Below are 128,372 nucleotides of genomic sequence, written 5' to 3'. Positions count from 1 at the left end.
ATTCTGATATACAAATGTGCATATCGGTATAGGACATTCTGTCATATTGTGTTCTTGTTCGTTAAGAAATTGTTACCCATTTCAACTTGAAATATCTGCTACTGGACGTTAAGCAAACATCAATCAATCAACACCAATTTGTATTGAACTTGCATGAAACATCTGCAACTGGAGGTTAAGATTACACCAATCAATCAATCAATCAACACCAATTCGTATTGAACATGCATGAAACATCTGCCACTGAACATTAAGCAAACAACAATCGATCAATCAACACAATCTTAGTTCAGGATAACGAAGAGATGACGAAACAGTTCAAGAAATCAAATATTAATCAAACAAAAGAAAGAAAGGATCAGAATAGGTACATGTATGTATAAAAACGACAAATGTATAACTTAAACCTGTCACCACTCAGTTAGCAAACTGGTGACAAACAATTATTACCCCCTTCAAGTAAAACTCTTCAATGTCTGACAAGGCTATTAAGTATAAGTTTACAATTGAAATTTTGTAAATCGTAATAAAGAAAAAGTACCATAATAACAGAGTTATCATATTTAATGTTATATTTTCTTAAAGATTTGTATATGACAGCAGCAGGTTGTTGGAATTTAGTGTACAACAGTTTACAATGTTGTCATGCGAACACATTCCTTACGTACTAACCCCAGTTTATGTTTTTATTGGTTCTATATTTACATGACTGAACTGAAACTCCATAAACATGTATTGTACTAAGAACAGGGAAGTTAAAGAAATAAATTACTAACAAATTCGAATGATCTTTAGAAAAGATTATCACTTAAAATGTAGTCACTTATAGGAAAATTCAAAGGGATGTATACATTTAATACGAATAATTAGAGAATACCACACATACATGTGTCATAAAATATAATTCTAAAAATCGATACCCCTAACGGATAATCATTTTTTTTTTTTTTTTGTAAAAAAACAAATATCTTATGGGAGCGGTTCATCTTTTTGAGAAAGTGGTAATTAATCGTAGTTTTATCTTTTTTATCAAGTTGTACTTTTGTAGTTATTGTTGTTTGTTTATACATTTTCTAGTAATCTTTGACGACGGAAATGGATGACAGAATACAACCACCAATCTTGTCCCTTATCTTGGTTGATAATTTCTAGCAATTAGCACAAAGCATGTAAACAGCACAACTGTCTATGACCAACGCATATTTTCCAACAATATTGATAAAGTGTCAATATTTAATTTTGTTTGTTGTATGTATAGAATAATCTTAATTAAACTCTCAGTCAAAGTATGATTTTCATCGAAAACACGGCTTTATTTAGGAAAGTTTTTGAAACAACACATGAAATGTCTGTAAGAATAGCGTGAAACAGACGTATTTACTTGATGGTTTTAATGATAAACAAGTAGTACTTATCGAAGTGATTTTTATACAATCTACAGTCCTTCCTAGGTTATCAGAAAACAACAATCTGTTCGATTTTTCAAGTTCAAAATGATCTCCCCGAGCTACACTAAAATTGTATCATCCATGGATGGGCATGTTACACACGAAAGCATGATTATAATCTTATAGATAAGAAAAGACGAAAGCATTAATTAATTAAAACATTTGGGTTTTTTATTGTTACTGTCTCAACAGTATATGCATATATAACTTCTCTTTTTTATTCATTTTACGTGTTAATGACAGTATCAGTGATTCTCGTTGATTGCTGTCTGTTTTGTCTGGCAGGCCTTTCTTCGTTTGAACTCTTTCACATTTGTGCTTAATTTTTTTATGGCTGTAATGTGGCCTATAATTGCTTGAATCTACTTTATTTGGACTCTTTTGGATAGCTGTCTCTTTCGCAACCATACCACATCTCCTTTTTTTTATTTTAATATCAAGTTTAACTTCCGAGTTCAGTTCTCATATATTTAGGGGCCTACAATAACATTACTTGGTGTAATAACGCATCAAGGAGGGTATAAAAGATCCAACTAAAAAGTATTTAGGTCAATCAGTTTCCGAGACGGAGTCATACTTTACTTGAATACTTAACAATTCAGTTATGTAATATACAGAGCACGGTGTTGTTACTCTTTCAAAGCACCCAATATCATATCATGTTTTTCGTCCTTTGTTGGTTAATTGAATTGGATGTTTGTCCATTATCATAATCAATTGTTTTAATTTTTTTTTTATTGTATGGATTTCAGTTTCTAATTTTCCATTTTATTAGAGCAGATACGCTGATTTCTATAACAGGTGGTTTACCTTAGACCGATGGTTTTCCCGTTTTAATGGTTTTACACTAGTCATGTTTGAGGCCCTTTATAGCTTGCTGTTCGGTGTAAGCCAAGGCTCCGTGTTGAAGGCCGTACTTTGACCTATTATGGTTTACTTTTACAAATTTTGACTTGGATGGAGAGTTGTCTCATTGGTACTCATACCAAATCTTCTTATATCTATGATATATTATGGCTGACAGTCAGATATTTGGGTTATAATTATATACACCAGTAATAAACTTCAACCGCATCAAGGACGTATTTACGTCCTTGACCACATGAATAAATTACTTCAAAATTACGCATTTCAAACATAAATGACCACAGAAAGGAATCAATCAGGTAGAACAATAGAACAAATTCTTCATGATTTCATTTCGCAATACAGCCAATTTAAAAAAATCTTTTAGTCTTTACTTAGATTCAAAGTACTACAGCTGCATGTGTTTACGCTCGGTTTATTACGATATCATGACGTATTTCTGAACATTGCTCTAATTATAGATGCTTAAAGGTGACATTAAACTGCAACTTTAATCCGTTTTGACAAGTTTTGAGTATAAATCCAAAAATGACCAAGAAGGCATTTGTAACCAAAACCAACATTATTCTACTGAAAGTAAATCATTGTTTTTTTTCAAGATATACATTAATTCAATTTGGTTACCGCCGGGTAATTATTCCCTTATGCAAAATGTTAAATTTGGTATCTTGTATCAAAGTAGCCGTCAAAAGCAGTGCGTACACACTGAAAAACATTTTAATTTTATAGATATACTAGTATTATAAATTGTTAACAAATCATATAAAGTATCGTCCTCTTTTTCTCGATTGTGTTTTACTTTGGGAGATTGTTAGTGTTTTGGTGATATTGTGTTGTTTAGGGTGCAATCAACAGTTTTTTTCTATGACGTCGTATTTTAAGGGACCATGTCTAAGTGACCCTTAGTGGTGGAATGGTTAATAAAGATACTTGTATGAAACTAGATATCACTGGAATCAGAATTTTCTCTAGTTTATATTGAAATAAAAATATAGTGTACTTTTAATATAGTAAAAAAGTTCTATCCAGAGAAAATGGGGAAAAAGTTGCCTAATCTGAACATAAAAAACCTGAAATCAGGTCATGTACATACCCATGTAAACATGATACAGGCACATTTCCCATAATCAAAACTGTATGAAATTCATAGGTTTTTACCTGGCCTTTAATAAAAATCTTGTTTCAGGGTACGGTTTCCTGCTTCGAAAAGAGCTACAGTGGCTGCAAATAAGTTTTCAATTTTCACTGCCAAAAAAAACAGGATGTTTACAGTGTTGTCTCCCCTCAAAACATGTATATTTAATCTAATTTTTAAAATTATTTTAATCATTCAACCTGTTTAAATTGAAAGCTAATTAACTAATTTTTACAATCAAATACAAAAAACATGATACTTTTTCACCAATTATATGAATAAAAATGGATTTCCCTCCATGGTTATTTTTAGTCGGGGAATAACCCCATGTTTTTTATACGAAACTGTTTATAGCACCCTTAACTGTGAGAGATTGTTAGTGTTTAGGTGATATTGTGTTGTTTCACTGTGGGAGATTGTTAGTGATTTGGGGATATTGTGTTGTTTTACTGTGGGAGATTGTTAGTATTTTTTCGTTATATTGTGTTGTTTTACTGTGGGAGATTGTTAGTTTTTTGGTGATATTGTGGTGTTTTACTGCGGGAGATTGTTAGTTTTTTGGTGATATTGTGTTGTTTTACTATGAAATATTGTAAGTGTTTTGGTGATATTGTGTTGTTTTACTGTGGGAGATTGTTAGTGTTTTTTGTGATATTGTGTTGTTTTACTTTGGGAGATTCTTAGTGTTTTTGTGATATTGTGGTGTTTTACTGTGGGAGATTGTTAGTGTTTTGGTGATATTGCACACAAGTTTGTTATTGATATTTACTGTAACATAGTCAGATGATTTTCCTCTTTGGACTTGAAGTTTGTTGTTGTTTAATGAAATTTGTTTTGGTGAAGCTGACACCAACCTTTTAATCACCTTGTATGGATAGATGAGAAGGAGGGCATGACGTTGTTCTTGTGGTGCCTCTAGTTATAATTCCTTTCTCATCCTTTCTCTCTTTTAGAGTTTTTTGATGAATCTGATAGCTCTGTTTTGAATTTATTCCAATTTGTTGTTGTTCACTTTTAGACATAAATTCTAGTTAGTGACCCCATATTTTACAACAGATTTGAATAGTTATATATGTGATTTTCTTGCTAACACAACATTGTGTGGTTTTCTTGCAAACACAATGGTGACGGTTGTGTGGCTTGCTGAATGGAACCAGATGTGAGATTTCATTTCAATGTAGACTGGAAGAAAAATCAAAATGAAAAAAACAGCAATTGCAAGAAATATTTGATATTTCCAATGAAAAATTTTCTACATTTGTCTCAAGTATTTTTTTTATAGTAAGATAACTATTAAAAACCTTGGTCTCATATATACTCGCCCTTATTAAGTTTTTTCTCCACATTGATTTATTCTAAAAATGCAGCACAACTTAAATTTGAGTAGCTCAATGGTAGTAGGTTGAGTGTTATTTCAGAATAATATTTTTTTTCAAAACGAATCAGTAATCTGTAATGATCTGTAAACGATATTCTGCCAATCAAAGAACACCTAGATCGTTTGGTGAACAATTTTAATCTACATTAAGTTTATATAAAACCAACACCAATAAACACAGATCCATGATGGTTTCAGGCACAGTTCATAAAATGGTAACATAATTCAGGAAGAAAAACAACTTATAGTTAAATAACTTGATTCATAGACTATGTGTGAACAAACTATTATACCGTCAGTAGTTAGTATCAGAGATATATATCTCAGCCTTGGGAGGCAACGATAGACGTTTGACGGACCTACCTAGGCATCCCCGGTGGTAATATGTCTCTGTTAGTATTATAGTCCAAGACACAAACAACTTGAACTGTCAACATTTACTAGCATTTAAAAATGAGATCTTCTGCTGCTTATACTATCAAGGATTTATACAGTCTTACTATATAAATATTAATAAGAAGATGTGGTGCCAATGAGACAACTATCCATCCAAGTCACAATGTGTAAAAAGTAAACAATTATAGGTCAAAATACAGCCTTCAACACGGAGCCTTGGCTCACTCCGAACAGCAAGCTATAAAGGGCCCCAAAAAGACTAGTGTAAAACAATTCAAACAGGAAAACCAACGATTTAATCCATATAAAAAGTGAGAACCGAGAAACACTTATGAACCACATAAATAAAGTAACGGACGCAGATAAATTTAGATATAAACCCTTGGTATTATCAAGACTATAGATATAATAAAGAGCACATCGTGTATTATGTAGTTGTAGCCTTAACTGTCTACATAGAGGTTCTAGTGAGTTACAAGTTACTTTCATAGACATTTCTTAAAATATCTATGCCTAGGCCATACCCAACTATATCAGTCCTATTCAGGACCGATAACTCTGTCGATAAATATTGTCGGGTATACAATGTTGTTGAAATCAGAGCAATATGTATTATATGTCTCTGTTGAAATGTATACAATAACAAATTTTTTTACACAAGTTTAACTTTATATCGATTTATTGAATGCCTGGATTTTGCTTAAAATATTGAATTAAAAAAATAAATAATAAAATCATATTCAATGAAATCTCGTTTAATTTTTTACGAAATAATACAAAATCCATTTAAATTAAAATTTGAATCAAAATATTTCTTTAAAATAATTATAGAAACATAAATATTAGTTTGATTATCTTTTAAAGCAAAATTTTTTTTTTTAAAAGATTTTTTTTTATAATATTCATATTTTCTTAAAGTTTATTATGATACATACTTCTTCTGGTTTGACACGGGGAAGAGAAGATATTTATTTGTACAGTTATGAAAACTTTTGTATATCACAAAATGTAAACTCTGGTAATACATGTATACACAGGATGTTTAATGTCACATGGTTGCTTTTGGTTTGCACGTCTACCTGACAATATATTGTTATGTAACATTACATCCAAAGTCAGAGTTCACCTGTTCGTCAAGTGATGGGATTTTGAAGGTATGGAATATTTATCTATAATAATTGTTGGGATTTTTTTCTCTCTTGGGACGTAAATATTTTTTTGTTCTAAAAGGAATGTATAAATATATTTCTAAAGAAAGATAAATTATACAGAAAACAGCAAAAAAACCTTTTAAAAAAAGAAGAGAAAAAATTTTATTATAAATTTTATTGTTAACTATTTTCTGGTAACAGTATATCCTGGATATCTGTCAAAATAAAATGTTCCCGTGTCACACTTAAAATAATATTTTTTTAATCAATAAATTTTGAAATCAATCATATCGAAATATCACCAAAGAAAATAACAGAAACATCAGAGATTCAACATGAAAATTAAATTAAATCAAGGAAAGTCTTACTATACAAATCCTCGATTTGATGCAACGTTTCCATATACATCATCCGCCATTTTGAAAAATCCCGAAATATTCACTATTTTAAATCGATTTTTGACCGAAATTGCCCAGAAATTAAACTGTTTTAAATAGTATTTTTCGCCAGATATATGTTTGAATATACTTAATCGATTTGCAAAGTTTTATTTTTATTAACGGAATTTCTTTATTTGTTATACAAGTAGACATGGGTATCGGTACATTTATCATTGAGTCAACGGAGAAATAACGAGAAAAAGTACATGTTTTTACGATTCTCCAGTGACAGAATTTAATCAAAAATTAAACTGTTAGGACCAACATTGTTTGATAGAAATATGTTTGAATATCAAGGATTGATTTGCAAAAGTTAGAAAACGGGTCAGGTTCATGAGAAAACTAAACTTTATTGAAGCACCTATGCATTTTATATGGGGCAATATAATACAAAATGGCGGCTAGTATACGTCACAAAAGTCACGTGATGTCTGACTTAGTTGGATATGTGGGATTAGCGTACTATGTCCCAGGCCGGTGTAATAGAAAGGGTTGAAACTTAACTATAAAATATTAGCTGTTTACAAGGATTTGTATAGTGAGACGCATAGATGATAGAATTTCTAGTGAAAATCGACGGCGTGTCAATCAAGTACGTGTAGATGTCACCAAAGATCAGGTCTTGGGTTAGTGTTCCATTTATCGCTTAAACTATGGGTCTGGACGTTTTTATTGTGTCGGAAGCATAGTTTAACTTTGTCTGGTATTTTTCCTTAGCTTCAAGCGACCGTGAATCGTAATGCGGTGAGAAAACAACAGTTTTTGAAACTTATCGACAATGCGATCAGCCATTTTACGATAAGTGGTTATAAACAATCACTTTTTGGACCTTCCGCTGTGCGCGGAAATTCCTATACAAATCCGAACCTGAATAATTTTCGATCTCTACTACTTGCGATGGTCTGAATTCCTAATAAACGAGGGTCGTATTGGGGGTACCTTCATGACGAATAACGGTAAAAAAAACATGCCAAATGACTTTAGCGGTAATTTTTTGTGCATGACGATAACATGTACATTTTCTTTATAACGATAAAAAAATCAAATAATTTTGACGAATCACATTAATTTTTTTCCAGAAATAACGGTAACGGATAATTATTTGAGACCTCTGACGAATGACGATAAGGATATTTTGATGAATCACGATAAAGTTTTAACCAATTTGACGTTAACGGTAGCCGAAAATGACCGTTTGACACCTGACGGTAAAGGGCATTCCTACCCTCATAAACTGTGCCCCGGCTGTTGTTTCGCTCTTATCTACACAGAGCGTCAATCAGCGGATGACCAGTTTAAATTCCTAACACACTAAAAACTCTTCACGAATCCTGGATTTTGATTGGTGCCCTGTACAAGAGGTGACCAATCAGCAGTAAGCTCAATTTTATCGAGATGGGTAAGTCCAGAGCTAATTCCGAATGATTGATTGGCGATTTTTCATTGTCTATGCATTCAGACGTTAACGTAGTAATCGTTGATCAGCGGAATATAACGACTGAATTATTCGGGTTATACAAAACCTTGCTGTTTAAAATCATTTATTATCTGCTAAAATTTGACTACCCACACCTATAATTCTTGCTAGAAGCGGTTGTCTGAATTCTTATTTTTCACGTTAGAATGAAATGATCAATTGGCTCATCTGATTTGTTACACATTATACAACTTGAGCTGACAGTTTTCTTGGAAAATTAGCTTTATGATCAGTGATCTCCCTTGTTAACAGATATTTCATATTATTAATCTGACATCTCATTAATGATATAACAATTACAACAATAACAAAACATACTTGAAAATAAAATTCAAAGACACTGTCATATGGAAATATATTTATAAAGTTTTTTAAACCCGCCATTTGCGATGTTATGTCTAAAATAAGACTTTTATCATGCATAATCAGTCTTTCAATATATATTAAGATTATTTCCGTAAAATTTGGTATAGAATTGGTGCATTGTTATGGACGTGTGGTTCCTAACTGTTTGGTATCACATCCGAAATATCAATGCACCAAATTATTTGGAGTTAATGCCCTGATTACGGGTCAAGTGCTAAAATAAACTGGAAGATCTATATAAGAAAAGAACACATTTATGCCTACGGTAAATATATTTCAATTTCACAATGACGGGGAATCCTTCAATGAATTTTACTCCTCAAATCTAATCTGTAGAATTTAAATTGTTTGTTATTGTTAAGCTTATGTAAATGCATATTCAGGACGAAAGCAAATCATTGATACATCCATTAGTGAAAACTGCCAGTTAGATGGCTTCAAGGGCAGCCTGTCTGTTCAATTGTCCGATCCAACTTCTTTATTCTTTGTTTGAATCACTTCAAACTTTGTAGAATATTTTGATCATAATATGCAAAAATCACCATGTGAAGGATCGTTTTTTATTCTGTTGAGTCTGGGATATAATATATTGACGTTTGCATACTTTTCCAAGGTTGAGTGTATCCAAAACTATCGTGTTCCCTTTAAACATTATAAATTTTGACCCGTTTTCAACCTTGTCATCGTATCTCTTACATAGTTTTATCGTATCATCACCAAACTAAGTACATTGTTAGATCGTCCCTGTACATTGATTTTTTAGAGTTATTCCTCTTTCAACCTAAAATTTTGGGCCCTGTTCAGCACCGACCCTGTCATCGCAACTCCTCCTACACGTTTTAATTTATCTACACGAAAAAGTTACTCTTTTACGACTTTAGCTAAACTTTGTAGGTCTCTCTTGGTCACATAGGCTAGCTTCTCACGTTTCAAGATATTTATATATCCTTGGCTTTCAGATTTTAGTTTGTTTTGAGCGTTCCTGATGAAGGTTAATAAAAAAAAGCGCTCCAGACACATCAAATTTATAACGATTTATTTTAATCGTCTGCACATAAAATTTATACATTGATTTGTCAGATTCTGATATACAAATGTGCATATCGGTATAGGACATTCTGTCATATTGTGTTCTTGTTCGTTAAGAAATTGTTACCCATTTCAACTTGAAATATCTGCTACTGGACGTTAAGCAAACATCAATCAATCAACACCAATTTGTATTGAACTTGCATGAAACATCTGCAACTGGAGGTTAATATTACACCAATCAATCAATCAATCAACACCAATTCGTATTGAACATGCATGAAACATCTGCCACTGAACATTAAGCAAACAACAATCGATCAATCAACACAATCTTAGTTCAGGATAACGAAGAGATGACGAAACAGTTCAAGAAATCAAATATTAATCAAACAAAAGAAAGAAAGGATCAGAATAGGTACATGTATGTATAAAAACGACAAATGTATAACTTAAACCTGTCACCACTCAGTTAGCAAACTGGTGACAAACAATTATTACCCCCTTCAAGTAAAACTCTTCAATGTCTGACAAGGCTATTAAGTATAAGTTTACAATTGAAATTTTGTAAATCGTAATAAAGAAAAAGTACCATAATAACAGAGTTATCATATTTAATGTTATATTTTCTTAAAGATTTGTATATGACAGCAGCAGGTTGTTGGAATTTAGTGTACAACAGTTTACAATGTTGTCATGCGAACACATTCCTTACGTACTAACCCCAGTTTATGTTTTTATTGGTTCTATATTTACATGACTGAACTGAAACTCCATAAACATGTATTGTACTAAGAACAGGGAAGTTAAAGAAATAAATTACTAACAAATTCGAATGATCTTTAGAAAAGATTATCACTTAAAATGTAGTCACTTATAGGAAAATTCAAAGGGATGTATTCATTTAATACGAATAATTAGAGAATACACACATACATGTGTCATAAAATATAATTCTAAAAATCGATAACCCCTAACGGATAATCATTTTTTTTTTTTTTTTTTTGTAAAAAAACAAATATCTTATGGGAGCGGTTCATCTTTTTGAGAAAGTGGTAATTAATCGTAGTTTTATCTTCTTTATCAAGTTGTACTTTTGTAGTTATTGTTGTTTGTTTATACATTTTCTAGTAATCTTTGACGACGGAAATAGATGACAGAATACAACCATCAATCTTGTCCCTTATCTTGGTTGATAATTTCTAGCAATTAGCACAAAGCATGTAAACAGCACAACTGTCTATGACCAACGCATATTTGCCAACAATATTGATAAAGTGTCAATATTTAATTTTGTTTGTTGTATGTATAGAATAATCTTAATTGAACTCTCAGTCAAAATATGATTTTCATCGAAAACACGGCTTTATTTAGGAAAGTTTTTGAAACAACACATGAAATGTCTGTAAGAATAGCGTGAAACAGACGTATTTACTTGATGGTTTTAATGATAAACAAGTAGTACTTATCGAAGTGATTTTTATACAATCTACAGTCCTTCCTAGGTTATCAGAAAACAACAATCTGTTCGATTTTTCAAGTACAAAATGATCTCCCCGAGCTACACTAAAATTGTATCATCCATGGATGGGCATGTTACACACGAAAGCATGATTATAATCTTATAGATAAGAAAAGACGAAAGCATTAATTAATTAAAACATTTGGGTTTTTTATTGTTACTGTCTCAAGAGTATATGCATATATAACTTCTCTTTTTTATTCATTTTACGTGTTAATGACAGTATCAGTGATTCTCGTTGATTGCTGTCTGTTTTGTCTGGCAGGCCTTTCTTCGTTTGAACTCTTTCACATTTGTGCTAAATTTGTTTATGGCTGTAATGTGGCCTATAATTGCTTGAATCTACTTCATTTGGACTCTGTTGGATAGCTGTCTCTTTCGCAACCATACCACATCTCCTTTTTATTATTTAAATATCAAGTTTAACTTCTGAGTTCAGTTCTCGGATATTTGGGGCCTACAATAACCTTACTTGGTGTAATAACGTATCAAGGAGGGAATAAAAGATCCCACTAAAAGTATTTAGGTCAATCAGTTTCCGAAACGGAGTCATACTTTACTTAAATACATAACAATTCAATATATATAATACGCAGAGCACGGTGTTCAAACTCTATCAAAGCACAGAATATCATTTCATGTTTTTCGTCCTTTGTTGTTTAATTGAACTTGGATGTTTGTCCATTATTTTTTTTTTAATTGTATGGATTTCAAATTCTAATTTTCCATTTTATTAGAGCAGATATACAGGTTATTTACCGTATTAATTGTATACCTCATGTTGGTATGATACATACTGACTGGCTGACAGTCAGATATTTGGGTTATAATTTTATACACCAGTAATAAACTTCAACCACATCAAGGGGGGGTGTAGGAGGGGTCCTGATCCCGAAATCCCGGGCTTAAAAACATGGAATCCCGAGGTCCCGAATTTAAAAAAAATTAAATCCCGACATCCCGAAATTCGAAAAAAAGAACTCCCGGATCCCGAAAGGATCAATCCAGAAATCCCGAGCTTAAAAACACCCGATCCCGGAGTCCCGATAAAGGTCATACCCCCCCTCATCAAGGACGTATATAAAGTTATACGTCCTTGACCACATGAATAAATTACTTCAAAATTACGCATTTCAAACATAAATGACCACAGAAAGGAAACAAACAGGTAGAACAAATTCTTCATGATTTCATTTCGCAATACAGCCAATTTAAAAAAAATCTTTCATTCTTTACTTAGATTCAAGCTGCATGTGTTTACGTTAGGTTTATTGCGACATCATGACGTATTTCTAAACATTGATCTAATTATAGATGCTTAAAAGTAACATTAAACTGGAACTTTAATCCGTTTTGACAAGTTTTGAGTATAAATCCAAAAATGACCAAGAAGGCATTTGTAACCAAAACAAATAGTATTCTTCTGAAAGTAAATCATTGTTTTTTTCTTCAAGATACACATTTAATTCGATTTGGTTACCGGGTAATTATTCCCTTCTATAAGTACACGTATTCAAAATGTTAAATTTACTATTTTATATCAAAATAGGCGTCAAAAGCAGTGAGTACACACTGAAAAACACTTTCATTTTATAGATATATTATAAATTGTTAACAAATCATATAAAGCTTCGTTCTCTTTTCCTCGATTGTGACATCACCGAACGAGACTTATTATCGAATTTGTACTTACATGAGTAACACGACGGGTGCCACTGGTGGGGCATGGTCTGCTTACACTTCACAAGCACCTGAGATCACCCCCAGTTTTTGGTGGTTCGTGTTGCTCAGTCTTTATACTCCTTTGTAGTATTTTGTGGACTTGTTTGTCTTTTTATCTTTTGCCATAGCGTGTTCGGTTTTTGTTCGAACCATTATTTTTAAATGACTGTTCCCTTGATATCTACCGTCTCTTTTTTAAGTATAACAAATTATTGAGAGTCCTTAAAGAAATTTCATCAGGTTTCAAACACTTTCTGATTTTAACGACCCTGTCATTGAAATAAATAGAGGCAATGTTTGCATCTTTATTCTTGATATAGCATACATGTACAATATTACAAGTGTGGGAGTAAATTTTACATACAAAAGTTCATTTTAAAGCATCGAGGTATGTAAAAAAGAGGAGAAATTTAATGATTCTATAACTTTGTAAACTTCTAAACCATAACCTTTCGAAATAAGGATACACAACATTCACAACAAAATTCGAATTCCGAAATGTAGAACATTATTATAGGATTAAACGCCTTTTTAAAGGAATTTATTGGTGTATAAACTCGACCAATTCACCCACAAACAAATAAAACTTCGGACTTTTATGATATGTTTGTGAGTGACTTGGTCCAGTTTATACACCAATAAATTCCTTTAAAAAGGCGTTTAATCCTTTAGTTACAATTCTTTAAAATTTGAGAAAAAGAATTGATTTTTCCACATTCGTAACCTCTATCACACGTATATTGTATATTTGTGTTATTGAAATGGCCTGGTGCATGAATATATGTGTTGGTTAACGCAAAAATATGTACTCCGTGAAATTTGCTGTCTGATAAAAAATAAACTACAAAAATAACTTGTTATCATTCAAATGAATGTTTTTGTATCTATTATCTAATTTAACGATTAGCGCGAAGTCAACATAAATATAGATTATAACATGGCATTTATCATATCAGACCCCTTATCAGCACTAGGTCATGATATCAGCCCGAGAGCCGACAGGCTCGAGGGATGATTTTGACCATGGGCTGATAAGGGGTCTGATATGAAAAATGACATGTTAATATGTTCTTTTTATCATATACTTCAGCAGAAGACATACAGACAAAAGCTATTGTTAAAACTTTGAAAAAATGCATTAGATTTGTTTTGCATTTTTTAATAATATATTTTCCTGATTAATATTTTTTTTTATCCAACTTTGTTATGTTTAACAAAAAAAAAACCGAATCATTGAGGTATTTTTTCCGGAATTTGCCGAATGTCGTCGAAATGTCATGATAACGTTACAGAAAAGCATGCGATAATAACCGAAAGCAGTTGATATAAAACGGAAGCAGTTGATATAAACCGGAAGCAGTTGATAACAAAAGTCATATCACACGGCTAAAGCAATTTTTCAAATTTAATGAATAGATATATGTACAAATTAGTTTTATCATGGGGTACAATTATACTATTATTTTCCTTAAGTATATGATAAATACTTTTAACGTCGAGCCGGATTGTGTAATTATCGCCGCCATCTTGTTTACATTGGTTACAAAAAGTAGTCGTCGTCTATCTAAAAATAAACAACCGTCTAGATCCACTACCGGAAGCCCTCTCGACCAATCATATTAACGTATTACCTAATATGCAAACCATATAAGAATCATCAATATGTAAAATTAAAACGTTATATTTGAACATATTTTTTTTAAATGTTTAAAATTGTAATAACAAATAATATCCCTAAAACCATCATTGTTCTATCAACAAACGTAGTTTGGGAGTATCATCTGTCGTTCTATAGATATGTCGGTTGTCTGTGTCGGCTTGTGCACTATTTGCCACTGGACTTCAACGGTCGATAAATCAATCAAGCAAGCCGTTGTTCGTGTTAAACGTTACATAAATCAAAATTTTAAAAAAAAATCACCAGGGCCCGTATGCATAAAGTTACTTAAGTTAAGATTTTCCTTAGTAAACACTTAAGTTAAGGAAACTCCGCCCTTTTTACCTAAGTGGTATGTATAAAAAATCTTAAACTTAGTATTTCCTTAGTAAAATCTTAGTTGTTTTAAGTCACGCCCACAAAACTTAAGTGTGGGAAAAATTTGGTTGATTATATAGGGAATCACTGAAGCATGACTGGAGCGGCCCTCCCCCCCCCCCCCCCCCTTTAGTTCAGTCAGCGGGCCACCCCCTTATGAAAAGTTCTGGATACGCAACTGAGAGATGAGGATCTTCAGGCATGCACAATAATGTTTTGTGTGGGGGGGGGGGGAGGGGGGGGGGAGGGGGGGGGGGGGGGGGGGTATCGGCTGAATTTTTAATTATTTAGTATTATTCTAAAGATGTAGGGCAAATTTCCCCTGAATTTGTTTCACTTACTGGGACAAAATCGGAAAGTTTTAAGACCTACCCCATTGAATTCGAAGTTTTTATAACGTATTTATGATACATAAACCGTATTAAATTATTTTTCATATTTCCTTATATATTCCATGATATATATAATTGCTGTTAACGAAAATATTGCATATTTCAAATTTTACATAGAGAGAAGACTTTAACCTTAATAAATTATTGTATCTGAAAGAAAATTTAGTAATCACTTCCAATAGAATTGTCCTTCTCGCCTTTTTTGGATAATTGCTCAAATTTGTCTAAAACCTAGCAAGAATGTATGCAGTTTTGAGTCATCTTTAGGCATTGATAACTTTCCAGTAAAATATTCGGAAGTACACTAAGATGTTGATAATACCTTACTGTAAACATATGAATCTGATAATGTGTGTTTTAGTAAAGATTGTATGACTATTTGAAAAATGTCCTTGTTTTTATAGGAATTCATAGAAAATTGATCTTACCCCTTTTTGACTGTTGTAAAAATGAAGTAATAAAAAAGTTTATTTCAAATCGAAATAGATTTTTCAAACCCCAAATAGAAATTGTAAGTAGGGGTCTGGAAGGGGGGCGGCAGCCCACCAGAAGCTGAACGATAATAGTAAAATTCTTATTGAAAAAAAAAAGTTTATTAAAATTATTTGTAAGCACATGCTTATAGTGATACACTGGTGCTACGCCATTGAAACCGTTATCATGTATTGTTAGAGTTAAAACTGTATTGTTGTCTCCAGAAAATTAACAGGCCCCTCCATCCAGCAACAGCCATGAAAGATGAATTAAAGATTAAGTAGGGGGAAGTTTTGGATTACAAATATTTTTTCTTCCCGTGCTCATGTATCAAAACGTCAACCTAACCCTAACCCTATATCAATTAAACCCAGCTCTTAATAAAAGTATGTATTGTTCAATTAATGTAAATAATCAAAACAAACTTTTACACGGATGAGTACATTTGTGTACATGCGATGAGCTAATATATATCATACGATAATTAGAGAAAGGTTCCGATTTAAGTATTCCTTAGTTAAGTGAAGACTTAAGTAATTTTATGCATACGACTTAAGATTTTTACTTAACTAAGGGAATTCTTAGTGAAATCTAAGTTTAAGGAACACTTAAGTTAAGATGTTTTATGCATACGGGCCCAGATGTTAGAGACCAGAGTAATAAGATAATGTTCAGCTATGTATTATGTTAAAATCCCCTTATTTAAGTTTTTTTTTAATTTTAAAATCTACTCACATAGTGACAAACATGTCACAGAATGAAAACAACTAACTTATTTATGCTCATGTATTTGATGTGCAGGACACATAGTTCTGAAATAGCCTTTACTGTCTTCACATTAAAATAGTTAGGAAGAACCATGAAAATTGCATATCCTGACCTACATTTAACACCACAGTTGGATGTAGTCTTATACCATCCAAAGTGCAGTCAGTTTTATTTCTAATTGTCTCTTGTTCTGACAGGACCAACTTCTTGTGTTTTTTTTTTTATTAAGAATTCAAAAAACCTTTCACATTGGTATTTAATTAAGATCGATCCTGTCAGCGTGAACTACATTTATACCATACCTAAGAAAGAATTTACGAATCAAGAAAGATAACTCCTATTTACTATTAAAGCAATAAAATAATCTGCAAATGTGCAATTTATTGTAGAAGATGGTCACTTCAGAATTATCGCCGGTTACATTTAAGTGTACCTCTCACATTTGATCAACTAAATGCGTGCATGTCTTAAATCATCTGGTATAGATAGTTTGCACTGTATAAAAGATCTTGTAAAGAAATTTTTTTTGTTTTATTATTGTCACCGCAACCTTCTCACATGTAACAGAAAAGAAAGACAACTGGGTAACAAAGAATCTGTTTCAATCATGACAAAACAATAACTGTCATTTCACACCAAACCATAAGGCGTCATTTTGTGAGGGTTTTACTGCCGGTTGGAGAAATTTGTGAGCACTAGTTTTTTTTTAGGCACGCAATGCCTATTATAATATTCACAGTATTCTTAATATTATTTACCAAGGGTAATAATTTTTTTTTTCAAGACAGTTGAAAGTTTGAAAACCTTTGTAATGAAATATTTGCAAATCCCATTGATTTTAGTTCTGTGACTTTTTTATTGAAAAAAAACTACGTGTTTGGTATATGAGATTCTACAGAATAGAGAATAATGGGCCAATACGACAGAAACATGGGTAGAAATAAAAAGAATAGAGAAAGAAAGGCAAAAAAAAAAAGAATTGAGATTAATGGGGTGCTCAACTATAAAGTATAGAGAAAAATGGCTTAAAAACTAAAGAACACAGAATCGAAGGATAACCCATATAGACCCTCGTATATCAAATAACTTAAAAAACAATTGTGGTAAGGTTAAACACCAAACAACGGTTCTGTCTTCTAGTGATAATGGATTGCAGCTGTTCTCTTTTAAAAAAAAACTTTTTAAGGAAGGTTTAGAGATTTATACAACGATTTAAGCATATTCGTACAGATGACAAACGATAGGCGCTTTAGCGACGTGATAATAAAACTAAATTTAATTCAATTCATGTATGTTCATCTGTAATATAGATTGATTTGATAAATAAAAATACGGGGAAAAAAAGAAATTGGTCTTTAAACTTGCGAAAGTTTGATGGTTATAGATTGACGGAGATAGATTTGTTCTACTTATCAACGGATAGATTTGTAAATTTATCAAAATAAGTTGTATATTGCATTCTTTGCATTACATTTAGTATCGTCGGTGTCTTTGATATGTTTTGATGCAAATTTCACCGTTAGTTTTCGCTCCTCTGATTTTTATTGCAGTTTGAAACAGAAGGCCTTTTCTCATTTTGAAGGAATCTTCTTTCAGTTTTATAAAAAAAATGTCCTATACATGATGCATATTGGAGTAAATTGATATTCCAATAATCTACAATGCAGCATTTCATAGATTAGGTTTGAACCAGGTACAAAACTTAAGGTGTCACATAAGGGAATCATTTAAGATATTGGACACAATACAGACAATTTCATAACAGTAAAATGCAGAATAAAGTCTAAAATATTCTTATTTATGTGCTTAAAGCTCTGTGAAACGTTAAAATAGAAGTGGATCCCTGAAATAAATATATACTTAAAATGGCGCAATTTCAAAACTAGTTTAAACTATCATATATGGCTATCGTTTCTATTTTTGACGTAATTACTTATATATAGTCTAGATCTGTTTAAAGGCTAGGAAGTATTTCTTCATTTTCACTGTCAAACATATTTTATCGTATTTAGATCTCAAGTGGATGTGAATATACACATTAATGAAACGTAATCTAAATGGTGATTCTGATGATATGCAATCGGACTATGGACCGCATGGGCTGAATGAAGTATAGAAATATAGTATGATATGATATATCTGAATCTCTCTCACCCTGCCTGTAAAACCTATGTCAAAGAGGGATGTCCGCCGTTTTTCTGTGCGGGATTTACAAATACGCAGCCACGTCCGGTGAAACGTTTAATCCAATGCCTCGTGTAGAGATACAGCAACGCTCTCTGCGCGTGAAAAAAACCTTGCAAAAACAATTTGTTGGGTCTGTAGTTGATTTAGTTTACATGATTTTTTTTTACAAAAAAGACCAACAACAGTATACAAAACACAACATGGAAAACTAAAGACTGAGCAACACGAACCCCACCAAAAAACTGGGGTGATCGCAGGTGCTCCGGAAGGGTAAGCAGATCCTGCTCCACATGTGGCACCCCTCGTGCTCATGTATAAAGTGCAAACCTGGACATTGTAGATACTTTGAGATGGGAATAGTTTTGGTTTATATGTACTACTATTTTTTTGGGTGGGGACTCATTCCTCAGTGATTTATTTAAGATCACAACATTGAGTATCTTATCCGTATCCTATTTTTTCAATGCCTATGCACGTTTCATTTTGAATCTTTGTCATATTGTGGTAGTGCTTTTGTAATTTTTCTTGCACTATATGGTCTCCCGGGGTTATGGTCGAGCTACTTTGTGTAATAGTTCCGGTCATGTGACAAATTTTCGGCTATCAAAAAAAAAATCCTTACTTACCTACCTGCCAATGATCAGCATATATCAAATAAAGACAATTGACAATCCTATGGACTGAAGATGTACAGTTTTCAAGAGACCACTACAGACTTGGTGAATGATTATATTATTGACAAAAAACTGAATTTAGAATGTAAGTATATGTAATTTATTGTGCTCGATATATTAAAGTTTGTAACAAACACTTGAAAACTGCATAGATATACATTGTACCATTTTGTTTACTCAAATTGGAATAATAGGCTTTTTTTGTCACAGCTTACAAAACTTCAGTTTACGTTTAAAATTCCAATTTTAACTACCTTTTGTGTATTAGTATTTGGATGTTTGTAGTAGTTAAATACATTATATTACGGTAGCACGCAAGAAACTTCTATAGATATATATTTGGTTCTAGTCTAATTTGATTTTTTAAAGATAACTTTATGGAAATCGATCATTGATGATTTTATACTCGATAGGAGTTTAACATGGATCTTTAAGGTCAGATAGGTTTAATATAAATATTGTAGGCTGTTGTCAAGAATCGGTATAATATTTTCATCGCTTTCAAATAAAATATAATCTCTCAATGTATCTGTAAAATGATCACATAACCCCGCGAGAAGGAAACGCATTTAATTTCACTTACAGATAAATAGATGTTGTTGTCTAACTCAGCGATCCTATAATTTCAGCGTGTCCTTACATCTCATATATATATTCTTATAGTCAAGGCATTAAGAAAAAACTACCGAGACAAAACAATCTGTATCATATCATTTTGTGTACTTATTTTGACACAGAAAGGCGACTTATATAACTAGAATCTATGTCATGATTTAAGTTTTCCTATTTTCAACTTCTTTTTCACGAGTTGTTATACACATTCAACGCCAGTTCACAGTCGTGGCACTTGATCTTGAATATAATTTTGTAACGACAGTAAGTAGTGGTGATGCATGTCATTGATGGCACATGCTAACCAGGTTGATTAACTATGTTTATTTTGTTTGGAATTTACGCGGTTCCGACTGTTTAAAGTCCCCTTCACTGGCGGGCCATTTGTCCGGGGAATGCATGACTATCAATGAATCTTGTTCTTACATTCAACTGTTTCGTACAAAATGTATATAAAGCCTTTTCTACATTCCATTTCTTCGAAGTTTTGACTTTTGCCCTTTAGACTCATTTATTTAGTATCCAAATACATGATTGAAGTAAGGACCCGTCGATTAATCAGCTTCACTGTCCGTTCGTGCGTCAGTATTAAATGTTTTCCGTTATTTTAAGGGGTCAAACAATGATGTCTATATTACCCCTGCTAACTGAATAACTCTGAAAGATTAAGAAATGTTTTTTTTTGTTGTGTTTTTTGGGGGAGGGTTTGGGAGCCAAATCTAGGGTTACTGGTGTATAGAAATATCTTTACCTAAACTACTCCAATATGACAATAAGACCTATGCTTAATTGGCGTCTGTTTGGCTGAGTGGGATGTATAAATACTCAGTCAAATTCATTCGGAATTTCAATATAAAATCCGAATCCTCCTGTTCTGAGAGTACCACACACTCTGCACCTTAAAGAACCCTACAAAATCTTTTTGAGAGCCCTTAAGTTGACTGTTGCATTTCAACATTTTAACCCGTATCCAGTTGCAGTCTAATTTTTGCGCCTTTTATGTCAGTCTATCCACATTGCAGAATCAACCTATTTTTTTTATTATGAATTTGTTTCTTCGAAGTTTTGACTTTTGCCCTTAAGACTCATTTACTTGGTATCCAAAAACATGATTGAAATAAGGACCTGTTGGCTAACTTAATCAGCTTCTTCCTCCGTTCTTGCCGGTCAGTATATAAATAACACACAGCTGAGAGGATGATAGAGCAGATTGTTACCCCGAGAAAACATTGTCAACTTAGGCGAAGCCAAGGTTGAAAATGTCTTTTCGAGGGGTAACAATCTGCTCTATCACCCTCCCAGATATGTATTATTTAATTTATTATACTGAATGTTCTGTTATAACTGTCTATTAAATTTCAAATTCAAAGTAATAAACTATGTCGTCTTGTAGATAACACTCATCTGTATTTATTGAAGCGCACACTTGACCAAGCGTCTCCGTGAAGGGTAATAGAGTATTTTCCATGGGATAGAGTACATTGTCTCTCTCGTATTAACCGATCAAAATCTGGCATTTTGACGTGAAGTATAATAATATCAAATGTTATCCGTTTATGCGTCAGTTTCAAAAGTTGTTCGTTCCCTTACTTTAAAACCTTGGATTTGGGTAATGAAACATGACATCCCATTCACCACTACTATGTGTGTCACTTTCAACAACAAAAAAACAACTTTAAAGTGAAATTCAAAGTAAAAAACTTAATTCAACACACAATTTGAAGTCACTCATGTTTCATATGTACAAACACCGTTTCGACTCTCAGATTAACTTTAGAATCCTAAGGAGTTCGGGGAAGAAACCTGGCATTATTTTCACTACTACTAGAACGCGTAAATGAAAGAAATTTGTGCATTCATGATCATGGTAAAAAATAGTAAGTTGAACTTGAAAGGCACCCCCTTCATGACTTTTTGTGATGGCCTCTAGTTGAATTTTGCGCCATTTTTCCAATACAGAATGCTTATCTTGAATTTTGTAATGAGGCTTTGTATGAAGTGGTTTGTGTCCAAAATGCTCCAATTCATATGCAGTTATTAATGTTATTTTTTAAGTTTGAATTAAATGTTTACTTAGCGTCCAGTAGCAAATATTCAAATTGAAGAACAATTAAGGTGTATCAATTTGATTTAATGTTTGTTTGTTTGCCTTTTAGTGGAAATAGATCAAATTTTAGACTAGAACATATATCCTTCAACTCTGGTTGATTTGCAAATTGTTCTACTGAGATCACAGACAAGAAATCTAGCCGCTTAAAAATTAGGGTGTTTTGGTTAAGGGGGATTTTCCCTTGACATTTGTTACCTTGAAATTACCCGATTGTTTTTGCAATGATTCAACTTCGTATCGGTAGCGTAGAATGCGCTGAAAACATAGATATAATTCAAGATGACTTGGTTGTGTGTTTATACATCCCGCACATCTAAACAGTCGCGGACTAAGAACAGGGTTTACTGTCGGAGGAGATATAGTCAGTTGAACATATTCATATACTCTAATCAACCCTATGGTGGCAAACTGGAAGATGTTCTTGTCTGTCTAACCTTAAGAAACCAACTTATATATGCACAATACTAATTCTCTGAACATAAGACATTTCCGAATATGAAATATACGAATCCAGTTTGTGTATAACCACAAAACGCAAAAGCCTCATGAACTACAACAAAAACATGGAATTTACTAATCTTCTCCGAATTGATAAGCAGTTCAAACTCCACTAGTGACACCCGTTGTTTTCGTCATGACATAAAATCCGATGATTAGTCATAAGATAAAACGGAGACGGGAGTTTTACTACAACAAATGGAACAATTGAGATCACCCTGGTTTTTGGTTGGGTTCGTGTTGGTCAGTCATTAATTTTCTATATTGTGTTCTGTATACTCTTGCTTGTCTTTTGGTCGTTTTTTCGTATTTTGCCATGGCGTTGTTTTCGACTTATGAGTTTGAATATCCCTTTACTATCTTTTGCCTCTGATTAGCATAACAGTCAAAAATCCAGAAAGGGAAAATTAAAGTTATCTCTTGTGTTGTACCGTTTTGTTCATAAATGGCCCCCACTATCCATTTCTTGGTGTATGTTAGGGCAAAACAGAAATAGCTGCATCTGTAGTATACTTTACTTACCAAATGCAATGGGATATATGTGATCATTATAGTCACTTAACTTTGGATTAGTATTCAGTGAAAGGACATAATTTATTAAGCAGAACGTGAACTTCAAAGTTAGTGTTTACGTCTTTTCAATATAGCAACTGTAATATCTTTGGTGGGGTTCATGTAACCATGGTAACTCAGTCTTTAGTTTTCTATGATGTGTTTTGTAGACTGCTGTTTTTTTTTTTTTTTTTCTTTTTCTTTTTTTTCCATGACATTGTCAGTTTATTTTTGACCTATGTGTTTGAATGTCCCTTTTGTATCTTTCGCCTCTCTCTTGGACGTTAGTGACATTATAATTCATGAACTAACGTGGCACGATACTTTAATAACATACTTTTGAGAGTATTTGAAAATTGAAATCGTTTTTGTGCGTTTGTGTGCAATTTGAAGGGGTCGAACAATGATGTGTATATTGCACCCTGCTAATTGAATGACTCTGAAAGATTAAGAAATGGTTTATTTTGTTTTGTTTTGTTTTTTTTTTTTTGGATGAGGGTTGTAATCAAATCTAGTGTTACTGGTTTATAGAAATATCTTTACCTTTTAAACTACTCCAATATGGCACTAAGACCTATGCTTAGTTGGTGTCTGTTTGGTTGAGTGGGATGTATAAATACGCAATCATGTACATTTGGAATTTAAACATGAAATCCAAATCCTCCTGTTCTGAGAGTGCACTCCGCACCTTAAAGAACCCTATAACAATTTTCTGAGGGCCCTTAAGTGGACTGTTGCATTTCATTTTTAATTTAGCGCCTTTCATGTCAGTCTTCCCACATTGCTGAATCAACCTATTTGTTTTAATATTATGAATTTGTTTTCGTCAAGCATGCGATTCTGCCAGTGCACTAGACGTTTAAGCAAACAACAATCAATCAATCATCTAAACTGTAAATCGTTTTTGTTATACATTAATTATCATTTTTTTCTGATTTGACTTCTCTGAGAATAGTCATTATCTTTTTATCAATAATTTTAAAACTGTTGAAAAACAAAAACACTTCTATGAAAAAAACATTAATTATCATAATTATTCAGATCAAAGTGTTATTATAAATTTTTTTCAGGTAACATCAATGTTCAACAAAAATACATTATGTTAATAACACCCCCGCATGTTTTTTTGGGGGGGGCTTTGTTTAAATATTCCTAAACGTAAGATTTTTTCGATATCCATTCAGATTTTTCATCACTCTGTTAATTATAGTTGCATTTTCCTTTTCCATTTTTCGATTTTTTTTTCAAATTTCTTGCTTTCTTTTCTAACACTATGTTAGATTCATTTCTGTCATTCTTGACTTCTTTCTTCTTTTTTTCAGGATTATATGATTTCCTTTTTGTAATTAGAGATTATTTTCCAATGCTCAATTTTTTTTCATCGTTATTTGTTTATTAATCTTTATTATTTCTATTACGTATTTTTCTCTTTGTATATGCGTTTTGTTTATATTCATATTTCCCACTAAGTCCTAAGTTTTTCGGATTTGATTTCAACCTTTTTAATATCTTTACTGTACGTGTGACCTATCTATCCATGTTGCGTTAAAGATTTCCTTTCTTTTGTTTTATGTTCTTTCGGTTTTTTTGTCTGTATAGATATTCTGTGATTTTGTATCATGTAGATGCGATTTTGTTTCGAAAATATTACTCCTCAATGCACAATTTTACTTACATTGATAGACCTTTGAATATTTCTAATTTACGAGACTTCAGTCTACTTAATTTATTATGTAGATTTAATGCCTTCAGTAAATAATTCGATTGGAATCGATCATGTAAGATCATGTAAGCTTTCAAACATTATGAAAGGCATACTTGTTAAATATTAAACGGTGATTTAAACCTAAAATCGAGATGCAAAATCTGGTCTGTCAATTCGATCAAATTGTATTTTACCTGCGGTACAAGTTAATCAATAAACCTACCACCAGGTGACGTTACTGTTGTCGTTGATAAACATCCTTCCTCGTACTAATAGATATTGATACGTTTTGGTGTACATTTCTTCAAGTGGTGTCAATTTCTAAAGGTGTTAATCAGTGAAATTGACATATTTCACTATTGTTTTCATTTACTGTTCGGCAACATAATAACATTTTATTACAAACAGTCATAATTTTTAAAAAGGTAAGTGTTTTTAAATACATTGAATTTCTTAGTTGGTTCTTTTTGTCGAGTAGTTTACCTTAGCAACGAAATAAGATTGTTAGAAGAAATGTTGAAATATTTTAAAACATCGATTGACATAGTTGCATAAAAATCGATTCCTGATTTGTTGTCATGAATATATAACCTGATCATGTACGAACTTGATAATGATGTACTAATTATGTCCGGGTATTTACTCTATTGCCGTTACTATTTTGATTGGATTAAGGTATAGCGTGTGTTTTTCTGATACGGCACAGATTTGTAACTCTATAATCCAAGGGGTATTTCAAAAGAATTTTAAATATAGCTTTTGAGACGTATACCTGTGTGTAGTAGGATAAATTTATAAAAGAATCGGATTATGATACGTCTAAAAGAAGTCTAATTATAATACCCCTTAAAATCAACAGCACATTCTTTTTTCCCAAAACTTATAACAGGACTTAGAATAAAGGTAACTGAACGAATGAAATAACCACTGGTTTTATTATAGGAGGGTGATAGAGTAGGGCAGAAAAAAAGGTAGGATTTCAATTTGAGCATGATACATGCATATTTTGATATAATATAGAGAGTTGACGGGCATGATTGCGAATGAGACAACTATCCACCAGAGTCGAAATGAGTAAGCAAAATCCATATTGACTTTAAGCAAAAACTCGTGAAGTCAACCTCTTCTTGTCCCTTTGGTAAAATACTTATACGTGTAACATTTCATAAACATTAAGGGTTAAACAAATCGTTCAATATATAGTATTCTGTGTTTACCAATTATTAGTTAAGTTCAAGTTTAACGTGTAAACATTCAATTTGTCACAAACATTTTTCTTCAATATAAATCAAATAAAAATATACTGGAAATGAAAAGTGGTAATTTAATTTGCATAATATAGATTTGCCGTTTAAATTAATGGGAGATTTTAATAAAGCGCTAACGGTTCATTTATCTATGTTCTTTAGTCGGTGTATACTAGTAATTCATTTACGTTCCGCTGTATGCTTCACTAAAACCTAAAAATAAAGGCATCTGCATGTTTTCCTGTTGCTGAGTGGCAGTATCGTTGACGTACTGACATTGTATACCTCGCATATCCTTTTATTCAATTATTTCTATTTAAAGAGTTAAAACGTACATTGTATAACTTTTGCATATCCTTTTATTCAAATATTTATATTGAAAGAGGGAAGGTCAATTTCTGCTGTATTTACATGTTCTTTTCAAAAACGTTTTGATTTACACACATCGTCAGTATTAATACGGCTTCATACGTTTAATTTGATTTTCTGACAACATGAATGTCATGTATATGTCTGAACTTATAAATCATTAAATGCTCATTGCTTGCTCAAAACGGCAACTATCGATGATTTTGACAAAATTTAAGGATTTATCTAAAAAGGAATGAGTATAAAGGGCATTCCATACCAAATCCAAACAAATTTCTATATATTGCACAAGGTATCTATGTACATGGTGTATTGTCTTGGCTCTGGAAAAAAGTCTGGATGTCCATTAATGCCAAATTTGAGCAAAAACATACAAAATTAGGCACATAGAAATGTCTTTTATAGAAGCATATACGGCTTGATAAAATTTAAAAATGTAGAAAAATATTTAAAGTTTTAAATATATGAGGGTTATAAAGCCCATTAGCAGATACTTCGGTACTTGAATGATGTTAGAAATAAATTTACTGTTCATAAATTCTGTTATTGTACTTAAACTTAAGTTACAGCTCCAACATGATTGATTGATGAATTGTTGCTTACTTAACGTCCAGTGGTACTCCCACAGGAAAAACTGATCATAGTCGATTTTGGCTGTTCCGTTTAGGTCCTTTAAGTTTTATGTCCTTCGTCCGATTTAAAATTTAGACTTTATCATGTTCTGACCTCTAGCGTACTACAGTGAAGGTCATTCAGAAACACGTGACATGCACACGAAAATCGGTATCAAACGAATTTTCCTTCTTTTTAAACAGATTTCCACAATTTTCAAAAACGAATTCTGTAAGTAAAATTCAGAGGAAATTTGTCAAAAATCTCTTTTGTTTTCTATATTATAGAACATTGTATTTCGACTTTCAATGTACTTTTTTTCCGAATCATCATTTATTTCCATATAGGGCAAATAACTGGCAGTCATCAAGTTATACGTTCCTGCTCTGTTTTGTATAAATTAAAAGATTGCGGTTCAGCCGTCTGCTTTTACTTTAATCGTAATTTTTTGGTGATCGAAACTTTCGCATATGATACAAAATAATGATAAAATAGTTCTGTTTTATTTTAGGGGCAATGCCTGGTGATAAAAAGGGAAGCTGTGGGTCGCAGGTAAGTGGATGCTACTAGTATATCAATATGACAGGAATGGCGAATTTATCGTTTCCCCGTAAAATGAATAATTTTGTACAATCAAATTTTTCCTGCAATTTGTACCACTCTGTAATGCCAAATGGTAATTTAGCATACCAGCTTATTATCAAGAGAGAATTATCTTTGTCAGAAGATTGTCTCTGCTGCATAATTTTTTATAGGGAACTGAATGTTTAGTGGCAAAATTACATGTATGAGAACACACATTTTTTTGTCGTAACAAGTCATGTGCAGATCCCTTAAATAGTTTTTGTAGCAATGACAATGTTTAGTGGAAATGCTTCAAACGCCACTGTTTTTGTCGTTATTATCTCTTGGACCTTTTTAGCCCGACAGTAATATCCTTGCTGAGGAGAAGTCCGTTTGGCTATATCGGATTCACAAATTCAACATGCCTTCTCGTCTAGTTTGACTGGGAACGTCAAAATCCAAGGCAGATGTTGACAGAGTGCTACGCTTTTAGAACATTAAAACAAGAAGATGTCAAAATAAAAGCAAATTAGCTTTTAGTACATTTATTAGAGCCATTGTTAAAGCAGTAAAGGGCCATAACTCCTGAACGCCAATATGCAAAGACCTCATTTTGTCATCAGAAAAAAAAGCAGATTAAAACTTGAAAATTGTTGAACAGTTAGCAAGTTATTGCAAGGAAACAACGAAGGGCCGCCTGGTTGAACAAAACAGGCCACACGCCCGTCCGGCCGATCACCCAACGTACGACTCCAAATCAGTAATCTGACCAACAGCTCAATTTGGGAACAGGAATATGACCTGTTGTAGCAGTAATTTTCTGACCTCATCCGTTACATTCTTGTTTTCAAGTGGCAGACAAGCTCACTGAGTTTCTCTTGATCTACACACATTTAGTACAATATTAATTGATATTTTATTAACTTGTTTTCATCCCAAATAGGCATGAAATAGTTACCCTTTAAATTTAAGGAAATATTTTTTAACCAGTCAGTTTACAATCTTCAAAGTCTCTCAACGTATAATTAAGCATAATTAAGCACCAGGTAATATATCATTATGGTAATCGATAAAACGGTTGGATTGGGTATGGTTCAAGTATATTGACTACACCTAATTGGGGGTGGGTTTAGTTAACCGATTTTATCGATAAACACACTCCATTCAACGATAAATGGTACGTCTACACTCCAAAGGTTTGTTTGAACAAAAAAAAACATTCAGCATCTTACGTATTTGAAACAAAAGGTGTTTCGAACTCCCCTCTGTTAATTTTCATATCGAAAGACTGAAAATTTAGTAAAGGTTTACCAATATAACATATTTAAACGTATTCTTGCATCAGTGAAAAGTCAAGTACCTATCAAAATATTGTTATTATGAGAACACTGATTATACAATACACTAAAGTATTGTCATGTCAATAACAATTCTTTCTACAAATAGTTAAAAAATTCTACCATATAATTAAGTTGGGTTCTCATTGATCATGTAATTGAACCCTTCTTGACACATATTGACACCCTTACAATGTTAAAATTTGCTTAACACACATATGTATTCAATAATAGTATACAAATTACATATCATTTACAGTTAACAAAGGATATTCCTTTAAATAAAATTCAAAGACAATTTGAAATGTCAAGGTTGTTTGTTAAAATCGTGTAATCATTATGCTTCAGGAATTCTTTTCTAACAAATATATACATGGACATGTGTATTAAACTGTTTCTGATCACTTTTGAATTGCACTTCCAATAACCTTTCTGGCATATCATTGGAATCGTTGCTTAGGTATAACACAGTTCAAAATTACACTTACGCAGTATAATTAAGTTCCATGGTAGCTGACACAAAACTCTATCTATATTTATAAAAACAAAACATACTGCAGCTATAACGAATTTATAATAAGGACCAACGGTATGAATTATTCATGCTGAAATTCTTATCGTAATAAAAGCTCGTTGAAACCACGCGATAGTCAATAATTTATACACGATACTTTCTATGCACATCATGAAAGCTATATGAGATAATTCATATGATCACACCTTTTAGCAGCATAAAAAGGATAACAAAGACTGAAAGCTTGCCACTTGATATGTTTTCCTTTCCTCACTTTTCAGCCAAATTGTTTCACTTTTTATACGTGCTTTTTAACGTTTAAAAGTTAAACTTTAAAAAAATTATTTCTATTAAATTCATAAACTTTTATAAATCAATTCTTATCCACCAGCTTAGCTACTCCCTCTTAGTCAAAATTAATTTCCATTGCCAATTGTTAAATGCATTTTACTCTGAAAGTGTCTGTACGAATTCCAGAATGTGACAATCGAGACTGTTTTTTTTTTATCCTGGTAGATTTGTTTTTTCTCGTCCACTGTTCATCGACCTATTAGTTCTGCTTTTAAGTAATATATATTTCCCGCCCTTTTTGTTTTGCTTTCAAATGGTACAGTTCCCTGACCTATTAGTTTTGCTTTTGCAGTACATTTGTATAAAAGGAGATGTGGTGTATACGTCAATAAGACAGCACCCCAACAACAGGAGACATATATAGGTCAACATACCGTCTTCACTTTATATATATATTCATTCATACTGTCAATAATCTCAAGCTAGTTGACACATCATTTTGATAAATTTATTTTTTGAAAAGTGTGTCATAAGAACAGTACCAATATTCGAAAAAAATATTTTGCTTGATGCCTCTTTTGGTATTTGGTCTTTTTGTTTTGTTTTGTTTTTATCATTATCAGTTTTTGCAAACTTTTGTTTTTCTGTCTGTTTATTTGTTTATTGAAACCTAGGTTGTACTATATCTTACACTTCTTGTGGTAGATTAAAAACAAAAATCACCAAAGCTTTCATTTTTGTTTTAATAACAATAGCAATTTCACGTATTTTTAAGTCCAGTAATTTATTATTATCATTTTACTAGTATGAAAAAGCAAAAGATGAAGTTTACGTGCTGATGAGATTTAGGAACGAGGTTTGTGAACTGGTGAGAACTGCCTGTTATAGAGAAAAGAAAGTCATCGAAAATTATAATGGAAGAGTTCTGGGACTTGCTTCGGGGGTGAGTATAATACAGTATGTTAATTTTCAAGAGTTTTTGTTTATGTAAAACAAGTGAAACACGAAGCATTTAGTAAGCGACGACAATGATAAAGATAGGGGATTGAAGGACCTTTAAATTTACTTGAAATGTATTTTTCAAATTAAATACATGTACAAGAAAGAAAACATTCTCATGTTGTTATGATTAAGGATATATTGTTTGATCTCTTAAAACAATCATACAAGCCGGTGAAGACGTTTAAAATACTCGTAACATGTTATCGTTTTAAGAAATAGAATCTATGCATATTTTTTTTTTATGAAATACAAGCAAAATTGACGGTCTTTAAAAGATCCTAAGAAAAGAAAATAAAGTTTCTGTTGATACTTTAGTGTATGGACAAATCATGTAGTTCAATACCTGTTAATGATATACATTTGCTTTAGGTAATTCAACTTTCCTGTTTTTTCTGCCTCTACATTTGGAAGATCTTTGAATGTAAAAAATGACTAGTGTTAGTTGAGTAATTATATACCTCTATCCATTGCAGGTGACAATATACGAAGGAAATTGGCCATGTAATCAAGGAGTATTATTGATGCAATTTGTTAACAAAGAATGTGCTGAACGGTGGCTTAACAGTGACAGGAAATTTCGGGATAAAGAGTGGCCTTTACCATCATCAAGTTTAGAGATTATAATTGCACCATTGAAATATAAGCCTCCAAAAAGTAAGCACTGCCATATATATTGATATTCATTTTCATTTTTTTTAGTTCTATCACATAAATAAGTTGAACTGGTCGTTGAAAGGTTGGTTGATTAATTGATGGATGTCACCCCTCCAATATTAAATACATGTCAATTTTTGGGTATGGGAAAATCCACTAAAGGATACATGGCAAATACATAGTTTTAGCAACATTTAAACCAGTAAACATGTAAATTTAAAACATTTTTTACTAGTAAGCAAACTGCTTTGTTGCTTGTTAAAATCATGTATACTTTTTCACTTTGACTATCCTCTTTTGAGAATTCTAGGTGTGTCATACCAGTACCCAGCAGAAATCGGAATTACCTGATACATCGATCAATTTTCAGCAATATTTATTGCTTACAAGTCTAAATTTACGAGACTGATTCTATTGTATGCAATAACTGATTGTAATGAGAAAAAGCCTTCGTTTCGAGTATCAAGGAAGGCCAAATGTTAAATGAACCATGTCGTTTTAAAAATGATATTTGAATTCGACTTCAGTTCATATAATCTATATTATACATTATTTTTTATTCGACAAGATTGTTAATTTATATACTTGTAAATCTCCTTTGTCGGTGTTAATATTGTCGTTCACATGGCGGGGGACTTCTTTTATTGGTTCATTTACAACAGGCATGGGGCGAATTACATTGCAATGTAATGCATTATATTACAATTGCTTTGACCAAACCATGCATTATATTACAATTACTTTGACCAAACCATGCATTATATTACAATTACAATTACATGCATTTATCAAAGTAATGCATTATATTACAATTACTTTTGCCAAGTAATGCCTTGAATTACACATTACATTTGAAAATTTTATTAAGTGAATAGAAAAATTAAACATTTTGAAAAACAACTAGAAATCACAAAAGATTCTAGCATATGCAGTAATTGTTCCATGAATTGAATATAAGTATACATGTAAAAGTCTATTTAACTCGACTTTTACAATTTTAATTATTTTAACTTAATGTTGACTCGACTTTTATAAATATACTTTTTGTTGTTTTCTTTTAATTTTATACGAAATATTTAATTACTGTGAATTACTTCCTTAATTATAAAATAAACATAGACCTTAATTAATGAACGATTGTCTAAATGGTGAAAATATTGATTGTAAAACAAACTAATTAGTGTTTTATAACAAAGTTTAATTATCTTTTATTTAAGCAAGACAAGATATTCTTTGATCTTATGACAACAATACAGTTATGCTTTTCAAATATCAATCTTTTTATGCAGGAAAATGTATGAAATAAGATGAAATACAGAATATATTCTAATGATTAACATATTCTTAGTTAATCAAGAAATCTTAAATTTGGTTTAGTTAAAACTCCAACAATATGTTAAAGATGTAGTATGTGAAAAAAGTAATGACATGTAATGACATGTAATGCATGAAATTATACAACTTTTTGCTAAAGTAATGCATTATATTACAATTACATGTAATTCACAAATTGCTGCATTACACATTACATGCAATTACTTGGAAAAATGTAATGCATTACCATGCATTACAATTACAAATTTGCATTACCCCATGCCTGATTTACAATGTATAGAATATAATGTAAATATGTTGATGATCGTTGTACATGTTGAATTCTTACACACCATACCATTTTCAGGGGCCATGTAGAACTTATTTTATTTGATTGCATGTTCCATTCGACGGGAATTTAATGAATTTTAATGACAATAGATATATTTTTGATTGCATTTGTCTTGTTGCAAGATGTCTCTCGGACATTTTGCACTAATTCAAGGCTGGCAATTATCCATAAAAAACAAAATTTATGACCCCTTCGATCAACATACGAGTGTGTACAAAATTGAAACTTATTATCCCTAGAGGTATAAAGCTGTCGAGTGCAATATGGTTAACATATTGCGAGGATCAGCATGTCTCGATATATCTACAGTGCAAGAAATATGATTACCAATGAGACAACTATCCACAAAAATTCAAGTGAAGTGGATGTAAGCAATTATAGGCAATCGTACGGCCTTCAACAATGAGAAAAAACCCATACCGTATAGTCGGTTATAAAAGGCCCAGACATGAAAAATATAAAGCAATTCAATTGAGTAATCTTGAGAACCAAAAAATGTCAATTATGAGAACAAAAAATTTAAATATTATGGAAATTTTAAAACATTGATTTTTGTCGAGCCTTCGACTTTTGTCGAAAAAGCGAGACATAGCGATCCTACATTCCGTCGGCGTCGGCGTTGGCGTCGTCGTCGTCGTCGGCGGCGGCGGCGTCCACAAAAATTCACTCTGTGGTTAAAGTTTTTGAAATTTTAATAACTTTTTTAAACTATCCTGGATTTCTACCAAACTTGGACAGAAGCTTGTTTATGATCATAAGATAGTATCCAGAAGTAAATTATAGAAAAAAATCCTGTTTTTCCGTATTTTACTTATAAATGGACTTAATTTTTCTGCCAGGAAACATTACATTCACTCTGTGGTTAAAGTTTTTAAAATTTTAATAACTTTCTCAAACTATCCTGGATTTCTACCAAACTTGGACAGAAGCTTGTTTATGATCATAAGATAGTATCCAGAAGTAAATTTAAAAAAACAAATCCTGTTTTTCCGTATTTTACTTATAAATGGACTTAATTTTTCTGCCAGGAAACATTACATTCACTCTGTGGTTAAAGTTTTTAAAATTTTAATAACTTTCTTAAACTCTCCTGGATTTGTACCAAACATGGACAGAAGTTTGTTTATGATCAAAAGCTAGTATCTAGAAGGAAATTTTTATTAAAATTTTGTTCTTGTTTATCCATATTTTACTTATAAATGGACTTAGTTTTTCTTCGAGTTAACATTACATACAGTCTGCAGTTAAATTTTTCAAAACATTTATTAGATTCATAAACTATCCTGGATTTTTACCAAACTTGGACAGAAGCTTTTTACAATAAACAAATTGTATTGAGAGGAATATTTTTATTAAATTTTTTCCTCATCTCATTTTTGTTGAGCCTGCGATTAACAGCAAAAGTAGGCGAGACACTGGGTTCCGCGGAACCCTTACGAATTTTTCCCCATGTAATTTGATTTTTAAAATATTTCAGAATGGCTGGCTACTTCATATAAGATACAATACCCCATTGCAGTGTAATTTCACGTTTGGTGACGGACTCATTGCTCAACTGTTTAAATTCTTTTTGACACAAAAGCGGTTGTATCTCTTGTTCCATATTGTTGTTCTGTTGATTTTTTTGTTTAAATATGCTATATCGTTTTATCGCTTGTTCCGAAACCTACCTAGAGCTTGAAATACGTAAAAAAAAGTTAATTTACAAAATATTTTCCTGAAGTACAATATGATTTTATATCGATTCGGAAAGGCCCTCCATCTTAGATTGACAAATATAATTACTAATTTACATAGAAATAAACGGGAAATAGTTGGTACTATATTATAAATGTTAGTCTCGGCCCATTTCTCACCTATTTGCACATACTAAGATTCGTACACGTATATTTATTATTTTCCAGGTCACTTAACTTTCCAACTTATAGAGTTGTCTGATTTTATGGATGCACAGTTCCAGGACCGATATGTAGACAAAGTTACCCCAATACTGGACAGTTTTCATGTAAAACATGGCGTCGTGGCTTCTTATGAAATCGATGGTTTTAGAAATGGTTGGTTTAAAAGGGGAAGTTACTGTGTATTGAATGCTTTTGATTCTCCAGCAAATGTGGACGCATTATATTACTCAGGTATTTATCATCAATTTTTATTAGACGTGCTGCTTTTAATTTGTAAACAAATACATGTTCTAATTCCAATAAAACTTGGGATGGTCTTGCATGAATAGAGGGGATGGACTTGCATGAATAGAGGGTACGGACCAACACTGATTATTGGTAGAGTTGAAATCATTTATTTCAAATTAATGGTGATTAACTTTATTAGACGGGAAACTGGGGTGCTCAACATGGTAAACCAGATGATAATTTGGGCAAGTAGCTGGAAAAACTGTACTATACTAGGTAACCGATTGCACCCTAACAGTTTTGCAATTCCACAAAAAGATGAAGACCTGCACTACTGCATAGACCACTAAACCCCATATATATGAAAATAATGCACACTATTTTGAAGTTATTTAAGAATAAAAAAACATCAGTAAGAAAACACAAATAATGTATAACATATCAAATAAAATACAATGTTAACAAACCAAATTTAGAAAGTATTTCCTAAAGTAATCAAACAAAATTAATGTTTGAAAATATTTGCTAAAGTTCACTGTGTATAAAACATTCCGTTTGTGATAAATATTAATTCTTTCAACATATTCACTATATATTCTTACAATGTGTATACAAAATGAGAAAAGTACCAAGTGACATTACCCCGGCCAGTGTTGAATAAGATTGAATATCAAAACATTTATTTTTTACTTCACAGATCAGTACGGTTCTTTGAAAGAATACAGACAATCAGCCTGTAGGACAGAAAACATAGTGTTTACATTGGACCCTGATCTGAAGCCACCAAAGGAGTAGTGTAATAACAGTCTTATTTTTCTTGCATTTCTGTATAGTAACTTACCTCATTAACCAAACTTTCTACCGGAAGAGAAACATAGACCATAGCGTTTAAACGTTTTCTAGAACTTTCCGTCCCTCAAACGCTTGAATTGTTCGTATTTTCACTGATATCAACAAGAAACACAACTCCTATGATAAAGCTATATTAGCATAGATTTAATTTTAACCACATCATTGGAGTTGTATAACTATAATAAGTCGTTGTTTAAATATTTTTTTTGCAATACTTCTTTCGTTAGATAAGTCCATTTTCAAACTTCAGAAAAAACAACAACACAAAACTGATATTATCACTGTCCCCATAGTGAGTAAGACATTTCCAAATTAAATAAATGTTTAAATTTTGCAATGCCAAATAGGCCATTTGCATCTTTCAAAATTTATTTTGAAATTTATCATTGATTCATTGTTTGCAGTAACTTGATATGGTGTTTGGGTTTTACTTATGTGAATTTTTTGTATCTGAAACAGAAGCACAAACCAATAACATACACAAATGCATGTGTCCTCAATGTATAAACAGTATGGTCGCAATATAAGATTAGTAAACATGATTTTTCCAATATGTTTGCTTTTGAAAAGTTTAAAAAAAAAAATACTTGCTCTATGATTTTTCTTTATATATGACAGAAAAAAAACTGTGATATTTGTTAGCGTATTGCAATATACATATATATTTTGGAAGTTGCTTACATTTATTTTTTGTCCAGAACAGTTTCTTATTATTGTTATTTTTTATGTACGAGACAATTATTATGTAGATGTAGAGAATAAATCTTTGTAATACTATTATTTTTGTTAGATTTCTGTTCATTGTCTAGTTCAGTTTAACCCATTGCCGCTTTGATGTCCTTATGACTTTTGTATTGAAACGATACATATATAAAACAAACATTGATTTTCCCAGTGCAAATTGTTGCCTCTTGAAACAACTTTCTAGCACACCCGTCTTAATATTTTCAATTAAAACACGTAATTATAGCCCCAGTTATAATTGTTATGAACGGTTCATGTAGACTAGACTCTCTATTCTTTTCCTCAGAAAACGCAATAGATTCAATGGAAAGATTGTCTGTTGTAATTTAATGCGATATGGAAAACAACCGTCACCCCTAGCCCGAAAAAGCACAACATAGACAAGCAGGCAAAATCAAAGAAAACCTCCAAATGATCTAAAGACCTGCATTTTTTTTACCAAATTACCATATTATATCCATTGTTTTTGTTTTACACAAACAAACTGACTTGACAATTCAACTGATACATTATAATATCATGATAATCTTTTAAGTCTGGTATCTACGATGAGTTTATTTAGTTCCTCCCACCAATGTCGTACTAGTTGTACATGTATATGCATTATACTTATAACGCGATCTGATCTGATTAAAGCTTATCAATTAAGGTTGATAACAGAAACATGAAGTTTAGTTTGCTTGTGTTTTAATTTGACAAACAAACAAAAAACTTTTGTTCCCTAAGTATTGATACTGTAAGAATGATCATTTTATCAACCAATCAAATCATGGAACGGGTATTAAAATGTTGACGGGATAACCCATTTGACTATTTTTTTTTCGTCCAATGAGGAATTTCACTTATATCAAGTCGTTTCAACGGATATATATATATATATAATGCATAGTCGTTCAACCTTATATAGAAATAATCACAAAGAAGTTTCCATTAAATTGTTGTTAATTTAACGCATGGGGATATGGGGATATAATTTGATAATTGATACGTATGCTCACTGATGGCTCTCTAAACTTCAAAATTTTAAACTTATATTTGCAAATATAAGTTTAAACAATAAATTCGGTGTATGTTCCTACAAGAAGTATTTAAGTATATACAAAGCTGTTAAAAGCATTTAAGCACACACACAAACAATATTTAAACATTGTGGGAGAGTAACCGGACAATAGTTCTATTAGAAAAAAATCAAAAATGTCGATTGCACTAAGATAGATGAGCCGTGTTTGTAGGAAATATCAAAGGGAAATATAGATATTTTTTTAAACCTGAACACACATTAAATGAAATCATCATATTAACACAGAGAAAAAATATGTTTATATTGAAAGTTTCCATTACAAGAAGTAATAGAGCAGTGTGCTAGAAAAAAAGCTACTGGAAATTGATCGATATTCGAAAAAATGTATTATTCTTAAGACTGTCAAGAACACTGAAAATTGATGCAAGATTCTCTATTTAAATTATTCCTTTTTTTCGAATTCAAGATAACATTTTTTTAATGGAAATGCGGAAATATATCTATATGGTTTTCAACAATAGACAGGTGTCTATATAATATGTTTTTTTTTATGTAAAACCAAGGAAAATGGCTTAAGGAGTTTAAGGAGAAAACAGTCGCATAAACCACTGAAAATTAAGTGCATATGACTTGGCTTTCCGCAGTTAACTTATCATGCATGGCATCTTTGAAATATCATTTGAAATTATTTCGTCGATTTTTTTTACGAATGTCATCTCGACTTGGTTTACTGTTACAGAACATAAAAACAAGCATGTGTGTTCCTCAATTCCGTCCTCCACTTTCTTCATTAAAGAGTGTTAAACAAATACTACTCATCACCGAACGATGTATGACACTAGTGGAACGGGAAAAGCATACCTTTCAAGAAGACTTAAATTAACTTCTTGGTTTAGAAGGGGCCGTGTTGCTTATTTTTTAGTTTTCTGATTGATGTTTTGTGACGTGTTTTCGCTATGACGTTGGATGTCAGTATTCCATTTAAGATTTAAAACCCTCCCCATTTGTAAATTCCTGTTTTTGTTTTGTAAAAATACAACCATAAAGAATATTAACATGACAAATCACTTTCAATTGAAGAATATGTAAACTATATTATTAATAAATATGTGTAGAATAACCTAATAAAGAAAATGATCGACTGGACCTTCCTACCCAAAGTGTTATACAGTACATACAGTTCTTATCGACAAAACAATCTTTACTATTTATTTAGTTCTTGTGTAGGTTTTTTTTATTGCAAGTCTTAAGGAAGAGCCACAAGTCAAACTTGATGTTATAAAATTTATAAAATTATATTAATTAAAGAATGTATTTCTCTTGTGCATACCTCTGATTCTTTGCCCTGGTTTGGCTATTCTTTTTGCATGTCCATATTCCATTTAAGGTTTATTACCTCTCCAACGTTTTTATTAGGTTTTGGATTTTCTAATATTTGGCCTCAACCTCCATGAAGAGAAATTATTGTCGAAATGCGCATCTTATGCTTTATAATTCGTTACGTTAATGCTACTTTCAACTATTTACTCGATTAGAATATCTGACACAATTGCATTATACATTTCTTACATTAAAAAAAACAAATAAATGAAAATATCTTCTTTATTATATAAATAAAACATAAACTGACAACTTTTTCTGAACAATTATAACCCAGGTATATAAAACAATGATACTTATACATACTATGATGTAACAAAGAAAATGACGAAGTGTTTTGTAGTGCAACAAGTAAACTAATCAGCGGTGAATAATAAGATTAAGAGTAGTGGTCTAAGAAAGATAACTCACTTGTGACTTTGTAACTATATCAGAAATCGTGACCAAATTATATAATGTAGTTAAAAAATAAACTAATATTGTAAGTCCAAACATTTTAGTCAGCTAAGTGTTTGATCATATCTGATAAATAAGACTTAAATAGTAATATCCAATATTGCATAACACATATGCTTGAGTGATTGAACAAGTGATAAGATAATTCGCCGTTTCAGAATCTAAAGGACTATGAATAATTCATTCTTCGTACCACAAAATTAAACCAACACCACGTCATCGTTGAATTTTCATTATTGATGACGTGTCTAACCAAACACGACGTTTTGGTGTACGCCTATGAAAATACTACCCAAAATGCTTGTTTTTCTGAAACGGCAAATAAGACATTAGATATGTAATACTTCAAGAAAAAAATCTATCAACTTTTAGATAGTGCCTTAATATTAAAAATTGTGTGCAACGTAGGTGAACTATTAGCAGTGAAGAATAACAATATCATCCAAGTACTCAAATATTTTGATTCTTCTAATTGAAGGATATCATATCTACACTAAATCTGCCCCATACTTTTATAAATCTGTAACTTTTGTAAATCAATTTCAATGGTGCAGCTGTACTTATAAACATATTTTAACTAAATGTTAACATGCTACTTGTTAAGCGGTTGAAACTTGATGTATTTGGATAAAAAAGTAATAAATAAGATGACATATTAACAGAATGTCAGTTTAATCACAGAATCTCTAGTTCATCACAGCCAATACTTTGATTGAATTTGAATGAGTTCTGATATTCCATCTGAGTTTAGACAAAGTCAACGAGTTGGAACATTACAGTTGTGTGTCTTCCACCTTTTGTAATGTCTTTCAGCTCCCTTCTCATTCTTTCTATTCGAGCTGAAAATGGAAATAAAATATTTCTTTCGTACATTAATCCTTAATGATAAATTTATATACATTGTATATAGAATGTAGCTATGAGTTAATGATTTGTGTTGTTCTTGTTGCATTGGTCATTAGTTTGCTTTCAATTAAAACCTAAGGTTTGCTTCAGCGACACAAACAATCAAGTGTCAGAGAAAACTTTTTAGAATATAAGTGTTTAAATAAAAAGTATGATTTGCCCCTCCTTAAAATAAGACATTTCTCGTTATTTTTATGTTTGTGTAAATGAAACAAACTCGGATTATTGCTTACCCTGTAAGTTTAGAACAAGGAAAACTTGTGTGAAGGGTAAATTAGTTAAATGCTTTCATACTATTGAACCAGCAAAGATAATTTGATTGTTTATACTCTGATTGATAGAACTTTAGAATTGTTTACTATCTTCATCTGAATACTAGTAACTCGCAACTTTAGAAAAAGTTTCAGTAACTTTTTTACTGATGATAGAATGTATGTAATTAGTTTGGAAAGATGTTCAATTGAGCAATTTTTAGGCTCAGCAATATTACTTTGTCTGTAAGGCCACTTTTGATGAGTATTCAGTAGAGTGATGCAAGATACAGTTCTTGGTTTTTGTTGAAATTTAAAATGAACATAAAACAAAAATACGATTGTCCAAAATTTCTTCTTTTAATAATTGTCGTTTGCGTATATGTTGGGGTTTCATGTAAACCACTGGTACCTTATTCTCTTACCAAGTAGTTTATATAATATGATATACACATTAAAAAAAATGTTTTTGGATTTATAAGCACACTGTTTTATTTCTCGCTCCTTTTGGAGTTCATGCGATTGCCTTTGTTTTTGTTTGTTACCATGCTTTGTCTTCTTCATCAGTTTATCAGATTTGAACCTCGGTTACCTACTGTTGCCTTGTTTACAAATATTTGCTTTCTCAATATTATCGCTAATCTGTATTTTACAAAGACTTACGATCGTTGTAGAATTCCCTGGCTTGATTCAATGAAGTGAATCTATGAACAGCGACCATTGTTCGTGACGTTGTCCACATTCCTCTCTCATTAACTATCCTGTCAGTCCAAACAACAAACGGTTCACCTCTCTGGTATTTACTATCCTTGGTAAGAAGGTCTTCCATTGGTTCTTTTACATATTTATTCAAAGCTTGTTTATTCATGACGTCTGGATATTCTGTCACTACATAGGTACTGCATTCAATATCTACAAAAGTGTGACCATTGTAATAATTAGAAGTTAAACTTCCTTATTTTAAACCAATAAATCTAGTTAAACTAATATACCAACTCTGACATCTTTATTCTAAAAAAGTACAACATTCCTACATGCTCAATATATGCCATTTCATGTTGTTATTTCAAATTTTTGGAGATGTTGTTCAAGTGGTTGTTTTCTCAATTTTGTTATATATCATCAGATTGGAAGGTCAATGGTCAATAAATTAACCCTTACCTTTAAATATGACTTGTTTCTAAGTTAAATTACGTTTAACCTTTGGTTTAAACATAAACATCTACCACTAGTAAGAAAAAGAAATGTCATCTTAAAAACAAGAATGGAGAATTTTTTACTACTTTTTCACGAATTCATGCAAAAAATTGTTCGCGAATTTAATGTTTGTAGTGTTTCTCTTACGGATTTTTCATCGATACCATACTAATTTAGTTCTGCTCTTATGTTGTACTTTTATGTTTGGGTCAACATGCAATTAAAAAAGGCATTGAAATGGAGTGGTAACATTTTACAATTAACGTATGTTGTTAGACATGATATAAGACACCATCCTGATGTTATTGTTCATAAACTGAGTAAGAGATGGCGGAATTTTTTCAAGAAGCAGTACATAACATAGTGAAAATCAAATCATGTTCGTGTCTGTATATTTTTTGGAATTTAACTAAAGTACAAGCAAAACAATAATAATCTCATAAAATAATATCTATAGTTTTACTTCGAGAAACAAAAATATGATTCGGACCATAGACAAAAATAAGAGGTACACAATGGCTTTCTATTGTGTAGATTCTGGTGCATTCATTACATTCTGAGTAGGGATTAGGGGGAGAAGCTGATTGAAGTGTATACTGTATTGTGGGAATATGACAAAATCCATGTTAACCCCAAAATGCATTCAGGCAACGAAACGAAATAGGATGTGTAAATGTTCATCATATGATATGAGTAAAATTCTGTTAAAGGTTCACAAAATCCTCTCATGCTGTTTAACAAAAAACTATCAAATTATTGTTCTCTGCTTTAACATGCAACCAAACTTAGCTCAATACATCTTAAATTATTTGTAACCGTTCTTTAAAAGTGACAATTTAAACATCATATTGAACTGTATATTATAGACAACACATACCAAAATAGGAAACCATGGCCAACTTTGAGGGTTTGTAATCCCTCGTTCTGTAATCAGAAATGTTTTTTTTTGAATCAATGCAATTATTTTTTTGAGAGACAGTTCTACACTTTGTTTTCAAACACTTCATACCATATTGCACTGCTATATTTTGATAAGCCTATAATTGGCACACTGGCATAAAGATATATATCAAACATATGTATTGCACACTAGTTTCATGTGACACTTTTTTCAACCGATAGTAAAATAGATTTGTCTACCAGGAACCTACTACACACACATACACATGCCTTACCGTTCATAGGAATATAATTTATAGGTAAAATAAGAAGTTCCACTCCGTATGGTTCTGGGAAGGAGGAAATCTTGAAATCAACATCATAATGAACCCATGTTTTAGCCTGATCCACAGAAGGAAACCATAGACACAATATGACATAGTCCGTTGCATATTCCTCGTTTCTACTCCCAGTTTGCTCATACCAGTAGTCCCCTTTCCTTATCATCGGAGACTTTATATGCCAGTTTGTGAAATCTCCCATTACACTAATCTGCAAAGTATTTCATAATAATTTTTATTTTAACTATATTAAAATAAATTTCATAATATTTATTACGTTTTTATTATTTTCATGTTGTGATAAACTTTCTAAAATGTATAGCTATCTTATTAATTCTTCGACGTAGTTAATCTACATATACATTAATAAGTACTTCAGCGACCAGAATTTTCATTGATAATTTATCTTATCCAATGTGGCTGCGCAACTGAAGTGTTACGGTATTACGAAGAAATGTTATCTCGTTAGGATGTGTCGCTTGGATGACAGAATGATTTAAATGAAGCCTTAAATGCCATGCATATTAATTCCTATTCATAGTTTAAGCCTTTAATAACCTAACATTCCGTAATGGTTTGCTATTCTATGTTAAATAGTGTTGTTTATTTCCACTAACCACATTTCTACACGACACTAAATTTTATCTATATTTGGTTTGGGTCATGCTTTTTCGAATGACCAAATACTCTTTGAAATGTTTTTACTCGCCATATCATTTAATATTTAAAATATTTACATTATCTAACATGAGTATGCTCTTCGGAGTTTCAGAAAATTTTGAGATGATCGATCTTATAAAGATTGGTTACCATACATCTAGTAGATGTTTATGATTAAAATTACCTTATCTGGAGTTGCTATGCCTTTTAAGTGACCAGACATCTTTAAAATACTCTTGTGTCTTTGGAAGGATCTCTTAATATCAAACATAGCATCCTTCTGAGTTCTGATGAATAGGTAAGCTCCACTTTCAGAACGAGCAGGCTGAACAAAAGAACAGACATACATACATTCGAAGAAATGCTCATTCAAGTCCACATATGTGAAAACAAATGATTGAGTTATATGAAACCTACATATAAAAAAGGAGAAACTCAAATACCGGAATAGTTATCAGTTCCTGTTCCGTACAATAAAAAATCGTTTGTGATGTTCATGCCACTGGTAGTCCAATATTTAAAAAAAAAATCTTTTTTGTCTTTTTTTATATGATGCCAAAATGACAAGACTAATGGCAAGGGACGAGTTAGATGTTTAAATTATCATTTGGATTTCTCCGTCAATGGCTTTGATCTTGAGTGTTTTTTTGCACAAATTCAGAAAGCGACATGTCCTAGATTGAATCTATTATGAATCTTGTGAGCACCTTTTTTAAGTTTTCATTTATTTCGCTAATTTGAAAATATTGTAATCTACATTAATACAAAGTAATATTAAATTTTATAATCATATATACCAGAAAGTTATCTGTAAACGTTAAATATTTTGTTATGCATACAAAACGTTTTCTATTCAAAATATTATAAGGGAAAGTTTTACTTACACGCTGGATATTCGACTTGTAGTCAGTCTATGAAATAATCAGAAAAAATACTTTTAAAACATTATAATCCTTCATCATACAAAACAACAAATGAAAGGTGCAAATGTTGGTAGATGAAAGATCTGTTCAATTGACCTGAATGATTCTAAGCAAGTTTTATAACCATGTTACAGTCCAAGATCATTTAACATCAAGCAACAGCTTTGTATCATAGAATGAACATCTGAAATTATCCATTTTTAACAAAATGAAGGATTTTTCAACTTTTTTTGTCTCTACATCCATCCTCGTGAAGGATAACCGCAAGCAAATTTTTATTAAAGAAATAAAAACAATTTTCGTCTCAGATACAAACAGGAAATCATTGCTTGTATCGTTAACACTTTTCTATGAGCCGCATGATTGATAGAAAGGATTCAATGGAAGACAGTGCCAATGTTAAAAGTTTGAGTTGTAAATTCATTACTGATGATACCAATAAACAGTGTGGTGCTACCAAGTTTTCTTAACTGAATGAAAATCTATATATATTAACTTTTTATTTAATTCACGGTATTGTTTGTCATGTAAAGCAGGTGCAACCACTAACCAATACAATAAAATATTGATAACATACCTGTGGAGCAATGTTAAGTGGCAGGCGTTGTTGAGTGTCATATTCAAATTCCATATTCCTGTGTCGGACCTGTAACAAATAAAAAGATAATAAATATGTTGGTTCACTAGAAAGCATCATATTTCAAGATAAACAAAACATATGTTTTTGTTTATTTGTTGTTAATTCTTATTATTTAAAAAAAAAGTTTTTCATGATCTTTTATACGCTAAATACTTATTAAATTGACAGAATAAAATAATTTCGATAGTACCAAAGAAGAGAAAATTGTTATATCAACACCAAAGTTGTAATTCTAAATTGATATAGATATGAAATATACCGTGTGAAATCATTCTATTAAGCAAACGTTTTTTTTTGTTGACGCTTAAATTTTACTGAAAATTATCTATGACTAGTGATATCTGTTCAGAATTAGTCTATATAAGCGTTATTTTGTTTTGCACGTGCCATTAAACTATAACAGGGAACTTATTTGTTGTTAAAATGTTAATACATCATTTTCTTGTTTACTATTTCACATTTAAAACTCAAGCGATAGAAAATGAGTTTGGAGTTAAACTGAGCGTTAGATGTAGACTCATATGGATATGTCTAAAGTACAAAGGCGGATGAAAAAAAATCATGATCCTGAGTTCCAAAGCAAACTGTCAACTTTCTATCACTTATGATGCATTTATTTAAAACTATTCTGGTGCCTTGCCTGCGGGTGCGTATATTTAATATATTCAGTATATTAAAGCTTCTGTGCACATTGCAGTAAAGCTGAACCTATCTATATTGACCACAGAAAAATATTCAATAAGTTAAAATACAATTTATCAAATTTGCTGCATTGGAGGCCCTTTTTTGTTAACCTTCATCTGGAATGGTCAGAAAAGCCGCTAGAGTCAAAATTTATATATAAAGGGGAACTTTTATAATCACAAAGGGTCTTAACAAGTAAAAGTCTTAAATTTTGGCAAAAGTAAAAAAAAAAGCAAAAGAAAAAGAAAGATCGGCTGATGTGTAAATACCATTTCATATTATACATCAAAAAGGCATTCTTTAATCTCTAGATTTATTAATCATATCAATCTTTTATCTACATGCAAGATGTATACACAAAGTATAAGTGAAGACAACATTCAAAACACAAACACAACAAACATGTGTTATTGTAATCGTTTCGAAAGCAGAAAATAGATACACATATTCAATCATGCCATAGATGGCCAATAAAACCGCCAAATGGCTTTTAAATCCTTTTTTTATCATTTTATATGAGTGGACAACCTGTTTTATCTAGGCATGGAATCTTTTATAGTATACATTTATTCGTTAAGAGTCGGTTTATTATAAGACGTCTCCGTGCTTTGATTTGTATCTTCTTAATGCACTTATGTGATTTGAACATCCGCAAACTACTGTTGCTGTTGCTCGAATTTGAGATAAAAGAAGGAAACGCCTATCGATTAAGTTTATGGAATTTACTCAAAAAAGACAAAATACCAGGAATATATATTTGAATAAATGCAATAAATGCAATACCGAAATGTTTAACAATACTGTACAGAAGATATATAACATGATTAATGAATAGTTTTCATTTCTTCGTCATGTAAACCTTTATGTAACAAAAATTGATAAAATAATTATATCGCATTACATCTGCATTAGAAAGTATTTGATTAAAAGATAATGTAATACGTTTGTCTGTACCAAATTCATCTAAACAATACACCGTCTCAAACTGAAGCTCTTCGTTAGTTGTTGCAAAAACAAATTCAAACATTTATAGTTTAATTAATATAAAAGGTGTTATATACATTATTGTTGCAGTAAATATTGTAGTGCACACATTTCTTAATGCCCGCAGCCAACTCAAGCACTGTGCATACGCTATGAATGGTGCCTTTGAGGTGGTGAAATTAAGTTCATACATTATATGCCATTGAAAGCAAGGACACACTATTGCTTAAAATAATTCAAACGTCAAAAAAGATTTTTTTTACATTTTACTTTTATCTAACCAAACTCTAGCTACAACTAAACACAGCAACTTGCAGTTACAAGCTCACATGCTAGCTATATGACCTCTGACCTGTTTCTCCTCAGGACGGAGATATATGTCATCAATATAATGTCCATTTCTATCACGTGGTACATCCGGTGTATCCGGCTGTTGAATATCACGAGGCGTCTAAAAGCAGTATTACTTTTCCTTGTATTAAGGAATTTCTAGCTCAAACACTTTTTTATCAAATAGCACTGGCTACGAGATTGCAAAATCAAAAAGTGACACTAGACAAAAGGAGAGTTGAAAGTTGGGTTTAAGTGAATTGATTATAAATATTATATATTAAAGAGCAAAAATCAATCAAGATATATGGAAAAAAATACTGAAAAGGGAAATGCTGAAGTATATAAGATGGTACAATATTGCTTGTGGGCATACAAGAACGAGCAACTTCTTACTACATTTATATTAAATATAAAGGCGATGTCAGTATATACAGGTATCATTAACTACTGTGTCGCCCACTTACATCAGAAATTGATCGTTATGTTATGTAAGCAAATTGTAATTACTCTGCGGTTAAGCAAATATATGCGTTTCAGAGATACACAAGCCCTCAAAAATTTGAATCAATACATTGGGTTTGTGCGGTCACGTCATTTACATTTGTGATGAACCCGTTTGTTTCCATAATATACACTTGTTGAGGATAGGAATATCTAATTGAATGTCATTGAAATTTTTTTGTTGCCATGAAATGCATAAATATTTATAATTTGACTTACATAATATGCATCTATGATACATTGTAGTTTTTGCATTGTTTGTTGTCAGTGGCAAACTGTTCATAAAAATCATCTTTCCAGTGGATTGTGGGGCTCACAGAAGTTATGAGGTGATACTTGATATTTATGTATTAAATAAATTGGCAATCATTTCAATAAAACAATTTTTGTAATAACATAACTCTAAAACGCATAAGTTCTGTGTAAAAACCAGTATACGTGTTCAAGGTATAAAACTGGGTTACATGTTAAAATTACATTCAAGCTTATGTAGATACATTTAGCGTTACTTTACACATCAAAGTTAAACACCACTGCAATTCATTCTCTGCTGTTACAGCATACATGCAGGTAACGTCTTTCATTTAATACACTTGTCTAGCTTTTAAAAAGGTCAATATCACACAAATTTCAATTCAATAAATTATCATAGATAAAAAAGCATGGATGTATATCAATACAACTAGTGAAATACTCATCTAAATATTTTTAGTCAAATTAAATGCAAACTTAATTGTTAAAGCAAGTCATTGCAAATAAAACTTTTGTTTGTACACACAAATTCACATTTAATACAAGAAGTTCAAAGGAACAAAAAAAACATAAGAAAGAAGAATGAAACAGGACCAACGTTTAAAGACAGCCACAAGAAAGTCTTGTTTTACCATATTCCATTACGGAACATAGAAGGGAAATGAAAGGATCGTTGAATACTATCATGTGCACAATGAGTTATATACAAACACTTTATCAGCCTCAAATCTATAACCCAAGACAAAATTTGAATCTAATAAGGTGACAGCTGATCAAAACTCCTAAAATACAAGATTAAAGTAAAAAGAATATCACGAAGAACAAGTATTTTTAAATGGTTACCGTTCCATATTAAAATAAGGAGGTGTGGTATGATTTCCAATAAGTAAACTATCCACAAAAGACCAAAATGGCGAGGATGTAAGCAACGATAAGCCACCTACACATTTAACAATGCGCAAAATAAGTACCATATAGTAAGCTTTAGAGGTCCAGAATAACAACCAATTCAAACGAGAATACCAACAGCCTGGTTAATGATAAAACAATAAATGTAAAACAAATATTGCCCCAGCAACCAACGACAACATAGAATTACAGGCTCCTGACTTGGGACAGGCACAACAAGAATACTGCAGGGTAAACATGTGTTTGGCTATCTTACCATAACCTGGAAAAGTGGTAATACAGCACAACATAGGAAACCAACAGTAGAAATCAGTTGACCAGGTTTAATCCACCATTTTCTACACAAGAAAATGTCTATACCAAGTCAGGATTATGACAGTCGTTTGATGTGTTTGAGCTTTTGATTTTGTCATTTGCTTAGGGACTTTCCGTTTAAAATTTTCCTCGGAGTTCGGTATTTTTGTTATTTTACTTTTGTTAAGGCTTAACTCATCGGATCGGCACGAAGTACAAACAAAAAACAAATAACAAAAACAAGACACAAAGAACAAAACAAAAAGTACTTACAGTTACAAACAGTTAGTTCAAAGCCAAATACAATACATAAATAAATAATGTTTTCCAAGGCTAAAATATAGTCAGTACACATCTAACATATTTAGTGTAAAGAAGTCATCAACTGTCTGAGAAAAGCAGGAGCCAATACAATGACAGAATATAAGTTCGACAGGACGAAGGACCAGTATTCATAACTGTATAGCTATAGATATTTGGTTATGTTTTAATATGTTAAAAAGAAAAATCAATGTTAGTACGGAAAAAGACAATAATCAAGATCTTACTAAAGTGTAAAATTGATAACATTTAAGTTTCTTCAAAGGATTCATGAGTTTACAAGGATCTTTTCTTAATTTCGGTCTCTATAAACAACATCACAGTAAAAAAAAAAGAATGTAATATCCGCAATGTTATGGTTTCTAATAATACAGCCAAAATTCCAAATTATTAAGTTTTAAAAAAAAATGAGTCTTCCGAGAAAGACGTTTGTCGTCCACTGTCTCCAAATACAATAATCAGAAAAAGGAAATTGAATGTTTTAGTATGAAAAAAATGCCAAAAAACAACTCAGATCAAAAGCTATAATAGCAGGTGCACTACTTCATGTTTGTTATAAGAATTTGTGCAAGTTTGGTCGGATTCTGTCAATCTATTTTCAAGTAACAAACTGGTGTAAGCACAGCTATATCTGTCAAAAAAAGGATATGTCTCTTTCAAAGTTTTTGTATTTGAAAACCCCAAACAGTAATTCTGTGTAAATTTGGTGGAATTCTGTCACGAAGGCGTTGGGAACTAACATAAAGTGTCACGCGGACAATGGGGACAGAAATGATCCGTATGTGACGCTAGCAACAGATCGACGGACGAAGTCGAACACAATAAAGATACTCCAACATCGCTTACATGTTTTGTCATCCAGGCTGTCTCACCGAAGGATTAAATTATTTCAATGAAAGCAAGTGAATCAGGTTCTAAACCTTGTTTACGCTTCAAAATAACATGTACGTGATAGTAAAAACTGAAAAATCTACACAAAAAGCTCTGTTTTAGTAAATTATCTAGTAAATTGTTAAACTAAAAGACTAAACAGTTGGAAGAAAAAGCACGTTAATCTAAAAATTATCTAACACAGTAAGCAATGAGATGTTAAGAATTCAAACAATATCTCAGCTTACCGGATTGCGATTCGTCAGATGTGTGTAGTAAGCATGTGAAGCGTATGGTTTGAAATTGCCTTCATGCATTTCGATTCTGTTATAATCTTTTTTATGTTGAGCAGCGCCTGGTGGGCTTATTTTATCATAGTTGTCATTTAAAAGCATTCTATTGTGGTATGGAATTTGTTTAAAACGGTAGTATCCCTTTAACCTAGAAGATTCTGGAATATCTACATCGTTGAAGTCATATTCATAATCGAAATCATCTAATGGTCTTTGTTCTAATCTGCTAGCATCATTAGTATGCTGTATCTGTGAATTGACAACATCATTTTTCGTATTATATTGTTCATACATAGGTCTGTGTGGTGATCTTAAATCACGCTGAAATTCACTTTCCATTCTACTTTTTATTCCATCTGATTTTAAAGCAACAACTTCACCGTATAACACATCATTTTCAGCCTTAACTTCCTGTAACTCTCTCTCCATCATTTTAAGTTTAGCAGAATGTGTATCATTTCTAGACTTGTATTTGTCCAGTTTGCCATCATGGTTAACAAGATTATTCTCTAAGAAGCGAAGGCGAGAATCGTATGTTCTGTACCTTTCCGCCATTTTGTATTGAATCTAATTTGGTGCAGTTTTATAAGATCCACTTATAATATTGTATTTCTGATGAAGACAGAAATCATTGATAGAGTATTTCAACGTTTGTTGTCAAGGGATATGTACATCTCGCTCAGGTAAATTTAATTAACGTCAACAGTCAACAATTTATCTATATGTGTTTGAATGTATTTGAATACATTTATTGTGAGATATTTTTACCTTTTGAGGCTTTCAAAGTATAAATGAATTACATTCATATACAACTTGTTTGAACTTTAAGAATATTCGTCGCTCCATAATACTTCTATATCATTGTATAAAAGGAAAAGTAATCGCTTCCCTTCATATGTAAAACATTTTGTAATGCTAGGTGTTATGAAATGATTGTAAACAGGACTTTAAACGAACGTCATTTCACTTTCTTTAATTTCTGCATCTTGCGTCTTACATTGTTCAACAACAGTGCAAAACTTAATAAACTTTCAGACATCAAAATAAAATTGATAATCTTGTACCATGGTACAGAAGGTTGCTATTTATGTCATACGTATAACTGAAAGAATCTTTTCATATTCATTACTGGCGCATGAAATGTGAAATTAACTCTACAGAGGCATAAAAACGGGGCAATAATACCAAATTTGTCGTAACATCTGAAAACATCTGATTTGAATGTTTGATAAAATTGACATGTATCTAGCATTCAAATGAGAATGTAAATTGGAGCGTTTACAATAAAAAAAATCCGTTAGAAATTTAAATATTGGTCACGGGAAATATATCAATTGGTCCGTCAATGACTTCTAACATCAATTAAAGTCAAAAAGGAAAATATACCGAGAGGGTAATTGAGTCCTGAACATCAATGTTACATCTCTCGTGAAAAAGTCAAGCGACTCAAACGGGCAATTTCTTCGTACCTAGCCAGTTTAGAAATCAATCATCCATTCTAAATCCAAGTACAAAATGTATATTGACTACAATTCATCAACATCAACATTTATAGCACAATACGCAACAAGTAATGATGCATTAAACAAGTTCAAATAGCCCAGAAGAAATAAAAGTATAATCTTTATCCACTTTTATTATTTTGGAATTAGACTTGTATTATCATAAACATTATTCTAGCAGAGGTAAAATATTAAATAAGCTGACATGAAAAGCTATAGATATAATGATAAAATCCATACAGAAGTAAAAAAACAGACATTAGGACACCGAACAATTCATAAGGTAGCGTATGCAAGACTTGCAACATTCAGGCAAACATATATCATCTGGGCGAATATTGAAGAAAAAAATACAAAATTCTTTGTCGGTGAAAAACATATTTTGTGAAACTTTATTTTATGTTAGAAAAAAGTTCTTACAATACTATCTAACTAAGACTTCACAGGAATATAACTATTATTTTATTTCTTTATAAAGGGATACAACTGAATTAAAAAAAATGTCCAGTTGTCACTTTAAATGATATATTCGTATCAAAGTTATGTTTAATCGCTTCCCTTCTTTACCGAGCTTCTGATCTGAACAGAGAATAACTGGATGAAATAATCAAGAATAATGGAAGAAATACTTACCGTTATGAAATAATTAGGTCCACTTAAAATTCAAATTTTCTTAACTTTCATAATTTCTGTTAATGTTTACGTTTTGGTAAGGAATAACCTTTTTGCAAACAAAATTGGTATACAGTATATACTGCACCAAAAAAAACCCCATAATATAAACAATGAAACATTTATTCTTTAGATATAATTATTAATTTTAAAACATTGAATAAACAACATAAAAACAATGTTAAGATATAACTTGCTATTTTCTTTTAAAAGCATTGTCAAGGTTAAGGATTTTGCAACCAGAAAAATTTACAAAAAATATTGTGTGTGACATGAATTATGAAATAAGTTACATGCATGTACGCTCAACAACTGAAATTGACGATTACACTAGACCAGCAGAAGGAAAACGTTTAGCAAGAAGGACTTGATTTGCAAAAGGCAACTTGTTAAAGAATACCATGAAAGATTCACTACAAATTTCAATAAATACTTAGGTCTACAAAATAATGTTAGAAAATGAATATGAAAGGTAATCTTACCTTATTATGAAAAGATTCCATCTGAAAATCGGGATTGTGAATCAATATTGGTTATATTAGATATCATTTTTGGATCACTGTTACGTGTTTTCATAACCCTAAATCACACTAGAGCTAAACAATATAACAAGGGTTAAATTTTAAACAAATCACATGTGAAACTGTATATCAAGTGAGAAAAAACTCCGAAAGTTTAAACTACAGCGTCAATGAAGCAATAGCACAAGGAAGTTGTTCGTAGATGTTCAGTAAGTAATGACATCTTCCAGTAAGTTAAATTAGTTTTTTCAGTTCTGTGCATCATCATGCAATTTGCAAACCTTAATTGGTAATACGGTTCTCTAAGACGATACGTCTATGGAATACATGCATGATGCCATTATCAAAAGGATTTTTTGACAGTGAACATTAATAAATAGACAAAGATAGAAAGAAAAATCCTGCTCATAAATAAATTATTATAGTTTACCTCTTTATCAATTTCTCCTCTATAAGGCTTTGGCTGCAAAAACAAAATATCACAAAACAATTACTCTCTCTTTATTCTCATAAAGCCAATGCATTACATCAGTACAGAGATAACAACAATAACTATTAACAATATATACAAAACAAGGAGAGAGGTTACAGAAGTCACTAGCCAGGAGGACAAACAAAAGTATTAACATTTTTTATAAATAAACAAAGTTTCTTCAGGACTGGTTTCCGTGTACTCGACATAAGTTCCGAGAATTTAAATGTATTATATCGCTGTACAAAATAGGAGGATAAATACTCTGTACGTTTTTGATCGAAAACAGTACATTCAAATATATAGTGATATTCGTCACCAATTTGTTGATACATGTCTTTCGGTTGCCATAAAAAACTTCAAATATATGACTGGGTTTTGTTATGGTTTTTCTTTAGCTGTTGCTATGTATGTCACAATTCAGTATTTACTTTAAAGTTTATGAAAATGATAAAATGAACAAAACTACTAAAAACGAAAAATAATGAGGTTAATAACGATTACAGATTTGCGAAAAGGTATTGGATAAGTAGAGTGTAACTAGAATAAAAAGAATAATAATATTGTCAATTGAATATCATAAGTCAATGTAAAAGGTAATTGTAATTGTTTTTAAGGTAATATCACAAATTATACCGGCAAAGAATCATTCTTATTTTTTCTTACAAGAAAACCCGGACTAATATGTTATGCGTGTCCGACCCCCCTTCCCCTCTCCGAATTCGATAACTTATAATGGATTTTATTGGGGATGAATAGAAAAGAAAGTATACGGGGTATCAATAAATGACACAAAAAGTATATTTTCCTTTATAATCTTTTAAAGGACGCTATACACACGTATTATTGCAGGAAATGTAAATAAAACTGATTCCATATATTTTTCATGGATCGAAATTAAATCATACAATACTCACCTTATCCATTTGTCCTCTGGTTCGCTGTGAAAACTGTGGAGGAAACAGTTATTTGCATTAGTATTATAGAATGCTTTCATTGGTTTGTCTATGACGTCAGAACGACTGATGTTTTCTGATCTATTTCAGAGTTATCTTTCTTTTTGTACATTTAGTAGAACATCAAAATGTATTTGAACTTTCAAGATTTATGATAAAAAAAACATTGCTAGAAGGCTTGGTTGATTTTAAAACATGAAATTGCGAATATTTTAAAGAATTACACGTAATGGTTCCATTTTGTTCCAATAAAAATACAGCTATATGTATTCACTTTTTGTTATTGTATAGTTTTTGTGGTATCGTTCAATATTTTCTTATCCCTTTGGAAAAGACAATAATATGTATTTGTATTTCGTCTAAGCTTTATCAAAAACTTACATCTCCGTAATCTTTCTGTGTTGTTCTATTGCCATACTGAAAATAATAATAATAGAAAATAACGTAAGCTAAGCCATTTAAATAGATTTGTTTATTAAATACATTATAATGTAGAAATAAAAATTAGAAATAGTTTCTGCATTATCTCTTTAAAGTGGCTATTGGAAATCGTTTCAGACTATTGAACAAGCGCACATCTGCTGATACCCTTCAAATACGTTTGAAAAAGTTTATACCATCACACTAATGAACTGTGAAACACTTTCTTGGTTTTGATCGGCTATTGGAATCGCAATTATCAATTTTAGTTTTGGCGAATCTCGCTTTTAATTCCCTGCCATTCATAACTTTGGAGCACGAAATCTAAATCCTTCGTGAAATATTAAGCCGAAATAGAAAAACTAATATTTGCACTAACTCAAGCAAAAGGTTTTAATAAAAGTATTCTCAATATTCTATACCAAATATTTGGCTATTGATATCAAACCCATTTATATCGCACTGTTTTTAATAACATTTTGATTTGTCTACACACGTTATTTGTTTGTATGGTAGTACTATTGTGTTTTGCTCTTTCATGATATGCAGTATAAGGAATCAACTTACCTTATCCTGTAATTGTACTTCATTATATGAAGAAGGAGGATCATTGAATCTCTGAAAAAGATTATCAAAATAAGTAACATCTATTCAGTAATATAAATTTTAAGGAGATATATTTTTTGTTGAGGAATGGATAAGAGTTTTGTTTGTCTTATCAACGGTACTAAAAATTTAATATAATAAAATAATGATCGCACACATGGTTTTCTTCCCTTCATATGCTCTAAAAATTAGTTTGGAATCACTTTTGTTTGCTGATTGGTGTTTTTGGACTGTTGTTTGTCTGTTCGTCCATTTTTCTTTGTTTATAGTGTTGTCTGTCTTTCTTGAACTTATGTTTTTTTATTGCCACCTTTTTTTAAACGAACATAATTATAGTCATATGAACTTGATTGTTTATGGTAAAAGGATGGTACAGTAATGTGATGAAAATCCTGACTCAAATTGTCGGATCGCAATACGTATGGTTTGTTATTTGAAAGGTTATATAAATGACAGCATATGAAAAGCGTCCCGGTGCATCTATCTTAATTTCTAATAAGAAAGGAAATATTTAAAGATTTCTACAAGTTTGCGTGGTCAACTTCAGTCTCTCAGGAGATATCCGCTGAAAGACAAATTCGAAAATGGTTACTCCAACGAAAATAAAGCTGTAAATTGATCAAATTTGTTTATTTTTAAAATCTGCAAAATTTCGCATAATGGGATACAGAAACATTCTGGATAGTTTGAAAGTTTAAGGTTGAAGACTTTACAGGACTTTGTTTTAAAAATTACTTTCTATTTAAAATTTGCTAATGACATTTACACGTACAGAAATGTGTGCCCAGTGTCTTCTTTCGAAAGAACTTAATTGTTTTCGTTCACAAGAAAGGTTAACTGTAAATTACAAGCAATTACAATATAGAGGTACACAACGACTTGTCAGTGTAATGAGTAATCATTATTTTCAAATCAAACATACAGAACTTGGAAATTCGAAGCGACATTTTCCGTCACCACGAAAACTCAAAGCCAAAAATGTACTATTAATGGCGAACTAATGTATAACAATTTGTAGTAAGGTTTCAAAAATCGCTTGTTGACCAATAGATCTTCTGTGGGAATTACACAATTATCAGGTGAAAATTTCGCAGTCTTGCATTTTACTGGTTGTAATATTGTTCCTTTTACCAATAGTGCTATTTTCGACTCTACAAACTGTAACAGCTGTAAAGATTTGGGCAAACATACTTACACGTCTGTCTGGTGAAACATCTCTTTCTGGTGGTCTTTCAAATCTCTAGAAATTGAAAAGTTAGATTAGTTTGAAATCATAATTTGGAAACGAATTTAAAATTCTGGTTCAAAGCTTACATAGGCAATAGTTACCTATTACAATGTCCAAAATCAATTACTTTTGTGAAATTGAGACTAAAACGAATGTGCATTAATAGATTCGCTTAAATTTAAAACAACCGAAAACCAGTTATTTTGCACCGCTACTTAACCACTGGACTTAACATACAGTAAAACAAGCACAAAATTTCAACATGTCTAGAAGTTTCAACTGCTAGTTATTATAAATATTTAAAAAAAAGGGGGATCAGGTACCGAATAAGACAAAGACAAATGACATAGTTATACTCGCTTCTTTATAAAGTTTGCACTAAAAACAATAGATAAATCAAACCACAAACGTTTCAGATATACGACTCCCCTCATAATGTATATTTGATATTATCATGAAAGCCTCTGATGTTTTTTTATATATTTTCAAGTCAATAAAATTAATGTACATCATCCAACTCAACGTCCAATTTGGCTTTATCCTTAAAAAAGTAAGTTGTACTCACTCTGTCTGGGCCATTCATATCTCGTCTTTCGTATCCTCCCTATAAATTATAATTTCAACTTCTTATCGTGTTTTTCCTTTATATTCGCGGTTAGTTAATAATACATACATTCTATTAGATCATCGTTCATATCAAGGGTAAAGATTGGAATTCTAAAATAGTGAACGTTTAATGATTGCATGAAAATGTGCAAATAAAATGTTGCCTTTATTTCTAATATCATTGAAAATATATGCATTTTTTAAGCTATTTTAATTAGTTTAAACATATTTTATTTGCTTAAATATGCAAAAGGGATGAGACACAAGTTAATCAAACTTATGAAGTCTTCTCCCATGAACAATTTATAACAATAGAATTTTTTACAAAGCATGCATGCAAATAATACATTGTATATATTGGATATGTAAAAGATGATGTGTGATGATGTGAATGGTTGTACACAATATACATGTATATGCACTTTAGTGTGCTGTATTACACAATTAGAAACCTCTTTGACTCTTTAATAAACTCATATACATTCTTTAAAATTCTTTCATTTTCATCATTAGTTAATGACGAATCACCGGAGGTTAAGATGTTCAAATTTAATAGAGAGTTCTCTGGTAACCAGTTCAGATTATTAGATAGTTTGATTCTTATATTCGTATAATTAGGACATTCAAAAAAGAAGTGAAATGAATCTTCACGCTTAGCACCACAGCTACAAGACGGATCTGAAATTATATTAACTCTGTTAAGATCATAATTCAAAAACGAGGCTGAGCATCTAAGTTGAGTCAAAATGATGTTGAGTTTACGATTGCCAAATTTATAATGTTTGGGTACTTGGGCTTTTGAATTCAGTTTAAGATTTTTTAATTCAGTTTTGAATTTACCTAAAGAGTCAATGTTGCGGGTCAGCACATTAAGGTTATTCCACAGTCGTATAGTTGAAGGTATGAAGGATTCTTGGGTCAATGAAAGTCTACAAAAAGGGTATATTATATCATTCCCATTACGTAAGGGGTAAACAGCTGTACTTTGGATTGTTGGTGGAATTAAATTGCAAAGATAGGCTGGTGCATTATTATGTTGAATATTATAAAATAATTGTAACTTCCTCCTTTCTCTTCGTTCAGCTAGAGTTTCCCAATCAATCTCATCATAAATAATTCTACTACTAGTAAAAACTGGAAGACCTGTTACAATTCTGGCTGCCTCAAGCTGCAGCTGCTCTAATTTAATACTATAACCCACACCCATATTATCCCAAACTTCACAGGCGTATTCGAATAACGGTCTTATAAAAGTCAAGTATAGCTTTTCTAAGTTATTTCTACTTAATCTGTACTTTAGTTTTCTAAGTACATTCAAATGTTTCGATACAGTTTTTATGATACTTTCCACATGAGTGTTCCATTTAGCATCTCTACTAAATGTAACACCCAAGTGTTTATGAAAATCTGTAACTTTAATATTCTTACCATTGAATATGAAATTCATTTCCGGAGTTTCAATGTATGAAAACAACATAATTTCTGTTTTTTCTGGGTTAAAGGACATCAGCCATTTCTTAGACCAATCGCTCAGCTCACTCAGGTCGTGACTGATCACTGATTTTATTTGTGACGTGTCACGACTAGAGTAGCTGAGAGATGTGTCATCTGCAAATAATCTACATAAAGATATCAAATTTTCAGCAATATCATTAATATAAATAATGAATAAGAGCGGTCCCAAAACAGAACCCTGTGGGACACCAGCTGAAATACTGCAAAGCTCTGACGACGATTGTTTAATAACAACTCGCTGTTGTCTGTTGTTCAGGTAACTTTTAAACCAATTCAATAATTTCCCGTCCACACCGTATGACTTCATTTTATATAGCAATCCTTCATGCCAAACTTTATCAAAAGCTTTAGAATAGTCACAGAAAACGAAACAGCTAATTTCTTTATTTTCTAGTGAATTTAAAATACAGTTGTAAATTTCTAAAAGCTGGTGAACTGTTGAACATTTTGGAAGAAAACCAGACTGGTATTCATATATTAACTTATTTCTATGTAGGTGATTGAAGACATGTTTATAAACAACTCGCTCCATTATTTTCCCTACACAACTTATAAGCGATATAGGCCTATAGTTAGATGGTAGCGAACTATCTCCCTTTTTAAACAAAGCAATTACATTTGCAGTCTTCCAGCTGGTGGGATATTTACATTGTTGTAGGGATTTATTAAATATTATTTTTAAAGGAATTGCTATTTTTTCAGGACACATTTTCAGCATTTTATGACTTATGACATCTGGACCAGATGCCTTATTAGGATCTAAAATTTTAATTATATCAACTATTTCATATTTTTCAATTACTAAATCATTTAAAATAATATTGGTTCTTGGTTCAACTTCAGGGATGGGAACACCTTCCTCCTCTAGGGAAGAAATTAGACTAAAATATTTATTCAACAGATTACATTTCTCGTCGTCTCCGTACACTACATCTTCCATACTTTCATCGTGAATAATATTATTAAGTGGTGGTAAATCACCAGAACCCTTATTGGATTTAATAAGCATTTTCATTATCTTCCAATAAGTTTTGGGGTTAGCCACGTTATTTAAGATGATATTATCCAAGCTTCTTTCAAATTTTTCTTTTGCAGCTTTTTTCAAATTATTTACTTTATTCCTCTGCTTTTTGTATTTATTAATGTCAGAATCTTTTTTAGTTTTTAAGGCTTTTTTACGAAATCGATCTCTTCTGCGGATTTCTTTCCTTAACTCGTTGTCAAACCATGGTCTGTCATTGTTTCGTATATAAACATGTCGAGTTGGGATGCTCTGCCTTGCGATGTCAAGGATTTTTTGAGTAAATGTATTGCACATCTCGTCGAAATCCTCAACATCAGAAAAAAGTGCATCCCAACTGACAGAATCAAGTCCGGAAGAAATTTTTTTTAAATCTGCTTTATCGTACAACCAAATTTCTCTTTTGAATGATTTGGATGCAAATCTCGGACATTCTAAAAATATTAAAGAAGCATCGTGATCACTTATTTCCGACGGTAATTTAAGTACGTCGGCAACAGAATATTTAATTGTGTCGCTGATTATTATCGGGTCTAGTAATGTGCTACTGTGTCCAGTCACCCTTGTCGGTTTGTTTATTACATTTTCTAAATTAAAAAGATTCATTGTATCATATAATTTATTATTATGGATTGAAAATAAATCAGAGTTCAAATCTCCTGTTATCACAATATTCTCGCTTAGTTGGTAACTCAATCCCAGCGAATAATTAAGTCTTGTCCAATAGTCATTGTCCGTCCACTCAGGCCTATAAGTACAACAAAGAAGAAATGACTGACCTTTACCTTTAATCTCTACCCATATTGTCTCATCAATGTGGTTTTCGAGTTCACCTTTACGTACGACGGATATATCATCCTTTACATAGATGACAATGCCTCCGCCGGCAATGTTACGATCCTTTCGGATTATATTCTTTGAAAATGAGGAAAGCTGCAAATCGTCAATGTTAACACTTGGATCCAAATGAGTTTCAGTTATAGTTAATATATCAAATTCGTCAGTAAAGTTTTGGAGAAAATTAAGCTTATTTCGTAGACTACGTATGTTTATGTTACATATGGATAGTGAGGTTTCATTTATACTGGTAGAGTCAGTTATAATATCTGTATTCGGACCTGGATTAGTCTCAATATTTCCTATAATTAGGATGACATTTAAAACAAATAGCAGAAAAACAATATCTATATTCGGATTTAAGCTCTGGAGAAGTGAGAGAGAGACGACGAGTAACGAGCATCTGAAATTGGTAAGTAATATTTCTTTTAAAGAGCTATCACTAGTTCGTGAGTTAAAGCTGCCGAGTCTAAAAGTGCATCTACATAAGTTAAATAACCCGATAGCTGCCCTATATTGTTCTATACAATTACCCATTGGGTTTTATCATAGAAATCATAATACATATAATAAGGCAGCAAAACGAAATATATAAATCACAACAACCACACACATCATCACATATAACTGAGGAAAAAATCAAAAAAGACAAATAAAAGAAAAATATACAAAACAAAGCTATTTTAATACCCTTAATAGAAAAAATAATGAACGTTTTCTAGAATCGTACAATTTTAATTCATATTGGACATATTGATTTCATGAAATATCACGAAAGGAGAATTTATATAATTATCTCCCTCATTCGAGTGACCGACCTTGTTTGGGTGCATTATTCGATGTCGAACTTACCCTGTCTGTGTACGCACCCCGATCCCGATCATCTGGCCGTCTATCGTACCCCTGTAACGTAAAATATATAGGATGTTAATACGAGAATAATTGCGTTTTTATGTAGGGAACAAAGACTTTCCTTCATGTAAAACTCATAAAATATACCAGGTTTATAATTTGGTACGCAGTTGAAAGTCCGCATCAAATGCGAAGTCGAATAGCATTTAAAACCTAAAATTCCGAAAGTTTGTGCCAAATACGGCTAAGGTAATGTTTTTCGAATAACTCAACATTTTATAATCAGTAAAATCGTTTACATCCAACTGTTTCTTTTCTTGTAAAGAAAAAGGTTTAAATTGTGCCCTGTCGTCATGATATTATGTATCGAATACATAATCAATGCAAAAAAGAGTTTATTCTAGATAACGAGCAAATAAACGAACATTCTGTTTATCAATTGTAAACAAAATTTTAGACACCTTTTGATATAATATAAAAGGATTTTGGTCTGCAGTGTCATTTTTGAAAGCTAGTTTCTTTTTTCAAATGTTATTTCTTATATTTTGTTTAACGATTTAAATGACGCATTTTACTTTATGTAAATTTTCAGTTTGTAATTCCTATGCGTAATGTTGCAACTCCTTTATGTAACCTAAGCTGACCTTAGACAATTATGACTGTGTTTTTCATGTTTCTTTTTTATATTTTGCTGCTTATGTAGCTTTAAAATCTGTTTGAGCGACCGTATCTAGTAAAAATTATTCTAGAGAACATGTATCGGATGCACATGTCATACATTTTCAAAGATGGGAGTTAAGCGACCTTGTCTAGTAAAAGTTATTCTAGAAAACATATATCGGACGCACATGTCATACATTTTCATAGATTGGAGTTGAGTGACCGTATCTAGTAAAAGTTATTCTAGAAAACTATTCTGGGTAAGTGAATGATTCACACTTACCCTATCTGATGGTCCATTCATGTCTTCACGCCTATCATATCGCTGAAAAGTAAACCCCCAAAAAAATTAAACAAACTTTAGATTAATATAGTTGATGTTTTTATATTGGTAAAAACATATGCCACCTGAATACTTTCATATTGTATGAAATATGAGATACCATAGATCCTTGGTAAAAACTCATCAAAGGTACCAGTATTGTAATTTGGTATGGTAGACGACGCAAGTCTTATCAGTGGCACTCGAATAAAAACAGACAGAAGGCAAAATCTATAATAAAATTTGAAGATGATTTGAAACCAAAAATTAAAAAAGTAGTTCCAAATCTGGCAAAGGCCAAGACTATTTTGTTTAGATGTCATGATAATTTGAATTCAAAGTAAATGTAATAATTGAATGTAGTTCTTGTCTTAGCTTGCCTGAAACTTCTTCATTTTCAATTTTAATATATATTTGTGCCGTACATTTATGCTAATGAAATTTGATAATAAGAGTCATAAACTTATTTGTGTTATAATACTGTTTTTCAGTCATTTTACGAAAAAGCGTGATCCACAACAAGCGTTTTTTTTTACTATAAAACTAAATACCACAACGAAAACGAGGAATCAAACTAAAAACAATCAAATTATTCAATGAGCAGGTATATAAACACAAAATAATCAATCATGTTTAGAGCTAATTTCCTAATGCTTGTAGAGTAAAACTTTGGTTGGCTTGCTTGCTTTGTATGTATAAACGTTTACCCAAGCTTTGTAATTAAGATTGACATATTCAAACAATATAGGCATAGTTAAACCTATATATATTATATTTAAATTTGATTGGAAGTTATCCCAATTACAATTGTACAATATACAAACAAAGCAAGCAAGCTAACCAAAGTCTCGCTCTACGTGCATTAGGAAATTAGTTCTAAAAAAATATAAATAATCAAACAGTAAGCGCACTAAACCTTCAAAAAGCACATAAACTAAATACAAATTTTTAATTATGAAGCCCAAGATATATATAAGCAAACTGAAAATAGACGAACTGTACCGGTCGATCTGTGTATGAACCGTCATTATAATGGTGATCATCTTGATATCGACGGTCATAGTAGCCACCCTGAAATTAACATTCTGTTTTAAGTGTGTAATCGCTTGACTTCTGCAGCCATTAACAGTGTGTATACTATCATTTAATTTTGCAGATTTGAAATCCTTATGCAATTACGTTTAAAACCTTACGTGTGCATAAACAGAGGTTCAAAGTCGCGAATTAAAGATAAATTCGTTTAAATAATTACTATATATGTTTTACATTACTTAAACATATGTTTAAAGTCAATTACATATGATGAACATTTGAAATTTATAAAGAATTAACTGTATTTTGCATTACATTTTCCAGTTTTATTCGTGTTTTGGATAAGAGCATTTTCAGCAGCAATATGCTTCATGAACATTATATGAACAATAATGCATTCTTTCATTGAATGAAATATCATTTTATAAACCACAAAAAAAACCCCCATTTTTAAGTTATTATAGTATACGGATAGTGAAAAGACATCTATATTTGTATATCTTTATTTTCCATAAAATCCAGATGCGAATATTTTTGTCCTTAAAATAACAAATACAGTTAAATGGAACATATAATTTTTTTGTGCGTGCAAAAATTCATAATTTGTTCACATATCAATTTAGCAGTAAAACGAAACACCTGTAAGAAATTAATTTGTCCATTTTATTCAGGACAATTAATATATTTTCAGAATGTTGTGTTTTTATCGCATGTACACTGTAGCGACTATTACTTGTATACTAGTATTTGTAAAACTAGTGATGGAGAACCAACTTGTGTTATAATATTCTAACTGTTCCACAAGTCTCCCGGGAATGTTACTTACGGAGCTCCGAGAAATAAATATTTTGTACGAAGAGCTTTAAAATCAAAAAGTTGTTATTAAAATCTTTAAAGGGGGGTTCACAAGATTTAAGTTGCTTGCACAATTTATAAAATTGCGTGTACAATTTGTGCGCAAAAATTACAAAAAAACATGCGCACAGACAATATGCTCTTTTTTACCTCCAAAGTTATCTTGACTGCTTGATTAATATTATCCTTTGTGATGTTTTTGCTAAAACGTTACAATAGTATATTTGGTTACGATCACCGACCTAAATTATCAAATAATCAGAATCGATAATAAAAAACCGAATCAAATAACGTACCCTGTCGGTATACGGTCCTTCTTGTCTGTCGTTGTAACCCTGAAAATAAAAGTATCCTTAATTAACTTATCGCATTCGCATATATGTTTTCCTCCATGTAATAATACATCAAAAAGCTTAAGGTTACAATCAACCATTACATTTTATGGGCGCAACATGGTATTCAGAATTAAGAGTATAGCTAATCCTGATTGGTTGATATGTGCGCCCGTTGTATTTTGTTATTAGAGACTTCGTGCATTCTGCATAATACCAAAGGCCAAATAAATTATTTTCCTAAGCCCTAACGGAACTGAGATGTCTTTTAAACGCTAGGATGAGACACGTATTTTTAAGTGCAAAATTGCCATGATAGGCATGGGAGATAAGTACAAATTACGCTAAGAAAAGCAACGCGAACCTATATTTTTTGGACCAAAAATACTAATAACTTTTCTTTAATTCTAGCAAGGTTTCGTTAAAAAAATCAATTTTCTAAAGTCTGTTTCTCGAAAAAGGCTATCATTGTCGCCTATGGGGAAATTAATTGTTTATTTCAATCTTAGATTACAGAAATTATCAAAATATAGGACAGTACAACAGAACACACTAAACACCAACTCTCGACTTGAAACAAAGATAAACATTTATGTATTCTTTTTTAGATCATTTTCTCTATTTTTTTATTTTTTTGTCAATAATTTTTTTTTTTTTATATTTTAGTCCTCCCCTTATTCTATATAATTCTGTATTTTGTGCCGATTTTGCTCTTTTTATTTATGTTTTTGACTATTATTCTCTATTCTGTAAATCCAAGCCAGACCCTTATAAGAGAACTGTAAGAAATTCACACGGCGAAAGGAAAATGTGAGGTATACATCAGATTGATTTACGATGGTGTGACTCCGCATTTTATCCTACCCAGGCGCAAAATTTTGCGAATACAATCTGATAAAACTTTCCGAAGCATCTATATATAAATAAACTATAATTTTTATAACGAAATATCTACGTATATGTGAAGTTTCACACTCGTAAAACTCAACCTTATATGAATTAAAATTTTAGACCTGAAAAGATATCCATGTTTATTACTCTGATCAAGTAGAAAGGGTAGGGAAAAAGCCCAATATTTTTTGTTTACTAACTGTCGTAAAGTATAATTAATCCATCTGGTCTTTTTGATACCATGAATATAAACATACTATGCAAACACTTTTCAAGTATTAACATTTTTCATCGGTGTAAAATGAAACTTAAAATTGAGATATTACTTTCTATGTAATATATGTATTGTAAATATGAAAGGAGCACGATAACAAACTCGACGGGAATCTGAAAAAAACCTGCAGAACAAAGAAGCAATCAATCATACTTCACTACTTACGTTCTAAAATAAATAATACTGCATTCTTTCCACTTAAACTTATCTTGAAACGCATATTATTGTTCGAAAGGAATTATCGTAACATGACAAAAGTATAATATAATTATTGTTCTTCTTGTTTAAATAAAAGTATATATATTTTTCTGGCAAAATAAGTTAAAACGATGACTCTTTTAGATATGGCCACAAAAGTGCCTTTTTGTTTAACCATCTATACTCTTCGTATAAGTCTGTTCTTGTTTACTTTGTCCGTACGTCTGTTTCATTGCTGTTAATATTTGTGACGTTTATGTATAATAATTTTCTTCGGTCCAATTTTTATTTCCTTCATTTTCGTGATAGTTCGTCGAGTATTTTCATCATGTTGTTTTTTCAGAATCCTTTAGCAATGTTTGATTTTATTTCATTCAATATGATTGCAACAATTTGATATTTGATTGATTGATGTGTGATTGATGTTTGCTTAAAGTCTAGTGGCAAATATTTGATGCATGTTCAGGACGATTCTGTATTGGAAAACTACAAAATTTAAATGAAGAGTGAGATGATTATACTAAAGTTCATTCGGAGTCATAATGACTCTGTTTGATGCAGTCAAAATGTAGCCTCGTAATTGAAATGTGTGATACGTAATAGAATAAACATATGCATTGGACGGCTGTTTTACGTCCATTAAATGCATGTTTTGTCGCCATATTTTTCATCTGTAAAGCCTCCGTTTTTAAATTATGTTTTCCATGCAATGCAATACAAAATACGGGTTTTGATCTTTTGAAGAAACATATGCAAAATGTACTTTCTATTTTTTGCGGTGTATATTTACCTCCTAGTTTAAATTTAACGTAACTGTGTCATAAACATAATACTTACTCTGCCTTGATCTATAGGTATTCTCATATCATCCCTTGCCTATTAAAAAAAAGTTAAATTAAGATACAAAAAATGATTACAACATAAACCAATAAGAAAAAAACGAATCTATCAATTTAAGATAGAGGCTGTATCAAAGTTGAGAGAGCATCGGATTCCTTCCATCAATGAGTTCATAACCTGTCTTAAATTATTGACATTGTCATCTTAAAAAAAACATTACAAAGGTGTTTAATTAAACAAATTGTGATCTTTTGTTTTATTTTGTTTTTTTTTGTTGTTTTTAATTTTTTTTTAATTTTTTTTTTTATCAAACTTATTTAATATACAACAGTGCAGACATTGAAATAGCAATTTCATACATATATATAAATAGAATATAATACAACTCATCAGAAAATGTATAGTACTTGAACTTGAATTTAATATTTTTATAAAAGGTAAATTATTTTTGTGATCTTTTTTGGCTGAAAGACGAAATATTTGATTCCGCCATTAGTTATCAATCTGTATGAAAACAATAAAGATTATTATCTCCGCCAACCTACTAAAGCAACAACTTTTTTTTTACACAGGTTTAAAATAAATTGCATATCATATCAACTTGAAAAAATAATTGACGTTAGATTATATATTATGCTGTTAGTATGAATAATTGATAGAAATATGTAAAAATAAATTACTCTCTATGGTATGAATACATGTTTAATGATAATTGTATTGGATTTTTTACGAGCTATTTACTTTGAAATCGACATTCTCGTTAATATGCGAATTTCAGCTGTGTACGTTTTATTGATTTCGCGTGGATTGATACGACTTTCGTCTCACTATACCATTTCTGCCGACATTTTGTGTTTTAAAGTTATGTTAATAGTCTATATATTTTTTTTATTTCCAAGAGCTGATAAGAATTATATGCTGTGTTTTGGAAATTTATATAGTGAAAGTAAGTTAGCTTTACATTTTGCGTGAAACACGGAATTAAAAAAAAAACAGCATTCGATTCTATAGTGAAAAGCATATGAAATGTACATTCAGTACCCACTCTTTGTCATGAGTTAAATGCATTAGAGCTGTGCTAGGATTGAGTCATTGTAAGATTGTCTGATTTGTTTGCAATGCGTTTTTCTTTTTCAGTATTTTTACCAAATAATTTCCATTTTAACATTTAAAATAACATTTATTTTGTTTATGGCTGTCAAATTTCTGAAGCACAAAATATGTTGTTTTTGATGTACTAACGTCATACTAAAAGCAAGTCTGAAGTCATCTCCGTCTAAAACTTCAAAAAAATGTCTGGTGCTTCCATTCTTTTAGAGGAAAAGTCGTATATAAATGCATATTGAAAAGGGTGTTTTATTTCCTATGAATGGACCTTGTATAGGTTGGTGCCCCAAGGTCTGTTTTTATAGGTTTGTTAAGAACTACGTCCAAGTTATCAACCTTTCCGTATGTTTTCTTTCGATTTTGTCAAATTAAAAATCAAAAGAGAAATACATTTGTTGTATTTATTTTTTCGAATTAGTCAAAAGTTTCTAAGGTTTTATGAAAATGACGGTGGGTTGAAATAGAAATGTTTGTTTGATGGCACACAATGTTATAAAGTAATTAAAATATGAATTCATCTATATTAACGAATTTAAAGGAAAACAAAATAGCCCCATTTTATGTTCCATGTAGAACGTTACAAAAACGTGTACCATTCCCCGGCAGTGCATTAACGGCAAGTAACATGGAACATCATAATAAAAGCGTCGACTATTTGAAATAGCAGCCTCGTTTGAGGACAGCGCACTTCCCTTTGTGTCGTGCACTTTGTCTTCAAACTTGGCTACTATTTTCACATAGTCTATTCCAAACACATCCTTTTTCTATGAATATTAATGCATCATTAAACCTTTATTTTATCAAAATAAATTCGAAAAAGGTATAATATGTTTTGGAGTTTAGTGTGACATCCATTTTCATTGAACTAGTACACATTTTTGTTTAGGGGCCAGCTGAAGCTCGGGTGTTCTGGGTGCGGGATTTTCTCGCGGTGTTGAATACCAATTGGTGGCCTTCGGCTGTTTTCTACTCTTTGGACGGGTTGTTGTCTCTTTGACACATTCCCCATTTCCATTCTCAATTTTATAAGTATGACGAATTCAATTTAAAAATAAAACATGAGAAAAAAGGAATATTTTTTTAAGCATGTCAAGATTATATGCGACAAAACAAAATGTAAGATGACACATATACCAATGCAATAAAAGCAATATATGGTGTGTTAAATCACATGATGTGGCAAAAATTGCCTTAAAGTATGAATGAGAAGCGATCAAAGCAATCGTATACCCTTCGAGGGCGTGGTTGATATAGCCGCTGATTCATTTCCTCAGTGTTGTAATATGTCTGAGGGATGGGCCTGGTAAAGTTTGAATTCTGAAAGAAACATTATAAAGCATAACAGAACTAAGTCGTCGGCGGTACAACAATTTCACACTCTGGATGTAAGGAGAGGTGGATATGTTTTGTTACGTCATTGGTTAAAAAGCTTAAGAATATGACACAGTTGGATTATTGGACCAAATTCTCTCTCATTGTCTCTCTGTCTATTTAAACCCATATATATATAAAGCTTGTAAAACAATATTTCTTTTCACGTCAACTTTTCGTACGACTCTTAAAACTAGTTTCCGGTGCTAATTCAATAAAATACATGTACATTAGTTGCTTTTGAAATAGATTTTTTTTTACATTGTGCAACTGCTATTTGACTTTAGATATGTATTACCCAATTCAGAATATATTGATTGAGATGAAATATGCAGAGAATTTAAATCTTTTACGACTGATGTATTTCTTTTTTTAACACGTCATTGGATCACACTTTTTTTAATTGTTATTTGTTATGAATTGATATCAACATTGCATTCAGTATATGTCTGCACTATTTGTAAAAGGCAATCTAAATGATTTAAGTAAAAGTAAAAAAAAAGTTTTACACATGTATACACAAATCTCAACTTCGTAGAATATCACAAACAAAACAAAACAACACTGAACATGAAATTCCATTACCTTTGCTGCCCCAAAATCATGTCTGTAAGTAGATTCTTTCATATACTGGAAAATAATTAAGTATCATATTTAAGCTTACGATTTGTTACATTTGAGTAATATTCTAGCTGCATCAGGAGAAAATTCAGTTGTATTGGATACAAACAAAAGATGATCCCACGACAAAGGTGTTCAGTCTCTAAAATTCAGAATCGAGTAATTCTATTTCATAAAACATTTAGCTTTGCCATAATAATACCAGATATTTGTGATTATCAAGTCTTATATGCCGCTGTCAATGTTTTGCTCAGTTTTACTATGGTATTATGTGAACAGTTCTACTTCCGATGAAACAGACTTCTCTGAATCTTGTATATTTGTTTGTATTGGCTGTTTAAATACGCAGCCACTTCCGGTCTGAATGGGATGTAAAATCCGTTGTATCGAATAGCGAGAGTGTTTTGCTCTCTACACGTTAAAGACCACCTTGCGACAACTCTTTCATGGGTTTAAGTGAAAACGAAATTATGATTACTTAAGCGGAACGATCTCCACTTGGTTTACATAATTTTGACAACAAAGCTAAAATAAAACTAAATAGTACTAGCACATCTAGAAATATATATAAACTTAAGAATATTCAAACCGAAAATAGAAATAAAAATACTACTAAACCTAACTCTAAAAGGTCAACTCAAAAGTTCATTAGCCAACATAATTTTATATGTCATAAAGGGATTCTACTTATAAATATTATTTTACGAAACTAATCACACGTATGACCAATCAGAAATGGAATAGAAAATTAGAAAGTTAAACCAAACTGAAAAATGGATGAACGATAAACACAAATCATAATTTTACAGACTGATGTATTTCAAGTGAAAGTCCTGCGTTTTGCATTCGTTTGCTTCTTCAAAACATATAAATATTCCGCTAACGTGAAATTTGCATACAGAAACAGTTGCTTTCACTGATGGTGCTGATCATCAGAACTTTGGAAATATCTTGTTATATCATCCATGTCCTATTCCTTAATTATATTGCCCTTTTGTATATTTGATTTTAAGCATCACTATCTACAGTTCTACATAAATGCGCACATATTATTGCATGCAATATCTAGGAGATCTTTCTCCATTGTTATTTTAGTGCTGCAGAATTTTTGAAAGATAACATTTTGATTACCATCTAAAATAAATCAGCTGCAAGCATCACTACTTTTTTAATATTAGATGTTCTGCACAAAGTTCTGTTTATATAGTATGTTTCTAATTTTGTTTTTAGTACTGAATTCTCTTTGTTTTTGCTATTGAATTGCAAATTACTTGTCTTAACGCTATACTCATTAATGATTTTATTTTGAATTGGTTGTTCCAATATGTTCCTTGAATACAAAAGAATGTTTCGTGGCAATATTAAGCTTTGTGGACTAATATATTGTCATATGTGTATATTACTATCAAGCGTCATGCAATGAAAGTATAGACTATATGTACTATACGTGGCGAATATTGTTTTTTTTTAACATAAGAAAAACAAAGATACATTTTCATGACGTTAATTATTTTCAAAAAAAGCTTAAACCGCCAACAGTGAAAGCTTGAACCAATGTTTGTACACAGCATGGCAACATTAGTATAAGTTATACATGATTTCATGGAAAAATGATATCAGAGAGAAGAAGTATTACAAAACATTTAGTCTTTTGAGAACTAAACAATTAGAATGATATGTGAATTTCAGTTCAACTTTAACCTTTAAAATGAGAGTGTATATTAACACTAGCACTATTATTCAGCACGTGCATGCATGTTTGAAAAATAAACAAAATACCTTTGACCAGGTTGGCCTAATTGGCCACGAGTCCCCTAAAAGCTGTTAAAATAAGGTTATATATGTACAAATATTCATGTTATCCTAAATCATTCCTCTGTATCAAGACAAATAATACTATAAATGCGATAAGTATTTAAAAACATATAAATATTTCCTTATTGATATGGAAATAAGAAGTTTAATAGAATTGTATTCGAAGGGCATGCAATCTCAAAAAGAAGGATTTTTTTAATGTTTCAAATAGTTTATAAAAAATTTTTTTTTTAATTATCTAAAAAATCTTGCCAAGATGACTAACCTTGTAGGTGACGATAAAAAATATTCTGAATCACTAATAAAATAACCGATTTTGAATTACTCAAAACCACCTTGGTCACCTCAAGAAAAAAATGCGTAATCTTTGGGAATACTGAATCATAAAAAATATTCCTCAAGAAATTTTGTTTCCCTCTGATTGTTGTCCGGAATCCATAAGTGTTTTTTAAGTGACATATGACCTTTTACTCCATTAAAAATTATGTCGCCACATAATTGAAAAAATCATGCTCCTCTAAATGCAATGGAGGATACAGATCAATCATCGTGTTTGAATTGGCTATAATTCATAGAACTAAATTACATGTATAACTTTTTCATCGGCTATTAGTTTCGGCAACTTTAATGACTTCCGTTTGTTGGCAACAGTTATTGTACATTCGTTTGATGTGTTTGTGTTTTTGATTTTGCCATTTGATTGGGGACTTTCCGTTTTGAATTTTCCTCTGAGTTCGGTATTTTTGTGATTTAACTTTTTGTTTTATACAATTAGTCCTTGTGCTAATATATGCAAATAGAATAATAAAAAAAAGTATGTAGGTAAATGATCTTTATACTTACATAGGAGGACATCGTGGAACTGAATGAGCTAATGCGTCGTGGCTGCTATGTAAAATATGGTTCACCTAAAAAAGTGAAAAAATCTAGCGATAAAAAATAATTTTCCTCTGTTGGCGAACATGAAAACGATTTTAAGCTATTTACATGTTAGAATTACTCATAGCACTAGTAACATCAAACCATTCCATCAACAGTAACTGACCTCTAACCATTTAATCAACCACAACTAACATCTAACCATCATATCAGCCATAACTTACCGCTAACCATCACATCAACCATAATCACTCTCTAACAATTTCATAAACCACAGCTGCCCTCTAACCATTTAATCAACGACAACTAACATCTAACCATCATATCAGCCATAACTTACCGCTAACCATCACATCAACCATAATCACTCTCTAACAATTTCATAAACCACAGCTGCCCTCTAACCATTTAATCAACCTCAACTAACATCTAACCATCATATCAGCCATAACTTACCGCTAACCATCACATCAACCATAATCACTCTCTAACAATTTCATAAACCACAGCTGCCCTCTAACCATTTAATCAACTACAACTAACATCTAACCATCATATCAGCCATAACTTACCGCTAACCATCACATCAACCATAATCACTCTCTAACAATTTCATAAACCACAGCTGCCCTCTAACCATTTAATAAACCACAACTAACATCTAACCATCATATCAGCCATAACTTACCGCTAACCATCACATCAACCATAATCACTCTCTAACAATTTCATAAACCACAGCTGCCCTCTAACCATTTAATCAACTACACTAACATCTAACCATTATATCAGCAATAACTTACCGCTAACCACCACATCAACCATAATCACTCTCTAACAGTTTCATAAACCACAGCTGCCCTCTAACCATTTAATCAACCACAACTAACATCTAACCATTATATCAGCCATAACTTACCGCTAACCATCACATCAACCATAATCACTCTCTAACAATTTCATAAACCACAGCTGCCCTCTAACCATTTAATCAACCACAACTAACATCTAACCACCATATCAGCCATAACTTACCGCTAACCATCACATCAACCATAATCACTCTCTAACAATTTCATAAACCACAGCTGTCCTCTAACCATTTAATCAACCATAACTAACATCTTACCATCACATCAACCATAACCACCCTCTTATCATTTCATAAACCACAGCTGCCCTCTAACATTTCGTCAACCACAACTAACATCTAACCATTACATCAACCACAACTACCCTATAACCATTACATCAACCACAACTAACATCTAACATTACATCAATCACAACTAACATCTAACCTTTACATCAACCACAACTAACATCTAACCATTACATCAACCACAACTAACATCTAACCATTACATCAACACAACTAACATCTAACCATTACATCAACCACAAGTAACATCTGACCTTTACATCAACCACAACTAACCTCTAACAATTACATCAACTACAGCTAAGATCTACTGTTTCATCAACCACAACTAACGTCGAATCATTACATCCACCACAACTACCCTTTAACCATTACATCAACCACAACTAACCTCTATCAATTTCATCAACCATAAGTAACATCTAAACATGTAATTAGTCGCAACTACCTTCGAACCATTACATCAACCACAACTAACATCTAAACATTTGATCAACAAAAACTAATACCTAACCATTTCATCAACCACAACTTACCTCTAACCATTTCATATACCACAACTAACATCTGACAATTACATCAACCACAAAAAACCTCTAACCATTACACCAACCACAGCTAAGATCCACCATTTCATCAACCACAACTAACTTCTACCAATTACATCAATCACAGCTATCATCTAACCATTTCATCAACCACAATTAATCTCTATCCATTTCATCAACCACAACTAACATCTAAACATACCATTAGTCCAACTACCGTCGAACCATTTCATCAACCACAACAAACATCTAACCGTTTCATCAACCAAAACTAATACTTAACCATTTCATCAACCACAACTTACCTCTAACCATTTCATATACCACAACTAACATCTGACCATTACATCAACCACAAAAAACCTCTAATCATTACACCAACCACAGCTAAGATCCACCATTTCATCAACCACAACTAACTTCTACCAATTACATCAACCACAGCTATCATCTAACCATTTCATCAACCACAATTAATCTCTATCCATTTCATCAACCACAACTAACATCTAAACATACCATTAGTCGCAACTACCTTCGAACCATTTCATCAACCACAACAAACATCTAACCGTTTCATCAACCAAAACAATTCCTAACCATTTCATCAACCACAACTTACCTCTAACTATTTCATATACCACAACCAAACTATAACTATTTCATCAACCACAACTAACATCTAAACATTTCATTAGTTGCAACTAACGACGAACCATCACATTAACCACAACTACCGTCTAACCATTCCATCAATCAAATCTAATATGTAACCATTTCATCAACCATAACTAACGTCGAACCATGCCATCAACCACAACTACCCTCAAACCATTTCATCAACCACACACAAGTAACTTCTAACCAGTTCATCAACCACAACTTACATCTAACCAGTACATCAAACACAACTACTACCTAACCATTTCATTAGTTACAACTACCGTCGAACCATTTCAACAACCACAGCTAACATTTAATCATTTCATTAGTCACAACTACTTCGAACCATTTCATTTATCACAACTAACGTCGAACCATTTCATCAACAACAATTAACCGCTAACCATTTCATGTATAACATTCCCAAAATATAGAATAGAAATATGGTCACTTTGGTCTGCAACCTATTGGCAGTAAAACCCTTGCCAAAGAGGGACGTCCGTTTGACTGTGCGGGATGTATAAGTACGCAGCTACGTCCAGTCAGAATGGGGACATTAGATCTGATGCCTCGTGTACAGAGAGTGCCACGCTCTCTGCACGATAAAAACACTTGCAACAACTCTCTGAGGGTCCGTAGGTGGCCTGTTGTACGGCAAAATTTCTGTCCCTTTCCAATATACCCTTATTTTCCAGTGGCAGCCTAAACTTCACAGACCTTCATCCCGGACGGCATCTATTACAGGACCTATCTATTGTATTTATTGTTAATTTGTTCTTGTCGTTGAAAATGCATGAAATAGTTGCCACTGGACGTTAAGCAACCAAAAATCAATCAATTAATGTCTAACTATTTTATGAACCACAACTAACGTCTAACCATTTAACCAACTAGCTGAATAACAACCCATATGAAATTGGAAAATACTTTCAAAACAATTAAAGAATAACAAGAAAAGAAAAACATATACTAGACAGATTTCTAGACGTTCCGTATCTGGGTGAGTGGTTCCGAATACTATAGTAACTCCTTACGTGGAACACACTGTAATATCCGGTTTAAAAATGCAGTTTTAAAATTGAGGAATAAATGAAGGTTGGAGACTACTCGAGTAACGGACCTGGAGTCAAGTGTGGCGCATACACTACATAGCGAACAACCAAGATAGAAAAATATCCATAGTAAAGACTTCATCGTTTTTGTGTATTGAATTTTTTAATAGAACTTATTTTCATCATTATTATGAGGAACATTTTATGTGTAGTTAAAATCTTGATTTCATGTGTCTATTTGTATTCTCTCTCTCTCTCTCTCTCTTGAAATCATTGACAGAGTTTAAAATTGTATTTAATGTCCTTTCTCACAATCTATCAAACTCCTGCGTATAAGTTTAAATACACCTTTACGCTGTTGAAGGATACATTGTATATAAATGTATATATTTTAAGTTTGAATACACCTTTGCACTGTAGAAGGATACATTGCATATATAGTTTAATTAATTTGATTTCAAATAGATCTAACTGTTACAAGGTCATTAATTGTCTTTAAATGCAAAGTAATCGATCAAACATTATCATTTAAAGATTTTATGAATATTTTTTTTTTAATTCAGATCAAATTTAAATCACCTTGAAGTAATTATGAAGATGACAGGTTCGATAAAGTCATTTATTTTCCAACTATTTACAAAGTGACTTAAGCATAAACTATAATATTTAGATTATCTTTCTCAACAGGAATCATATAGAAATTAAATGCCATGTAACTTTCTTAAGATCCATTTATACGAATTTCAATAATATGAATTGACTATTTCAAACTAAGGCTAGCATTAAATTATTCTAAGTACTTCATTGTTGATAAAATATCTTTAAGATTTTGACTTACTTTGGCAAGTTTAATAGTACGTATAATTTGCTTTTGTATAATGTGTCAATCGTCGTATCGTTGTACAATGAAATATGATATCACTGCTGATTGAAGATTTAGAGATCGGAGCCAGCAATCTAGCTATAAATTAGGAAGGACAAATATAATAGAAAATATGGCAATACATTAACATTGGAATTTCAATAGTGTGTACCCCGCACATTTCTGTACAAATTTATGTTTTCGACATGTGCTCTCGAAGCTTTGAAAAGTTTGCAAATCTAAACAAAAAGTTAATACATTTTCTCCATTATTTCTGCTAAAAGATATATTGTTAGCTTTCGATTCGCGAACTGTTAATGTCTTAGACTATCAAATCTCGAACAAAATTTCTTCAACGATAGTGTCGTGCCATTTCGTTCCAACGTACAATAATGAGGCATATATTTATTTTTTATTAAGTATCAAAGTTGAGGTTTCTTTAAATCTTGCGTCATTTGTAAGTTTAAGAAAACGCCATATATTTCCGTCTATTTTTTTTCCAAGGATTTCCCAAGTGTACATGTTAGTTTCATCCTTAAAAGTTTTACTTTCAAAGTCTCTTAAAAATGGCAGGAACATTTGGAAATAAAGACTTTCACCCAGTGCAAATGGAATCAAACGAACACGTATACTTTTACAGTAGCAATTTCATCTCAAACAGCGCATGATACAAAAACGCTTTAGAATCGATTATATATAAATACAAATGTGTAACTTGTATCTGACTTTTCAAAGGACCAATATAAAAGAATTAGGAGATGTGGTATGAGTGCCAAGAGACAACTATGCATTAACTATACAGGTTTTCAACAATAAGCATATAAACACAACCAAACCTCAGAGTAATCTATAAAAGGTATCCGGTATGACATAATAAAAAACACATCGAAAGAGAAAACCAACGGTATGATTAATACTACAACGAAAAAGAAATATGGCAGACAGCGACCAATTTTGTTTAAATTTATAGTGATATCAATGTATAATAAGCTCTGGCATTACATGATAAGAAATGCCTTATAGTCGTTTTGTTTTCAGACGGGATCACACTAATAAGATGTTTTACATCGCAAAAGGTTTTTATATACCTTCATGTTTTACAGTTTCAATAGGTTCAGTATAATTACTTTATGCTCGAATATTTAACATATCTGACGATGAATTACTCATGTCATTTTACAAAATCGTTCAATACAAAACTATTTACGACACAGAAATTTTATTCAAAAATATTTTCATCAATCTTTCTTTTAAGTTCAACCTGCCTTAAATCAAACATAAAATAAATACTCATCGATTTTAAGTTTTATTGAATTTATGTGTTTCATTCTTTCTATGTTTGTCAAATCTATCACGTAAAATAAAGCCTTTACAAATATGATATAAGTATACCTAAACGGTTTTCCACAACTGCTATTTTAAATAGTAGAAACAGCATATAACTATACGTACTCGCTTTCTCTTATTTACATTTCAGATAAGGAAGAAATATTTGTCAATATTTGCCAATATGGCTATGTTTAAATTATAGATTTTATAAATCGTTTGTTAACCATTTCAAGTGGCATTTACTAGTGGCCTTAACGACAGTATGCAAGAATAAGGAAATATTTACCGAATGTATTGCGGTGCTTAAGCATTCGTTTAACTTGTTTTTGTTAATCCGCCCATCTCCATGTTGCTTCCAATATTGTTGACACGTTGGTAGTCAGTAGATATTAAAACCAGGGATATTTTTTTACTGTAGCCGATCAAAACATTTACTTACATCGGTATTACACATATACTTTATTAGGTCAATGTACGAGGCCTAGAAACTTGAGAAGGACGAAATTCACCTACATGTAGCTCTTGAATAGTTTCGTGCCGAATACGAAAAGGTTGATATTTTCAGACATTGATCTAATGTTTGTTTTACACTGCAACCTTTAAAGGCTAAGATAATAGCCATTAAAGTGTGAACACATTATATTTCCGTCCCTTTTTGCATCCCTGATTGTGAAGAAAAGTGATAGACGAATTGACATTTAATTTTTGATTGATAAGCTTTATATCATTTAATGAATAATTTCCATTTGTATTTGGTAGCGGCAAACCCTCTTCCTATGTCTTTGAACAAATGTGTTCCTCATGGGTCTTACAAATATTTGAAACAAGTGGTTAAACTTTAGCCTTAAATTTAATTATATGTTGTAATGTTACACCAACGTCCCACGTTAGAAAGGGGGAGGGTGTTGAGCACTCAAACACGTTTAACTCCGCCACATTCTATATGTGCCTGTCCTAAGTTCAGTGATTGTCGTTGGTTTATATCTGTCATATTTGTTTTTCGTAAATTGTTTTGTTATAAATTAGGCCGTTAGTTTTCTCGTTTGAAACGTTTCACATTTTTCATGTCGGGGCGTTGTATAGCCGGGTAAACGGGGTTTCTCATTGGTAACGGTCGTACGATGACATACAATTGCTTATATGCACTTTATTTGATGTCTGTTGGGTAGATGTCTCATTGGCAATCATACCACATCTCCTTCTTTATATTCATCTTTAAATTGTTTCGTGAAGATTGTAATTATGACCTTCTCTCTTTGTCTGATTCTTCTTTTGCCTAAGCACTTCATATACAAGGACTGTTATGTAAAATCATAAGTACTATACTAATTGTGCAAGAGCCCTGTAACGTTTCTAATAACCTATAATCATTATAGTTACATTTTTTACTTTAATAAATAATTACTGAAAAGAGCAACGTTGCATTGAATATCTATTCATACCCATTTTGTAAATTGTCACTTTCAAGCCATTTGCGAAATTAAAAAATGTAAATTACAAAGCGTGTTTAAAAAGGATACGATCCAGTTCAAAATTATGAATTATGGTAACGAGTGTTTACTCAATAGAAAATGAATATTTTATATTTAGTAATTTCACTGTATGAAAATTGTTAAAGGAAAAGTGTTCAATATCACTGTTTATGAGAATATTTCATAACGGATACAAACGATCGATCAACAAGCTATTAAATTTGATATAGATCAGTTGAATCGACATTTATAACTCTTTTCTAACACTGAAGGATACATTTTAAAATCTGACAAGTTTTTAAATCAACGTTTTCATTCAGTAATACTTGCTATACTTTCCTACGTTTGTTATAGCATTTTATAAGCGTGAAATCAATTAAATTCAAGTGGGGGGACAAGTCACACGAACGTAGATAAACTTATATTTTTTAATTTAACGAAAGCGAAATTGACATATGTGAATTTTTGTTTCTGTCATGACAACGAAACATGCGCAATCTGATACCACTCTCACTAGTTCAATCGAGATTGAAATAGTAATTCGTTGGAATGAATTCAAGTCGGAAATGCTGAACAATGAAAGAAAGATTAGTTAAGCTAGAATTAAAATGTTAAATAGAAGATACGAATAGTAAATAATGCAACCTGATAATTTAATTGATTTGAAAACTAGTTACTTTTAAAGTACACAAAACATTGCTAAGGGGATTGGGATACAATTAACTTTATAACTTTATACAATTTTCATCAAGCTTGTTTTCATTACCTAGGGCTTACGATAAGCTTATTATGACCATTATATAAGATAGAAATAAAGCAAACACGTAATTTTTAAAATACTTTGAATTCATGCCCAACAACTATCCTTAACTGTTTAACAATATTAATGCTTTAAAAAGTGTTATCCTAGGCCTCAAACTTAAAAATTTACGCGATTCATTTGCTTAATGCTGACAATACCATTTACATCGTCTAAATTGAGAGATATTTTTTTATATATATAACTGTTTCTTCACACACCATTAAAAAAGTAAAAAACATAAACAAAGAGAAAATCAGAATATCCCCTAGTTATCAAATTTCTGTTATTAAAAAGAATTATTTGACATTGAGTGGTGTTAAATGCAGTTTATTGTTTAAAACCACTAGCATTCACAATTTTATAGATATAATCTTGAACATGGCAAATTGACAAGAGCTTGAATTAACTGAAATGCGTAAGGTTATTTAAACGACAACACTTTTGCAAAACATATAACAATAAATTACAATAAAATATTTTGAACTTACCTCAAAATATATGAATGTTTTATTTCCAATAAAAACGATTTGAATGAATTAAGATACTTGATTATAGGTAATAGTCCTTAATTCCTTTTCCAATTAGCAACGGGGGTTTTGGTATCTCACTTTCAATGTTTTTCTGAATTAAATATACGGATATTTAAGTTGTTAATCCAATGTTTACAAAGCCGTTTACGTTTGTGTATATTTATTATCTGTCAATAGTGTATAATTTCAATGAAAAATATAAGTATCAAATTGCTGTGGTATAAATCTAATACGAAAACCCTAGTTAAAGAAACAAACGATCCGAAACTAAACCATTCCTATTGCGAATTCCACGTTGATTGAAAAAAGACAAGGGGCGGTAATTAGTTCTCAACGAAGACGGATTTTAAATGACAACACCAAAAGCATCGACTTGTGTGTTATTTATAATCTTCACAGGTTTAAACTTCTAACATTGAAGTTCTGATAAAATATTGGACATATTACGTTCGTAATGGGGATTTAAACGATATCAATTCCTCCTTTTTTTACACAGTATTGCAACAAAGTGTCCATTGTAAACGTAACAATTTTGTAATGACGGAAGTTATTATATAATCTTAGATTGTGTTGACTTTTACGTTATTCAACTGTTTTTATAGCTGAGTTATGAATGATAAGGATTTGTTTTGTATTTTTTCTTTCCTTTCTTCATAGCTTTATATATTTAAATGTATTTGCCAATGTGGTATTTCATATTTACTTGTACTTTTTCAATTCAATGTATGCAAGTTGCTTAAAAGCGGACAATAAGAAATTGAAGAATCATGTAGGATATTATATATATTCAAGATATTATGAAATTCTATAAATCTTAGAAAAATAGAAGGAGAAAAAAAAACCAACATACCGCGTTTTAATATGTTTGATGAAGTTTCGGGCGAATTCCTTTTATGTATTACTTCAGTTCGTTATCAGTTATTAATCTTATATTCAGATCTAGAAAATAACTTATAATAAAAAAAAAAACAACAAAAGAATATGTAGTAGTTATAAAAGAGTGTAACATACTTGCCCTTCCGGCGTACTCGAGTTCACCCTTGGTTTTTGATTTCTGTTTGTGTTCCTTGGTGTTTCTTAGCGATGTTTTGTAAATTATCATTTGTTTTTCATCTTTTTCTACTTTGAGGTTATCTGCCCTTTTTTCCTTATATGACAATTGACATTGGCTTTTATTTTGAATTTTTAATAAAGTTGTGATGACTATGGACTTATTCATTCATACTGTGATGGTGTTTATTCAACTGTTTTTGATAGATACATAGAAGAAATAAAACCTTGCAACTCTAGTGCTTAATATTTTTGTAAATAATTTACTAACACATCTAGCATTACCAACAGGTCGATATTTTTTTTTTGGATCGGATCATATTTCCTTTGTTTTTATAAAATGGCTTGATAGTTCCAATCATCAAAGATACTGGTAATATTCCGGTTCAAAAAATCAAGCTCAACAATTCAAAGTCTTATTTTATCATGTAATAATCGAATCAATGCCACAAATTTTCATTTCTTAGGTTCTAGATACACGTGAATATATATCAGCTTTTATAATTGAACTGTTCAGGTTATCATTCAGTTTAGTTGTTATACCATCTTTGATTCATATTTGACAAGACTATTGAATCTCAGTCACATGAATTTAGCTCTTGAAAAAGTTGAAACATATACCTCCATATGATGCCTCCACTGTGACTATAGGTTAGGGGATGGTTGGGCGCCCAACAATTTGCTTAACCCCGCCACATTCTGTATTTACCTGACTCAAGTCAGGATCCTGTAATACAGTGTTTGTCGTTTGTTGCTTTTTATCATTTATGATGTTTGTTTGTTTTGTACATATATCAGGCCGTTAATTTCTTGTGTGAATTGTTTTACATTAATTTTATACATCTGGCCCTGCTATGCGGTATAGGCTTTTCTAATTTTTGAAGGCCGTTTGGTGACCTATAGTTGCCAACTTCTACGTCATTTATTTTCTGGTGGAAAGTTGTCTCCTTGGCAATCCTACCATATTTATATTATATAGTCACCATCCCTTTTTTGGTAGTTTCATTATCACTTGGGAGCCTTGATTTCATTGCAAATAAAATAGAAGAAAATAATGTGAAAAGATGTTTCAGGGCAGACCTATTCAACAGTTTAATGCCATTGAAAGCCAAAGTTCCCAAAAGCCATGCCAAATCTGCCTGCAAACAACAATGCCTTGCTGGTAGAACCAATTTAATATTGTCTCGAATGTTTTTATTTTTATTTTATGAATATCAATATATAACTTTATTGATGACATGTCATATGTAAAATACTTTGCATAATGTTTTTTTTAGTCCAGACGCAATGATGTGTTTGATTGATTCCCGAAATCAAAGAATAAACCGGATACATTTTCTCTTGAAAATACATGATTTGATAAACATTGAATTATTCATAATTAAATACAATGCATTTCCAAAAAAAATCAAATGTTTTCTGATTTTAACATCTGTTCATGATAAAAGAAGGAAATTAAAGGAAAGAGAAGTTCAACAAATATAAGGATGCGATTGGTTAAAAAGTAACTTTGAGAGATTTATTTTAGTAATGCATACATATAAATGGCAACGGAAACAAAGACTTGAAACAAAAGCTTAACACTTTTATTTTAGAAAGTCAAATAAAATATGTTTTCTTAATCTTAAAAAATACAATAAACTTAAACGTCTTGTGTATTCAAGATCCTGTTACACTGGTGGAATCATTCACATAATTAAAATATAAGTCTAAAACCAGTAAATGGTTGTATTCATTTAGTACCAAATACCAGGAAAGAAAACGGAATATTAACTACAACAATGTTATGCATGTTACAGTTTGAACAGATACATGAAGTGGCACACTATAACGGACAATCACATTGATGCATTTGTTTATAAATTTGAAATATTGTTATTAGGAGTTCTCTGATAATGCAAAGGTTGCAGAGTTGACCTTAAACAGTTTTGGCCCTGTATAAACTCTTTTGATTTTGTTTTGTTTACCAATTATTGGTCCTGAGTAAGCATGTGGATAATGAAAGAAAAACTTGATACATTTGGTGGGTCCTAAGCGCTTTATTAGATTTACCTTAATCATGAATGCTCAAATTGAAAAAAATTGAAACTAAAGAATATGCAAGTACTTTAAAATAAAAGGTCCTATATGACGATGTACTCATGAACGTTTTCTTTTCTCCCTCCTTTTTTAAATACATTTTTGTCTTTCTCATATTTTTTGTCCAAGAAAGTGTTTCCAAATTCATAATTCTTTAAATGTTATATAATTTCTTTTCAGGCGATACAAGCGTTTTGAGTGTTGTTTTATGCAAATTGTTTACCTCAGAAAGGCATGTTGTATACACGGAAATTTTTATGATAAATGATAAATAATCGATGTAATGATAAACGATCAATGGACGAATTTACTATTAGTGTTGAGATTTAATACTACGAGTTGATATCAAGCGAATTGTTTAATCCTTTTTCTCTCATTTGTAAAATATTCTTTGCGTACAATAGGAAATTGCACGAAACATTATCTTGTCATTTACACTGAAAAGTCGGACGTCATTCGCAGACGTCATTCGCAGACGTTTTCAAGCTTAGTGTACGTTTCAGAATGGAATCAAATTTGACAGAATTAATTTTGTGTGATTTTTTTTATCATTAAAGGAATCACAAATCTTTGTTGCAACCAGCTGTGACCTTTGAAAGTCATTATCGACATAGCAAAAAGCCAAATGGAAATGTCAAAATTTACACATCGAGGATAAGCCCAACACATTATCTCGATTTCATATCATACTCCATTCCGTGTGATACGAGATATATCTCTTCGTGTGGAAAATAGATTACAGGCCACAACCATAAGAGAAGAGCTATTATAGGACTCTTTTTCTATTTGTGTAGATAATCGTCTAAGCTCAGCACCAGTCAAGCCTAAGAGTTCCATTTGGATGTGTTATATCTGGTTGAAGCTCGTCCGGGTTTGCTGCTGGTACATTGTCTCTCCTGTAGTCATCGAGTTTTCTCAACATGCTTTCTACTCGAAGAGGATTTTCAGATGCAAGATTTCTTGTTTCCAAAGGATTATCTAAAAGGAAACGTAATATGCTAACATAAAAATGAAGTTTAAGACATAAATATAAAACAGTTTCTGTTCTGTCAAAGTTTAATAATATTAACGTTTATTAACTGTTCATTTTGTCTTTTTCTTCTTGACTTTAAACTACTCTTGAAAACTTCATTAATTGAAAATAAGAACAGAGGTTTTTTTCTTCAGAATTAATACTTTAACCCTGCAAGTTTTACTAAACAAATACACGTAGAACGTATTTCCTTTCTTGGTAAAAAGTAACTAATCAGGCTATCAATCAAAGTTCAAATTTAGTGTACCATTTATTTATAACACCTTAATGACTTTACTGACCAATATGAAGGAAAAAAAAAGAAAGAAAAAACTGTATTTCCATACTATGAAAAAGAAGATGAATTGTTGTTAAATGTTTATTAAAGTTAAGGCATGGTTTATTTTTCAACAATCAGATTTCTATAAAATAACACTTGGATATCATTGCATTTTTCCTTTTACTGATGATTGTTGAAAGTCATTTTAGTAGTGAAATAGGTTGTAACATTACAAATCATTTAAGTTATAGAAGATAATGTCCAGCTAACCAAATGAAAATGTTACTCTATCTAAGTGATTGGAGTATGCTTAACGTCCGATGGCAAATATATCATGCATATTAAGGCTAAGAACAAATAAACAATACATAAATTGTGAGTTCTTCAATCTCGATGATGTGGTTAAAGGTCTGTAAATTTGGATAGCAACTGGAAAAAAGTGAATAAGGTCGGTAAAAGCGATATACTTATTGACATCCGTGAAGGTTATTACGAAGCTTCTGTCAAGTGAAGATAATCTCATAATAGGGTATTGAAGGCAAAGTCACCATTCAAACTTGGCAGGGTATGTATTTGACCCACTCCAAAAAGTGAGGAACATGCAGCACTTGTCTTAACTCCGACCTGGAAAGTCTTGCTGACAATATTTAAATAACCAAGTCAAAATTTAAAATGCAAAAAATTGTCAAATCTCCTTATTTTCTGAACATAGCGAAGCATTTGGGAAGTGTACAATGTATGAGAAGGTATTTTTAGTTATTAAAAATAAAATATTTTGCAAAAAGTACATTTATGTAACAAAGAAACTGTGAAATTTGAGTGGAAAAGCCTCTTGAACAAACATCAAAAAATTACATTACACAAAAAAAAAAAAAAAAAAAACAAAGATCGGGAAACACACACCCCATCAAAAACTTGGCCCAACTCATGTGTTACGGAAGTGTAAACAGTTCCTGCTCGACATGTGGCACCCATCGTGTTGCTCATAAAAGTAAATCCGAATCCGGAAATGTCACAATCGAGGAAAAGAGAACGGGATTGTGGTTATGACAACATATCCGTGGTATTCTGAGTCATAGATATTCTATAACGATCAAGTGTTTTAAAAGTACATATGGTTATATAGATAACATAAGTATCCTTGTTGCATAAAGATGTATTTCATATACAAATAAAGCAGTAGACATTTACCATGGAGATCAAAAAGTCTGACTTCTGTATTATTCGGATCAATTGACGATGAGATGAAAGTGCTGGCATTGAAATTATACACACGTGGATCTGCAACGATCAGTTTATAGTTATCAACTCTGAAAATATTGTTTATACAAAATTATTGTAAAAAAGTTAAGAAGGAAATAAGTTTTATCTGAATGTATTACAGTAGTGTTTACTACACTGTAAAGTGGGAATAATCGAAATTTCGGTCCGAAATGAACGTGGAATTGTACAAGTTACGTTTTATAGAAATGCAGGAAATATGTTTGACGATTGAGGAATTGGAATGACATGATTAATCTAAATTTGGAATGCAGATTGCTTTTTGTAAAAATAAAATTAGGCTCTCAAAAACCAATAGTTTACAACATGAGCTTCTGCAATTTTAACTTTAACACTAGTATATACCGGTACTTTGAAGCTGCAGACTTTGCTATATCGTCATCTATACTGTTTACAAATTCACTTCTTGCTGAACCGCTGCATTTCTTCAAATACTTCCACTGACTTACTGAGTCTAAATGCCGCGGCTTTTCTAAAACATATAAAGCCAATGTTTAAATATATGAATCAGGCTGAATAAAAATAAACGTACCATTAGGATTTATATAATTATTCAATTGCTGATGGAATTATTTAAATCTAATGGATTTGTATAATTATGGTCCATCAAATCATGAAGGCGTTCGTAAAACTAAAGAAGGGATAACTTAACAGTTGAGAACCCTTCGTTCAATAGAATCCTTGTAAAGCTATTGGTAGATATATTTTCCACATGCAGACGCATCTTGAATGTTGTTTAAACTCCTTAAAGATACAAGGCTTATAATGTAGTGCGCCAGACACCCGTTTAGTATACACAAGACTAATGAGAAACACTTAAATTACAACAGTTGGAAGATCATTGATAACTAAAAATTCCCCAAAAGTTTCAAATTTCTACCCCCTGGCATAAATTGCCTTAGCCAGGTTCGGCCCAGATATTTTGAATATTTAGTGTTCAGTGCTCTCTAACTTTGGAGAAGGTTTTGTTTTAAAACTCTGAGCATTATCTTATTAGCTATAATTTACAATAAATGACCGTTTCAATGATATATTATGCCAGTACAGAAACTAGGAAGAACCTTAGATTCCATCTCTTTCAGTCTAAGTTGACCTTAGATGGATTAGGCTATTACTATTTGTTCATTTGGGTTGTATAGCGTTTAACGTGACTCGGTATTTAAACATCTTGCTTTTAACTTTTATGTTTTGAGCGATGAAGGCAAAACAAGAAGACTTTAGTAGTCAAAAATCGCATCTGATGAAGTAAAATTTGTACCGTAACTGTTATTGAAATGAATTTTGTCGTAAATTTCAGTTCTCATCCGACACTCATTATCAGTTTCTTGATGTCACTGAATGGTACAATTATAACATAAATGTTACCAATTTTACTGCACCAGATGCACCTTTCGACAATGACGTGATGCTTAACGTTAATATCCTGCCCAGTCAAGTTTAAACATATCGGAAGAAATTTCTCAAATTCCAATCACACTGAATGGGACCGTAGTAAAGAGAATCGACGCTATTACGATATAACAGGATCAACCATTGTAAACAAATTAAAGTATTTTCAATGAGTCAGTCTCCCAATCATCGCTTCAGTTTTGTTTTGAAAGATTAAGACTTAAAGTTCATAAAAACCTTCTGTACTTGATTTCTGTTAAAGTTGGTTTTGATTATTCATTTGATATCAGATCATAAACATCAAAGTGATTTCTTATATGGTTTAATGGAAAACGTGAATGCCATATTTGCCTACCAATCGCACCAATCGGGTAATCTGTATAAAAGGTCTTCAGGTCAAATAATGATGACACATGTATTGTTTTCAATTCTATGTTTTTGAATAATCAATTAGTTAAAATTCAATTTATTCTTTTTGTCTTTCATGTACATTGAACGTTAAATATTTACCTTGTTGATATCTGGCAATATCCAAGATTGTTGAAAACCAGTCAACTGCATGTATCATTCTGAAAAAACCCAAGATGAATAATTGATAGAATGAATTGAATGGATATAGTCCTTCCATCTTCATTTGTGAAAATGTTGCCATCGTAGTACCCAATCTATTACTTCCTAAGACAAAATTGACCTTAGTTTTCTGTTGACTGATCCTTTAAGGTATTTCTATTTTTCTAAACCTTTTGCCGCTGTTAAAGTTAAAAAAAATCGGCACATCAAGTAAATGACGACACATCTAAACAGAGGGTCCACAATAACGTCCATCGCTCTACATCCAATTTCAAAGTAGAAATAAGAGGAGAAATAAGCCGTGAACACGAAAGCCACAAGACGATGCTACAAACAAAACATTTCCTAATTGGACAGCATTTTAAACATAGAAAGCATAAACAGGCACACGTTTAATTACAAGATCATGTAAATCTCTTATGGTAATAATACAAATAATAGTAATTATTCACTTGCTTTCCTTCGAAAGTCAACTGGAATAAGTGACACTATTCTTACCCATGATGTATATAACCATTTTGCTCCAAATATTTTTGACTGTAAACAAGTCCAACTGATTTTGTTCCTCCTTCCCATAAATCTCCCTTGTCTCCTCTCAAAGGCATGTTGCTAGAACCAAAATCAAGATCACCACCATTCTGTAAAAATAGCTTTCATATAATTTACAATTGATGAAAGCTAGAAGTCTGTTATATTCAAAATATTGAACTGAAGCCCTTATCGAAAAATAATATAATTTATAAATATAAGTAGTATAGATACACTACATAGACCTTGTCATAATAATAATGATTATGATAATGTTAATAGTAACCATTCATTTGTGTTCAATTGACAGACAAATTTCATTAATGCCAATATTGTCATCCGTGATGCTTTTTACATAAAATATTTCGGACTATAAATTAGAGGAAGTAGTAGGTTATAGATATTTAGTTTTCATAAACCGTTAAGAAGATAAAAATCAAGGTACAGTAAAATACTGAGATATTTGCTGATCTCCAAAAGGAACGAGGCCGGATGCGTCTACGGAATAAGCGTTTCGTGCCATGCAGTCATCACCCGACATGGGAATCATCAAAGACAAAATGGTACAATCTAGAATGAATAGGACACAATCGTTAAATTTCCAAATCGGACGACGTTTCTAGTATGTAAAGAACTAAGACCCGAAAGAGGCGAAATAGATACCAAAGTCGAAATCAAACTGACAATGCCATGGCAAAAAACGAAACACGACAAAAAGACAACAGTATACAAAACACAACATGGACAAGTAAAGACTGAGCAACACGAACTCTACCATAAACCGGGGTGATCTCATGTCTCACCCGTCATGTTGCTCATGTATGTACAAACCCAGTGATAAGTCTAATTTTGTATGTTACATTCATGGAAAATTGGACGGATTGTGGTTACGACAATTGGAACATTTCTGTCGTCATCTGTGAAACAGATATCTCATAACTGTCAACCAACTCGTGATTGCGTCCGTACGATTTTTGGAGGGATAACCTCAGCATTTCGAACTCCTGGTTTACAGGCATCTTTGTAAGCAGCAACTCTCTATCAAGTAAATCATGTTAGGCAATGCAAGCTCATGAATATCGTATCAACTGTATGATATATATATATACTCCATATGCAGGCGCTGCAGGACATAGAAATGGAAAGTTTACAATTGGGAAGCTGAAATCATCTCAGACCCTCAGTGTCAATTTCTAGATGTAAGTCCATATATTAGGTAGACTTTATCTGTTTTATCCTTTAAAATTAGTTCGATAGGATAGGTGCGTTTAACATAGTAACCAAACTTTGAATTATTTAGTGAGAGGAAATCATCAATGTAGTGGAACGTGAAGTTAAAAAATAATGCTAGCTTCTTTTCATTCTTCAGAAGAAGTTCATGTTTGACGTCTGCCTCATATGAATAAAAGGCAAAAGTCGGCAAGAATTGTCGAAGGGAATGTAGCCACAGACACATCGTATCGGTCAACTAATACGTGATGGTGGCTGTAAAACTTTTGTAGTGTCGATTTTAGTCGTTCTTTTTATTTAATCTGTTGATGCATGTTTTGTATATGGAGCACATCCCTGTTAATGAAGTTCGTATAGTGTGATCATACACGAGCGTAACGTATTAATTGAGATATTTAAACACCATATGATGATTGATTGATTGATTGTTTGTATCAAATATCACGTTCAGCACTATTGGCTATATAGTAGCGGTCAGTTTTATTGTTGAAAGAAATCGGAGTGCCCGAAGAAAGCCACATATTTTCGGCAGGATAACTAACATTTCTAGTCATGTATGATTACAAAAACGCACCTGCCACGTGCGAGGTTCGTACTCGCAATCCCAGCGTTGACAGGGTAATGATACAGTATATGAACCATGGAGACCACTCGATCACCGAGGCCCAACACCACCATACGATGAGGCAGAGAGGACGAAACAACTGAGAAATTGAAAAAAGGCGGAATATACCAGGAGGAAATTGGAAGCTGACACCATGAAAACAAGAAGTAAAATAAAAAAAAAAAGATACCGAACTCCAAGGAAAATTCAAAACGGAAAGTCCCTTGCCAAATGGCAAAATCAATAGCTCAAACACATGAAACGAATGGAAAACAACTGTCATATTACTGACTTGGTACATGAGTTTCTTATGTAGAAAATGGTGGATTAAACAAGTCCGACTGATTCTTTCCCATAATTCTGTCACCGAAATCAATATTGTCACTTTTCTGTACAAATATTTATCTACAATTATTCACTGTACATTAACATCCAAAATTACCAATTAAGATTTAAGACTTGTCACTTTTATTCCTTGTTATGTTCATAAATTTAGTTATACATTTGTAATACTTTATTATTCATTTTCAAATCACAAGAACTAAATGTGCTACTTTTCAATTCGCTTTGTCATCTTTTCATAAAGCTGCATGCAGAGGAATATATTTTAACCTTTTATAACTTCCTTGTATTACTTTCGTGTTTAACTTTTTCTTATACTCAAAGTTAATGTTTTTCCGGTTTGTTCATTGTTTGACCTACATATATTAGTCTATTTTGATTTCTATCTTTCTGATAGTTTCTTCATGATATAATTCTTTGATAATTCAATAAAACATTCGTTTTATTGCTGTGTGTTTGTTTATTCTACATTGGCTAAAGGTATACGGGAGGGTTGAGATCTCACAAAACATGTTTAACCCCGCCGCATTTTTGCGCCTGTCCCAAGTCAGGAGCCTCTGGCCTTTGTTAGTCTTGTATGTTTTTTAATTTTAGTTCATTTGTATGTTTTGGAGTTTAGTGTGACGTCCATTTTCATTGAACTAGTACACCTTTTAGTTTAGGGGCCAGCTGAAGCCCGCCTCTGGGTGCGGGATTTTCTCGCTGTGTTGAAGGTGGCCGTCGGCTGTTTTCTGCTCTTTGGTCAGGTTGTTGTCTCTTTGACACATTCCCCATTTCTATTCTCAATTTTATTCTTGACCTCTTTTTCAAAAGTAAACTTAAAAATATGAATATGAGTTTGATTAAAAAAATTTGGTTTTGAGTGGGTCTGAAGGTTAACCACAGACATATCAGTCATGCGTACTGAATGAAATATTTTTAACATACATCAGATAAAAAGATAAAGACCGTGTTATTCATGTAGTCATTTCTTTCCAATGCATCGACAACCTTCCCAATTCCAAAATCTAGTGAAGATACCATTCCAAATAAAAACAAACAAATATAATAACTGTTCATATATGATAATTTTTGTCCCTGATAAATTATCATTATCTACTCAAAATTTGAAATCCCTATTAACGCATATACTGAAACTACAAATTGAATTAAAAGTTTTATCTCTTTTGAAAAAAACTTGCATTTTTTAATGCAGGAAAAGCATCTTAATCTTCCCATTCTTGCATCTTATAGATTTGGTGCGTCCGATTAGGTTTTGTTTTGTATTTACCTTCATCAGGAACTATGAGTGGCCATTCGTGTCATTGGCGGTACAAGCATATCTTATAAAACTATATACGCGTTAATAATTGTAACGCGTTGTTTTTCACTTTTAACACGTTGGTTTCACTTTTGATGCGTTAGTATTGATTTTTAAAGCGTTAATTCGTACTTGATACATTATGAAAAATCAAGATGTTAGTTTTTTCAAAGTATACCTATCAGGCAATATGGGATGCGTGGTTGCATGGGTGTGTTGTAATAACAAGATGTCAGTAACTGAATTTCCCCCTTTCAGAATAATTATTTCCCAATGCAACCTAGTCGCCGAAAGAATAAGCAAATGTTTTGATTATTTTTGGGTATCTATAGTTAAAAAACAACACAGTTACATAAGAAATTTCATAAATAAGATATGAAATATAAAGCCTAATCAGGATAGCCTTCTTTTATCCTTTTTTGCACTAGTATGTTTACCAACATTGAGTCACAATCTTTTGAACGAGCTTATAAAAGTGCAGTAAAAGGTGATTATCCGATGAAATTACCCAGCAGTGAAACAATTAAATCTTTAGTAGCCATAGTGTTGAAGAAACAATTATTTTGAGTTTAATGACCGATACTTTGTATGTACAGAGAATAGGCACCAGTATGGGGAGTAAATGCAGCTCAAAAGTATGTGATATTAGAGCATTCGAAGTAATCAATGAAATCATTGACAAATATAAGTGCTAACGTAATATTTAGTTTTTAACAAGGTATAGGGATGATACGTTTATAAGGTGTAATACCACCAAATCACAGTACGTCACATCCGGTTGCATACGAAAAAGAGTCGAAAAAAAAATATTTCGTTGAATTTGACAGTTGTAGGAAATTAGTCCTACATTTCATTGCAGTAAAAAATTTCTGAGTCATAAACATACATCTTGGGTGTTTCAAAGCACCATTATTTTTTTATTTGGTGTTTTTATAGAATATTTTGGAAACTTGAGGCTACATGCATGGTTACTAAAGCTTGTACACAGGAAAAAAAGAGGTGAAAATTTGGTTGGTTAACTTTCATTGATGGTTATTTTCTTATATGCAATGAAATGTTATTTGAAATTTTGTCTATAGTACTGGACAGGATAAAACATTACCCATGCCAAGTATTTCTTTATTTGAAACAAAGATAAATTCTGCACAATTTTTTGAAAAGTGCAAATTTAACAAAGACTAATAGGGGAAAATCAATGGTGGTATTACACTTTTAATAGCTCATTCATCAAGGGAAGAAGTAGAGGAGTTCTTAAAAGAGAGGCGAAGGATACAAAAGGGACATTCAAACTCATAAGTCGATAATAAACTGACAACGCCATATCTTAAAAAGAAAAAGACAAACTCACAACAGTACACAAAACACAACATAAAAAACCAAAGACTGAGCAACGCGAACCCCACTAAAAAACTGGGTGTGATCTCAGGTGCTCCGGAAAGGTATGCAGATTCTGCTCAACATGTGGCACCCGTCGTGTTGGTCATATTAGTACAAACCCGGTGATAAGTCTAATTCGGAAGGTCACATTCACGGAAAAACAGAAAATGATCATCACCCTTTAATAAAGTTTACCTATAAAATTTCAAACAAAGAAATAGTTTTTCTAGATACAGTCATGCATACACAAAGGGGAGAATTTAAGGAACACCGGTATTCTTGATATAAAGAGCTACGTACTAAACCTACAAATACATATCAGTATTGAGGTAAGAATTATATGCATAGCCCTACAGTTTTAAAGCTTTTTTGGATTTATAGAAAAAGGAGCTATCGCCACCATCAAAATAACATTGACACATAGAGTTTAAAAGATACAATTTGTATATTGAAAGATCATCTTCAGCAAAGGGGTTATAAAGAGCATGATATATTTCATAACTGAAGTTGCTGTAAATATAGAACGATCGAAGTAATTCCGCTTTAAACAAGAACCTGACAAGCAGATAGCACTAGAAGTTGTAATGAAATATCTGTAGGTTTAGCTTTGCGTAAACATTATAAACAAAATACTTCGCGAAGTATAGGGGACTATTTCCAAAACCACCAATAGTTGCTTAACAAAAAAAACTGACTAAACCTCTAACTATCTCACTAGTCAAACCTTAGAAAACTATGAAGGATATGTTAAAGACTCCTGAAGAAGCAACCGCCCTTCATTTGTGCCACGGTGTATTATACCGCTTGTCCTATTCTGTACTGCAGAAACACGATGTATTGGGTCCGTGGGAATAAGCATTCGTGGCTGTTTAGGTATTTTCTGACCTTACGCGCTAAAAGTACGTTTTAACTCGTTACAAGTTTTATACGGTATACGTTATTGACACGAAGAGCCACTCAAAAAGAACACTTAAATTCAAAAATTTTGACATTGTCCAACTATAAACCTTTCATAATTGTATGCATATCATAAATCATGTCATTATTTTACTTTAAGCTAGAAAAAAAGAATCGATTTACGGTCGTAAATAACATGACGAAGACACGAAAATGAAAATAAAACTTTATAAATTTGGTGCGTCCGAAGCGGGTTTTCGGATTTACCCTCATCAAGAACTCTCAATCCACATATTTAGAATCACAAGATGTAAAAAAATACTAGAAAACTTGAGGAGCTATATGACCAAGTGGACCTAAACAGAAAAACCAATTCCACGTAAAGTCTACTTTGCCAGAGACTATGCTTTTAATTTACACTTGTTATATGCTTTTAAAACAAAAAAAAGGGCATACAAATGGTACGATTACAGTATACGCATGTAACAGAATATCATTTAAATATACCCTAATGGGTTTATATACACGTTAAAGCATTCGTTCAACTATAAAGGATAGATCCAAAAACACATTGATAAATAAACTCAATTTGTAAACAAAATGTAAGTTTTTATAAACTATAGAAAAGAATTTAAATATAAGAACGTTAACATAAATTAGTAAATATTCATGTTCTTATTAAAATGTTTGTCTATTGGCATCTTTGACATTAGGGTACATGTCCTTAAATGTTTTAGGGAACTTGAAAGAAAAAATCAAATACAAGCACTGCAAAATTAAGGAAAATATACGATTGTGATAATGTCTTTTTGTTTTCTTTTGTTGTTTTATGCTTTTTCTTTCACGTTTATAACACATAATCTCTTCATTGAATATAAGACCTTTACCGTTAAACAAATGTCATCCATATCATTACACTGATTAAAAAACAAGAATAAAACCCTAAAAAGTGGCAAAAAAGCATAAAATGTATCACCATTTTGAAGGTTATGATTCACTTATCCAGAAAAACTAGATCAATGTAAGTTGCCGTTCTTGAGTAAGTACTGTAAATTCAGAAATTATTGCGTGCATTTATTATTGCGATTTTGTCATTTGAGACTAAAATGCGATTTTAATTTTTGCGATATTGAGAAAAATCTTGTTTAATTCATATAAAAAATTTCAAAATGCGAGTTTAAATCATTGCAAATATAACCTTGTCGCATTTTTCGCAATAATAAAAACATCGCAATAATTTCTGAATATACAGGAAGTACTTTGCATCAACCCAAACAGAAAATTGTTTTCCTGTTTAGAGTATAGAGGTACATTTGTAAACAGCGATTAAATACTTACCTGAAGTGGGAAATGAGGAGTCGTATAAGAAATTTGTAAGTACAAGGGAGGTTTCTTTGGGTCGTTGTTTTCTATTATTTCAACAGCTCTCTCTGTGAACAAATCCTGTAATAAAATATATATTTTTGACGCTTGATAACAGCCTATCTTTATGAATAAAACAATATTTTTTTGGTCGAATTTTCTTGGCTTCTATGGAAGAGAATGATAGTATATTCAATCTGCAGCTTGATAATGTTTAGTTGTAGCATATTAACAATTATTATACCTTACATATATTTCAAACAATTCTATTGGGTAAAACGTTATCACGTGACATGGAATAATTCAGTTAATTTTCATTCAATTGCAAGGAAGAACGAATAACCCTTAAAATTTACTCCAGCGTTGAATAACCCTATTATTCACCGGCGAATAATTTAATTTTGGATGTAACGCGTCTTCTGATTGGCTGACGTTGTTTTGTTTATCAGCTCATAGACATAATTTTGTCATGTGACCGTGACGTCATCAACGTTTTTTCATGGTTTACTCCGGTTTAAAATGGAATTTAGAATTAAATTATAAGAAATGACTGTAATATTTTTTCTGTCTATTCGAAATAACAAAAAAAATGTGGTGCACACTTTAAAATAACCCGCTACGCGGTTTATTTAGTGTGCACCACATTTTTTATGTTATTTCTTCATAGACAGAAAAAATATTACAGTCATTCCTTAAATAACCTTTTTAGTTTGTTGATTTGTACCCATGAAAATGACGTCACAGACGTAAATAAACAAAATGGCAACGTTCAAGTTACAGGAAGCCCATTAATCGAGAGAAGAGGAAATAAGGCTTTTGACGTGCATCTTGTGCCGATGATATCTCTAATAACGGTCCTTTTCAGGCCATCAATATTTTACAAAAAGAATCTACCTTTGTTGTACATACGAGAATTCTAAGACACAAATTACATGTATTTTTGAACGTCAACTTGTGTTTGTTACTGACTCAAGTAAGTGCTATTACAGTTATTCAAAATGCCCTTCTACTGTTAGTTCGGTATAATAAAACAATTGTGGACCCTTAGAAGCGATGAATATCCAAAATTGTCAACCCTTAAAAGTTATTTCACTTCGGGCTGCGCCCTCAGTGGAATAACCTTCTCGTGTTGACAATTTTGGATATTCACCTTTTCAACGGGCCATAATTGTATATTGTTACATCTGCCGCTAAGCCATTTCCTGTTTGCTGATATTTTGAAATTTTACAACACTCATTGCACAAGGCAACTTTTCATCAGTGTTCTTGGCATCAATGATTTTAGGGAATGATCAGTTATGCTTCAGTATACATGATTTCAATAAATTGCATGCAGTGCACAGGTCAAGACACGGTATTAGTTTTGTTATATTTTCAAATCAAGAATTATATTCTTTTTTCTATAAGAGTTGATCCTTTGTTTAACCGAATGATAAAATAGTTATGAATGACTTTGTATAAAATAAGTTGTGAAATACTTTGATAAAACCTATTAGATTAGATCTATTGGGAATTATGTTATAAACAGCATGAAAAATAAATGAACACTATATCATATGGTGTATACACTTATGTTTCCTTGAATAACTTATCGTGAAAACTATATGTACATGCATTTCATATCATTTTCCCTTGTTGATGCATTCTTGTGTACACGACGGGTGTCACATGTGGAGCAGGATCTGCTTTCAATTCCGGAGCACCTGAGATCACCCCCAGTTTTGGTGGGGTTCGTGTTGCTCAGTCTTTAGTTTTCTATGTTGTGTTTTGTGTACTGTTGTTTATTTGTCTTTTTCTTTTTAGTCGTTGCGTTGTCAGTTTATTTTCGACTTATGAGTTTGAATGTCCCTTTGGTAATCTTCGTCTCTCTTTTGGTGTATACTCCTCATTTTTGAAAATGTATTTCATATTGTGCATTAACATTCTAATAATTTTCAGACGAAGTTTAAAAAGAAGTTTAAATTATTATATTTTCCGTATGAAAATATCTGATGAGAAATGATGTAACATTGTGAATTTGGTAAAATACGCAATACCGGATAAGACTTACGATCAATTGATGAAATATTTCTCTACCTTAATAATTGCAATGAAGACTTGCATTTTGTGCATGTCCACATATTTGTTTGACATAACTAATTTCTTAGTCATGATAATTGGAAATGATATTTTATATTTTATATAACCCTATTTATATATTATTTCGAATAACGTTATACCGTAGAGTATGAACCGTCTGGTGGAAAATAAATGTCCTCATTTCTCCAAAAGTCGTAGTTACCACCTAAAATATACAGGTAATATCAATTTAAAAAAAAATCTGGAATTAAAGGATTGAAATTGTAAGTTTAAAATCAAAATTGTCATATAAATATTTGTCTAAATATATACAAGCTAACAAAAGTAAGAAGATAAAGATTTAATTGTATAACCTGGTGCTTATATGAGAGTAAAAGTAATGAGTTTAAAACAATGTCTTCGATTTTCTTTTTTTTTATTAAGGCTTGTAAAAAAACGCAATGGCTATGTTCATATTTTACTCATATTTTGCTTTTTATGTTGTGCTTTTGTGTGCTGTTGCTTTCTTTTCGTCGTTTTTTTCGTGTTTTGCCAGTTAATCTTCGACTTTTGAATATTTCTTTTGTATCTTTCACATATATTTAATATCAAAGTTACTTGATTAGTATCTGTTTTAAAAAGAAATGCAACACATAATTAGTTTCTTTAATAGAAATTGTCTTAATTGTTGGACTCAAGTTTTTTCGTTGAATTTTCGACTTTTTCGGCTACTCTATTAACAAATAAATATAGGTAAAAAATTGGTTAACGTTAAATATAGCAGACAACAAAATGGAACGCATCAAATTTAAATTTTGCATCAATATTATTACAGAACTGTTATGAAATGTCTACATTTTGATATCGTGAACTTTATTTCAACCTGATAAAGAATTGAATTTTCTCATTGTGAAAATTCGATTTTCTGTAGCATTTCCAACAAAGCTTACATGTGGAGGATATATATCATATCTGATACAATACATAAAGACTTGTAGTCTAGTCAATTTAGTGAACAACCTGCAACTAATTGCAACACAAAGTTTTTCTCTGAAAAACAAGTCTGTTACTATCTATGAACAACATACTAAAACTATACAAAATATATTTTGCGGAAAGTGGTGTAATTTATAAAAATGTTTTGTAGTAAAAGTAAGGTTATATGAGTTGCTTCCCCTTATTTGCCAAAGTTGAAAAAAATAAAATTATACAAAAAATGTTCTGTATTTTTTAAAACAGTTGAAATAATACAATACAATACATAATTATTTCAATTTAAAAGAATAATATTACAAATGAATCACTTTCCTGTCTCAAAATTTGTATATTTGAATAAAGATATAGACCGAGATTGTGTTCTGCTATTTTACAATCCAAGAATCTAATTCTCCAAAATAGTGTTGGTAAGTAACCTATAAATGGAAAACTGTACTGAATAAGAGTAACCAACTAAGTCATATTCTTACTTGGTATTTGAAAGAATTCTGCCCCTGTGTTAAAGGCACAGATAGTTTATTTTTTGTTGGGGGAGGGGTTCCAGAAATTTTTTGTTTTGTTCTTTATAAAAAAAATGTTATTGCAAGATTCAAAGTCTTTAATGTATTTTTTCTCCACAACTTTATAAAGAAAACAATGTATTTTTTTCATTTACCTTCTGGAACAAACATATTAAGATTTAGAATCCAACAATGTTTCATAAAAAAAATAAGAATGATGAGTGTTAAATGATTTTATGTTAAATATTTTTTCACAAATGAAAATTTCAGGCTCCTCGAAGCAAATAGCTACTCATGTAATTTGCGAAGATCTCAGTACTCACACACCATATAAATAAAGCTTTGACTGTAACACTGAATCCACTTTTCACTTTGGTTACTAATCGGATGTGTACTTATTTATATTTTAGTCGGTGCCAACAGTATTTATTCATCAACTGTAATTACTAAGCTCTGAACTAGCTATGAGAACTCAGAGTCTTTTTGTTAATTGGTTACATACTCCGTGCTGATATTTTTGAGTTGAGACCTTTCCAACTGGGTTTTACAATTTGTTCTTACGTTGTTTGCTATTTAAATAAAATTGAGAATGGAAATGGGGAATACTGTATGTCAAAGAGACAACAACCCGACCAGATCAAGAGCAGATAACAGCCGAAGGCCACCAATGGGTAATCAACGCAACGAGAAAATCCCGCACCAGAAGGTGGTCCTCAGCCGGTCCCTAAATAAAAATTGTTCCTGATTATTTGAGGGCTGAGTGCTCGCAAACAGGGTTAACCCTGCACACTATGAATATGATTATAACAAGTCAGTGGCCCTTCATTACTTGGTTGTTGTTGTTTGCTGCCTGTCATATTTGTTTTTCCGTTTATTGTTTTATCATTAATCAGGCCTTTGAGTTTCTCGTTTGATTTGTTTTATATTTTGACGATGAACTATAGTTGTTTACATCCACACCCACACCATTGATATCTCTTGTGGAAAGTTTTCTCAATGGCAATCATACAACATCTTCGTATGTTTTTAAAGTGGGGAGATTTTATAATAAGTGATGGTTTCATTGGCAAGCAATCAAATTTACTACCAAGAGATCACAGATAGAGTTAAGTGGACCTTAAAAGCTAAACATTTGTATTCTTTTGGAATGAGGTGTATTTTTTAAAATATTTTTATAGTTTCGTTCAAATGAGTTGAATACAGGTCAGCATTCCGGAAGCAGAAAACAGCGTCTTTAACATTGATATATCTGTAATAGAGTATATTTATGAATAAAGAGAGATTTGACGATGAGGTTTTTAAAGTCAACGAGAAAGCAACCCAAACGACAAACAAAAACCAACAGACACATACTTTCAGATTAGACATGACTATCAAAACGCTATCTCTGGCCATCAAAGTCGCCCACAGACACTACAAATTTTAATTCATACACAGATGATGCATGATCATTTTTTTACAGTTCTTAGGCTAAAGCTGATTACCTTTTATTCAATCAATTCAATGAGATATATTAAATAAAGAACTTGGTAATTCTTTTCTTTATATACTAGTAATTATATATATATATCTTTGACCATAATATTCTTATATAGGAGACAACCCATGTTAGTTCTTTGTCATTACCATTTGGTTTATGTTTCAGACCACCACATACATGCAGGTTTATAGGGTACACACATAAGGCGCTGTTGCTATTAACACTTCCTCCAGGAAGTGATACCATTAATTCATTCAACAGTGCTTATCTCATTTTTAACATCTAAAATTGGACCACTTTAGTACAATTACTATTTAAATTCAAGCTCTTGAGGTAAACTTATAATCGTATTGACAAAGCTGCTCTTGAAATTGCCTTTAAACAATATCAGATCTACATTTAATTTTCGATCTATGAGTTTGACTGTCCCTCTGGTATCTTTTGCCCCTCTTTTAATGCTAATTCAGTGAACCAGTATATGTTCCTAAATTTAAAAAGCTTATATATCTGAAATTAAACGTGGATATTAATAGAGCTTGCTAAATAAAATTAGCAACACATTAAGAAAAATCTGCAATCACATCGTCTGTGTTTAACTGTGACTTTATGCAATTCAAATATTGTAAAAGTAGCTAATGAAAAAATACACAAAAAGGACTACAGTCAATAACGATGCAAGGACACTAGAAAAATGACTTTTCCAGCAATTAACATGACAAAATCAAAGTCAGTAACCAAACTGATTTACAGTTATTTTTGAACACAATCATTGATTATTATACCTACACGTATAATTACTATAAATACATAACCGAAACATAAGATAAAATTTCAAACTTCCACGAAATGCACATATTTAAAACTGAGTTTTACTGTGTGTTTGTTTATTCTACATTGTCTTGAGAAACTAGGGCAGGGTTGAGTTCTCACACAATATGTTTTACCCCTGCCACATTATTGCACATATCCCAAGTCAGGAACCTCTAGCCTTTGTTTGTCTTGTGTGTGTGTTTTTTTTGTGATAATTTTGGTTCATTTGTATGTACTGGAGTTTAGGGTGGTGTCCATTTTGCTGAACTAGTGTACAAAATAATTAAGGGGTCAGCTGAAGCCCACCTCCGTGTGCCGGATTTACTTGCTATGTTAAAGACCCATTAGTGTCCTTGTTTTCTCTTTGACACATTCCCTGTTTCCATTCTCCATTTTTTCGTTTTTAGAAATCAAACTAGAAATAACCAAGATTTTAAAATTTTCATTTTATATGCCCCTCACTTAGGGGCATTGTGTTTTTCTGTCTGTGCGTCTGTTCGTTCGTCCGTCTGTCCTGCTTCAGATTAAAGTTTTGGGTCAAGGTATTTTTTGATGAAGTTGAAGTCCAATCATATTGAAACTTAATACAAATGTTCCCTATGATAAAATCTTTCTAACTTTAATGCCAAATTAGAGTTTTGACCCAATTTCACAGTCCACTGAACATAGAAAATGATAGTGCGGGTGGGGCATCCGTGTACTATGGATATATTCTTGTTTTGTAGTTAGTGTGTAAAACAAAATATTTCACACAACAAATTGATTATTATTGATATCGATAACAAGAGGAATACATATGCGATAAACATAAGATAATATAGTCTGTCTATAAAGATCCTATGTTAAAAGTTTTAACCATGAATAATCGAGTTTTTTATTTCCATTTCTCACAATTTTTCTCTACAAATCACATTTTACACAAGAATTACAATTTTTTAAATACTAATAACTATAGGACTTCTTAAGATAAACATCAGATAATATTCTCTATTTTCTGTTAAGATCCCAATTTGAAAGTTTTAACCATCAATAACCGAGATATTTTCATTTCCAGTTTTCCGGGATTTCGGTCTTAAAACATATATTCAACTAAAATTACCCAAATATTAATATTGATAACTAAAGGACTTCACAAATAAAACATAAAATAGTATGTTCTTTTTTCTATATAGATCAAATTTCAAAAATATTAACCATTAACAACGGAGATTTTCTACGTTTCCAGTTTCAGCGTTTTTTCACTAAAAATCACTCATTTCACCTCAAAACTACTTCAATATGAATAATAATAACTAGAGGACTACATAATACTCTATTAAGATAAGGTTTCCTGTATTCAACAAGCTTTAGGTCTAAAAATGTAACCATAAATAACAATTTTTCTTCTTTTCCAGTTTTCAGTATTTTTTCTCTAAAAACCACATATTTCACCCCAAAATAATCTTTTCCGCAAATTATATCAATGTATAGTTTTAGTATGTTGTTAATACAAGTCTATATTATAATTTGCACTGAAAAAACCTTGTGTTGCAATTAGTTGCAGGTTGAGCGATTTTAGAGCTAAATTGACTAAGCTATTGGGTTTCCTTCCATGTTTCTTTCATAGAGGATTGCTGCTTATAAGGAAGTTATGAAACCACTGGTTCCAAATGTTAAAATTGAATTCCCCCCGGTTTTTTAGTTGGGTTCATAGAACTTAATACTTAATTTGTCTTTGTAGTGTTTTTTTTTTCGACTGTTATTTGTCTTCTTGTCGTTTTCTCTTTGACCATGGTGTTGTCTTTTTTCTCTTTGACCATGATGTTGTCTTTTTTCTCTTTGACCATGATGTTGTCTTTTTTCTCTGAGTTATTTTTTTATCGCACCTTTTGTATCATCACCCTCTTTAAACTTCCTGTTCAAAATTATCTTCCTTTGGTCATATTGGGAAATGACTTTAACATTTCATAACTAACAAAACGAAATAAATGAATTTGGTTATGCAAGATCAACGAGTGAAGAAAAGTTAGTGACGGGTCCACTGTTTTCTTGTCAGTTAATTTAAAAAATGCCATCTTGGTCTGTTTTATCAATTATAATTGTTATATTTAGATAACCACGGAATATATCTTTTAGGTATAGAAAAGAAAACATTACAATTTTAGACCTTAAACTTTGCACAATGTTTATCTGCCAAAGTGTTTCTTAGCTTGTTTTGGTGTCTTGTACTACTGTTGGCCGATTGCAAGTGCTAGATCGTTTCTAACAACCAGTGTTTTACTGTGCGTTATTGTATATGATGTTGCAGCATGTAAAATTCTGAAAATCTAGTGAACTCTACTCATCATATCAAAAGAAAGTTATTGCTATTCTGTGTACAACTGTTTCATAATTGATGGTCGAGTATGTTTTGTGTATTTTAGTATTATTGTTGAAAACAAAAACAAAACTCAAATCAATAAAAAAATTGGAGCACTTTAAATCCCACAAATCGGGATGATTCCATGTACTAGAGAAACCGTGCATTACTTGCTCAATAGTAGCCCTCGCCGAGTTTCTTATGAATAATAAAATCCAGGGATCTTAAATGATATAAATTGTCTCTACGAGCAAGAATCAAATTCTGGTCAAGTGAGATATTATAGTTTGATATAGTATGCACAATGTTTGAAGAGATATTTTTTATTCTTATCAAGGATTGTCATTTTCTTAATTTTATTGACCAAATAATGACCCTTTTCGTTTGTCTTCTTTTTCATAAGAAGATATGTTCTGTATAATTTCTAGTTTTCGGTGGTTTTAAAGTTACTATTTAAGGATAGATATATGAAGATAAATGAACTTAGACCGATACCATACATTTTAAAGGAAAATTCCCCAATATGAACAAAACAATTTTCAAAGATTAATGTTCTTTTATGTGTTAAAAATCAGTTTGATTCTAAGAATATTTAACTAACTTACCAAATGATCTGGAGTAATAATCACCTCCTCCTTTTAAAATACCGAGAAAAGAATCAAACCCTCTTTTTGTCGGTATTACATTTAAACTGCAGTGACCAAGGTGCCATCTATAAAAAAATAGTTGCCAGCTTTTCATAATGCTCTATATGTATACAAAAGTCTTTGATCAATTAAACTACATAAATGATTTGATAAAAATATTTATGGATAATTTATAGTTTTGTATTTTTTTCTAATTTTATATATTTTACCTGTTGGTCTTTCATATCCTGTTATACGGATATGTCTAATTACTTTTTACAGAATTGATCATACAAGTATGAAGTATGGTACTAAAAAAATATTTGTCCCATAATTTACCTTTGAAAACTGCCTGCGTCTAGTGAGGAATGCAACAGTCATACAACGGGGAAATATTGTGCAAAAATATGATTTACCCTACAATTTATTGGCGAAAAGTGCCCGCATCAAGTAAGAAATGTTACAGCTATACAAAAAAGAATTATGGTGCCAATCACCCGAGTTCCCTCTACCCAAACAAGAGTGCAACTGAAATAGAGTTTATGAATCGGAGTTGACATAGTAAAAAGACCCGTTAAATACAAATCCAAAGAAAACACAAAAAAAAAATTGATTCATTGAAAACCTGATTTGCCTAACATATCACATCACTTCGTCAAAAAAGCTCGATACTAACTACTACTGTGTTCCATGAATTCACCGTTAGTATTTGTCAGTACCTGGACATACCAGAAGTTAGTACTTCGTATTGGAATGATATTAATGATAAATTAGCTGTATTTGAAGTTCTTTAAACTCTGTTATTGTTAGAAAACTAAAGTGGTAATTCCTTAAGGAAAAGTTAATCATAGGCGATTTTGACAGTTGAATTAGGTCCTTTGATTTTTATGGTCTTAATTTCGAGCAAACCTGATGAAGGTAAATGTTTCGTGAACACGTTTTGTTTTGTGTTATGAAATTATGTCATGCTTTTTCAATACTTATCTTCAAAAAGTTTGGATGACAGTATTGAATGAGAAAAGTTTATGCAAAAAATTTTGAGAGAAGTTGCAACAATAACGTTAATAACTCTGTATGAATAAAAACAATATCTTTTGATGTGGAAACCTCCATCTAGAAAGCAAAAACTCGTTGGTCGATAAGTCAATTCTACTGTAAACCTAACACGGTATTCTGAGCAATTGTTTTTTTACATTATTAATAGCTATGTTCTTGTTCATTATGAAATATAAATATTTTGAATAGGTTTGCTCTTCTACATATGATTGGCTTATGTTAATTGGTTTATATTTAAAGCAAAATAGCAAATTCGAATAAAACGCATAAGCTGTCAATCTTTCAAAAGAGCTTAATCGGGTATTGAAAAGTAAAAATGTTAATGAAAAAGGCTTAAAGCTGATATGTTAATAATGAAATGATTTGTAACAATTTTTGTTTTATAAAAATTATTAAAACACATAATTTAATACTTATGTACCTACTTTCCAGCAATATGAGTGGTATATCCAATTTTCTTCAGAAGTTCTGGAAGTATGGTTATGTTTCTTGGTAAAAACTTTGGTTGATGATTCTCAACGACTAGCCACTGCAATATACATACATGTATGCCAAAGGTTTAAGTGTTTCTAATAAAATATATCAATTATTTTAAAAGAATCTTCATGAGAATAATTATCTTTACACACATTGATTTTGAACAAGAAGCATAATGTAAACACTGTAATCCGCTTTGTTACAGAACATTGAGGCAATGCAATCTATGAGAGCTGATTGCATGTGAATATATATCCTACTTTTTAAACGAAGACACAACAGAACAGTCGGTTTAAAAAAAACCAAATCAAAAACAAAACAGTTTAACATCATCCACGATTCACCTGTAGTGCAATGAGTATACAATACCCAAACTGGAATTAATTTACCAGGTTAATAAATAGAATAATCAAACAAATACAAATCATGAAAACAAATTCTTGTTAATAAGTAAACTCATGTTTAACTATCACATAACAGTTGTGTGCGCAATCCTTTCAAATGAACAATCTTGAAGTTCTGAATTTACAGTTTTATAACTACTACCAGCCTAATGTAATCTTGAATAATTAATTCAGGTGAATAAATGAGTACAGATACATTGTAAAGATTCTGGTAAAAGAAATGACATTTATGTTCAGATAAACCATGACTAATGAACATAGAACCCGACAGCTGAAGTTACTTTTTTCTTTTCGTTTTTTTTAAAGGCGTTGGGTAAACTAAGGTTGACATGTTCTTATGACTGAATAAAAAGGGGTTGGAAGGTGCATTAACCTAATAATTTGGGTTTTCAACAAGGCGACGAATCCTTTAAGAAAGAATAGTATTATCATTGTATGAGAAAATATTGCTTGCTAAGTGGAAAAACATGATTTCCTCTTCGTAGTGTGAATCATTCGTACCATAATAATACTTTGCTATATGGACAAAATGTCTGTCTTAAAAACTAAGAAAAGAAAAGAAATCGTGTATTCGTTTTTTGTTGTAATTTTTTAATTGTGTAATGGCCGTTTTTAAATATTGATAAAAGCTACACAGGAAAGTGTTAAAATTTACTTCTACAATTACTTATCACACTATGAAAATTTGACGAAATGTATATTTTTGTTTTATGTACACTCAGTGTAGGATAAAATGATATTCTATAATTTTTTTCCATAGTCAAAAACAAATATGAAAATAATGAAACTTCGTCTAATATATCGTAAGTGCACGTAACGTTTGTACTTCACGGTTTTATATACTAGTAAATGCTCTCGATTATCTTTAGCATATTTAAATTTTAGGGTCCACGATAAGTTTAGACACAAACCTACAAGTAGATAATGTTAAGTTCTCATACGTAAATTAACTGTATGTTTTATTCCGTTAAATTATCATTGTCAATATATTCATCCAAATTTTTACAAAATAACACGTTAGATGTTAAGTTACAAAGTAAATAATTGAGAATGGAAATGGGGAATGTGTCAAAGAGACAACAACCCGACCAAATAGCAGAAAACAGCCGAAGGCCACAATGGGTTTTCAACACAGCGAGAAAATCCCGTACCCAGAGGCGGGCTTCAGCTGGCCCCTAAACAAAAAAGTGTATTAGTTCAGTGAAAATGGACGTCCCACTAAACTCCGAAACATATAAAATGAACTAAAATTAAAAAAACATACAAGACCAACAAAGGCCAGAGGCTCCTGACTTGGGACAGGCGCTAAAATGCGGCGGGGTTAAACATGTTTTGTAAGATCTCAAACCCCCCCCCCCTATACCTCTAGCCAATGTAGAGTAAACAAACACACAGCAATACGCACAGTAAAATTCAGTTTAAAAAATTCAAGTCCGATGTCAGAATAAGTAAGTTCATGTCTGCTTCATTTTATGATCTTTACCGCGATATGGACGCATATGTTAGACTTTAAAACTATAATCTATGACAAACGTGATGAATTCAACAGACCAATCGTAAACTTCCCATTTCTCAGCAGTAACATAACCTATGTCAAGTTGCATGGCCGCTACATATCTCATCGAATACGTTAATCTCGTGCATGTTTACACTATATGGATGCATTAACAGGGTCGGCTCCTAACAGAAAAACTGCTCCAACAGAATTATGAGGAAGTACGACTGAAATCGATTTAACGGTAATCATAAAAAAAAATTGGTTGACCGATACAATATGTCTTTGTCTCAACTCACTCTTGACCTGTTTTCGCGGTCACAAATCGTTAGATGTCAAAATTGTCGTCTGATGTAATTTTATCGATTGTGTCAAATACCCGATATGACATTTTGACCGAGTGTGGATTCACATGGTGGGTGGTGAATGCTAACACTGTCGACGATCCTGTTTAAGCACCTTTTGAGGTTCATACGATTTCTTAAGCATTTGTGTGTGACTTGTAATTTTTTAATCAATTAATGAGACTTGAACATTAAATTTGATTTCGCGTTTTATTAATTTTTTATTAATTGTAACGTTAATGGTTTATCTTCTTTTCTTAGAGTCTATGATTGCCACGTACCTGTAATCCAGTTCTGAACGGATATTTGCCTGTAAGGATAGCAGCACGTGACCTGCAAAAATATTCCACTTGTATCACATTTACTATATCAATTATACATGCACCTTAATATCAAACTTACCGTACAAATGTGCATGTAATTAACGGCAGTATCAATCACATTTTGATGTTGATTTATTCGTTTGGTGATTTATCTATTATATTATCTTATCTGATGTTGGATTTTTCAATATCAGTTTGGTGTGTCGTTTCGGGAATAAAATAAGTTTCCTAATTAGTGTTAACATTCATACATGTTTGATTCCAGGAAAATTGTAAGACATCCATATAGCCAAAAGCAACCCTCCGAGGAGTGCATCGTCTAAGTATTTGTTTGATAATTTTGCACTTTGACACCTATCATACTAATTGTTCCTCACCTACTAAAGTCATTTTGTGTCGAGATACAAAGCGTGATAGTATAAAACATATTTTGTTTCGATAACTTCATGATTTTCTATCGTAGGAAGCAAAATTTGCAGATGTTCATAATGTAAAAATACTCATTACATTTAGAAAACATTGATATAGCAAGATTGTTTTATTAGATCTCGTTATCACCGAGTACCATACATTGAAAGTATATGCCTCGTGTTCACATTTGTTTTTTTTAAAGCATGAACATCAAAATTGTAAAGTAATATCATTTTTATAATGTATAAATAGAAGCCACTTTATAGAATCTGTTGAGTATTGAAATGAAATCAACATAATCCGTTAATATGCTAACAACTATTTTTTTTATCCCTGGTTTACAAAACTCATGAATGCGATATTTTAAAAGATACGTTTACTGTTTGTGTCACAACTCTGTTGCAATAGCAAGATGTAAAATGAATTTTTGAACTGCATTTTTTTTTATATATACATTGAAAAAAATGATGAAAAGAACGTGTCATTACATTTTTATGTGTAGCTGCATCTACTAAGTCGAACTAATATTGTGTTTGAACTCAACCAAATGAAACGTATAACGTGAAGGTAAGCAGTTCAATAAGTTGACATATAGATAGTCGTTAGATACACAATGTTTAACATAATGTTTATATTTACTGACGGAGTACATACAGGTTGAACATACAAATTTTCCAATATTACACCTTGCCTCGCTAACCTGTCCAGATTTGGAGTTATCACGTTGGGGTTGTGCCATCCTATATCGTTCCAACCTAAATCAGTTAGGATATTTATGTCAAGGACTTTCCTCTGATCGAAGTCAGCATGGATTTCATTAATTACATAGACGTTCTAGCTTGTCAAAATGAGCCTGTTTTTTTAGCTCTTTTATGAAAGATTTTACTGAGTCCAGAAAACTTGTGATCAAATTAAACAAAAACTATAGACGATCTGACATCAACTCCGAATTGAAAATGTACAGTACATGACCTGATACTACCTCTAAAATAGTGCATTAGTGTATCCTTTTTGATAACTTGTAAAAAAAAATATGAAAGCCATTTCATTTATTTAGATTTTATTTTATGTTTCAAATGTCTAATTTTATCTTTATTGTTTTAATATATCAAGATATTCCAAATGAACGTATCAAGACATTCCAAATGAACGTATCAAGATATTCCATATGAAAGTATTATTTACGATATTCCAAATGAAAGTATAAAGATATTCCAAATGAACGTATCAATATATTCCAAATGAACGTATTACATATTCCTAATGAACGTATCGATATATTCGAAATGAACATAGCAAGATATTCCATAAAGAACGATTTAATTTAAAGTGGAAGTTTAAAAACACGGTTCGTTTGTTTTATATTTAATCAGGTTAATTATGTTATTTATATATTTCTGTGTCAACAGTCTACATACCTTGATCATCAGATAAAATTAGGACTATATGAGGCGGATTTTCTGTTTCACAGTTTGGACAGTTTGAATCTGGTAGAAAATAAATTGTTAGAAATTTATTATAACATATATGATTTACACAATGAACTATATTTGATATCTAACTATTTTAGAATAGTTAGATTTCTTTTACAAATTGGCACGTGAAAGTCATCATCTAGCAACAAAGGTTATAATAGATATATAGATACAATAAATAGATAGCAAAAAGTGAGACTCGCATATATTCAAATGGACGTATAGAGATGATGAACGGCCACATGGTTTTACCGGAGAAGAATAAGAAAAAACATTTTTTAATACTTTTCTTCTTTTCTAACAAAGGAATTTCGTTCGTTTGATCTTTTTGAACTCCTTTTTTTATAATTCATAAAAATACTCTCCATAGTGCATAACTCTGTTGAATTCTTATAATAACAAAAGAAAATAAATTTAATTAAAAAGGAGGTTTCATTTTCAAAAATTGGAGTAATGAATAAAAAAGCAAAATAATTGCAGTAGTTCTATATTTTAACATTTGGTGCCTAATGCACAAAAGAAAGTGGAAATTAAAAAAAAAACGTTTTTGAATGAAAACCTAATTACATCATGGCAAAAAAAAAGACGATCAAATCTTATTAACTACAGTCTGCCAAACGCTACCAAGAAAATTAGAACAGCAGGAACCCCACAAAACCTTGCTTGCTCTGGACGCAGTTCCTGTCGTGTTATTAATGGCATGAAAGTATCCGGGGATAAGTCTCATTCGGTAAAGCCATAAACGAGGAAGTGAGGAAAAGAGCATATATAGAGTCATATGTAAAACAGATATTATATAACGGTCAACTAATTAAACATTGAATTTCTAGATATAAGGTAAGATATGGAGAAGAACAGTATAACTACGAAGCGCGGTTTCGATTGCTAATGAAAACGAAAATTGACAGAATAAAGACTACAACATTCTTTGTTAAGAATGTCACCTCGAGTTTGCTGCTCTTTAAGTTTTGATGATTATACAAACTTAATATGTTTTGGCTTCCAAACACCAATTCTCGAGGGTACCGGATGAAAGTTAGTCAAGAAACATGTGTCGTGCGTGTGGGGAGATTATTTAATCGAATTTCACGTCGATATCCACCAACGTTTTTGTGATATGCCAGACAATACCAGACCTTCTGCAGACTATCTTCTAATATTACTGTTCTGTCATCAGTGAACGGAAGAGATTGTTCGCTCTCTTTTACCGATGACCATTACTTGAAATCTGAAAACCTTGTAAACCTGGTAATATTCAATAAATAATAAAAAAAAAATCTAAATATGCAGGACAAACAGGACGTGATTTACTGAAACGAACACCATAACATCTATAGCATTTTAACCAACGGCAAAAAAGATTGATTTTTGCTAAATTGCAGTCTCTCGAAATGATTAAGAACAACAAGGTAATCTCACATAAACAATTTGAAGATTCCGTCAAATTGTCGAGCTATCTTGGATTAAACGATTACAGAAGGTATATCCTTTTAAAAAACCCAAAATTAGATGAACAGAAAAACATATTTAAAATCTCTTTTATTCATATCGTGCAAATTGTTTATAGAAGAAAACGTAATCATTACTCTCATGAACAGTCTATAAACCATGATACACGAATTCAATATCGAGCTAATTCTACACTGAAAAATCTCTTTCCTATATTCAAATATAATCGCATCAATCATTATACAAACTGTTTGGGATACCAAATGATAAAAAAAATTGAAATTTTTTAAGATGTGATGCAATATTGTTATTCAGCGCACTCTATTTATAACTACTGTGGATTCATTATTATTCGTTGGATACCAATTTTCGTGGATTTCGTGGGAACAGGTGAAACACGAAATTAAATGATCAACGAATACCAAATTTTCTATAGGCTTGTATGCATACTTCGGCAAAACCATGGAATTAAATATCCACGAACATGTATGTTTTCCTTAATCCACGAAAATTGGTACCCACGAAAATAAATGAATCCACAGTATAGGATGTTTCCCCGTGTTGATAATAAAACCTGAAGATCATGAAAAGTACTTTCTTAATAATACAATACATTAATTAACTGAGGTATAATTTATTATTTTTTTTGCAATAAAGCATATGAAATATTTTGATTAATTATTTATGGAGTGTAAAAAAGTCTTTGGAAAATTCAGACAATTTACGTTCAATTAGTTGCCGCTCTTATTCGGTTGAATCAAATAAAGCATAACATTGTCAATCTTAATTTTCGGACAATGTTGTTCCGTGGGCCCTTTTATAGCATGCAGTTGTTCAGTTTCATATTCTTTTGTTTTTGAAGGATAGTTGTCTCATTGGCAGTTTAATCACATCTCCGTCCTTATTTTTGTTTTATTCATATGATAATTTTAGTATGGACTTAAGGGACTAATATTTCTAGAGAACGCAGTATTTAAAAAAAAAACTGATCACATTTGTTCTTTGCTAATGACCTAGCAATATGTATTCCTTATGCCCAAGAACAAAAACAAATTTGATATTGAATGAATCATAAATTGATGTCAAATTTAAAATAAAAGGAAGGAGTTGGAACTTTACTATAATAACTGACCCTAACCTTTGACCAGATAACCACATATGGTAAGTGTTAGTCATCAATGGGTGCATCAGTTTCACTAACAGTTACTAAATTTCCATAACTAGAAGCTTGAGATAGACATAACTTTTATGAATCACTGGGGGCCTCGGAGACCGAGTGATCTAAGTAGTTTACGAGAAACAAAGCACTAGCCTGTCAACACCGAGGTTGTGAGTTCGAATCCCGCACGTGTTGCAGGTGCCCTCAATTCCAAGGATTGTTGGTTTTACTGACGAAGGTCGGCAGTTCTCTCCGGGCATTCCGGCTTTTTCCACTAATAAGAACTGACCGCCACAAAATGGCCAATAGTGCTGAAAGTGGCGTTAAACACAAATCAATCAATTAATCAATCAATTTTAATCTCTGATGGATTTGTGTAAACCATTTTCATAATTGTATTCTAAGGTTCTGGTTAACACAGATTTTTAATTCTATATCACATGAATGCTTAACACATAATTATGAAACTTATCATTGCAAATGCATTACCAATTTGAAGAGTAATATCACTTACCAACTTACCTTAACCAAGGTTCGTTGAAAAAAAAATGCCATTTTCAAAAAGGGTAAAGGATCGTATTACCCTCTGAATGAACGGAATGTTTATGGCTGATAATAACACATACCGACAATTATTCCGTTCCCCTGTAGGGGGGGGGATTTTCTTCGGAAATCACTTGTATTTTCGATGACAAAATAAATGAAATAAAAGATTAAAATTTCACATAAACAGAATTCATACTTAAAAAAATTCATACACCCGACAATTAAACAATATATGTCCGTTTCTTTTTTTCAACATGGATAGAGGAAATAAACAAATACAGATCTTAGATGAAACTCACCTGTGTATTTCGCTATGAAGACTGCAAGAGCAGTAAATATAAACAAAAAGACAATTGCTGCAATTACTAGAGCTGGACAAAAATGTCTCATTTTGTCCTTGGTTCCGTTATGTTTATAATTTCCTGTATTCTTCAAGGGTATAGTCTCAACTCGGTGATTTGATTTATCTCCTTGAGCGTTTAATTCTGTCACAATACAATGGGTTTGTTCCGTTTCTTCATTGAAATCGTCAGATTCCACTTTATAATTTGAATGATCGGTTGTACACGTTGTTTAGTCTTTTTCTTTCACTTCAATAACAGGATTACAGTTGGTCTTACTATGGTCAACATTTCCATCAAAAGTTTTAAATTCTTTTTCATCCATATTCACAGTTTCTGTATTTTGAGAATTGAAAATTCCTCTAGTTTTTGAAGTGGTTTTTTATGGTTGACACACATTGAAACTGACCTTATATTTAGACATAGAACTTCATGGCTGATAAACACAAGCTGTCACGGTAGGTGTGATACAAAAGAGGTTTGACGGAAAATTATTGTCAAACTTAAGGTTAAACCAAGTGGACTTGAACATTCACCAATTGACGTACATGTATTATATATAATTATAAGTCTAGTTGAGATACATAATCAGTTGCCACATCTTTAGTTTAAACAGCTACATTTACTCGTTGGTAAATATGTATAAAATTTGAATCGGACAAAAGAGTCAAGTCCTCGTCCGATGCGCTTGATATAGGAAGGTTTGGTTGATGTGTTGTACTTCGATAAAGTGTTTTAAGTTATGTGTATTTGTTTAATTTCAAATTTTTGTTAATATCACGAAAGACAATCTCCTTTGTATTTGTTTCACTCACAGGCTAAAATATAAAGTTGTTCAAACCGTTAGAAATCCAATATTAAGGAGTAATATAATATTCTTGTTGATAATTATAAATATTGCTGTAAAAGACAATACTGACAATTTTACATGTTTTTGTAAAATTGTGTATCGAAGGACATCATAAACTAAAACGCGTTAATGTGTATATGAAGAAGAACGTGTACAAAAACTTCCAAGACCCTCTTGGTTTTGGTTAAGAACGCCCTTCTTATACGTTTTTTAAATTGAATTTCTTAATCAAATTTTCCAAATATATGTCAAAATCGCATCTTTAGGCATTTATAATTTGGTCACAAGTTCGGAAATGATAAAACAGACACACGGGATCTTTGCAGATATAAAGCAATAACGAACAATTATATATATACAAATATAATATAATCTAACAGCCTGTCCTACAGATGGGACGGTCTGCCACTACAAGACAGTGCGTCTGATGCAGTCTATCCTCCGAGTGGCACAGTCTGTCACTTTCAGACAGTACGGGCTGGTACAGTCTGTCCTCCGAGTGGGAGAGTCTGTCACTACCAGACAGTGCTAACTGGTACAGTCTGTCCTCCAAGTGGAACAGTTTACTGAGTCAACCTGCAATATCCAATCCAACCTGTTCGTTTACTTTGTACGCAGTACAAAGTGTCATTTCAATAATATTGCTCTTAAGCAACTAATATCTGATCAACGTAACTCTGTTGGTTTACTGGTCTTCTTCTTTATGAGAAGGGTATTTATCATCCGCTTATTTACTGTAGGTCGAATGCATTATTTCCTGATTAGGGGTGTTTTCTAAATGTTCTTCTGACTGAACATGAGAATCCCTCACAAACACCACAAAATCTTCGACCCGGCTACTGACTTTCTTGCCAAACGTCTTAATCTACACAACGCTTTCTCCAGCGTGAAACATGTATTGATGTCTAGATCACCTGAATGCTTAAGACATAATTATGAAACTTATCATTACAAATGCATTATAAAAGAGTGATACCACTTAACCCAGGATCACTGCAAAAAAAAAATGCCATTCGCAAAAAGGATAATATCATTCTCTGAATGAACGTAATGTGTATGGCTGATGATAACTCATATCGAGATCTTACTCTAGTTAACATTTCAATCTATAGTTTTGAATTCTTTTCCATCCATCGTCGTAGTTTATGTTTTTCTTTTAAGATTTGAAAATTCCTCTGCTTTTGAAATTGTCAACTTAATTTATGATTGGATAATATTGAAAATGAATTTATATCTACGTATAAAACTTCATGATTAATAAAAACAAATCGTTACAATTCTTCGGTTATTATGTACTAAACTTGAATTTGAAAATTGTCAAGTATTCGTCTGATGTGGTTGATATATTTAGGGAGCTTTGGTTTATAAATTGCACTTAAATGAAATGTTTAAAATCATGTCTAGTAATTTAATTAAATGTTTTTGTAAATGCACAAAAAGATATAAGGAAAATTTCCCCTGCATTTGTTTCTCTCGTAGGCTTTAATTGTGAATTTTTGCAAATAACCAAGGTGTGAAATAAATCCAGGGAGAATTGGTCCTACCTCTTTCACCACCTCAGTTTTCTAAGAAATGAAATCTTTTCAATTCGATTACGTTTTAAGAAACCTAATAATAGGTAAAATACGAATAGAAACCTGAATTTTGTCCAGCTATGAACGGATGTTTGTCAGAATTAAAGAAATTAGCATTGTATGAAAAATGTCATTTCTATACTATTCAATTTCTACGGATCTTTAAATCCTAGAGGACTTTTTATTAAATAATTCGACATTTCAAGAATTAACAGAAGTACTTGCTTACCTCCAAACTTTGTAGTAAAGGTAAAAGTTTCTAATAGATAACTATAAGTATGTGTACCGTCATGATTTAACTGAATTTGTGTTCTGTGCACTGTGGTCTGGATGGGGGTCCTTCATTTCTGTATTCTTTAATTTTTTAGACCATTTTTCTTTATCATTTAAACTTTTTGCCTATTATTCTCTATTCTTTATATTTTAGCACCTCATTATTCTCTGTTCTTTATTTTTTTTGTCCATTTTTCTCTATTTTTTTTTATATTTTTTGAACATAATTCTCTTTTCTGTAAACCCACATCCACATCCTCGCTTACGGTTGTAAGAAATAATCCGTTGAATGTGTTTTTATAATTGTGAAGGCTATCATAATAATTCCTTTTACTGTATTAGATTTTTCAGTCTTTAATCTTTATGGTTTTGTCTTTCTTGCTTGCAGGAGATTTTCCTTTAAGCTTAGTGATTGCGCTAATGACTTTTTTTTTGATGATTTTGTATTTCTCATCCTACTGACATGTAAACTAATATTGTACACTGGTTGATATTCACTAATAGTATAAAAACCATATAGATATTTTGAACTCATGATCATTCATTTCCATGGTTGAAGAGCATATAGTTTAAGTTAGAAGTGTCTCAGCTTTTTGAAAATGATTTATAGTGCGTTCAATGATTTTTTGATAAAAAGTAAAATAACAAAAAAATCGAACTCCGAAGGAAATTCTAAACGGAAAGTCCCTAAGCAAATGGCAAAATAAAAAGCTCAAGCACATCAAAAGATTGGATAACAACTGTCATATACCTGACTTGGTACAGGCGTCTTCTTATGTAGGATATGGTGGATTAAACCTGGTTTAAATAAGATATTCAGGTAATAGGTTAAAAAGATATTTCACCTCTCCAATGAATACACTTTTCGATATGCTTATTGCTTATAAATCTTGCGACGTAACTACAATACCCTTCCCTTTTCATGAATGTGACCTACCGAATTAGACTATTTACCGGATTTGTAATGACATAAGCAACACGACGGGTGCCACATGTGGAGCAGGATCTGCTTACCCTTCCGGAGCACCTGAGATCACCCCCAGTTTTTGGTGGGGTTCGTGTTGCTTTGTCTTTAGTTTTCTATGTTGTGTCATCTGTACTATTATTTGTCTGTTTGTCTTTTTATTTTTGGCCATAGCGTTGTCAGTTTGTTTTCGATCCAAGAGTTTGACTTTCCCTCTGGTATCTTTCGTCCCTCTTTTTTAACGATCTCTTGATTTGTTCAGATTTACCGGCCGCTAGAGTGCCCAAGAGAACATAACTGACTGCGGTATGTCATATTTTGGCGATTCATAAAACGTGATTCAAAACAGGAGATCGTATATGAATAAACGAAGATGTATGTAGTGTAAATAAGACAGGATTGAAATTTTGTATTTACGCCAGACGCGCGTTTCGTCTACAAAAAACTCATCAGTGACGCTCGAATCAAAATAAGTTTTAAAGGCCAAATAAAGCACGAAGTTGAAGAGCATTAAGGACCAAATACAGCTAAGGTAATCTATTCCTGAGGTAGAAAAGCCTAAGTATTTCAAAAATTCAAAGTTTTGTAAACAGTTAATTTATAATTATGACCATATCAATGATAATTCATGTCAACACAGAAGTGCTGACTACTGGGCTGGTGATACCCTCGGGGAATAAAAACTCCATCAGCAGTGGCATCGACCCAGTTGTTGTAAATAAACTCATCATAGACACCAGGATTGAAATTTTGTATTTACGCCAGACGCGCGTTTCGCTACAAAAGACTCATCAGTGACGCTCGTTTCAAAAAAAGTTTTAAAGGCCAAATAAAGCACGAAGTTGAAGAGCATTGAGGACCAAAATTCCTAAAAGTTTTTCCAAATACAGCTAAGGTAATCTATTCTTGAGGTAGAAAAGCCTTAGTATTTCAAAAATTCAAAGGTTTGTAAACAGTTAATCTATAATTATGACCATATCAATGATAATTCATGTCAAACCAGAAGTGCTGACTACTTGGCTGGTGATACCCTCGGGGAATAAAAACTCCACCAGCAGTGGCATCGACACAGTGTTTTGTAAACAGTTAATTTATAATTGAATATAATCAGCATAGATATCCAAACATCTTACACAAACACTAAATTTTCTGGACAAAACCACTCGAATAGACAACAATATTCACATTGATTAGGGGCAAGCGCAATACTACTTAGTGGAATTTTCAGTTTTGTGATTTCTCGTTTCTTTTCGTATGACACCTCGGACTTCTGATATTAACTCAGTTTATCTTTACAAGTACGTCAACTGTGCATTCCCTTTGCACGTTAAGAACTCTTGCAACAACTCTTTGAGGGTTCTGTTGGTGGCCTTTTGCAAGGAAAAATTTCTGTCCCTATCTATTATACCTCATTTTTTAGTGGCAGTCTAACATTGCCCGACCTCAATCTCGAACGGCCTATATTACAGGACCTACCTATTGTATTTATTGTTAATGTGTTCTCGTTCTGTTCATGAATGCAATATTTGCCATTAGACATTAAGCAAAAAACAATCAATTACTTAATCAATCAATTGTACGTTCTCTTATTTTTGCGGTCCGTCTTCTATTTCCCGAGGGCCTCTGTGGCCGAGTGGTCTAAGTAGTCGAATTATCAGTTTTCCTACCGAAGGTCGGTGCTTCTCTCCGGGCATACCGGCTTCCTCCAACTATAAAAATTGACCACCACGAAATAGCGCAATATTGCTGAAAGTGGCATTAAAACACCAATCAATCAATCAATCAATCTATTTTCATCATGAAGATATATGTCTCGTATTACACTGAACGAAGTATGATATAAATAAGTGATACCAAGAATGCGATGATTTGGTTGGCTTATCCTGCAATGTGTGACGAATTTGCGATATTTCGATTGGTTATGCGTTAGGTCAATGATGACTTCTTTACATTTCTCCCTTGGTAACGGAGATTTGTGATTTCATCAATACTATACAAAACACGCACACGTATCACTTGAAATATATCTTTTGCCAAATTTTATTCCATTCTGAAGCGAAAAGCTTGAAAACTTCTGGTGTGAAGAGAAGTCTGGGGTCCGCCAAGGGCTGGTTAATTATCATATTGAAATTAAATCACTCGATAGTTGATATCAAGCGATATCCAATTCTCACTCGTAATGAAACCTATGATTAACTATTGATAAAAATTCAGTAATTTGTGATATCTATCATTTCTTTTAAGGTTTGTAGTATATCATTCAAAATATTCATATTGTTTTAGTTGTTGTGTTAGAATACGTAAAACTGATTTTTTAATGAAATAGAAAGTGGTCTTATTGCAAGTGCGTTTGACTCAAATCTTGATTGACTAGGATAGCAAGTTTTCCTGCCGATTGTCGGTGGTTCTATCCTGGCACTCCGGCTTTCTTCACAAATAATAACTGACTTCCACTTTAAGCCAACAATGCTGAAAGTGGCGTTAAAAACTAATAACCAATCAACAAATCAATCATTTGCATTGCCTTCCGATTCATCTATATAAAAGAAATTCAAAGAGATTCATGTAAATCACGCATACGTTTTACATTTCATTTAGTTCTACAATGTTCGCAGCTATGAACACCACATGTACATTTACTTTTGGTAGTTTCTTAGGAGTGGCATTCTATAAACTACCTGCCGTGGATAAATTATTCATTTGATATAATAGAAAAACAAAGGATACGGGGTAAACTTATATAACTAAATATACTTTATGGTGCAGCTGTTGCCCTTTTCGATTTCATGGTTCAACATATATAACATCACAATTACATACAAACTATAAGGTCTAGAACAAAGTTGTTATCTCTTGATGCATATATCAATGCATACAAATCTATGTGTTATCTACTAATGTGATAATTATATGTAGTGCAATAATTTTGTTTTTAAATATTCTATCATTAATTTAAAAGACAAATTGCGGAAATAGTACATTTAGGAGACCTGGTTAGAATTAATGTTGTCTAAAGTTGTGTTGTTATAACTTCGGTAAATAATGATTATTTTATTCATTGAAGAAAAACAACAACAACAAAGAATCCAACAAATTGAATACGAATTCAAAAACTCAAACAAAAATTAATGATCAAACGGACAGCATGACGGGCAATGTATTTTTAAAAAGATTTACCGTGCACAATGAAACAAAATGAAAAAAGTTTACTAAATTTCCTACATTAAAATAGAAAAAATTCTCATAACAGTTATTATTTTCTTTTGGGGGGATTTACTTTTGACAATTCAACAGCTGCATGTTGATTTTCTGTATTTATAATTATACATTATCGAATTTAATTGATGTTTATGAAATGTGAAAATAAACGTTTGAATGAATTTTAAATCAGAACTATCGGTTTAAACTTTTAATCCTTGCATAAAGTTATTTTAACACCATACTTGCATTTGAAAACAAATAATTATTTTAGATTACTTGCATTTGAAAACAAATAATTATTTTAGATTCTGTGCAATAATTGTAATTTTGTTCAACGTGTGTGTGTTTGCCTTAACTATTTGAAGGTGAAAAGAATAAATTTAAAGTTGGAAAAATAGAAAATTAATAAGAGAACGTAGTTTATTGGAGATACTGAGAGATAATTGTACAATATACTCGACCAGGATAATATTCGAGATATCAAAAATAGTTAACTAACATGGATATTTGTTTCCACTCTCAACACTTCTCTTTCCTATGGTCAATAATACATTCCAGTTACTTTTGTTTAAACATCGTCTGCTTTTCATGTTTGAAGCTTGAAATCTGTTTATCAGTAATTTTTTTTCTAACAATATTCTTAAAAACAAACGCACTAAAGATACAAGGCTTATAATCAAGTAAGCCAGACGTCTCCACAAGACTCGTCAGTGGCGTTCGAATCAAAATAGATTGAATGTGAAATCAATTAAGCATTTTAATGCCATTGAAAGCTAAAGTTCGAAAAGTCGTGCCAAGTCTGCCTGCGACCATCACTGAGTTGCAGTCAGAAATATCTTAGTGTTTAAAAGAATTTTTTTAAAACATTTTCTGAACAGTAAATTATAACTTTATTAATGATATATCTTACATAAAATACTTCGCATAATGTTTTTTTTGTAATTCAACCGCAACGATTTTTTTGATTGGTTCCCCAAATTATAGAATATCTCTGCTCCATTTTCTTGGCATCATCTGATTTGGTTTGTCCGATTCGCTTTCCTAGATTACACTCAAACTGAAAAAACAATTGAAAGGAAAGGATGTAAAAGTACTTGAATACATGGAGAACGATATGATAGGAAAAATAATGGAAACGGGAAATGTGTCAAAGAGGCAATAACCCAAGCAAAGAGATGAAAACAGCCCAAGGCCACCAATGGGACTTCAAAGCAGCATGAAAATCCCGCACCCGGAGGCGGGTTTCACCAGGCCCCTAAACAATAATGTATTCTAGTTCAGCGAAATGGACGCTACACTAAACTCCGAAACATACAAATGAACCAAAATAAAAAAAAAAACACACAAGACTAACAAAGGCTAGAGGGTGACCATGTACTCACGAGCGTTTACTTTTTCTGATTTTTTAAAAATATTCATAGCATTCTCATATTTATGTCCTAAGCGCATCTGATGAAAGTATTTCCAATAACACGTGTTTATGTTGAAATCATAAAAACCACTAAACATTTATATCTGTTTACCTTTAATACCGTCAATACTTTTTTCACATCTTATAAAGCTTAAAACGAAGATAAGTGCAGAATGTTGAGAAAAACTTGCATTCATTCAAAATATTTTATATGTTAGATAATTTCTATTCTGGCGATACAAGCGTTGTTTTATGCACATGGGATACTCAAGAAATGCACGTTGTATGCACGAAAATCTATACAATCAATATAATAATAAATGAGCTTTTGGCGAGTTAATTATTATTTTAATTGAAATTCAATAACTAGAGTTCATAACAAGCGATATCTAATTATCCTTCTTATGATAAAATAAACTCATCATAGATGCCAGGATTAAAATTGTGTACGCCAGACGCGTGTTTTGTCTACAAAAGACTCATCAGTGACTCTAAAATTAAAAATGTTAAAAAAGCCAAAACAAAATTGTTTTGTGTAAAAAAAATAATTCCACGAATCATTATAAACTTATATATATTGTAGCATTGTATTAGTCTTTTGAACTTTAAAGCATGACGTCCGCTTCCGGTGTGAAACATTAACATTAGAAGTTTTTAAGCTATCATGCTATCTCTTCATGCGATAAATAGATACCAGGCGTCAAACAATAACAGAAGAATAATAATAGGATAAAACACATTATTCTAGAGGTTATAATTATGTAGATATTCTTTGACGCTCAGCACCAGTCAAGCCTCAGAACTCCATTTGGATGTGTAATTTCCGGTGGTAGATGGTCCTGGTTAGCTGCTGGTACAGTGTGTCTCCTGTAATCATCGAGTTTTCTCAACATGCTTTCTACTCGAAGTGGATTTTCAGATGCAAGATTTCTTGTTTCCAACGGATCACCTTAAAGGATACGTAATATACAGATATAAAAGTGCAATTTTTAACTTTTAAAGTTTCAAACATAAATATTTAATATTTTTCTGTTCCAGAGACAATTTTGATACATTTAGCAAATAATTTTCATTTTCCCTTTCCGTCTTGGCTTGAAACTCTTGAAACATTAAGTCAATTGAAATAAAAAAAAAGGATTTTTCTTTTTAGAATTACTACTTAAACCCTGCACTGATTTACAAGAAAGTAACACGTAGAACTTATTTTCTTTCTTTGTAACTAGTCTGTATATTAGATACAAGTTCAAATCATAAATCATTAACGATACCAGACTTATAATTTAGTGCACAGGACGCACCATTACCCTACATAAGACTTATTAGGGGCTCTCAAGCTACAACAGTTAGAAGGTCTTTGAAAATTAAAAATTCATGAAAAGTTGTTCAATTTTTCATCTCCTTGCATATATTGCCTTAATCAGATTTGGGTATACATTATTTGATATTTGGTGGTCAGTGCTCTTTAACTTCACAGTTGATTTTGTTTTATAAATCTGTGTCTTTTCATTATCAAAAAAATTTCAGTGTATGACCGTTTCACTGATAATCATTCAAGTACAGAACCTAAGAAGAAACTAAGGTTCCAACTCACTTTTGGCAAAATTGGCCTTAATGGATTTGAGTATTGCTAATTGTCCCATTGGGTCGTTTAGTGACTCGTTATACTTAACATTCAGCTTTTAAAGTTTTGGCTTTGAACGATCCTGATGAAGGTGAACACGGAAAAGCGCTTCGGACGCATAAAATATATAACGTGTTTTTTTACATTTCACTACCACTGGGTCAATACCGCAGCTGGTGGTTTACTAGTCCCCGAGGGTATCTGTATCTCAGATGTCAGAGCTTTGGTTCTGATATGATTTATATCATACCTTTCTTACATTTTTCCGTTGATAAATGTAGAAATTATAGAGAAACTAAGGTCCTAAATCCCTCAGGCAAAAATAACCTTAGATGTATTTTAGCTATTACTATTTGATATCTTTGGGTTATCGTTGTTTTCCATTTGTTTGATGTGTTTGAGCTTTTGATTTTGCCACTGTATGAAAGACTTTCCGATTTGAATTTCCTTAGAGTTCGGTATTTTTGTTATTTTATTTTATTTTTTCGTAAAGTTCTTAACGTGACTCGGTATTTAAACATCCGGCTTTCAAATGTTTGGCTTTGAGCGTTCCTTATGGAAATTAATCCAGAAAAGCGCGTCGGACAGATAAAACTTACGAATAATTATTTTCATTTTGATAGGTACTGACTACTGGACTGATGATACCTTTTGAGACAAAACGTCCACAAACAGTAGCACCGAGTCACTCATCAAAAAGTAACGGGCTTAAATTTTAGCCAGACGGTTCTTTCATCTGCAAAACACATACCAATAACTCTATAGCTAAATATTCAAATGTGAAAGTGGCTTCACTTTATGTTATTGTTGGTGGTATCAGCTCTTCAACGTCAGTATTAGTTTTGGAATTTAAAAATATTTTGCTTAGAACATCACGTCACTGAAGAGACATTTATTGTCAACAATTGCATCTGAAGAAGTACAATTTGTACCATTAATGTTAAAATGAATTTTTTGTGAATTTCGGATCTCACCCGACACTCATTGTCATTTTCCAGATGGCTCCGAATGGTGCAAAATAAATAAGAATTAACAGAACCAATTATACTGAACCAGATGCACATTTCGATTATTTATGTCTTCAAATTATGCGATGCTTAACGTCAACAATTCTGCCAAGTCAAGACTAAACATGTTGGAAGAAATTTCTCAAATTACAATAAGACTGTTTGGAAACGTAGTAAAGAGCATAATGTTATTTCAGATATGACAGGATATGACAGTTGAGTTTAAGAAGATTAAAACTTTAAGTTACTAAAAACCTTCTGTACATTAGTTCTGTTGAAGTTGGTTTTAATTATTCTTTTGATTTCAGAAAAAAAACTATTTATACGGTTTCCTGTACGATGTAACGGACAACTAAAAAAGCTTCATTGCTGCCATATATGCTACCAATCGCACCGACCAGGGAATCTCTATAATCACATAATGATTATATATGTACTATACTAGTATTTATTTAAACGATCAATTGGTTTAATTTCTTTATATTCTTGCTGTCCTTCATGTACATTGAACGTTAAATATATACCTTGTTGATATCTAGCAATATCCAAGATGGTTGCAAACCACTCCACTGCATGTATCATCCTAAAACAAACAACAAAAAGACAAACAGAATAGTTTGAGGATGAATTGAATGAATAAACCGCCATAAAAAAATTAAAATGAAATTAGTACTAGTATACGGACCCCAACCCATCCCACAAAAAAGTAAGAAAATACAAAGAGGGCAATCACATTAATAAGTTAAAGAAAGACAGAAAATACCATAGCATAAAGAAAAAAAAACGGAAAGAGAAACAACAGTGATCAAAATTGAAATTAAAATATGTATTAAAATGTCCAATTGTTTCAGGTAAAAAAAAACCATCAATTTCGTCATTATTGATGTATTTCTGACGTCATCAATGTCTTTGTAGATGAATTTCGTGATAACCTGATTATTTGCATAATAAGGCAAAATTTATATCAATTTTCTGAAAAATTGACAGTGGCGCCACCCCTCGCCCACATTATTTTTGCTGAAATATTCTTTATATACCATACTCTTTACTTTTAATCAAATTTCTAGGGGCAAGGGGTGGCGATATGAAATCATGAAAAAAGGTTCTTCGGGCCTTCGACTTTATTTGTCAAAATCTTGTTATCTTAATACCAAATGTCTTACTTCCTTAGATAAAATTAATCTTAGTTTGTTTCGACTGATCCTTTAAAGCTTTTATATTTTTCTAAACATTTTGCCGATGTTAAAGTTAAAACACTTTCACATTTGAACTGCAAATACAAACCTTTTTTTCTTTCCCTAATAATTTAATACATCAGGCAAAGTGTCCCTGTAAATGACGACCCGACTAATCAAAACGTCCAAAGCAACGCTTTTCGGAAAAAGTACCGTTCTATAAGCAATTTCAAAGTAGAAAGAAGAGATAAAAATAAATTGTGAACATGAAAGTCACAAGGCAATGCCATAAACTAACACTAAAAAAAAAACCCAGCAAAGACAAATGTACGAATTGGACCACAGTATAAACAAAAAAGCATAACAGGTACATACACATAACAAGATCATTTATATCTCTCATGAACTTGAACTGTTCGCAATACTTAGGATGTTCTACCACAGGAATAGATTACTTTACATTGTAATTGTATTTATGAAAACCTTTCGGAATTTTTGGTTTTAAATGTTCTTTAACTTCGTACTTTATTTGGACTTTTTATTTTTTTAATACGAGCGTCACTGATGAGTCTTTTTTTTTAGACGAAACGCGCGTCTGGCATAAACAATTATAGACCTGGTATCTTTGATAATACTAAAATTATAATAATAATTATCCACTTGCTTTCTTTCGAAAGTCAACTGGAATTAGTGTCATTATTCTTACCCATGATGTATACAACCATTTTGTCCCAAATATTTTGGACTGTAAACAAATCCGACTGATTTTGTTCCTCCTTCCCATAAATTTCCCTTCTCACCCTAAACGGCATGTTGCTAGCACCAAAGTCAAGAATACCACCATTCTGTATATACATATATATATTTT

The 128,372-nt window shown here is 31.7% G+C and overlaps 2 protein-coding genes across 12 annotated transcripts; one reads left to right on the top strand and one right to left on the bottom strand.

Moving 5' to 3' along the window:
* The first annotated feature begins 19,385 nt into the window (after nucleotides 1-19,385).
* LOC127702368 (uncharacterized) lies at nucleotides 19,386-36,952 on the top strand. 3 transcript variants are annotated; one of them, XM_052206526.1, is made up of 6 exons: nucleotides 19,386-19,546; nucleotides 27,678-27,718; nucleotides 30,678-30,815; nucleotides 31,348-31,528; nucleotides 35,099-35,326; nucleotides 36,021-36,952. In XM_052206526.1, the coding sequence occupies exons 1-6, from the start codon at nucleotides 19,474-19,476 to the stop codon at nucleotides 36,116-36,118; spliced, it is 759 nt and encodes a 252-aa protein (XP_052062486.1). In that variant the 5' UTR covers nucleotides 19,386-19,473; the 3' UTR covers nucleotides 36,119-36,952. The 3 variants fall into 3 exon arrangements, with proteins under 3 accessions (XP_052062486.1, XP_052062487.1, XP_052062488.1); XM_052206527.1 differs by lacking the exon at nucleotides 19,386-19,546 and adding an exon at nucleotides 25,156-25,363; XM_052206528.1 differs by lacking the exon at nucleotides 19,386-19,546 and adding an exon at nucleotides 25,885-25,909.
* A 2,576-nt stretch (nucleotides 36,953-39,528) lies between these two features.
* Nucleotides 39,529-73,456, bottom strand: LOC127702361 (uncharacterized). Of its 9 annotated transcripts, XM_052206509.1 has the most exons (24): nucleotides 73,384-73,456; nucleotides 72,505-72,546; nucleotides 70,690-70,734; nucleotides 69,964-70,050; nucleotides 67,624-67,662; nucleotides 65,388-65,426; nucleotides 64,207-64,275; nucleotides 63,166-63,207; nucleotides 62,223-62,273; nucleotides 57,957-57,995; nucleotides 57,359-57,403; nucleotides 56,125-56,175; nucleotides 55,519-55,554; nucleotides 55,099-55,131; nucleotides 54,140-54,172; nucleotides 53,671-53,691; nucleotides 50,970-51,263; nucleotides 47,594-47,692; nucleotides 45,511-45,579; nucleotides 44,895-44,921; nucleotides 44,195-44,335; nucleotides 43,306-43,561; nucleotides 41,597-41,845; nucleotides 39,529-40,615 (listed from the first exon to the last, which is right to left on the bottom strand). In XM_052206509.1, exons 1-24 carry the CDS (start codon nucleotides 73,393-73,395, stop codon nucleotides 40,524-40,526), a joined length of 1,911 nt encoding a protein of 636 aa, XP_052062469.1. In that variant the 5' UTR covers nucleotides 73,396-73,456; the 3' UTR covers nucleotides 39,529-40,523. The 9 variants fall into 9 exon arrangements, with proteins under 9 accessions (XP_052062469.1, XP_052062474.1, XP_052062477.1 ...); XM_052206514.1 differs by lacking the exon at nucleotides 47,594-47,692; XM_052206517.1 differs by lacking the exon at nucleotides 50,970-51,263.
* Between the last annotated feature and the right edge of the window lie 54,916 nt (nucleotides 73,457-128,372).

This window comes from Mytilus californianus, unplaced genomic scaffold (genome assembly GCF_021869535.1).
Source record: "Mytilus californianus isolate M0D057914Y unplaced genomic scaffold, xbMytCali1.0.p SCAF_5, whole genome shotgun sequence".
NCBI lineage: Eukaryota > Metazoa > Mollusca > Bivalvia > Mytilida > Mytilidae > Mytilus > Mytilus californianus.
The sequence above is the reverse complement of the archived record's forward strand: the minus strand, read 5'-3'. Positions and strand labels throughout refer to the sequence as shown.

Coding starts and splice junctions, on each gene's coding strand:
- LOC127702368 (XM_052206526.1), top strand. CDS start 19,474: ATGTACAGTTTTCAAGAGACCACTACAGACTTGGTGAATGATTATATT. Junction 27,719..30,677: donor AGGGAAGCTGTGGGTCGCAG/GTAAGTGGATGC, acceptor TCATTTTACTAG/TATGAAAAAGCAAAAGATGA. Junction 30,816..31,347: donor TTCTGGGACTTGCTTCGGGG/GTGAGTATAATA, acceptor TATCCATTGCAG/GTGACAATATACGAAGGAAA.
- LOC127702361 (XM_052206509.1), bottom strand. Junction 67,663..69,963: donor ATCAACCACGCCCTCGAAGG/GTATACGATTGC, acceptor TTTTTTTAATAG/GCAAGGGATGATATGAGAAT. Junction 43,562..44,194: donor GCATAGCAACTCCAGATAAG/GTAATTTTAATC, acceptor AATACTTTGCAG/ATTAGTGTAATGGGAGATTT.